At 46.8% G+C, this 139,455-nt stretch overlaps 2 protein-coding genes across 2 annotated transcripts in view; both read left to right on the top strand.

Annotated features, from left to right (window-relative positions):
* Positions 1–41,477: 41,477 nt before the first annotated feature.
* Positions 41,478–118,512, top strand: ALDH1L1 (aldehyde dehydrogenase 1 family member L1). The gene is made up of 23 exons (XM_029918537.1): positions 41,478–41,602; positions 59,563–59,714; positions 61,685–61,919; positions 62,741–62,906; positions 64,678–64,779; positions 65,618–65,707; positions 66,625–66,762; positions 69,055–69,180; positions 72,485–72,576; positions 83,573–83,720; positions 85,292–85,411; positions 86,664–86,791; positions 90,479–90,629; positions 91,770–91,840; positions 94,825–94,930; positions 96,397–96,484; positions 104,676–104,769; positions 107,424–107,523; positions 108,734–108,832; positions 112,090–112,255; positions 115,045–115,150; positions 116,315–116,514; positions 118,172–118,512. Exons 2-23 carry the CDS (start codon positions 59,588–59,590, stop codon positions 118,225–118,227), a joined length of 2,709 nt encoding a protein of 902 aa, XP_029774397.1. The 5' UTR covers positions 41,478–41,602; positions 59,563–59,587; the 3' UTR covers positions 118,228–118,512.
* A 10,834-nt stretch (positions 118,513–129,346) lies between these two features.
* Positions 129,347–139,455, top strand: part of SLC41A3 (solute carrier family 41 member 3) — a 97,657-nt gene continuing 87,548 nt past the window's right edge. Inside the window, exon 1 of the mRNA XM_029918772.1 lies at positions 129,347–129,537. The gene's annotated coding sequence lies outside the window, so the exon portion shown is untranslated. The remainder of the gene's footprint in view (positions 129,538–139,455) is intronic.

Raw genomic sequence — 139,455 nt, 5'->3', positions numbered from 1 at the left:
ATAAACCTCTAGCCAGGCTCCTCAGAAAAAAAAGAGAGATCACCCAGATAGACAAAAGCATGAATGAAGAAGGATCTATTACAACCAATCCCTTAGAAATACAAGCAATCATCAGAGATTACTATGAAAAATTATATGCCAGCAAACTGGACAACACAGAAGAATTTTTATATACTTGTATAATCAGGTCCCAGATCAAGAAATACAGCCCTCACAGCTCCCCAGAAGGTGTCTTGGTGCCTGTTCCCAGGCAATTGGCTCCAATCCCTTGTTCTGACCTCTAACTCTATGTATTGTTTTGGCCTGGTTTTGTATTTTATGTAATAGCATCCATAGTTACTTGCACTTTGGTTTTCTTTAATTCAATATTATGCCCACGAGATTCATCCATGTTATTGCAAGTGTCAGTAATGTGTTACTTGCCGCTGTGTAGTATTCCACTGCGTTCTTAAAATGCCACCATTTAAGAAATCTTTCTGGAGTTTTTTTTAATTTTTAAAAAATTTTAAATTTATATCCAAGTTAGCTAGCAGATAGTGCAATAATACTTTCATAAATAGATTCCAGTGATTCATCCCTGTGTGTAACACCCAGTGCTCCTCACAACAAGTGTCTTCCTTAATGCCCTTTACCCACTTTTCCCACACCCACTACCCCTCCAGCAACCCTCGGTTTGCTCTCTATATTTAAGAACCTCTTATGTTTTGTTCTTCTCCTTGTTTTTATATTATTTTTGATTCCTTTCCCTTATTTTCATCTGTTTTGTATCTTAAATTCCAGATATGAGTGAAGTCATATGATATTTGTTTTTCTCTAATTTTCCTTAGCATAACACCCTCTAGTTCCATCACATTGTTGCAAATGGCAAGATTTCATCTTTTTGATTGTCAGGTAATACGCCATTGTGTGTGTGTGTCTGTATGTGTCTGTGTGCATATACATATATAAAGAAGGTGGGGTATATATACATACACAATATATATGTACACAATATATATACATACACAACATATGTATGTATATATATCCCACCTTCTTTATTCATTCATTTGTCAATGGACATTTGGACTCTTTCCATACTTTGGCTATTGTGGATAACACTACTATAAACATTGGGGTGCATGTGTCCCTTCGAAACAGCACAGCTGTATCCCTTGGATAGATACCTAGTAGTGCAATTGCTGAGTTGTAGGGTAGTTCTATTTTTGGCTTTTTGAGGAACTTCCACACTGTTTTCCAGAGTGGTTGCACTAGTTTGTATTCCCATCAGCTGTGAAAAAGAGATCCTCTTTCTCCACATCCTTGTCAACATCTGCTGTTGCCTAAATTGCTAATTTTAGCCATTTTGACTAGTGTGAGGTGGTATCTCATTGTGGTTTTGATTTGGATTTCCCTGATGATGAGTGATTTGGAGCATTTTTTCATGCTTTGTTTCATGTTTCATGTTTGTTAGCCATCTGGATGTCTTCTTTTGAAAAGTGTCTGTTCATGTATTTTGCCCATTTCTTCACTGGTTAATTTGTCTTTTTGGTGTTTTTGGTGTGGGTCCATTTGATTAAGTTCCTTATAGATTTTGGAAACTAGCCCTTTTGGATACTAGCTCTTTATCTGATATGTTATTTGTAAATACATTCTCCCATTCTCTTTTGCCTTTTAGTTTTGCTGATTGTTTTCTTCACTGTGCAGAAGCTTTTTATCTTGACGAATTCCCAGTAGTTTATTTTTGCTTTTGCTTCCCTTGTCTCTGAAGATATGTTGAGTAAGAAGTTGCTGTGGCCAAGATCAAAGAGGTTTTTGCCTGATTTCTCCTCAAGGATTTTTATGGCTTCATGTCTTACATTTAGGTCTTTCATCCATTTTGAGTTTACTTTTGTGTAGGGTGTACGAAAGTGGTCCAGGTTTATTTTTCTACATGTCGCTGTCCAGTTTTCCCAGCACCATTTACTGAAGAGGCTTTTTTCCATTGGATATTCTTTCCTGCTTTGTCAAAGATTAGTTGGGCATATGTTTGTGGGTCCATTTCTGGGTTCTCAGTTCTGTTCCAGTGATCTGAGTGTCTGTTCTTGTGCCAGCACCATACTCTCTTGATGAATACAGCTTTGTAGTACATCTTGAAATCTGAGATTGTGATGCCTCTAGCTTTGGTTTTCTTTTTCAGGATTGCTTTGGCTATTCAGGGTCTTTTCTGAAGCTATACAAATTTTAGGATTATTCATTCTAGCTTTGAAGAATGCTGGTGTTATTTTGATAGGGATTACACTGAATATGTAAATTGGTTTGAGTAGTATTGACATTTTAACAATATTTGTTCTTCCAATTCAAGAGCATAAAATATTTTTCCTTTTTTTGTGTGTGTCTTTTTCATTTTCTTTCATAGGATTTCTATAGTTTTCAGTGTATGGATTTTTCAGCTCATTGGTTAGGTTTAATCCTAGGCATTTAATGGTTTTTGGTGCAGTTGCAAATGGGATCAAATTTCTTGATTTCTGTTGCTTCATTATTGGTGTATAGGAATGTAAACAATTTCTGTGCATTGATATAATATCTTGCGACTTTGCTGAATTCATGGATCAGTTCTAGCAGTTTTTTTTGGTGAACTCTTTCGGGTTTTCCATGTAAAGTATCATGTCATCTGTGAAGAGTGAAAGTTTGATTTCCTCCTTGCTGGATTTAAATGCCTTTTATTCCTTTGTGTTGTCTGACTGCTGAGGCTAGGATTTCCAGTACTATGTTGACATATGGGAGTGGACATCTCTCATGCTTCTGACCTTACAGGGAAAGCTTTCAGTTTTTCCCCATTGAGGATGATATTGGGTCTTTCATATACAGCTTTTATGATCTTGAGGTATGATCCTTCTATTGCTACTTTTTTAAGGATTTTTTTTAAATCAAGAAATGATGCTGTGTTTTGTCAAATGCTTTCTTTGCATCTATTGAAAGGATCATGTGGTTCTTGTCCTTTCTTTTATTGATATGACATATCACATTGATTGTTTTGCAGATATTGAACCAGCCTTGCATCCCAGGTATAAAAATCCTACTTGGTCATGGTAAATAATTCTTACAATGTATTGTTGGATCCAGTTGGCTAGTACCTTGTTGAAGATTTTTCATTAGGGAAATTGGTCTGTGGTTTTCCTTTTTAGTGGGGTCTTTGGTTTTGGAATCATGGTGTTGCTGGATTCATAGAATGAGTCTGGAACTTTTCCTTCCATTTATATTTTTTGGGACAGCTTCAAAATAGGTGTTAATTCTTCTTTTTTATTTTTTTAATGTTTATTTATTTTCGAGAGAGAGACAGACAGAGACAGAGGATGAGTTGGGGAGGGGCAGAGAAAGATGGGGAGGCACAGAATCCAAAACAGGCTCCAGACTCTGAGCTGTCAGCACAGGGCCTGATGAGGGACTCGAACTTGGGAACAGCAAGATCATCACCTACGCTGAAGTTGGATGCTCAACCAACTGAGCCACCCAGGTGCCCTTGTTAACTCCTCTTTAAATGTTTGGTATAATTCTCCTGGAAAGCCATTTGGTCCTGGATTCTTGTTTTTTGGGAGAATCTGCTCAAATTTTCTTGTTTCAGTTTTGGAAGTTTACATGTTTCTAGGAAATTTGTCCAATTCTTCTAGATTGCCCAATTTATTGGCATATAATTGCTCATGATATTCTCTTATTATTGTTTGTATTTCTGCAGTGTTGGTTATGATCTCTCCTCTTCCATTCTTGATTTTACCTATTTTGGTCCTTTCCATTTTCTTTTTGATCAAACTGGCTAGGGGTTTATCAATTTTATTAATTCTTTCAAAGAATCAGTTTCTGGTTTCATTGATCTGATCTACTATTTTTTTTTAAATTTCAATAGCATTGATTTCTGCTCTAACTTAATTTTTTGAATTTCCTCCTTAACTTCTTGGTTACCTACTCATTCTTTAGTAAGATGTTCTTTAGTCTCCAAGTATTTGTTGTTTTCCAAATTTTTTCTTGTGGTTGATTTTGAGTTTCATAGCATTGTGGTCTGAAAATATGCTTGGTATCATCTTAATCTTTTTGTACTTGGTGATGGCTGATTTGTGTCTATTCTTGAGAATGTTTCCTGTATGTGATCTATTCTTGAGAATGTTTCCTGTGCACTCAAGAAGAATGTGTATTCTGCTGTTTTAGGATGAAGTGTTCTGATATATCTGTTAACTCGATCTGGTCCAGTGTGTCATTCAAAGCCATTGTTTCCTTGTTGATTTTCTGCTTAGATGGTCTGTCCATTGCTGTAAATGGAGTGTTGAAGTTCCCAACTATTGTGGTCTTATTGTCAATGAGTTTTTTATGTTTGTGATTAACTGATTTATATATTTGGGGGCATAAATGTTTACAATTGTTAGATCTTCTTGGTGGATAGATCCCTTAATTATGATATAATGCCCTTCTTCATCTCTTGCTACAGTGTTTATTTTAAAATCTAGATTGTCTGATATAAAAATGGCTGCTCCAGCTTTCTTTTGACAACCATTAGCATGAGAGATTGTTCTCTATCCCCTTACTTTCAGTCTGAAGGTGACTTTAGGTCTAAAACGGCTCTCTTATAAACAGCATTAGATGGATCTAATTTTCTTATCCATTCTGTTATGCTTGATTGGAGGGTTTAGTCCATTGACATTTAGAGTGAGTACTGAAAAATATGAATTTTTTGTCATTGTATTGCCTGTAGAGTTGGAGTTTCTGGTGATGTTGTCTGGTCCACTCTAGTCTTTGTTGCTTTGGGTCTTTTTTGTTTTGTTTTATCTTTTCTCCCCTCAGAGAGTCTCCTTAAAATTTTTTGCAGGGCTGGTTTACTGGTCATGAACTCCTTTAGTTTTTGTTTGTCTGGGAAACTCTTTATCTCTCCTTCTATTTTGAATGACAGCTTGGCTGGAGAAAGAATTCTTGGATGTTTATTTTTCTGATTCAGCACATTGAATATATCCTGCCACTCCCTTCTGGCCTGCCAAGTTTCTGTGCCTAGGTCTGCTGTGAACCTGATCTGTCCTCTCTTGTAGGTTAAGGAGTTTTTTCCCTTGCTGCTTTTATGGTTCTTTCCTTGTCTGTGTGTTTTGTGAATGATTATGATATACCTTGTTGACGGTCAAATTTTGTTGAATCTAATAGGAATTCTCTGTGCTTCCAGGATTTTGATGCCTATTTCTTTCTCCAGGTTTGGAAAGTTTTCTGCTATAATTTGTTCACATAAACCTTCTACCCTTTTTTTTCTCTTTTCATCTTCTGGGACCCCCTATAATTCAAACATTATTCCTTTTTAATGAGTCACAGGTTCTCTAATTCTTATATCATGCTCTTTTGCCTTAGATTCCCTCATTTTTTGGTGTGGTTTTATTTTTGCCTCAGTATCTCCATAAGTTTGTCCTCTATATTGCTGATTCACTGCTCTGCTTCATCCACCCTTGCTGCCCTAGAATCCATTTGAGATTGCACTTCAGCTATAGTATCTTTAATTTCATCCTTACTAGATTTTACTTCTTTTATGTCTGCAGAAAGGGATCCTATGCTTTTTTCAACCCCAGCTAGTAGTCCCATCATCATGATTCTAAATTCTGTTTCAGACATCCTGCTTGTATCTGTGTTGATTAAGTCCCTGGCTCTCATTTCTTCCTGTCCTTTCTTTTGAGATGAATTCCTTCATTTTGTCATTTTGGAGTAAGAAAAAGAACTAATAAAATAAAAAATTAAAATTAAAAACAACACAAAATATCAAATAAAGGATACTAGATCCTAGGTGTGTTTGGTCTGGTTGTTGGAAGAAGCTTGGTAGACTAGAGGGGAAAAAAAGGAAAGAAAAGAAAAAGAAGGGGGAAATTAGGAAAACATTTGAAAATGTAAAAAAGATGAATATGATAAAATAGAATAAAATGAAATGATGAAAGTAAAATAGAATTTAAAAATTTACAAAAACATAAGACAGTGGAATAAAATTAAAGAAAACTTTTTTATAAAAACAGAAAATAAAAATAATTTTTTCTCTTTCTGTATTCAAGTACAAGAAAATAAGAAAAATTGAATAGCTATGTTAAGGAATCTTGTCTAGATCACCAAGCAGCACTCAGAGACCTTGAATGGAGGAGGTTTATTTTACACCGGTGGACTCAGAGGAGATTATTCTCCAGAGGTCTGAGCCCAGAGCATTAGCAGAGGCAACAATCTATAGCCTGTTGCTTCTACACTCCTCGTTAATCAGGGACAGATGTTTCCTATTAGTCCTGTTGGCCACCTGACAACCGATTTTCCTTATCACTGTCAGTCATCTTATGACAGATTTTCCCTATGAGATGGACCAGCAAACATAATGAAGTATGATAGAAATTACATTGGTTTCCCCTAGAAGGCCAACTATGAACCTCTTTAAAGTCCATAACTAAGCAGGTGGAGAGACTTGTGGTGTTCCTCAAGAGCACGGTTGGCCACTTGGACAAGACTTAGTGTAATGGCTCTGTTCTCCACTAGATGGCGCTGCATAGCTTACTGGGGTGGATTGTTGTGGCCTTTATAGGCACCTGTGCACGTGTGCAGGAGAGACGAAAATGGCATCACCCAGCTACCCCAGCTTCTAGTGTCAGAACTCTATGCTATCGGTAACTGGCAATCAAGCACCTCTCCTCTTCTGGCTCCAGCTTCTGTCCACTCCCTGCTTCTACACTGTCTGTGACCAAGCTGTCAGCCTTCCAGGCAACACTTCCCTCCTGAGTTTTATCTCAGATGTGGCTGTGTTTCCAAACCCCTCACGTCTTGAGGGCCTATGGCCTTGACCCGCTCAGATCCTCTGGGGGAGAGTCTCATGGAGCAATGGTCTGTGCCGGCCCACCCCTAGGAATGTTTGGGGGACCGTGCTGTTGCAGATGCCCAGAGGCTGTGGCTGGGCACCAGCCCCTCCAGAAAAGGTTCACACTATCATGTAGCAGCAGCATTTCAGGGATTATGATAAATCACAACACACATCTGGTGCCAGGCCTCCTCCCCTCTGACGTCCTTGTTCCAGCACCAGGAAACATGGCTGTACTCCAGGGTCTGCTGGGACCTTTGTCTGTGAGGAGGCTGCACAGCCTCTACCAAATGTCCTTTCATAGGGGAACTGACGCGGTGACCTGAGGACCCCTCAACCTTGCTGTCTGCTCCTGGGGATTTGCCCTTCCCACCAGAGCTCTTCCAGGTATCAAGCTGCGGAGTTTCAGACTCTGTGCTCCCCCTGTTTATAGAGTCTTAATGGCATTTAAGCCTTCTCCTTTCTCCTTTATCTCTTTCTTGTTCAGTATCTTATGGGTGATTCCACCCTTTCTTTTTCTCTTTACCTGCTTCCGGGAAGTGTGCTTTTCCTGTACTCTTCCCACCACCACCCCATCTCTGTCTTCTCTCCATAAGCGAAAACAGCTTCCAACATTCCGTGGCTTCTCTCTCCCCCAGTTCACCTCTCTGCACAGAATTCTGTGGCTCAACTTCTGCAGATTATTGTGTTAATCCTCAGATCAATGTTCTAGGTATGCAAGATGGATTGGCATTGATTTGCTGCATTTCAGGGACGAGAGACACAGAAATCTTCCATGCTGCTCTGCCATCTTGGCCCCTAATAAGAAATCCTTCTAGAGTTTAAAGACATGTATGTGATCTTATGTTTGGGACTAAAAAAACAGATTAAATTGCTGTGGATATTCTTGAATGTAACTTTTGGAGGAACATGAACACTCATTTTTGTTGGGTGTATACTAGGAACGGAATTGTTGGCTCGGATGGCTGGTATTGGTTTACCTTTATTAGGTGTTTCCACATGACTTACAAAGTAGCTGCTCCAACCGATGCTCCCAGTGGTGGGATATGAGAGCCCCAGTTGTTCTACGCTCTTGGCAACACTTAATACTATTTTGGCCATGCTGGTAGGGGTGATACAGTACCTCACTGGGGCATTAACTTGTATTTCCTTGATGGGTAACAATATTGAGTAACTGTTCATATGTATCTTCTTTTGTCAAATATCTAGTTCATGTGTATCCTCTTTGGTGAAATATCTATTCAAGTCTCTTGCTAGTTTTTAATTGAGTTGTCTGTCTTTTTCTTATTTTTATAGGGATTCTTTATATTTTCTGGTCATGAGCACTTTTTGGATAAAAGGCAGCTTTTTGAAGTTGGTGGGTTTTTTTACTCTTAATGGTGGCTTTTGATGTATAGAAGTTCATTTGAATGAAGTTCAGTTTTTTGATATTTTCTTTAATGTTTAGTGTTTGAGGTATTTTGATAATATTATAACCCAGCAACCATACTTAACCAAGGCCTCCTTGTCCATTATCCTCATTCCTTGAGGACACCCAAAACGACTAGCAGCCAATGGACTTTTGTTTCCTTTATTTATAGCTGAGCCTGTGTCAAAGTGTCACCACAGCAGGGCTCTCTGTCTCCTTTGGTGGAGAGGAAATGAAAGTGGAAATGTGAGAGACTGAGACCACCTCTCCTAGAGGAGCCAAGTTCTGCTGTGCCTGCTGATTTCTGCAAAGCAGGAGGCAAAAATCAATGCAGAGGTAGCAGATTGTACTTCCTAAAGCCCATGGGTCTTGCCTGCAATAACTAAGGGCTAATCAATGGCTCATGCTTAAATCCATCAAACTAGTAACTCTTTCTCCCACAGAGAGGAGTCGGGTAGCTCCATGTAGACCTTGGAAGTAAGGGGCTGAAAACTCTTTGTTGCCTTCCCTCCTAACACACTGGTTTTGTGGCCATACCTGTGGTTGACAAGGGGATGCTACCCTTTTGGGCAGAAGACAGTAACACGTCACAGCGTCTGGCCTCCATCTCTGTGCAGCTGCTCTCCTGTGTCTTTTCCCATCTGTACCTGCCTGGAACCATGAATGTGGATAGTCCATCTGCTTCCTCCAGCCTCAAAGTCACAACAAGACTTTTCCCCTAAGTTCTGGAAAACAGCAATTCTGCTTCTAGAAATATACACAAGAGAAGCGTGGGAATATGCTCACTGAAAAGCAGACACTGGAATGCTCATACCAGTGCTGTCCCTAATAGCCCCAGACAGATGCCTCTCAATGGTATAAGTGGGTAAGTAAACTATGGCTTATTCATTCAGTGGAATATTACACAGCCGTGAGAATGGACTGCATTGATGGCCCACCTGGTGTTGCATGGGAGAAGCCAGACACACAGGATTATCTACCATGTGACTCCATATGGGACATAAAGTCCCAAGGCAGGCAAAATGGACCTGTCACACCAGAAATCAGGAAAGGGTTTTTCCTTGGTGGTGGATGGGAGACCAGGAGGGCTCTGTGGGCTTATGTTTGATTTGTTGCTCTGAGTGATGGTTAAGGGATATCCGTTTTCTGTGTGCATATTGCATGTCAAAAAGTGAGAAGAAGAAAAAGATCTGGGTCTGGGAGGGGGGCTCAGGGTGGGACACAGTACCTCACAAAGATAAGCCTGCTGGCTTCCTTCATGTCCTCTAATTATGCGAGTACTGGTGGGGGGCCCAGAGCAGTGGAATCTTTCCAAGACCCACAAAGGCATTTCTCCCCCGCAATTGTCTTTAGACCCTGGAGTTCTTGGGCAGGAAGGACCACATCCTGGGAGACAGCCCTTTTGAGTTCTTGACAAAATGCTTTTGGCTGGAGTTCTGGAGGCCTCTCTGGGACCATGGGCTGTATTGTCTACAGGCAGACAGGAAAGAGAGGAGAGAGCGAAGCTCCGAGTGAGGACAATGTGGGTGAAGAAGTATGGCCAGCACAAGAAAGACAAGCCCGGGGGAGGACTGGGCTGCAGTCAGAAGGAGGGGGCAATGCTCTGGTTCTTTGGGCCACCCTTGAGTGATGGGGGAATGGAGGCCTCCCCTGGCTATCTGTAATAATCTGGGCTCTGGCAGGCAGGCAGGAGCAGCAGCTGGGGGCACTGGCTGAGCCGCTCCCTGGCCAACCCCAGGTTTCCGGTTTTCTGTGTCCCCATTTGCAGCAGGACAAAGCTTGCTGTCCTTTCTTTTGTGGGAGGGTGGCCATAGGCAGGGCTTTTGCCAAGACAGCCGGGTGCTCTTACCATGCAAATTAGACAAGGCAGCACAGCCCAGTCCTGCTCAGAGGCTTCAGGACCTCACACTCAAGTGTGACTCCAGCCTGGAAAGCTGGGGGGTTTGTGAGGCCCCAGAGGTGTGGGAGGAAGGCTAGGGTCAGGGTAATGGCAGGTGCCTGGGCATTCAAAGGTTCCTGGTCTGTGCTGGGGATGGCTCTGTGCATGCTCAGTCTCTCTGGTTAACACATTTGGATCAGAAAACATGTTTACATGGTTCAAAAATCTAAATGATAAAAAAAAAGTTTACTTCTAAAAATTTGCTCTTCCACCTGGGTCTTTTCCCACTCCGCTCCTCTGTGCCCGCCGTGGGCATTTGATGAGCTCTCTGTATATCTAGTGCATGTTTATGCCTATGTGAAATGCAAACAAATAGAATGTATAGTTTATTCCACACTGTTCTCATTGTCCTTTGCCTCACTTAAAAAAAAATGCAGTAGAGGGGCGCCTGGGTGGCTCAGTTGGTTGAGCGTCTGGCTTCAGCTCAGGTCATGATCTCACAGTTCATAGGTTTGAGCCCCACGTCGGACTCTGTGCTGATAGCTAGCTCAGAGCCTGGAGTCTGCTTCAGATTCTGTATCTCTCTCTCTCTCTCTCTCTCTCTCTCTCTCTCTCTCTGACCCTCCCTTGCTTGCACTGTCTCTGTCTCTCAAAAATAAAAAAATTTTTACAAATGCAGTAGCATTTTCTAGAAGTCTTTCCTTATGCATGCATGGAGAACTTCTTTTTTTCTTTCTGAGAGCTTTGCTGTGCTCTAGCAACTTTTTAACAGGAACCCAGTTGACAGGAGGTGGGTGTGCATGTGTGCCATTTTGTACCAATGCAGACATGTCTATAGGAGTTTTTCCAGTTTTTGTCCTCCAGACCTAACTCCTCACTGACTCCCAAGGCCCATGTGCTTATGTACCAGCCCCAGCTATCTGGAATGTTGCCAGGACTGTAAGCTATGTGATCCTGATTTCCAAGTTTCCTATTCTGTCTCCACCTGCAAAACACTCTAGTTTAGGGAAGATTTGACATGGCCTGACCCACTTCCATGGGTAGCCTCTTTGACAGGACCCAGTGAGCCTCTGGTTCCCAAGGACCAAGCCATAGAAGGCTCAGAGTGATTCCTCCAGTCCTGTTGGCCCCAGGAGCTGTGAGGATTTTCTGAAAGTCTTAGGCAGTGAGACCAAGGATGTGCTGGCCCCTTGGCCTGGTGTGTTGTCTCCAAGGCTTCATGGACTGGGGTCTAGTGTGGGAGCTGGGCTGTGAACCAGGCCACTGTTGAGAGAGGTAAGCCAAAGGAGTTAAGGAGGTGGCCCTGCCCACAGCACTACAGGCCTGGGCCTCTCTGGACATGAAGGAGGGGTACCAGTGAGCCTGAGCAAGGACATGGAAGGGAGAGAAAGTGACTTCTGGCTTCCAGGTTCCATCTGAGAATGGAGCCAGAGAAAGGCTCCCAGGGTCAGTCAGGATGGGGGCTTGGCCTTTCCCAATGGCTTCTGGGAGGTTCATGGCTTGAGGCAGAGTATCAGAGAAACCCAGAGCTCACTCAGGGCTTTTTCCCATGGGACAAATGATGACATTAGAGGGACAGACAGACCGTGCCAACAAAAAGGGGGTAATGGACATCAGGAAGATGCATGCCCTCAGGTTAGTGAGGATCATGGAAAGGAGATGGATCACTTCTTACACTGTGCCTTGCCTTAAAGCTGAGACTGAGAATTTTGTCCCAGGCTTGTGTTGAAGCCAGAGCTCCAGGCCCATATGAGAGGCTAATACCTTAAGCTTGTAGGCAAGCTCTATGTCCCAAATAGGTAACTGCAACCTGAGTGTGAAGCCCATTTTCTAGTTGCATGTGAAATCCACGTCCTAGACCCATGGTTAAAGCTATTCATTATGTCCATATTCAACAAATATTGATCAAGGCCTGTGGTAGACTGTACTATTTTCCCAAGCAGTCCATGAGAGGGCTATGCTTCCCAGCCCTGTTGACTAGTCTTAATCAGTGAAATGCAAGGAATAGCAGAAGCTTTAATGCCATCATGTAATTTCATTATGGCTTTCTTCTCTGCATCAAACTAGCATGGCCTGGTAGGGGCTGCTGCTTTAGCCTTGATGCTGGAGTCAAGGTGACCCAGCTAAACTGAGAGAGACATAAATAAAATGAGAAACAAACCTTTGTTGTCCTAAGTTAGGATTTGGAGTCATTTGTTATGCAGCATAATAGCGTCAGCTGACCAATACAAATGCCTACTCTGTGCCAGGCCATGCACTGTTCATGGGGATACAGCCATGAACAGAGCTGTGGGAATATGAGGGTCTGAGGAATAACTGCCCTGACAGGAAAGACTGGGGAAACACAGGTTTATGGAAGAAATCAAGACTTCTGTTTTCAGTCTGAAGTGTCTATAAGATATCCAAGAGGAATTCCCAAGTATGTGGTTGGATGTAGGAATGTGCAGCTCAGAAGAGAGCTTTGGGATATAAATTTGGGTTTTGTTGGAACCCAGACTGTCAGTTAGGCAGCCAGGCACTGTCCAGAAAACAGATAGCTCACACAGTCTTGGGAAAACAGAAGTGTTTTGGAGAGCCACAAAAGTTTTGGTATGGGTAAGGCAGAAAGTGTAGGAAGAGTCTTGACCTATGCATGGACTGGGGATTCAGGTTGAGTGATTTTTAAATTAATGAAAGAGAGGTCTTTGATAATTAGAAGGCTTGGGGCATCCAGGGTGGAGGCATTTAAGGTTATATCCCACACCTTAGAGCAGGATTTCCAAAACCAGGTCTGCATATCACTGGTGCCACCCAAGCTGGTGTTAGGGAGGATTACATTACATATTATGTTACATTTGTTATTTCACAGCTGTGCTATTATTTTCGGGTAGCTTCAATTTATGGTATTTGATGGTGGTTTTATATTTTCAGTGATGACATACACATATTTTGTGAAAATATATTTAAACAAAGATATAATTTGACTTAAATAACATTTTTAAGGGGTGGCTGGGTGGCTTAGTTAGTCTAGTGTCCAACTTCAGCTCAGGTCATGATCTCATATTTGTGGGACAGCTGTTCTGACAATTTGTTCTGACCGCTCAGAGCCTGGAGCCTGCTTCGGATTCTGTGTCTCCCTCTCTCTGCTTTTCCCCCACTCATGCTCTGTCTCTCTCTCTGTCTCTCTCTCTCTCTCAAAAATAAAATAAAAAATTAAATTTAAAAAATAAGGAACATTTTAAGTTACTGTATATATAGTACACCGATATGCCACAGAAACCAGCGAGTTGGGTTAGAGAAATGCTGCCATAAAGGTAAATCATGTGATGGATGAGATAGGGAGCTCAGCTAAGTGAGATAACTGGAAAAACAGACCTTCCCACTAGGCAGTGGTGCTGCTGGGGCTCAGGCCAAGTCTGGCATGATGGGCCGCCCCTCTGGGGCCAGGAGGGTAGGGACTGGGCCCAGATCCCGGGGCTCCCTCCAGTGGCTGGTACCGTTCATCCCTTTGATCTCTGTTGACCCGCACCTGCTGAGGGGGACATCCTCCTGGCCTGTGCTCTTCTCCTGCACAGGATGGCCCTCAGAATTCCTCAGCAGCTCATTTTCCAATGTGACCAACAAGCACTTTGGCCTCTCTTGGAAATTTCTCTGGCCTCACTCTAATCATCAGCAAAGAGCCAAATTGTGTGCTTGCGTCCTCTAGTTGGGAGGGGAGACAGGGTGGTGGCTTAAAAGTCTGACTTCCAAGTAGGAAGCCATGCCTTGGGAATCTTGACAGTTTAGGAAAGATTATAATCACAATAGAGAGCTGTGTGAAAATGGGACCACAGCCAAATTGGTTTTTTGTCAAAATGCCGAATGATAAAATTATTTCAAAAATAAGACATGGCCAAGGTTTTATGAAAGCCAGATGCCTGGGGACCTTCCAGGCCTCTCTGCAGCTCAGACCCTGCACCAGGGTGGGGTACAGGGGCTCCACACAGGATGGGGAAGGCCTGAACCAGCAGAGAAAATCTAGTTAGTGCACAAACACTTGCTTCTCTTGGTGGCCTGGAGACCTGGTGAGCTGGTGGCTCTTGAGACTGTGAGGCAAGACCTACAGAACCCCGACTCTGACTTATATTATAGTTTCCTATCTGTCATTCACTCACTGTGACATTGATTAATCAATTTCTTCCCTGAACCTCATTTTTCTCACCTGCAAAATAGGGACAGCAATCCCTGCTTCATTGGGTTTGTTGAGTGAAGACAGTGGGATATTCTCAAGTCTCTGGGCCACAAGGCCTGGCATGTGTCACTCCCAACTTTCCAGGAGTTTACCTCTCTGTTTCCATTAACAGTTTCTTTGCAAGCTCCTGAGACAGTGTTTGGCTACTTGGAGAAAGAGTCAGATAGGGATTTGAGTAGCTCACAGCATCAAAAAGTGAAAAATCAATTCCTCAGGACACGAGCAAGGGCAGTTCCCACAAAAAAACTTGACCGTACTTTTCTCAGGAAGCAGAAATAGTGACACTGTGGGTCAGCTGTCTTCCATCTTTGCACTACTCTGCTCAGGATTCAGATTCCTGGGTGAGTCTAAGTCTTGTTGACTTGTGCCGTGGGGCTCTGGCCAAGAAATGTTTCGACTGATTTCTCACCACAGTGGCATGCAATATGCACCTGTGTTTTCTCAAAACAAAATCCCTGTTGTTGGAAGTGAGACTGGATATGGGTAATTCAGGAGGAAAAGGGTGGGGTGGAGAGGGAGTGCAACCACAAGCTCCTTCCCCTGAATGTCAGACCTCTCAGCCCATCTTCTCTTCTGACTGAGCCACTTCCTCCATCCTGTGTCCTCTATTCCCAGGAACCGTCTAAGGAGTTAAGATTAATGCAACTACTTGATAATGTTCAGTGTCAAACACACATTAACTTCCTACATTTACATTCTCCAAATCCACTCTCTCCCTGGCTTCTTCACAGCACACGTTTGAGCTAACAAGGCAGGGAATCCTCCATTTTCAGAAGCCTCTGCAGGGAATCAGAAGGGAGAGAGGGAGTGGCTGATCCCAGGTCATTAACCTGTATCACTTAATAGTAATAGTTTTCCTGTTCATTCTCTTAGGTGTTCTGTGGATCAAAATCACTATATCTGAAAATAGTAACAGTTCATTTCTCCTAATCAATATATATTTTATTTTGTTCTTATTTCTTTATACTATGCCAAAATTTACAATAAAAATGACCACTGAAACTCCTATTTCCTAAATTTAATGAGCATGCTCATCATCTCCATTAAGCATGATGTTGGTTGATGTGAAAAGTACTTAAAATAGTATTTGGCATACAGTAAGTGCTACATAAGTGTTATAGAGTGATTATCATCATTCTTTAATATGATCACTACAAGTTCCGTGCCCATCTGCCTCACATGCATAGGCAAAATCTCCCTTACTTTTCCTTACCTTGGACTTGGATGTAGCTAGAGAGTGCCTTGGGTTATAAGGCCAGAGACTCACATATATAGTATGGACTCATGCATGCCTGAGTGAATCGGTTGAAAGAGTTCCAGTGACTTTATCTGGAACATGCTGGGCACAAGCACAGTGAGACAACATGGTGGTCCTTAAAGTGTGAGGTACAGATGACCATTATCAATTCCTTCCTCCCTGCAGTATCCAATGCACCTTGCACCAAACGGTGGACTCTTACCTTATCCCTGGAATCTGGCCTGGCCTTAATGACTGGCTTGACCGATAAGACTGTGGTAGGAGTAACTTTCTGGACCTTCTGAGGCTAGGCCAATGATAGGCCTTGCAGCTTCCACTAGGATCTCTTAATTCACTGACTGTGGGAATTCTCATTCTTGGAATGTTCCATCATGAAATTGAACTGTTATTCTGTGAGAAGCCCAAGTCACATGGAGATGCCACATGTGAGTGCTCCAGCCAAGAGGTTCCAGGTGACAGTTAGCGTTCACTTCCAGCTATGTGAGAGAGCCATCTTAGGTGTTCTGCCCAGCTGAACTTTCAGATGACTTGTAGTCTGAGCCAACAGCTGACTATGATCACATAAGAAACCCCAAGAAAGAACTACTGAACCTAGACCATCACCAGGGCACACACTGCTTCCCCTCTCGGGATCCAGCAGCAAACCCCTAATTCATTGACCAAAACCTGATGTCCACAGGGTGGAGAAGTATAGTCCTCTATCAAAAAGGATAGCAAGTGCTCACAATAGTAACAAAATAAAAGAAAGTGGCTGGATACAAGATAAACACAATTATAAGTTGCATTTATACATATTAGCAAATAACCCCTTATAAAGTGAGTAAGGAACCCATTCACAGCCATGGTAACAGAAACAAAATATCTAGACATAACAGTAATGCCTTGGATACATCTGGTTTTTGGTACAATTCCCCAAGGATACTGCAAGAGGTTTTGTAATGAGCTCATTAGCAGAGATTGCATATTGGAAATTTTCCAGTGAATTTGCAAATAGGCATACTGCTTCTGCCAAATGACTAAAGTGTTCTTCTGAACTGTTACAATTCTATGTGTATGTGCTGAGGTTGGGATAAAATGGTAAAGGAGGATAGCTGGTCCTTTTGGGATATAATTGAGAAATTCTTTCAAGTATGTGCCAACCATAGGAAAACATGAAGCCAGCTGCAAGTGTGGCACTCATTAGGCCTGCATATCAGCTCCCCTGAGCCCAGCTGACCTCGCTGAGCCCTCTCCCTCCCTGGGTCCCCAGCCCAGATCTGGGTGAATTACACCTCAGGAACAGGTAGGCGGCCTTCAGGGCAGAATTCCTGACATAGGGCTTGGCAAGTGTCTATGACCACCCCTTCCTCCAGAAAGGGATGTTCTTTAATAAACCATTAGATATTCTTAGATATTCTTTGAGAAACCATTACGTTCATAAGTAACGTGGAGTAAACACCCCAAGGTTCTTAACCTTTGGGGGTGAGATTGTAACTAAAGCTGCAAATCTCTCTGGAAGATCCCGCTGTGCATAATACACACAAAACCCTGCATAGTACTCTAGTGGTTGCTGACTCTATGAATCTTGTCCCACCCCCATGATGAGAAGAGCCTGTAAATTCTCATAGTTCATATGACAAGGGAAAAGAAATGATAGTAGTGAGACAAAGGTGAAAGAGGAGTTTTTGGCATGGAAGAAGCCTAAACATGCCTTCATGGGGTTGGACAATAATCAATGGAGGGTGGTGAAGTGGGAACAAAAGTCAACTATGAAGGAAGGAGACCTCTGAGGCTTGTGAGAGGATGGATCCAGAGCCCTGGGAGCTGGGAAGCCCCTGGGAGATGAGGGACATCTCTCCTGTGGAACAAAAGGGAAGGAGAGCAGGAGGGAGTGGTGGGGTCTCCTTGGTCTAGCCATAGCTAACCTCGTGTATACACCGGCTCACAGGCACAGGTTCTTAGGGATGAGTGTCAGAGTTTAGCTTCTTCACGTGCCATTTACTGAGCATTTACTACATGGCCCCTGCTCTCAAGGAGTTTGAATGGGACAGATAAATGAGTAAAATTACGCTAACAAACAAGATCATTTCAGGCACTGCTCAGTGCTGGAAGGAACTGTTTCGGGAATTGGAACAAAAGAGGATGGGGAAAGCACTTTAAAGTCAGTGCCTAGGGGTGCCTGGATGGCTCAGTCAGTTAAGCGTCTGGCTTCCAGCTTCGGCTCAGGTCATGATCTCAGCTCAGGTCATGATGTCACAGTTCGTGAGTTCGAGTCCCATGTCGGGCTCTGTGCTGACAGGCAGCTCAGAGCCTGGAGCTTGCTTCAGATTCTGTGTTTCCCTCTCTCTTTGACCCTCCCCTGCTCGTGCTGTCTTTCTCTGTCTCTCAAAAATAAATTAAAAACATGAAAAAAAATTTTTAAGTCAGTGCCTAGATGAAGCCAGGAGCTTGAGAAGAGCACCACGTGGGGGAGACAGCGAGCACAGAGGCCCTGAAAGGGGTTGGGCTCTAGGTCTCAGTCCAGAGACTGAGTTCTCCCTACTGGGTAACTCCTCCCTGCCTACCATGGGCCTCATACCGAGTGGTTGCTAACAGCCATTAATGACTAGATGAATGCGGAAAGGACGATGTGTGCTCCATGGCCCTCTGTGATCTGGGCTCTGGGTGCACTGTGATTCTCATTTACCCCATGTGCACCCTTGTCCACTCAGAAGCTAGCGAGACACACTCTTCCCCAGAGCCTGTGTTCAGTGGGCCTCCCCCAGATGTGCACTTCTCCCAGGTGCCTGCTTCCCCGGGCCGGGCCCTGTTCCAGAAGCACGTGGCTCCCTCATCGTAGGCTCCTTGCCTTAGGTCTCTGTTCCGTCAGTCATCACTCTATCATGAAGCTTCCCTTCACCCCCACCCCGTTTAAAAGGCAGCCTCTCCTACTCTCCTCTTCCTCCACATAATTTCCCCCCTTCTCATACACCCCATAATCCCCATGCATTTTTCTTTTTGTTTGTTTGTGTGTTTGTATATTGTCCATTCCCAATCGTCGGTGTAAGCACCATGAAAGTGTGGTATATTAAGAACTGTTCTTTGCTGGGTGCCTTGGTGGCTCAGTTGGTTAAGCTTCTGACTTCAGCTCAGGTCATGATCTTGTGGTTCGTGGGTTCGAGCCCCACATCAACTTCTGTGCTGACAGCTCAGATTCTTCAGATTCTGTGTCTCCCTCTCTCTCTGCCCCTCCCCCACTTGTGCTGGGTCTTTCTCTGTCTCAAAAATAAATAAACTATATAAAAAAAATTTTTAAGCTTTAAAAAAAAAGAACTGTTCTTTGCTGTATCCCCAGTAACTGACTGACACATAGCAGGTACTCAGTGCATACTTATTGAGAGAAAGAACGGATTTTGTCACATCTATCTCCCTTCCCTGACTTTGAACTTCAGGAATGAAGGAAACGTGCCTTTTTACCAGGGCCAACACCCAAGTGGGTACTTGTTTAAATATTGGTTGAAGTCAGTGGCCCATCTGCTGCCATGTGGAGACACCAAAAATTTCAAGAAGCTTCAGAAAAACCTTTACAGAAAACTCCCTACCCCAATTGCAAAGCCTCATGCCCCGTGAGTAAACCTTTCATCAGAAGATGACCTTACTGGGGCTTACTCACCTGATCAATGAAAACATTTCACAAGCACACAGTGTCACTGCCATGGGGAACTTTAGAATGCAGCCCTTCCTTGTCCAAATCCCCAGCAACAGGGAACCAAATGCTTTAATCCAACTCATGAGTAACCCTACAAGTGGAGAGATGGCTGTCTGTGATCTTAACCAGAACTGGCCTGACAAGGAAGCTTGCAAGAGGACTTGGGAGACCAGGAACATGGTGCCCATGTGCCTGTTTACTGTGGAGCTTTGTATGTGCAATACTAGTTGCTCCAACAAAGGCCATTGGGACTCCATCTGGAACTGACCAGAGCCTGCAATCTCTGGTCTTCTTCCTTCCCTTCCTGACCCATGTTCCTGTTTCCTGAGTCAGCAGGGCCAGCCATGGGTGGTTCTCCTGGTCCTGCTTGGGTTGGCCCTTCTGTGGCCTATGAATGCCCCTTTCACCTTCAGTGTGTGGCAGCTTTCAGGGCCTGGATAGGTGGGCCCATCCAGGGGGTAAGCTCTGAGGGCACAGACTACTGTGTCCTAGGACCCCAGGATGATACCCAAGGGTCTATTAAATAGCTTGTTCTAGAACTTATTGAGTACTTCCTACTGCAGGCTCTGTGTTGGGTGCTGGAGATACAACAGTGAGCTGGTGAAAATCCATTTCTGGACATAACAGTGGGGAAGGAGACTCTTTAACCAGTCTGCCCACAAGTGTATGCTCTTGGACAACTGAACACTCGCTGTTGCCTGCATCTCTCCTCAATCTACTGCCAAGCCTCTCCAGGGTATCTCTCTTGGAAGCAATGGATCAGGGACCTTACCGCTATGTTCTCTGACTCTAGCACTCCTCTCCTGGGGGACAGGGAGCTAGAGAGTTGTGTGTACTCTCACATTCTTCAGTCTCCAAGTGATCTTTTTGTTCCCAGCCATTGGCCAAAAGACTGGGGCTGGCATGGGGAGGTGGGAGTTGCAAATGGGGATGTGGGGGGGCGCATGGATATTTGGAGAGTAGCAAATGTCTCAGGCACCACCTCCTCCTATGGAATAAATATTCCACAGCATGGGGGTTGTGAAGAAGAAGGGTGGAATTATACTCACCAGCGACATTCTCAAAGGTGATGATGGGCTGCTCCCAAACAGTGCCTGAGTCACCATGCCTGGGGTGTCCTGAGGAAGAGCCCAAGCAGATAGACTGTTGTTAGCCTCTGAGCCATCCACTGGGATGGCCAGTATGTTGTCCACAGACCTTCTAGCCAAGTAACCCCTACCTGACCCCATACAATGGGTTGATTCCTTTCAGCATCCCAAGACCCTGTAAATAAAGGTATGTGTGGTGGTGCTGGGGAGCCCTCAGTACCCAAGGAAGGTGTGCCTATGCTAAACCAACCTGAGGGGAATTACTCTGTCCAGCACAAACTGTGGTGGCGATCAGCTGCTGAGCGAGAATTGGGTGCACTGAGACCAGCACTGGGAAAGGAGGGGACATGGTGCCGTGAGGGGGAGAGGTCAGAGAGCCACTGTGACCTGATGGATGAGTAAGGGCGTCAGAGAAAATGAGAACAGGGATGGTGGGAGAGGACACTTGAGGGACTGAAAGGAACATAAATTGAGGTTGTCCAGGCAACCAGAGCAAGTGGGCTGTTGTCATGTCCTGGACACAGGCTCATGCATGAGTCCTTGAATTGGGAATGTGGCATCAGACAGGGACTGAGAGACAAGCAGGTGACAGAAAGGAGAGACCCTGCTGGCTTCTGGTTGCTTGATACCATGGAACGTTCAGCAGTGCATCTAAGATTCATCTATCAGAGGAGGGGAGATCAAGGGCTGCTTCATGGAACATGGAGAGCCCTCACTTCTGGATTGCCCACCAACCCTCAGCCAACTGTCTGGGAGCCCCCAGGCAGGAGGCGGGAGGTGCTGACAGCTCCCCAGCTCAATGCTGCCAGCATTCACCAGGAAACAAGTGGAGGCCACTTCCAAATGAGCAAACGTTGTGATGCTTGCTTAACAAAGCACCTTCTGTTTCCTACCCTGACAAATATGTTTCCAAAATGACCTGGAAGGCCAGGTTTGAGTGCAAGCTGTTAGGCACTCCCAGCACCCCATGCCTTCAGGAGCCCTTGGGAGAAACCTGGAGTTGATCTGCATGGAGCTGGGCCAGTTCTGTGTGGACCTTTATTTTAAGTTTTAAAAGAAGTTACAGAGGGGCACCGGGTGGCTGAGTTCATCAAGTGTCCAATTCTTGATTTCAGCTCAGGTCATGATCTCACAGTTTGTGAGATGGAGTCTGGCCTTGGGCTTTGTGCTGACTGCGGAGGGCGGTGCCTGCTTCAGATTTCCTCTCTCTCCTCTGTCCCTCCCCCACTCATGTGTGCGTGCATGTGCCCGTGTTCTCTCTCTCTCAAAATAAATGAATCAATATAAATAAATAAATAGATAGATAGATAAAAGAAGTTACAGAAAACTTTGGTTGAAAGACATCCTTCAAATCCTCTGTCTAATTGGACCCTTTGTCACTGTTCTGGGCACAGAGCTGCCAGGCACCACCTGGTTAAAGCATTCTCTGTTACTGTTATTGCTTGAACAGGGATGCCTGGGTGGCTCAGTCGGTTAAGCGTCCAGCTTCAGCTCAGGTCATGATCTCACAGTTCGTGGGTTCGAGCCCTGCATCAGGCTCTGTGCTGACAGCTAGCTCAGAGCCTGGAGCCTGCTTCCGGTTCTGTGTCTCCCTCTCTCTCTGACCCTCCCCTGCTCGCGGTGTCTCTCTCTGTCTCTCAAAAATAAATAAAAAACATAAAAAACAGAACATAACTTGACTGCTTCTTTTTGACAATTATGCAAGTTTATTTCGATGCAATAATTATTTTTAACTGCTCTCTCTTTACCCCAGCTTTAATTAATGAACAACATCTTAATTCTCCAATATTTTTAGAATCCTCCTTGATTACGCATTGAAGTGGGTGTTCTCACCATCTCGTCGCACCCCCACTGTTCTGTGTGGGGTTGAACAAACCCACCAGGACGCTAGCCCACCCTCACGGGGCCTCCAGCGCTCCAGTGGGCAGCGTGGGGCTCACAGGGCCGGACAGGGGCACACCTCCGCTAGGCCAGATGGGGCTGCTGCGGCCCAGGCCCGGTGGGACTGGGAGAGGCAAGAGCCCCTCAGAACTTTCACAGGGTGAGGGGAACGTCTCCCGTGACTGGAGAAACACCATCTTTTCATCATATGTGTCCTCTTTGTTCTGCAAAAGCAAAAGCTCATCTCCATGGGTATGTTTTACCACAAAGGAAATTTAGTGTAGGGGCCCATGCACCCCATATCTTGTGCTGGCCTGGGGCAAAACTGGGAACTACATTGGACTCGAGGAAAGGGGCAAAAGAGAGTCTTGAGGACACCTTCTGCTTAAACGGGCTACCTCTAGGAGGGTCTCCATTCCTGTGGGGTGAAGGTTAAGGAAGCACCAAAGTGAGCCTGAATCTGCCTTTGGAGATCTCCCAGTTCCTGGGTAAGGAACAGATTCAGAGCTCCCGCCCACCTCCCTCAGCATTCCTGCTGAGGAACTGGCAACCAGCAAGGCTCTGAATAATGCCCTTGGTTGCTGTAGCAACAGATTTCCCAGAAGCATAATCTGCGAGAGTGGTTAAGTTTGCTTTGTTGTCCAAAGCAGGTGGCAGAACCATCCTCGGCTGCACCCAGGTCGCATCCAGCTGGTGGGCTCACCTCAGCTCCTGCCTGGACCCTGTCCTAGCCTTCCCTGCATTTTCACTTGTATGTGGCCGTAGATAATCTGAAAACACTGCAACTGGGGCTTTTAAACCAAGGGGTTTCTCTAGTCCAGTCAGGAAAAGGCTGGGCGGATAGCCTGAGCTCAACACCGTGGCCAGGCGTTCTGCTCTAGCAGCCCAGGCAGGTGCCCTGTCCCCCGAGGTGGACAGAGAACAATGGCATCTGCAGGTGCAACCTGGGATCAGGGGCAGGATGCAGGCAGTCCTCTCCAAAGACAGTTGTCACATCCCACTTGACCGTGTCCCATGGGCACCTGCAAGGCACGGGTGGAGGGAAATCCTGTATTTTACTTTTCTTGTCCCTGTAGAAGAGAAAAGTAAGGAAGAAAGTAAGTAAGAATGAATGTTAAGTGAGTCAGCCTAGAGTTTCTGATACAATTACTGATTTTTTTTATAGAAACGCTATATGGACAGAATTAAACATTCAAATTGCACTACAAGCGTACGACTGACAGAAATGACCAGCCCACCACACTGCTGGCTCTGCTTTATGTCGGTGATCACGTCCCCTTCTTCAGGTGCGGGCTTTGCTCACCCTCATGGCCCCAGTGCCCAGGACGGTGTCCGCCACATGGTAGACATTTCACAAACTACGAGTTGAATGCTGAGTTGATCAAGATTTCTAAATAAGAGACTTACACTATTATTGCTCCATGAGACATTTTTGACATGAGCTAATGAGAGTCTGTTATGACAGGTAAGGATTTAGGGTTTATCAGTGACCCCCCTTTCTCTTTCTATATTTTTCCTCTATCTCAACCTCCCCCCATCTCTCCACATGGGTATAGAAAAACTTTGATAAAACTAATAGTGTGTTATAAATGTAATAATTTGTGATGGCTATGTAATGTGATGTACCACAGAGCCAACAGCAGTATACTGTGGGGGTTTTTTCTGGTCCAACTTTTGTTATTCTTAGAGTTGGCTTTAAAAATTTCCCTTACTGTCAATGTACAGTAGTCCCCAATTATCCGTGGTGTCACTTTCCATTGGTTTCAGTCACTTCCTGCCCCATCAATCGTGTTTCAGGAAGGTCGGTGGTGATCTAATGCTACATCATGATGCCTATGTCATTCCCCTCTGTGCGTCTCACCACCTGGGTGTTTTCACTTCATCACCAGAATAAGAAGAGGGAGTACGTATAGTAAGGTATTTGAGAGGGAGAACATATTCACATGACTTTTATATACTACATTGTTATAATTCTTTTATTTTATTATTTATTATTGTCAGTCTCTTGCTGTGCCTAATTTATGAATTAAAGTTGGTCATAGGTTTATATGTTTAGGAAAAACAAAGTATAAAGAGAGTTCGGTAATATCTGTGGTTTCAGGCATCCACTGGGGGCTTGGAGCACGTCTCCCCCTAAGACAGTAGTACTCTTCCGATCCCTATTTTTGTTTTTAAAAAAATTCCCCATTAGACCTGTCAAATGCATTCAGACCTTCTTTCTAGGGTGCTTCATCCTAGCGGAGAACCTGGTAGTTTCTATCCTGGCAGCTCTGGCTCCCACTCTAGGTGGACTCCTTGTTGTCCAGACTGAGACCATCTTTAACCTATTTCTTGTACTGGCCCCCCTGTTTCCTTGATGCAAATCTTGCTGTTTCTTGGTTTATTCTGTTCTTTTCTTGCCTATGTACGTGAATGGCTTCTAAGAAAGAATGTGAAAAAAAAAAAAAGAATGTGGAGTGTGAGTGTGTATGTGTGTGTGTGCGCATGTGCAAATTCAGTACTTGTCTTCAAAAGTGCTTCTTCCATTCTCCATGTATTTCACTTTGGGGGGACATAAAACATGTGATTGAAAGAAATTTCCCCTCCTAGTTTTGAGCTCAATCTTGCTAATCTTGTGTCAGGAAGATTACTGTGTTTGCTCCCCCTTTCTTTGTGTCTGACCTGTTTGGGGCTGGTTTTCAATATGTCCTCTTTTTCCTGGGTTCTGAGGTGTACAGACATGTGCTTCTGGATATCCTGGTCCTTCCGTTCCTACACGAGAGCCGCTGACCTTACCTTCTGAGGGTGAAAGGAGGCACCATGATCTGAGACTTTCTCACATGACTTTTTCTTCATGAGATTCTTGGTTCAGAACATAAGAGTCTTTCTTATTTCTTGACTGATATTCATTATTTGGAGGGTTTTTTTGTTCCTCTACAATGTCTCTAACTTCCTCAAGGTGTGTGTGTGTGTGTGTGTGCATGTGTGCTCACCTATCTACAAGTAAAAGACACAAAGCACACAAAAGTTTAGCTTTTATATACAAAGAGCTTCTATAAATTGACAGAAAGAAGACAAAGAAAAAAAAGTAAAAAGCAGGCAAATTACAGAAGAGACATTCAGATCACCAATAAACTGTAAAAGATGATCATTTCCTGTAGTGGCCAGAGAGCTGTGATCTTAAAACCACAGCAAGATTCCAGTTTCACAAGTCTGAGCAGCAAAAAAATGAAAAAAAATCAGATAACATCCAGTTGGCAAGTCACTGCTTTCTTACACTGGGCTGTGAGGGTGGATAAAATACTATGTTTGCAAAAGGAAATTTGGTAATATCTATGACGAGGAGCCTGGGTGGCTCAGTTAGGCAATTTGACATTTGGAAAACTAGCCTGCAGAAGAAGTTCCAGCACAGAAGGGCATTGACCACAATGCTGTGGCTGTTGTGAGTTCGGATGCTGAGCCGGGGTGACATGCATCAGAATGACTGAACCCCGCAGGGCACGCCTATGTGCATTCCTTAGCAAAGGAGCCCATGTCTCTCAGCTGTGAGCTTGTGTGTAAGGGATGGTGCACAAACCCAGTGAAGTCATATGCAGATACACAACAGAACACTGAAAGAAAATATTAAAAATATTTTCGGTCATCAAATCATCAGAGGCAGAGCAGTTATTCCTTCCATTGTTGTGTGGGACTGTGGGATAAAGAAAGTGGTCGTGACAACAGGTGTCCTTGGGACGGGATCTTCAGCATAGGAGGAAAGTGATAGTGTTGCAAACCTAAACTTGAATGGAAAGGTTCAGTATGAGCTTTTGACAAATTCTGACAATTTCTTGTGAAAGTATTTCCCAAGACTGAGTGTACTAAGCACATATTAATTTTGTAATTTGGGGGGAATGCAGATCTTTTGACCTGGTCTTGGGGAGGGGACATACAAAATGAACCTGCCACATCCTCTCATATCAGAAAGTAACGAACTTTCACACACTCTGGGAGGGTTTCCATGGGCTGAGCTAGGACATTTGAACAATAGGAAATAATGAAAAATAGCCAACTGCAAGAATAAGAGTACAGAAAATACTCCAATCCCACGAGGTCATAACAGTGCTTAAGAAAAATTATTGGTCACCATTAGAGATGCTTGTGTACTTCATATAGTGTAATAATGGGTCATGTCTATCAACATTGATGACAACTAACATAAAAAGAGACACAACAGATATCACATGTCTCTTGATGAAAGTAGCAGTACTACTTAAGAGGTGTTCTCACCAACAAACACATGAACAAATCAAACCTGAGTCTGATAGGGACTGAGCCTGGGTGGCTTAGTCGGGTAAGTGACCGACTTTGGCTCAGGTCACGATCTCATGGTTCATGAGTTCAAGCCCCGCATTGGGCTCTGTGCTGACAGCTCAGAGCCTGGAACCTGCTTCAGATTCTGTCTTCCTCTCTCTCTGTCCCTCTCTGCCCTCACTCTCTTTCTCTCTCAAAAATAAATAAATATTAAAAATTTTAAAAACACAACACAACAAAAACCTGAGTCTGATAATGTAGCTCCAGCTACAGATTTATAGTAAAGGGATGCAACTCCCAAGTCCGGCAGAAAAGTCTGCAGGACAATCCACTCAGTTTCTTCAACAAGCAAATTACAAAGAACTGACAGAACAGGGTTGGAAGGAGACAGGGAGAGAAAGGGAGGAGGAAGGGGGAAGAGGGAGGGAGAGACTGAAAGGAAGAAGGGAGAAGGGAAGAGGGAAGAAGAGGTTAAAAGGGACTTAAGAGACATATCAGCAAACTGAAGCATGTGGACCTGACTCAGACCTACTAAATGTACTACATGTGACAACTGGGCGAACTGACACACTACTGGATGTTTGATCACATCCAACAATTATTAAATTTTAGGAGTGAAATGATGTGGCTATTTCTTAAAAAGAAGTTTATCTTTCAGAGACACATACCGAAATATTATAAATGGCATGATGTGATAACTGGGTTTTGCTTCAAAATAAGCTAATATCAGAGAAAAGAAAATGGGCACAATGCACAATATTGGCCATGAACTAATAATTTTGAAGTGGGATGATGGGAACATGAGATTTTATTACACTCTTTTCTCTATGTATATGTTTAAAATGTTTCATAATAAAAATTCAACCAAAAGGAGGCAAAACATGTAACATACATTTAATAAACATTTCTAAAGCCAATACTTTACTATTGAATCTCTTCAAAACTAAGCCTTTTAAAGGGTACTTGAAAAAAGCAATACAGTAAGTAGTAGCAATTCTACAGTATTTTTCTACAAATTATGAATATACGCATGCCGAAGGGTTTTTAAAAACCCACCAATGTGATGCAATGTGTTGTTGTAGCTTAAGATAAATTTTCTAGTGACATCACAGATTTTAAAGCTGCTCTATTTCACTCTGATTTGAGGATAATGAGCTCTGGAAGAGCATGTTAAAGACTAGACGATGGCCCTCTGATAATAATAATAAAGACACTCACTCACCCAGTATCCATAAAACTGTTTTATGGGGCAAAATTCAGTTAGATTCCTTACCTCCTGACTTCTAAGGATATCCGTAATCTATATTTTAAATGAGAAGAAGCATTGCAGGAGGAAGGAGAGCCCTCTTAGGCTGTTGGTAGGAATGCAAACTGGTGTAGCCGTCTGGAAAACAGTATGGAGGTCCCTCCAAAAGTTAAAAATAGAAAACTATGCTATGATCCAGCAATTGCCCTACTAGGTATTTGCCCAAAGGATATAAAAATACAAATTTGAAGGGGTACATGCCCCTCGATGTTCAAAGCAGCATTATCAACAATAACCCAGCTATGGAAAGAGCCTAAGTCTCCACCAACTGATGAACGGAGAAAGAAGCTGTGGTGTACACACACACACACACACATACACACACACATGCACGCACACGGTGCACGTGTGACGGAATATTACTCAGTCATAAAAAGGATGAAATTTTGCCATTTGCAATGACATGGAGGAAGTTAGAGCATATTATGTCAAGTGAAATAAGTCAGTAAGAGAAAGAAAAATACTATATGATTTAACTCATATGTGGCATTTAAGATACAAAACAGATGAACATAGCAGGAGGGAAGAAAAAAATAAAGATAAAAACAGAGAGGGAGGCACACCATAAGGGTCTCTTACATACAGAGAACAAACTAGAGGGTCGATGGAGGGAGGTAAGTGGGGGATGGGCTAAATAAGTGATGGGCATTGAGGAGAGCACTTATTGGGATGAGCACTAGGTGTTATATGTAAGTGATGAATCACCAAATTCTGTTCTTGAAACCAATACGACATTACATGTTAACTAACTGGAATTTAAATAAATATTTGGAGGAAAAAAAAACAAAGGAAGAGGCATTGCAGAGTGACATAGTCACATGACATCAATGTTGTTAAATAAAAGATAGTAACATTAGGTATATCAGGGAAGTCCAAAGGGGTGGCTGTGTGCATAGGAGGAGAGGGGAATTATTCTTTAACCACCTTTTTTTTTCCTTTTTGAAAAATTTATTTATTTTTGAGAGAGAGAGAGACAGAGCATGAGTGGGGAAGGGCTAGAGAGAGGGGGAGACACAGAATCCAGAGTAGGTTCCAGGCTCTGAGCTGTCAGCACAGAGCCCGATGTGGGCTTGACCTCACAAACCATGAGATCATGACCTGAGCCAAAATCAGATGCTTAAACAACTGAGCCACCCAGGAGCCCCCCACCCCTTTATTTCTTTAACCATCTTTGAATTGCTTTGCATTTTATACCGAGCATATATTAATTTTGTACTGGTTTTTTAGCCTTTTAATATTTTCTGTGCACAGAGCTATGTGTTCATTTTAATGAGTTTTGGTAACTGCATGGCTTGTGCAGCCACCATTTTCATTATCCTGGGGAGTTTTCTGGTGTCCCTTTTCAGTCAAGCCCTCCACTCCCACTCAGTCAGCCTCTGTCTTTTTCCACCAGAGACTGGTTTTGTCCACCACAAGCATCCTATGGAATCATACAGCATGTTCTCCTTTGAGTCCAGCTCCTTCTGCTTAACAAAATGTTGCTTCATGTATTCCTTCCCTTTAAAAAATGTTTTTAAGGGGCAAAGAGACAGAATCCCAAGCAGCTCTGTGCTGACAGTGCTGATGTTATGCCCAAGATTTCAATATTGTGCCTAAAAACCAGAGACCGCCAGGGAGACCGAGTCACGCATGCAAAAGCAAAGGGCTTTATTACGGGCTTAGGCTCGCCGGGGCCTAAACTCGGGCTCACAGACTTTACCAGCGTGGTGGATCCATGCTGAGAGCCCCGAACAAAGGATGGGTAGGGCCTTTATGGGGTTAGGGAAGGGGGAGTTGCAGGAAATCATGACACAGGTACAGGGGTCTAATCACAACATTAGAGTGTTAACCAATCAGAGAGTAGACCCAGGACCCAGGACCCTCATGTAGGGTGTAACTAGCCTTAAGCAATAAGTGATTATCTATAGCTTCTATCTCTAGGCCTGTCCTTAGAAATGTTAAGGGTGTTACAAGGATGGTCCCTCCTGCCTTGGGCAATGTGTGCCCTTTTATTGTCTAATGATTCTGAGAAACCAACACTTAGGCCTCCAAGGTCAGAGGGAAACTTGAAGCCTGTCATGGAGTCAGTTTGATTCAGACCTGTGTCCTTACACTGATGCGGGACTTGAACTCACAAAATGCAAGACCATGACCTGAGCCAAAACCAAGAGCCAGGCGCCCCTCCTTCCTGTTCACCGACAAGGCGCACACTACTGTATAACCATTTTGTAAGTTGCTTAGTCTTTCTCCTGTTGAGGGGCATTTGGGTTGTGTCTTTTTCTAGGCTATCATGAATAAGACTGCTGTGAACACTGTACAAGTCTTTGCGTGGATGTATGTTTTTCTTCTCTTTGGTAAAATATCTAGGAGTGAAATGGCTGGGTGACAGAGAGTGTGATTCATTTTTAATAAAATAATTTAAGTAATAAAGTTGAAAAGCAATAGCAATTAAAGAGTTTGGCTGCTGGCCCAGGAATAGGCAAACATCAATTACAGGGAATACAAAAATGGGGCTCTTTCAATTGCCAACCTCAAACGGGCCCTCACTGCCATAACCTAATCATGACTTGTCCTTAGAACTATGGTTTCTGGGACCCCCTACACGTCCAGAACTACTGAGTCAGGCATTCCTCTTCTCCCCTTCTCTGTCCACATGTTCTCTGACTCAGTCTTTGGCTCCAGAATGACCATTCACTGACATTATTGAGAACTCTAGTTCACTGATCTCTTTAATGTCCCTCACCCACCAACATTTTCCTTGTTCAGCTTGGATTTTGAAGTTCATTACTGCCCTTTGCTTTTCACTGAAACCATCTGGGCAAATCTCCAGCCTCGGATGAACCCAAAGACCTGTTTCCTTCTCCTTAGTGCCTGCTTTTTGAGTAGCCTGGTGCTGCTGGCTGAGTGTCTCAAAACAATGCAATTGGTCCTACTTATGACCGCTAATATCAGATAGGCTTTCAGTATTCCCTGAGGCACTCACCATTGCCTGAACCAACCCACTTTCCTTTATCCCATGTCAGCAGATAGTTTCCCCTTGTTCTTTAGAGAGAGAAGGAAAGCTGTGAGGTGAGATCTACCATCTTAGATACAGTCAATTCCACCATCCACCCATCCATTCATCTATATCCACCATCCATCCTTTACATTTCCCTCCTGCTGTCTCCTTCCCTCCATTCATCTACCATCCATCCATCCATCCATCCATCCTGCCTGCCTGCCTGCCTGCCTTGTTTCCTCTGGTGATAGTGTCATAGAAGGCCACTACATGAATAGGTTTTCGAGTGCCTTCTCTTCCGACCTTTTCAGAAAATTCAGACACTGCAAATTGTATCCCCTTTGTTTCGTTCTGTTTCTTTCTTTGTTCCTCCCTTCCTTCTTTTTTTTCTTTCTTTCTCTCTTTCTAAAATGTTTATTTATTTATTTTATTAAAAATTTTTAAATATTTATTTATTATTGAGAAACAGAGAGACAGAGCATGAGCAGGACAGGGGCAGAGAGAAGGGGAGATACAGAATCCAAAGCAGGCTCCACGCTCTGAGCTGTCAGCACAGAGCCCGATGTGGGACTTGAACCCACAAACTGCGAGATCATTACCTGAGCCTAAGTTGGATGCTTAGCCCAGATGCCCCTAAAATGTTTATTTATTTTGAAAGAGAGAGAATGAGAGAGACAAAGAAAATGCTAGCAGGGCAGGGGCAGAGAGAGGGAGAGAAAGAATCCAAAGCAGGATCAACACTCAGTGTGGAGACCAATGTAGGGCTGGATCCCAGGACCTGGAGATCATGACCTGAGCCAAAGCCTATCCAACTGAACTACCTAGCCACCCCACTCCTTTCTTTCTTTTTATTCAGCATTTCCTTCTTAGCTGAATCCTTCCCCCTGGACTTTTACACTGTTAAGTCCATCTCATGAAAAACCTTTCCCTTGACTCTAGGTCTTTGTCAATCAGGCCCTGTCTCATTATCTTTCCTTTCACAGCCAAACACTTAACAAGTGCTTGTCTCCATGTCTTCACTGTACTTTCACTTCTCCTTCCCTCCATGCTGGCTCTGTTCCTGTCACTCCACACAGTCCTCACTGAGGTCACCAATGACTTTCATGTTGCTAACCTCATGCATATGCTTTCTTCCCCATCCTGACCTCTCCATAGCAGTCAATACCCTTGGCCTCCTGTGTCTGTCACATGCCTGGTTGCTCTCAGGTCTGCTCCTTGTCTCTCCCCCTTCTGCTCCACATTACAGGTGCCCAGACCCAACAACCACCTTTCTCAGGCCCTCTTGCCAAGTGAATGGCTTCCAGTTCATTTACGCACTGAGAAGCCCTTGGTGGGAGGTGGGAAGAGAGTAAGCCAAAGCCAGGATATTCCCTTTTCTCTGCTTCAGGCAACATTTCCAGGAGTAGCTGTGTCTCCTCCTTGATCCAAATCTCCTTGGGCAGCCCTGCCAGTCCCAGTTTCTGAGTGGTCCTCTTTTGTTTTTTTCTTCTGCTGAGAGACTCCAACTTCAGAGATCTGTTATATAGAGCAGAACAGGACAAGGATTTTGAGCAACAAGCCCGTGGTCTGACATGAGGCTAGCAGCGTTGACTATAATGGAGAGGTCAAATGGGGAGAAAGAGTATATGTTAAGTTTGGCACCATGAAAGGCATTGGTGACCTCATCTTTCCCTTGTCCATCCATCTGGTATTAGAGTGGAGTCAGCTTCCTGTCTGCTGCTTATCTCTGAATTGTTTCATAATTTCTTGTTTGCACGCTTAGCACTTTTAACACTTTTGTGCATATATTAACTTCCTTCTGTTGAACTCAAATGAGCTGTCTCCTAACTGGGTGGTACCGAGGAGGTTCTGGGGTGATGGAGGAAGATCCAGAGCCTATGGCCAAGAAAGAATTTTTGAAGATGTGTTTGGTACAGAGGGGTGCCTTTATTGAAGCACGGGGAGAGGAACTGTGGGCAGGAAGACCTGCACTGGTTGCCTTGGCTGCCCAAAGACAAAGGAAAAGACAGAAAACAAATGGTTAACTGATAGAGATCACAGTCATACAGGACATGGGTCTCCATCAGTTTACAAATGTCTGGTTTCCTGGAGCTCCAACATCACCCTCTCCTCCATAGTGATGTGGGGAACAAAGGCAGAAGGAAATGGCAGATAGAATTAAATTTCCTTATAACATCCAGCCCATTGACAAGCACTTGAGGCTGACAGAGTAGTTTCTCCAAGAACTCTTTACTGTCTTAATGCTAATGCTTTGAAAAGGGAAAAACAGCCTTAACTTGACAATACCTAGGTGTCCAGTATCCTGGGAGTCTTCTTTAGCAAATGAAAATCCCATTGGAAACTTCCCTTGGACTTTATCTCCCCCAACTCTGAAGCATATAACCAGTCTCTCCTCTGGAACCCAGGGCAGCTCTTTTTCCCATGGGTCCTGTCTTTCTGCTTTAATAAAATTATTTTTTGCACCAAAGTTGTCTGCAAGAATTCTTTCTTGGTCTTCAGCTCCAGACCCCACAAACAGTACCATCATCCCAATTCCTTATCACCATGGATTTGGGGGAGGTGGAGTCAAAAAGGAAGTGTCCAAAGAGACTTCCATATGCTAAAGACTCACAGATTATTGGAGGCCTAGCTATTATCAAGCCCAGGTTGTTTTCCCTCTAGCAAAACATTAACATTAAGACTGTAGGGAGTTTCTGGCAAAATGTTTTTACTCTGCCTGCCTCAAGTATTTGTCAATGGGCTGAAGGTTATGAGGAAATTTAATTTTACCTCCCATTTCCTCCTTGTCTTTGTCTTCCACATTACTATGGAGAGGAGCGTGAGGTTGGGGCTCCAGGAAACTGAGTCTACAAGTTTCTGGAGATTAAGCTATTGATAAGATTGCTTTTTTCTTGTAATTTACCAAGACATTTGTAAACTGATGGAGACCCATGTCCTGTATGACTGTGATCTCTACCAGTTAACCATTTGTTTTCTGTCCTTTCCTCTGTCCTTGGACAGCCAGGAGTACCTGAGGAGTGTCACACATATCCCATGGGGGGGGGGGGGACTGTTAGCCTGTGCCCTGCCCTTAGCCTGCCCCATCCTCCCTCATCAGTCCCAGCTCATGCATTGGTCTCCTAGGTCCACTCTCCACCCTTTTCTTGCTGCTTCCTGCCCAGGGGTCTGACCTTGATGAAATGCATCCACTGGCTTCTTTGTCTCTGACTAAAATGGATTTAGCCATTAGTGAGTCCTGAAAGAAGATGGAAGATAAAGGGAGGAGATTGAGAAGAGTGTTAATTGAGAAGAGGGCTCTGTTGGTGGCTGGCTATGTCCTTGTCCAAGGTCACTGCTCTCAAACAGTCCTCTCTCCACGGCACCCTCCTCTGAGTGCAGTAAATGTTCCCTGGCCCTCTCTCTCAACTCCTTAGAGCCTAAAGGTGGTAATGATGAGGGAGCATGAGGCAGGCTGAGGGGCAAAGCACAAATTAGCACACACACACACACACACACACACACACACACACACACACACTCCAGGTGGGATACGTGTGACACTCCTCAGTCCTAAGTTGGGACATGTAGGATATTCCTTGGACACTCCTGGTTACCCCAAAATGGGAAAAGACAAAAAACATTGGGTCAAACTGATGAGCCTCTACCAGTTTACCAGAAAAAGAGCACCCCCATCATAGCCTATAAAGTCCAGGAACTCCCTACTCCCTAGTATTAATGCTTTACAAAAGAGGAAACAACCTTAGCTTGACAATAACTAGGCCTCCAGTAAGTCTTCTCGAATGTGAAAGCCTCTATGGAACCTCCCTAGTGACTTGATGTCTCCTGACTCCATAAAATGGTCACCTCCACACTAACAGTGCAGCTCTTCCTACCCATGGGTCCTGACCTCGTGCATCAATAATACCTTTTTGCACCAAACACATCTTCAAGAATTCTTTCTCGGCCATTGGCTCCAGGCCCCATGAACCCCCATCACCCCAAAACTTCACCAGGAGTTCCTCCGCTGTCACTGGAGCTCCCTGGGACCAGAGCCATCTTCTTGTCACTGGCCTACCTTCTAGTCTCTCCACCTCCTTCTTGCACATGGACACTGCTGCCTTCAGAGGCTGCTTCCCAAATGCCAGGCCTGGAACCAGCATAAAGCTGAGCAGTTTCCAACAAGGCCCATTGTTCCAAGGCTTTTTGATGCTGAATGGCCTTTTTTTTCCCTCTGAAATTAAGATGAAGGTCAATGGAAACTGACTTAAAAAAATTAATTGTGGTAAGATAACATAACAGTTATCATGTTAAGCATTTTTAAGTGCCCCCTTCAGTGGCGTTAAGTGCATTGCTGTTGTTGTGCAGTCCCCACCATCTGTCTCCAGAACTCTTTACCTTCCCAAACTGAAACTCCAGCTCCATTAACCTTGACTCCCTGACCCCTCCCCCAGCCCCTGCAACCACTGCCCTGCTTGCTGTCTCTAGGAATCTGTTGACTCTGGGGACTTCAGATAAGTGGAATCACACAGCGCTGTCCGCATGTGTCTGGCTAAACTGGCTGCATGGTGAGTCCTCTTTCTCATTGTTCCTTAGAAACTACTCACCCTCACACTCCCACGTCCATGACCCCTGCATTCACTCGTACTTTTCTCTCCAGCTGGAATCGTTCTCATCTTTTCCTTTAATAATTCCTCCCAGTCTGCTGGGTGTACTGTCACATCATTTCCCCCCTTTCCTTTCTGCTGGGTCTGCACATTCACGTCCCATACTAGGCTACAAGCACCTGAAGGAGACCACACCTGCCTCTCCCTTGTTCTCATTCTTTCTTGTGCCATGTGCTCCTGGGGCTATCTACAGGCTAGAGGCTGTCCTGGACGCTGGGAAACAACCGCAAAACAACCCCAAGGTTTGATTCAACACAGGAGTCAACAAGCTCTGCTGGAGGCTGGCAAGGTCCTCATAGGAGCTGGCTGTGAACCTCATGACTGTTGGCTTAGCTCTTCAAAAACATTTTTGTTTGTAATTCTGGGTCCTCAGATGGGCCCTGGTTCAAGCCCTGGAGTGGCACTAAGGCTAACTCATAATTTTGCCTCTATATGTGCTATGGTGTGAATGCTTGTGTCCTCCCTGTAAATTGATATGTTGAAATACTAACCCCCAAAGGTGATAGGATTGGAAGGTGGGGCTTTGGAGATGATGAGGTACGAAGGTGATGCCCTCAAGAAGGGGATTAGTGCCTTTAGGAAAGAGACTCCACAGAGCTCTCTGGCCTTTCCACCATGTGAGGACACAGCAAGAAGTCCCCCAAAAGAGGGTTTTCACCTCTCATGTTGGCATGATCTCAGACTTCCAACCTCCAAAACTGTGAGAAATAAATGTCTGTTGTTTATAAGCCATCTGGTCTGTGGTATTGTGTTATAGCAGCTGGACCAGACCAAGACAATATGTAAAGTCACAGCCTGCCCATTTTAAGAGGGAATATTGAGGCAAACCCTTCTGAGTTCTCAGCTCCCACGGGGAAGAGGTTCTAAGGGATCAGACATCAAGTGATACCAGGTGCAATTCACAAGTTCTAAGAGAAGTGTGGAGTGGTCTTACTTTGCCTCTGAATGGGAGACCTCAGTAGTTCAGCAAAGGGGAGAATGGGCCCAGATTTGAAAAGAAAATTTCAATTGAAATTGAAATTTGAAAATTCAGGCCATAAACCCTGCCTGCTTTGAGTTCCAAAAGGCCACAGACCTTGGCAAGTTAATGTTTCCTTTGTAACATACACACAACACTCAGTTACTGAGTTCCCAGAAGATAAGCTGAATCATCGTTACACAACAGAAAGAGAATCCATCTCTTTATCTCTTGAGTCATTTATGTATGTGGCCCTGAGCCCAACTCATCTTCTAAACTGGCCCTGGATTGGAGGAGCAGTAGCTCCATCTCCTTACCCACAGCATAGGACTTGCAAGCACCCGGTATCTTCCGAGACACCGAAGGACCTGCAGAAATCTCAGGCAGAGGATCTCTCTGTGGGGACCCACTCATTCCCTGGTGCCTTTTTTGAGTGAGGTCCTGTGGAAGGCTTTGGGGTACACAGATGAAGTAGACCCTGTTCCTGCCCTCAGGAGTCTTACAACTGAAAAACAGAGAGAAAGAGACAAAGAGATAAACATAAGGGAAATTATATTAGAGTATGATCTGGGCTATAGGAATTCCCAAGGGAGGAGGGCTTGGGAGGGCTTCACAAAGGAGATAATAAACAGACCAATCCCCAAAGCATAAGTGGGGGCTCAGAGATGAAGTGAAAGGGCATTCTTGGTACAGTGAACAGAACTGGCAGAGGTAGGCTCAGAAGGACTCATTCAGAGAGTATCAACCATCAAGGGTACAGTGTTGTACCCAGATTTTAATATCGCCCCCTAAAACCAGAGATTACCTGGGAGACCGAATCACACAGGCAAAAGCAAAGGGCTTTATTATGAATTTAGGCCCAGCCAGCCTAAACTCAGGCTCACAGACTTACTGGATCCACGTGGAGTGAGCCCTGAACATGGTGGGGCAGGGCCTTTTATGAGTTTGGGAAGGGGAGTTACAGGAAATTGTGACACAGGTACAGGGGTCCAATCATTATAGCATCACATCATTGACAGTAACTTTAACCAATTACAGAGTGGACCCAGAACCCTCAGGTAGGGGCGTGACTAGGACCCTCAGGTAGGGGCGTGACTAGTCTTAACCTCCATCATTAGGCCCGCCCTCAGAAATGTTAATGGTGTTAGCTAGCCTTCAAGGTCAGAGGGGAAACCTGAATCAGACCTGCATCCTTACACAGAAGAGCTGGCTTTGCCACTCAGAACTCAGACTCCGCTTCTCTCTCTAGTCTATGAAGGGATAGATTTAGAAGTTACATGTTGTCACTTCCATAACCCCCGCCCCCAGGTATTTCATTTGTTAGAAGCAAATCATTGAGTCCAGCCCATAGTCTGCGGCTCAAGGAATGGCACTCCTCCTTTTGAATGCTAGGAGCGTCAAAGAGGTTTTAAACCATCACAGTGCACCCAGTGGCCAAGGATTATTTACAGACCTCTCATATGCAAAACATTCACCCTTCCAAACATCCCCTATCCAAAGTCCTATCCTACAACGGAATCAGTTCAGAGCCCAGACTCCGTGTCTAAACCAGGTCCTGATGTGGAAGAGGTTCCTTGGGCATATTTCCGTTTACAGAGCTCCTTGAGTACAGTCACTCTCTATCTGAAGAACTGTAGATTCAAGGGATAAACCGTCTGTGCCCCTCCCCTCTACCCACCCAATGTATAATGGCGGGACAGGCACAGCATGACCACCATAGACATCCTGGTTCAAAGAGGGTGGGGATGGGAGACACACAGGCATCTCCAGGCCATACATTCTGAACCCCCGCTGGGCAAATGTTGGAAGTTCCTTGATTAGCACTCAAGCCGACTTTAGTCTGAACGTGAATCTCTGTGCACTTGGTTCCACACTTTGGACTCTTCAGTCTGATCTCCAAGTTGTCCTTTTTCTGTTGTTTTTTTTAATGTTTATTAATTTTTGAGAGAGAGGGCTAGAGCATGAGTGGGGGAGGGGCAGTGGGAGGGGGACAGAAAATCCAAGCAGACTCTGTGCTGACTGCAGTGAGCCCAATGCTCAGACTCAAGAACTGTGAGATCACGACCTGAGCCGAAGTAGGATGCTCAACCAAGTGAGCCACCCAGGCACCTCTCTGTAAGATTTAATAGATGGAGGCAGAGATGAGAGGAAAGAAAGAGACCAAGTTATGGAGCCAAGAAAGCCTTTATTGGGATCTGCGATTCCCGGGCGACGTTCCGTGACTCCAGGAGTGGGGAGTCAGGGAAGTTGTGCCTGGTAGGGAGGGGCGAGGTAATTTATGGGCGAAAGACTTCCAGTCTGGTCCTGGGAGGGCAGACCACCAAATAAGGGCGCTTTAGGGACCTGGTGGGGTGGGATAGGTTACCTCCTCTGTCAGGGTGATGGGAAGCTGGGGCTTCATGATTGGCTGTTTTCAAACTGGTGAGGGACATTCCAGATCTGCAGGTGAGGGGTAGGGGTCATTGGTGCACGGTGCTTTTCTCCAACCCACAGCAAAATGGCCGCTCGGTCACCATCTTAAGGTAACTCTTACACCCTCCAAGTTGTCCTCTTGTTTCCACGAGATATAGGCCATGTTTGCATCTTTGTGCTTTCTCTAGCTGCTTCTCGCCAGTAGAATTTGAGAGGAGGGGCTTCCGGAAGTCTCTTTTTATGTAATACTGATCATTTTAGTCAATGTAATTCTTTTGAAAACTTTGTGTGTCCTCTGTGAATCTTCTTGAGCTTTATTCCTTTAGCCAACTGGCAGACCCATGGGCTTGTCTTCGAGATAAGCCCTTCTCTACCTTCTCTACCTTCGAGATAAGCCCTTCTCTATCCCATTAAACAATAGGACTTCCAAGAAACTTGACATTGCCATTCAGCAGAAGCTGAATGTTTCTTGGAAGTCCTATTGTTTAATGGGATACTCTATAGCACCGCATTTGATCTTTCTGGAGATTTAACAAAGAATTTTATAGCCACCTCCGTGGCTTTGAGTCCATCTTTTCCTAGCATGGCCTTGCATTACATCTTTACCTGGAAATTATTAGTTAATATTAACATCATTTGACATCTGTAGAAGCTGGGAATTTTCAAAATCAGCAAGCTCTGGTTACTTTTTCTTTAACAGTACTTCTTTTGGCCTATTTCTCTTCTGTCACAGTTTAGTATGAGCAGCAAGAAGAAACCAGGAGGCACCTTCAACATTTCGCCTGGAAATCTTCGTCAGACCATCCAGTTCATCCGGCACATTTTCCATTTCCCATGTTACTGCAGGTGGCAGTGCTAGAAACTTTCTGCATAAACCTCCCTTCTCTCCAGCTCCATACACCCCTAAAGCTATGGGCTCTTCTCTGATTTCCTGATACTTTTTAGGGTGTCCAATCTCCAAGCCATTTATTTAGGAGTTCTTGTCACCTATCATTCTGTCTTCTCTATTCTAGCCTCAAAGTTCTGCTCATGCTACTTTCCCATTCCAGGCCCCTGACATTCAGTTGTTCATTCTACAAATTTTATTAAGCATCTTCTACACAAGGCCCTAGGTGGTGGGGAATTCCTGGGCACTAAGATAGTCTTTACCCTGGTGTTGTACTGGGGAGACATGTCACTCAAATAATCCCAGAAGTCATGATAAAACTGCAAATGAGTGGGGTGCATGAAGGAGAATCAGTAGTCACACAATGAGGGCATCTGTCCCAGTGAGTGTGTGGCTAGAGAAAGCTTCCCTGGAGATGTGACATGTAAATAGGAAGTATGAGTGGGATTCCCCTGAGAAAAAAGATGGCAAGCTCATCTTGGTCAAGATGGTCTGTGTGTGAGGGACAAGAAGGAGAACTGGAGGCTGGAGAGGCAAGAAAAGGGGACAGTTCCCGAGAATGGCCTAAAGGGCTCAGTAGGGACAGGTCACCTCAGTCCTGGGTGTTCATCCAGGCAGGTGGGCATTAAGCCATTTGACAAACATTTAACATCTACTATGTGCTAACATTGTGCACTGGGGATACAACAGTGATTATATCATACAGGGTCCCTGTCCTCAAAGAGTTGTAGCAGGAGAGACAGATTAGTAACCAAATAATGAACTAGAAAATGCCACATGTGCAGTAAGGACAGTGCAGGAAATAAAACAGGGTGAAGTGACTGGGACTGGCTGAGAGACCTCTAGGTTGTGTGACTTGGAAAGGCTTCTCTACGGCTCCGCATCAGATACTGGACATATCAGGTACAATGTGAAGACAAGGGGAGGCGTGCTTCTGCAGTGTTTGAGAGAGGAATATTCTGGTAGCGACTGCAATGAAGGCCCTGAGACTGGGGCACGCTTGAGGTGTTCAGGTGCTGAGCAGAGGTCCGGGTAGCGGGAGCTCGGGTAGAGGGAGCCTCAGAAGTGAGGCTAGGACAGAGTCCGGCGGCAGATGTGGCGGGAAGGGCGGCTTGTACAGGAGGCTCTGGACAGAGGCCCACAGTCCAGAAACAATATGCAGATTTATCTTCCTCTGTATTCATTTGCCTGGACTCACCTTGGCCCTGAGTGGGACAGATAACCCTGCCGGAGACACCCTTGGTCAGGTGAGGCACTAGGGGAGGGGTCAGCAGCACCCAGGCTGGGTGGAAAGGAGCAAGGAGAAGAGGCGCTGCCTAGAGGGAAGCTTGGGGAAGGCAGTAAGGGCAGTAAGATTACGGGAACCCCTGTAATCACCTGGACACATTGTCACTGTCACTGTCTCTTGCAGGTGACTGCAATTTCACAGAAGCAAGAATCTTGTTTGGCTCTGCCCAGTCAGTCGATGGCACACGGTAGGAACTTGGCGTACTATTCTTGGATGAGTGAGTGAGTGCGTGAGTGAGTGAAATGGTTTGGTGGCGAGTTTCCTCCAACCAACTCAGTCCTGCAGCCATTCCCATCCAGGGGGACCCTGCGCCTTTTCAAAGCCCTGTGAATTCTGAAGGGTCCCTAGCAAGTCTTCTCGCCTATAAATGCAAGCAAGCCCAGAGAGGGGGAGTGACACACCATGGCCACTGTCCCACAGCCAGTGAAAGTCCTCCCCACCCATTGCCAGGGTGACTTTACTCCCGCCCCGCGCCCCCGCCCCTCTCGCCTTCGCTGGCGCCCCTCCCTTCCCTGGCTCTGGCCTTGGGGAGGCTCCGGGACTGGCAGGGGCGGGTCCCACCTCTCTGCAGCCCTGGGCTGGCCTGGGCCAGCCCCTTATCCCCCGACCGAGGCTTTCAGAGGTCCCTTCTGGCCCGCGACTCCTACGCCTCCTCCCGAGTTTGGTGAGTGCCCCTGAGCCCCAATGCTCCGAAGGAGGGAGGCTGTCCCAATTCGTGACTCCAGGGACTCTGGGCTCAGGTCCCTTAACGGTGGTTCCTGGTGGACGCGCGAGTCTAGCCGCAGGGTCCTGGTCCGCGATTTCCCCCCGGGGCAGCAGAGCCTCCAGCATAGCTAGGGGGCCTCAGGCTAAAGGACCACGGGGCGGGGGCTGGGCTCGCCGAGGAGGATCGGGCAGGACCGGGCCGGCCGGGTGCCTCACTGAGCCAGCACAGCCAAGTGGGGTGGACGTTATCTGCCCCGCTCACGGAAGAGAAAACTGAGGCTCCGAGAGAGAAAGGTGCAAACCTAAGGTGACAGGGCTAGTACTTGGCGGGGGAGCAGTCAGCCTCCTGGGCTGTCCCTCACCCTATTGTCGGGTATGAAAAAGACCCCCCCTGATTGGCTAAATCTGGGGGCCGGGCACAAGGACCTCGTGTGATTGGAGAGCTCCCCTGGTGCACTTGAGCATTGATCCCTGGCTTGAGCCCAAGAGGGGTCCCACTACTTGGAGCCCAGCCCCCTCTTCCCGCCCCCGCCCCCACCCCTGCGCCTGTGCAGGCCCCTGGTTTGTCACCTCCCTCAGAAAGGCAAGACTCTCCCTTAGATGCTGTTGGAGATAGAACTTAACAAGTATTCTCAGACACTGGGTTCAGAGGAGTGGGCTTGTTGGCATCAGGTGACTGTTTTCTCCCCACTCCCTCACTTCTCAGTGACTTTGGGCAAGTTTCTCGATCTGTGACTCAGTTTCTTTGGCTAAAATTGGGGTGGGGGGATAAATACTAATAGTAGCTTACCTGCTAAGGTTGTTTCAGAATGACCTGAGTTTACTCACTTGGGCCCCAGGAGGCCCTCGGTAATGTTGCTGGCTACCCCTCCTGAGAGGATCAACATTCACAACAATGTTGGGAGACAATCTTGTGACATCTCTCTTGGAGACAAGAAATAAGGTCTTAGAGATGCAAGGTGGACTACAGGTCTGCAGGCGCAGAAGGTCTGAGGAGAGGAGGAAACATGACCCCCCCCCCCAGCCCACCCTGACCCTGGCTGTGGGACGGACAGAGCGTCTGCCTTGCCAGAGGCTGAATGGAACACACTGGATGCAAGAGGAATCAGCTCCCCTGCCCTCACCCCAAAGGGCAGCTGGTGGAATGGGATGCCTTGTGGCTGGCTGTGCCCTGCAACTTGGCTGAGGCTGTCCCCTCCTAGAGCTACATTCTTTCGTGGGTCCCAAGACCACAGCACAGAACAGATGGCCTGAGCTGCTCTTCCTGCTCCGGGCTGCCCCTCTCCAGCAGGGTCTCATAGCTGAGACCTTGGGGTGGGAGGCCTGGGAGGCCCACAGTGTACCCACGCACTGCCGGGAACAAGGGCACTTGGTGGTGCCAACCCAGGAAGGAGGTAGAGGCTTGCAGGCTGCCCCCGCAGCCAGCCCAGCCGCAGCCCACTTGGCGCTCCCTTCCCCGGCTCCGCCTCCCTGCGCTTCCTGATCTTTCTGCTGGCCAAAGGTCGAAACTGGCTGAGGCCCCTCCTGGCACACCTGTCCCTGCCACTCTCAGCTTCCCTGGACTGTGCACAACAGCCTTCCTGGCGGCTACCGTGACTCTGCCTCCCTGCTTCCAAAGGGATCTTTTTTGTGCTGCTTTTTTTCCCCACATCTAATACAAGCTCAGTATTAAAAAAAGCCAGAACATTCTGGTAAGAAAGAGATAATTACAGTTCCTGAAAATACCCCAAATCCAAAAAACTTTTCTCAGTGGCTTTTTAACACTTCTGTGTAAATCCTCCCAGGTTTCTACACGGCAGGTACACAGACATGCACACGCGCACAGCACTTTGGTAGTGGATGGTCGGTCACCTGCCGGGTGTTCTGACCTACATAGTCCGGGTAGCGAAAACAGTGTGTTGTCATTTCTAACTGGCTGCACGGCTTACACTGCGTGAATGTATCATAATTTTACAACACTCACGCCTCTGTTTTCCTCCAAACAGAATTTAGAAGTGAAAATACTGAGTCAGAAGAAAAGAACCATTTCTAGGATTTTGGTGTTTATTGCCAAATTTTTCTCCAGTGAATTGGCACCAATTTGTTGTCCCGTTTGTGCTCCAGGAGCACGCCCGTTTTCCCGTAACCTAGACAACAGCATATTTATATTGCTTAAGCCCCTTCCAATTTTATAGGAAAAAAATAGTCCCTTGTTTAATTATGCATGAATTATTCAACTAATTGCAGTTTGAACATTTTTATTCATCTATTGGCTGTAAGTTTTTTTCTTTTGGCAAATTGCTTCAGACACATGTAAAATCTTCCTTATGAAAATTCATCACATGCTTTCTTTTGTATTTCTTCTTTAGTGTCAAGTTTATTTTTTTAATCCTTTTTTTAATGTTTTTTATTTATTTTTGAGAGACAGAGACAGTGCAAGCAGGGGAGGATCAGAGAGAGAGGGAGATACAGAATCTGAAGACAGGCTCCTGGCTCCGAGCTAGCTGTCAGCACAGAGCCCGACGTGGGATTCAAACCCACTAACTGTGAAATCATGAACTGAGCCAGTCAGACGCTTAACCCTCTGAGCCACCCAGGCACCCTCTTTTCGGTATTTTCTTATACTTTAATGTCTTCTTCTTATATTTGATTTTTAAAATATTGATTTTAATCCAACTGACCTGAATTTGAAGATGTGAACCGTAGACCAAGATTAATTTGTTTGTCCAAATTAGTTTTTAGAATAATTTTAAGCTTACAGAAAAATTGAGCAGAGTACAGAGTTCCCAACAGTCCCTCAGCCCCCACCACCTCCACTGTCACTTTTTAGTAATTCCTTGCATTATTCGCATTAGCCTGGTACCTTTGTTACTCTTGATGAGTGGATGCTGATACAATATTCTTTTCATTATTTTTATTATTTTTTTATCTTTATTTTTGAGAGAGAGAGAGAGAGAGAGAGAGAGAGGTGAGCTGGAGAGGGGTAGAAAGAGAAGGAGACAGAATCTGAAGCAGGCTTTGAGCTGTCAGCACACAGCCTGACTCGGCGCTCAAACCCACAGACTGTGGTGAGATCATGACCTGAACTGAAGTTGCACACTTAACCTACTGAGCCACCCAGGCGCCCCCTGATACAATATTCCTAATTAAAACCCATAGTTTACATCACTCTTTGTGTTGTATATTCAGTGGGTTTTGACATATGTATAAGAACCTGCATGTGACATTACAGTATATAATTGTAAAAAAAAAAATCCTCTGTGTTCCTCTTGTCCATCACTCCCTCCCCTCCCCCAAACCCTTGTCAAACAGATATTTTCCCCATCTCCTTAGTTTTGAGACTCTCATTATACTTAGAATAATACAGTATGTTGCCTTTTAAGATTGGCTTCTTTCACTAAGCAATATACATTTAAATTTCCACTGTATCTGTTCATGGTTTAATGGCTCATTTCTTCTTAGTGTGGAATAAAATCCCATTGTCTAGATGTACCACAGTTTACCCATCCACCTACCAAAGAACATCTTGGTTGTTTCCAAGTTTAGGTAATTATGAATAAAGCTGCTATAAACATCTGTCCAGGTTTTTGTGTGGACCTAAGTTGCCAACTAATTTAGGTAAATATCGTGGAGTATGATTGCTGAATTGTGTGGAAAGAATGTTTAGTTTTGTAAGGAACTGTGAAACTATTTTCCAAAGAGACTACCATTTTGCATTCCCACCAGCAATGAATGAGCGTTCCTATTGCTCCACATCTTCACCAGAATTTTGCGTCAGTGTTTTGGATTTTAGTCATTCTAATAGATTTGCAACGGTATCTCGTTGCTGTTTTAATTTGCAGTCCTTGATGATATATGACGTTGAGCATTTTTTCATATACTCATTTCCCATCAGTATATCTTTGTTGAGGTGCCTTCTTAGGTCTTTCCCCCATTTTTTGCTTGAGTTGCTTTCTTATTGTTGACTTTTAAGAATTCTTTGTATATTTTGGATACTAGTCCTTTATCAGATGTGTGTTTTGCAGATTTTTCTCCCTGTCTGTGGCTTGTCTTTTGCAGAGCAGAAGTTTTCCATTCTAATAAAGTTCAGTTTATCACCTTTTACCTTCCATGGATTCATTGTATCTAAAACGTCAGACCCAAAGCCATGTGGACTTTCTTCTGTGTTATTTTCTAGGAGTTTCATAGTTTTATCTAAAGGTAAATTTTACATTGGGGCACCTCGGTGGCTTAGTAGGTTGAGTGTCCCACTTTGGCTGAAGTCATGATCTCACAGCTGGTGAGTTTGAGCCTTGCATGAACTCACTGCTGTCAGCGCAGAGCCTGCTTCAGATCTGTCCCTTTCTCTGACCCTTCCCCCTTGTGTGCTCTCTCTCAAAAATAAGTAAATGTTTTTTTAAAATGTGAATTTTACCTTTAGGTCTGTGATTGATTTTTGAGGGTTTTTTTTTTCCCCTTTTTGTTTTTACATATAAAAAGAGTTCAAGAATAATGTGTTCAAAAGTCTATCATTTCTCTGCTGAACTGCCCTTACTGCTTTGTCAAAGATCAGTTGACTGTTTCTGTGTGAGTCTGTTTCCGGTTCTTTATTCTGCATGTTGATCTATTTGCCTACTCTTTGCCAGTATCATCCTGTTTTGATTACTGTAGCTGCACAGTAAGTCTTGAAGTCAGGTAGTGTCAGTATCTTGACTTTGCTCCTCTCCTTCCATATTGTGTTGGGTAAGTCAGGTCTTTGGCCTTTAGTATAAATTTTAGAATCAGTTTGTTGATATCTGCAAAATGACTTGCTGGGATTTTCATTGAGATTGTGTTGATTCCAAAGATCAAATTGGAAAGAACTGATATCTTGACAATATTGAGTTTCCTATCCATGTATATGCAATATTTCCCTTTATGTAGATTTTATTGGATTTCCTTCATTAGTCTTGTGGTTTTCCTTACATTGCTCTTTTACATATTTTGTTATATTTGCACATAAATAATTTCATTTTTGGGTAATAATATATATGGTATTGTGTGGTTTTTAAATTTTTTAAAATATTTATTTTTGAGAGAGAGAGAGAGAGAGAGAGTGCAAGCCAGGGAGGGGCAGAGAGAGAGGGAGACACAGAATCTGAAGCAGGCTCCAGGCTCTGAGCCATCAGCACAGAGCCCAACATGGGGCTTGAACTCAAGAACCATGAGATCAGGATCCGAGCCAAAGTCAGATGGTTAACTGACTAAGCCACCCAGGCACCCCTGGTATTGCATTTTTATTTTCAAATAATCCCAATTGTTTATTGCTGGCATATAAGAAGCAACTGACTTTTGCATATTAACCTTCTTTCCTGTAATCTTCTGATGATCACTAATTGGTTCCAGGAGTTTTTTGTTGATTTTTGGAGATTTTCTACTTGGATGATAATGTCATCTTTGAACAGTTTATCTACCCCTTTCCAATCTGTATACCTTTTATCTCCTTTTCTTGTCTTACTGCCTTGCTAGAATTTCCAGTAGGGTGTTGAATAGAAGTAATGAAAGGAAACACCCTTGACTTGTTCCTGATCTTAGTGGGAAAGTTTCTAGTTTCTCACCATTATGTGTGATGTTAGAGGGGCACTTGAGTGGTTTAGATGGTTAAGCATCTGACTCTTGATCTTAGCTTCCAGGGTGGTAAGTTCAAGCCTCACACTGGGCTCCATGCTGGGTGTGGAGACTACTTAAAAAAAAGTGATGTTATAGTTTTTTGGGGTTTTTTTTTTTCCTTTGTAGATGTTCTTTATCAAGTTGACTTCCTCCTTATACCTAGTTTGCTGAAATTTTTTATCATGAATGGTTGTTGAATTTTGTCAAATTGGGTTTTTTAATTTTTAAAATTTATTTATTGTTTAATGTATATCCAAGTTAGTTAGCATATGGTGCAACAATGATTTCAGGAGTAGATTCCCTAATGCTCCTCACCCATTTAGATGATCCCCCCTCCGACAACCCCTCCAGCAACCCTCTGTTTGTTCTCTATATTTAAGAGTCCTTTATATTTTGTCTCCTTCCTGATTTTATATTATTTTTGCTTTTTTTTTTTGCTTATGTTCATCTGTTTGTATCTTAAAATCCTCGTATGAGTGAAGTCATATGATACTTGTCTTTCTCTAATTTTGCTTAGCATAATAACCTCTAGTTCCATCCACATAGTTGCAAATGGCAAGATTCTATTCTTTTTGATTGCCTAGTAATACTCCATTGTATCTATGTGCCACATCTTCTTTATCCATTTATCCATCAATGGACATTTGGGCTCTTTCCATACTTTGGCTATTGTGGATAACACTACTATAAACTTTGGGGTGCATGTGCCCCTTAGAAACAGCACATCTGTATCCCTTGGATAGATACCTAGTAGCACAATTGCTGGATTGTAGGGTAGTTCTATTTTTAATTTTTTTGAGGAAAAAAATTAAATGCACCACTTTGCATTCCCACCAGCAGTGCATAAGACATACTCTTTCTCTGCATTCTCACCAACATCTGTTGTTGCCTGAGTTGTTAATATTACCCATTCTGACGGGTGTGAGGTGGTATATCATTACAGTTTTGATTTGTATTTTCCTGATGATGAGTGATGTGGAGCATTTTTTGATGTATCTGTTAGCCATCTGGATGCCTTTTTTGGAGAAGTGTCTATTTATGTGTTTTGCCCATTTCTTCACTGGATTATTTGTTGTGTGTGTGTGTGTGTGTGTGTGTGTGTGTGTGTGTGTGTTGAGTTTGATAAGTTCTTTATAGATTTTTGATACTAAGCCTTTATCTGAGCTGTCATTTGTGAATATCTTCTTCCATTCCATTGGTTGCCTTTTAGTTTTTCTGATTGTTTCCTTCACCGTGCAGAGACTTTTTATTTTGATGAGGTTCCAATAGTTCATTGTTGCTTTTGTTTCCCTTGTATCAGGAGACATGTTGAGTAAGAAGTTGCTGTGGCTGAGGTCAAAGAGATTTTTACCTGCTTTCTCCTCTAGGATTTTGATGGCTTCCTGTCTACATTTAAGTCTTTCATCCATTTTGAGTTTATTTTTGTGTATGGTGTAAGAAAGTGGTCCAGGTTTATTTTTCTGCATGTTGCTGTCCAGTGTTTCCAGCACCATTTGCTGAAGATACTGTCTGTATTCCATTGGATATTCTTTCCTGCTTTGTCAAAGATTAGTTGGCCATATGTTTGTGGGTCCATTTCTGGGTTCTCTGTTCTGTTCTATTAATCTGAGCATCTGTTCTTGTGCCAGGACCATACTGTCTTGATGGTTACAGCTTTGTAATACCCTTGAAGTCCGGGACTGTGATACTGCCAGCTTTGGTTTTCTTTTTCAAGATTGCTTTGGCTATTCAGGGTCTTTTCTGGTTCCATACAAATTTTAAAATTGTTTGTTCTAGGTTTGTGAAGAATGCTGGTGTTATTTGGATATTGGATTGTGATTTTTTAAATTAAAATTTTAAATTAATGTTAACTTTTTAAGTTAAGTTTACTGAGTTTGTTTATTAGTTGTAATGTGTGTGTGTGTGTGTGTGTGTGTGTGTGTGTGTAGTCTTTACGATTTTCTATGTATAATATTGTGGCAGCTATAGATAGTAACAGTTTTACTTCTTTCTTTCCAATATAGATGATCTTTATTTAATTTTCTTTCTTAACCACTGCAGCTAGGACTTCCAATACTATGATGAATAAAAGTCATAAGAATGGGCATCCTATCTTGTTTCTGATATTAGAGGAAAACTTTTCAGCTTTTCATTAATGAGTATGATGTTAGCTTGGGATTGTAATATGTGACCTTTACTATGTTGAGGTATGTTCCCTCTATCCCCATTTTATTGAGAGTTTTTATCATAAGTGGATATTGAATTTTGTCAAAATTTTCTGCCTCTGTTAATGATCATATAGTTTTTATCCTTTATTTTGTTAATGTACTGTATCATGTTGATTGACTTGCAGATTTTGAACCATTTTTGCATCTCTGGAATAAATTCCAGTAGATAATGGTGTGTGACCCTTATAATATATTGTTGAATTCAGTTTGCTAATTTTTTTTTGAGGATTTCTGTATCTAGGTTCATCAAAGTTATTTGCCTGTAGTGTTATTTTCTTGTGTTGTTCTTGTCTGGTTTTGGTACCAGGGTAATGCTAGCCTTGTAAAATGAGTTTGGAACTATTCTCCGCCCTTCTATTTCTGGAAGAATTTGAGAAGGATTGGTCTTAATTCTTCTTTGAATGTTGGGTGGAAGGCAGCAGTGAAGCCATCTGGTTCTGCAGTTTGGTTGTTGGGAGGCTTTTAATTACTGATTTGCTCATCTTACTGGTAATTGGTCTGTTCAGATATTTTATTTCTTCATCATCCAGAATTGTAGGTTGTATGTTTCTAGGAATTTACCATTTATTCTAGGTTGCTAAATTTATTGGTGTATAATTGTTCCTAAAAACCTTTTATGATCTGTTGGAATTCTGTGGTACCAGCTGTAATCTTTTCTTTGACTTCTGATTCTGTTTCTTTGAGCCTTCTTTCCTGTTTCTTGGTGAGTCTAGTGAATGGTTTGTCAATTTTGTTCATCTTTTCAAAGAACCAATTTTTAGTTTCATTGATCTTTCCATTGTCTTTTAAAATTCTATTTAATTTACTTCTGCTTTGATTTGTTATTTCTTTTCTTTTTTTTTTCTTTCCACATTTCCTTTCCTTCCCTCTACTAACTTCAGGCTTTGTTTGTTCTTTTTCCAGTCCCTTAAGGTGTAATGTTACATTGTTTATTTGAGGTTTATTTTCATGTAGGGTTTTATTACTATGAATTTCTTTCTTAGAATTGCTTTTGCTCTATTCCACATATTCATTGTGTGTCATATATCCATTTTCATTTATCTCAAGGTATTTTTTTTATGTTTTGATTTCTTCTTTGAGTCATTGGTAAGTCAGTAGTATGTGGTTTAATTTCTACATATTTGTTAATTTTCCAGTTTTCTTTTTGTGATATAGGCTAAAGAAAAAAATTTTAAAGCAACAAAACAAAAGAAGTTCTTAACTTACAAGGGAAGACCCATAGGGCTAGCTGGAGATTTTTCAACAAAAACTTGGGGGGCACCTGGGTAGCTCAGTTGGTTAAGCATCCAACTTTGGTTCAGGTCATGATTTCACAGTTCATGAATTCGAGCCTCACATCAGGCTCTGTGCTGACAAATTGGAGCATGGAACTGGCTTCTGATTCTGCGTCTCCTTTCCTCTCTGCTTTTTCCCTGCTCGCTCGCTCTCTCTCTCTCTCTCTCTCTCTTTCTCAAAAATAAACAGAAACTTAGCAGGCCAGAAAGAGTGGCATGATATATTCAACATGCCGAATGGCATAAATCTTCAGCCAAGAATACTCTATCCAACAAGGTTATCATTCAGAATAAAAAGAGGTAAAGAGTTTTGAAGACAAACAAAAACTAAAAAAGTTCATGTCCACTATACCAATCCTACAAGAAATATTAAAGGGGAGTCTTTGGAAAGGAGAGGCCAAAAGTGACAAAGACAAGAAAGAATAAGAGAATCTCCAGAAACCATGAAAAAACAGGTAATAAAATGTCGGTAAATTCATACCTATCAATAGTAACATTGAATGTAAATGGGCTAAACACTCCAATAAAAAGACATAGGATGTCAGAATGGATTTTTAAAAAAGCAATACTCATCTAAATGCTGCCTGTAAGAAACTCATTTTAGATGTAAAGACACCTGCAGATTGAAAGCTTGAAAGTGAGGGGATGGAGGAACATTTACCAGGCAAATGGATGTCAAAAGAAAGCCAGAGTAGTCATACTTAGACAAACTAGATTTTATTTTATTTTTTCTGAAATGTTTGACAGCTTTTATGAAAAATGTCTTCATTGTAAATCTGACAAATTAGATTTTAAACCAAAGACTGTAACAAGATATGGAGAAGAGCACTATGTCGTAATAGAGGACAATCCAACAAGAAGACCTAACAATTGTAAATATTTATACATGCAACATAAGAACACTCAAATATATAAGATAATTAAGGTAATTAATAGCAAACATAAAGGAACTAAGTATAATAGTATGGAACATTAACACCCTACTTATATCAATAGACAGATCATCTAAATAGAAAGTCAACAGAGAAACACTGGCTTTGAATAAGATACTAGATCAGATGGATTTAACAGATATATTCAAACATTCATCCTAAAAGAGCAAAATACACATTTGTTTCAAGAGCACATGGGACATTCTTCAGAATAGATCACATGCTGAGTCACAAATAAGTCCTCAACAAATACAAAAAGACAAATCATACCATGCATTCTTTTTGACCAAATGCTATAAAACTGGAAGTCAACCACAATAAAAAATTTGGAAAGACCATGAATACATGGATGCTAAAGAATATTCTACTAAAGAATGAATGGGTTAACCAGAAATTCAAAGAAGAAATTAAAAAATACATAAGAGAGGAGAAGTAACAATCAATACCACAGAAATAGAAACAATTATAAGAGAATATTATAAAAAACTATATGCCAACAAATTGGACAACCTAGAAAAAATGGCTAAGTTCCTAGTAACATAAACTACCAAAATTGAAACATGAAGAAATAGAAAACTTGAACAGCAATGAAATTAAATCAGTAAAAAAACAAAACAAAACAAAACAAAACAAAAAACCTCCCACCAAACTAATTTCCAGGGCCAAATGGCTTCACAGGTGAACTACGTTAAGAATACTAACTACTATAAGAATTCTAACAAACGTTCTTCTCAAACTATTCCAAAAAATAGCAAAGAAGGAAAACTTCCAAACTCCTTCTCTGAGACCAGCATTACCCAGATACCAAAACTAGATAAAGATTCCACTTAAAAAAAGAATGCAAAACTTCTCAACAAAATACTAGCAAATTGAATCCACAGATACATTAAAATCACTCACCACAATCAAATGGGATTTATTCTTGGGTTGCCAGGGTGGTTCAATATTTGTAAATCAATGAATACAATACATAATAGTAATAAAAGAAAATATAAAAACCATACGATCATTTCAATATAGGCAGAAAAAACATTTGACAAAGTACAACATCCATTCTTGATAAAAAACCACCAACAAAGTAGGGATAGAAGCAGTGTATCTCAGCATCATAAAAGTCATATACAAAAAGCCCACAACTAATATCAGCTTTTCCTTTAAGAAGAAAGTGATGTCTGCTCTCACCATTATTACTGAACATAGTACTAGAAGTCCTAGCCACAGCAATAAGTCATCAAAAAGAGATAAAAGGCATCCAAATTAGCAAAGAAGAGGTCAAACTTTCACTATTTGCATAAAACATGATACTCCACACAGAAAACCTGAAACGTTTCACCAAAAAGTTGCAAGAACTAATTCACAAATTCAGTAAAGTGGCAGGAGAGAAAATCAACATACAGAAATATGTTGCATTTCTTATATCAATTCAGGAATCCCCATTTACAATTGTACCAAAAACAGTAAGATATTTAGGAATAAATCTAACCAAAGAAGTAAAAGATCTGTGTTCTGAAAGCTATAAAACATTGACAGAAGAAATTGAAGATGACATGAAGAAATGGAAAGATATTGGGACACCTGGGTGGCTCAGTCAGCTAAACGTCTGACTTCGGCTCAGGTCATGATCTCACAGTTAGTGGGTTCAAGCCCTACATCAGGCTCTGTGCTGACAGCTCGGTCCTGGAGCCTGCTTCAAATTCTGTGTCTCCCTCTCTCTCTGTCTCTCCCTCACTTGCATTCTGTCTCTCTTTCAAAAATAAATAAACATTAAAAAAATTTGAAATGGAAAGACAGTCCACGCTCATGGATTGGAAGAAAGAATATTGTTAAAATATCTGTACTACCCAAAGCAATCTACACATTTAATGCAACCTTTATCAAAATACCAACAGTATTTTTCATGGAGGTAGAACAAACAATCCAAAAATTTGTATAGAACAACAAAAGACCCCAAACAGCTAAAGCAGCCTTGAAGATGAGGGGGAAAGCTGGAGGCATTATAATTCCAGGCTTCAACCTATATTACAAAGGTGTAGTGATCAAGACAGTATGGTACTGGCACAAAAAATAGACACATAGATCCATGAAATAGAATAGAAAACTCAAAGGGACATGGTGTCATGATATTTATAGCAGCATTATCAACAATAGACAAATTATGGAAGCAGCCCAAATGTCCACTGACTGATGAATGGATAAAGAAGATGTGGTATATATCTCTGCATGCACACACACACACACACACAGACACACACACAGACACTGGAATATTACTCACCCATAAAAGAATGAAATCTTGCCATGTGCAATAACCTGGTTAGATTTAGAGAGTATTATGCTAAGTGAAATAAGTATCATTTGATTTCACTCATATGTGAAATTTAAGAAACAAACCAAATGAACATAAGAGAAGAAAAAAGAGAGGCAAACCAAGAAACAGACTCTTAACTATGTAGAACAAACTGATGGTTACCAGAAGGACTGTGGGTGGTGAGATGTGTGAAATAGGTGATGGGGATTAGAGGGCACACTTATGGTGATGACACTGGGTGTTGTAGGGAAGTGTTGAATCACTCTGTTGTACACCCAAAACTAATATTATGTTGTATGTTAATGAACTGGAACTTATTTATTTACTTATTTATTTATTTATTGGGAGAGTGAGAGAGAGGGTGCAAGTGAGGAGGGTCAGAGAGAGAGAGGGAGAAAGAGAGAGGGAGGGTGAGAGAGAGAGAGAGAGAGAGAGAGAGAGAGAGAGAGAGAGAGGGAGAGAAGCGGGGCTCACTAACATGGGGATCATGTTTTACCCAAAGTGGAGCTTGTGTTCACCCAAAGCAGGACTCGTGCTCACCCAAAGTGGGGCTTGAGCTTATTTTAAGTGGGACTTGGACTTATGAACTGTGTGATCATGACCTGAACCAAAGTCAGATGCTTAATGACTGAGCTTCCCTGGTACCTATGAACTGGAACTTTTTTAATAGTTTATTTTCAAATTGAATTCCATATAACACCCAGTGCTTCTCCCCACAAGTGCCCCCAACCATGACCATCACCCCCTTACCTGCCTCCCCCTCCCCAATCAGTCCATGGTTCGTTTTCAGTATTCAATAGTCTCTCATGATTTGTGTCCCTCTCTCTCCCCAGCTCTCTTTCCCGCTTCCTCTCCCTATGGTCCTCTGTTAGGTTTCTCCTGTCAGGCCTATGAATGCAAACATATGGTATCTGTCTTTCTCTGCCTGACTTATTTCACTTAGCATGACACCCTCGAGGTCCATCCACTTTGCTACAAATGGCCATATTTCATGCTTCCTCATTGCCATATAGTACTCCATTGCATATATATATATACAACATCTTCTTGATCCATTCATCAGGTGATGGACATTTAGGCTCTTTCCATGATTTGGCTATTGTAGAAAATGCTGCTATGAACATTGGGGTACATGTGCTCCTATGTATCAGCACTTCCGTATCCTTTGGGTAAATCCCTAGCAGTGCTATTGCTGGGTCATAGGGGAGTTTTTTGAGGAGCCTCCACACTGTTTTCCAGAGCAGCTGCACCAGTTTACATTCCCACCAAAGGTGTAGGAGGGTGCCTGTCTCCCCACACCCTCGCCAGCATCTATAGTCTTTTGATTTAGAACCGGAATTTAAATAAAAACTTTTTAAAATGTAGGAAATATCTAGAAATCAGCTTAACCAAAAGAGCGAAAGTCTTGTACAATGAAAATTATAAAAACATTACTGAAGGGAACTAGACAAGACATAAGCACATGAAAGGTATACTGTGTTCATGGATGGGGGTTTTAATGTGTGAGAGTACTACCCGAAGTAATCTACATATTTAAGATAACCTGAATCAAAATTTCAAGAGCCTTTTATGCAGAAATAGAAAAGCCAATCCTAAAACTATGTAATTGCAAGAGGCCCTAAAGAGTCAAAACAATCTTAAAACAGAATACTTTTGAAGAACTCATTTTCTGATTTCAAAATTTACTACAAAACTATAGTGACCCAAAGAGTGTGATGCTGGCAATAAAGATAGAAATGTAGGTCAAGGGGTATTGAGAGTCCGGAAATGTCTGGCCCATTGATTTTTAACATGTCCACTAAATGGGGTAAGATTGGTGTCTTCAGTCAACACTGGGACAACTGAACTTCCACATGCAAAGGAATGAAGGGGACCCCACCACAGAGCACAAACAACAAGTGGCTTAAAATTGGTTACCTAAAGGTAACAGCTCAAACCATAGATCTCTTACAAGAAAAGACAGGTGTAAATCTTCATGATGCTGTATTTGGCTTTGGAATTTTGGATCACATCAAAAACAACAAAAGAGAAATAGATAGAATGGATTTCATCAAAACTAAAACCTATGCAGCAAAGGACACTAAAAAGTGTAAAAGTGTAAAGGCTACTTTCAGAATGGGGGAGAATACTTGCAAATTATGTATGCAATACAGCATTAATTTTTAAAATGTATAAAGAATTCCTACAACCCAACAACAAAAAGACAACCCATTTCTATAATGCACCTAGTAGTGGAATTGCTGAGGAAGATAATTTTATGTTTAGGTTTTTGAGGACCTCCAAACTTTGCCCCAATGATGGCACTATTCTTACCAGCAATGCATAATAGGACTAATTTTCCAGATCTCTGTCAACATTTATTTTCCTTTATTAAAAAATTATAGATGACCCAATAGTAGATGTGAAGTGGTATTTCATTGTAGTATTGATTGGCATTTCTTATTGACTTATATGGTTGAATATCTTTTTATGTATTTATTGACCATTTGTATATCTTCATTGAAGAAATGTCCATTCAAGACTTTTCTCCATTTTATTTATTTATTTTAAAAAATTTTAGGGGTGCCTGAGTGGCTCAGTCGGTTAAGCATCTGACTTCGGCTCAGGTCATGATCTCACTGTTGGTGGGTCTGAGTTCCGCGTCGGGCTCTGTGCTGACAGCTCAGAGCCTGGAGCTGCTTCAGATTCTGTGTCTCCCTCTCTCTCTGACCCTCCCCTGTTTGCACTGTCTCTCTCTGTCTCTCAAAAAAAAAAAAAAAACCACTCTGAGAGAGAGAGTGGCTTGAACTCAATGACCAGGAGACGATGACCTGAGCTGCAGTCGGACGCTTAACTGACTGAGCCACCCAGGCGCCCCGCTCCGTTTTTAATTGTTTCATGAAACAGGGTTTCAAACAGATGTTTGTATTCCAATGTTCACTGGAGAAGTATTCACTGTAGCCAAAAGGTAGAAACAGCCCAGTGTGCATCAGCAGATGACTGGATGTATACAGACATACACGCATTCACATGTGTGTATGCACACGCGCGCGCGCACACACACACACACACACACACACACACACACACAGATATAAAATTCCTTCAAAGAAAGAAATGCAATTCAGATCCATGCTACAACATGCTTAAACCTTGAAGACATTATGCTAAGTGGAATAAGCCAGATGCAAAAGGACAAATATTGTATGATTTCACTTATATGTGATGCCACGTATAGACAAATTTATAGAGACAGAAAGTAGATTAGAGGCTAACAGGGGCTCCTGGTGGGGGGGGATGGAAAGTTACTACTTAATAAACATAGAGTTTCTGTTTGGGGTGATGAAATAGTTGTGATACTTACACAATACTGTGTTTTGTAAAAAAATTTCTGAACTTCACATTTAGAAATTATTAAAATTGCAAATTCTGTATTACACATTTTTTACCATTATTACAAAACTTTTAAACCTACAATAAACACAAAAATAGACGAACAGAAAACAGGCCCAGAGACAGATTTATTCATAAATGGTACTGGAAAAATATCCCTGGACTTTCACTTCATGCTATACACAAAAGTCAGTTCTAGAAGGATTGCAGGCAATGAAATATAAAACGTAAAACAATGAAGTTTTTTCTAAAACCTCTCTTTTAAAATTAAGACTTTATTTTTTAGAGCAGTTTTAAGTTCACAGCCAAACTAAAAGGAAGGTACGGAGTTTTCTTACATCTCTACTGCCTCCTGCCACACACAGCGCCCCCATTATCAACATTCCTCAGCAGAGCGATACATTGTTACACTTGATGAACCTACACAAACTGTCACCCAGAGTCCAGAGTGTACACTAGGGCTTACTCCTGGAGTTGAACCTCACAGGCGTGTGGACGAAAGCACAGTAGACGTACCCGTCATTATGGGATCACGTGGTGTTTCCACTACCCTAAAAATCCTGTGCTCCACCAGTTCATTCCTTCTCTTCTTCAAATCCTGGTAGCCACTGATTTTTGTTGTCTCCAATAGAAATTGGCGTTTTGCTTTTTCCAGAATATCATGAAGTTAGAATCCTACATGATGTGGCCTTTTAAGAGTGGCTTTTTTTCATTCCATAATGTGCATTTAAGATTCCTCCATGTCTTTTCATGGCTTGATAGCACATTTTTTTCAGTCCTATTGTCTGAATGTCCCACAGTTTATCAGTCCATTCACCTACTGGAAGATACCTTGTTGCTTCCAAGTTTTGGTCATCATGAATAAAGTTGCTATACACATCCATGTGCAGGTTTTTGTGTGTATATAAGTTTACACCTCCTTTTATAAAGACTAGAGAGTGTGGTTGTTAGATCCTATGGTAACAGTATGTTTAGTTTGGTGAGAAACTGCCAAAATGTCTTCCAAAGTGACCGTGTCATTTTGCATTCCATCAGCGATGTGTGAGAGTTCATCCTTTTTTGTTCTTCACAAATCGTGCCTTTGATGTTGTATCTAAAGCTCACTGCATACCCAAAGTCTTGAAATTTTCTCCCATGTTGCCATCTAGGAGTCATAATTTTGCATTCACATTCAGGTCTGTGATGTATTTTGAGTTAATATATGAAAAGGGTGTAAGGTCTGTGCCCAAAATGACACTTTTGCTTGTGGATGTCCAGTTGTGCCAGCAACATTTGTGGAAAAGCTGTCTTTCCTCCACTGAACAGACTTTTCTCTTTCGTCAAACAATATTTTATTTTATTTAAAAATGTTAACGTTTTTATTATTGAGAGACAGAGACAGAGCATGAGCATGGGAGGAGCAGAGAGAGGGGGAGACACAGAATCCAAAGCAGGCTCCAGGCTCTGAGCTGTCAGCACAAAACCCAGTACGGGGCTCAGACTCACAAACCATGAGATCATGACCAGAGCCAAAGTTGGACACTCAACCAACTGAGCCACCCAGGTGCCCCAATAAAGATTTTAGAAGATGGAGAGAACTTCTTCATGAACTGGCAGTAGGAAGCAATTTATTAAATAGGATACAAATCCCACTAACTCTAAAGGGAAATTTTGTTAAAGTGCACTATGTGAAGTTTAAGAACATTTGTTTAGGGGCATCTGGGAGGCTCAGTTGGTTAAGCGTCTGACTTTGGCTCAGGTCATGATCTTACAGTTTGTGAGTTTGAGCCCCATATCTGGCTCTGTGCTGACAGCTCAGAGCCTGGAGCCTATGTCAGATTCTGTGTCTCCCTCTCTCTTTGTCCATTCTCTGCTCGCTCTCTCTCTCTCTCTCTCTCTCTCTCTCTCAAAAGATGAATAAGCATTTAAACTATTTAAAAAATATATCTCAGAGGACTCAACTCTCAGTGTTCCATGCCAACTTGGGAAGTTTCAAAGAGGAATCTCTAATTCTCCAACCTCCATGCAACTCACCCATTGTGTTATCTAAAATCCCTCCCTTTGCACAACTTTCTCCTCTGGTCCCTTTACAGTAGATACTCAGGAAGCCCCAGAGGTAACCCCAAATGGTTGAGGAGGGCAGGATGGCCAAGGTGCTGTGCAGCTGCCCACTTGGACTAGCGTTGGCTCTCCCAGGCCAGTGAACACTGTCTAATGCTGCAGTCTCATTCCATCCCCAGATCCTTCTGACCCATCCCTGCTGCCATGAAGATCGCAGTGATTGGGCAGAGCCTGTTCGGCCAGGAAGTTTACCGTCACCTGAGGAAGGAGGGCCATGAGGTCGTGGGCGTGTTCACTGTCCCAGACAAGGATGGGAAGGCGGATCCCCTGGGTGAGTGGGAGGTCCAGGAGCAGGGAAAAGGGGTGCCCAGGCATGCAGGTAGCAGTGGGTGGTGGGTGGGAGCAGAAGACTGCAGGGTCTTGTGTCATTCGTGGGCATCCCTGGCTGTAGGCAGCTGTACATGGTCCACCTTGAATCCTGCTCAAGCACCAACTGGCTGCTGGGATTTTCTGGAACAAAGTAGAGACCCCTTCCCTCCCTGACCCCAGCACCAGGCTCTGAAAGGGCTGCCAGGTGTGAGACACAGCAGGTCAGTGTTCTCAAACATGAATGTGCACTGTATCCCCATCACTGGGAGTGCCCGTTATGCCCAGTGCTAAGACCTCCCCTGGGAGTTTCTATTTACAGAGATGGGTAGAGTCTGAGAATTTGCATTTTTGACAAGTTCCCAGGTGACACTGAGCTTCTGGCTCTTGGAGAAGTCCAGTTTGAGAATCACTAGCTTCTGGGCTGGGAAGAGCAGCAGCACAGCAGAATGTAAGGGGCCCTTGGCTCAAATGAAAATACCCTCCAGGGACATTCATAAGTCCTTCTCAGGCCAGATGGATGCAGAATATAAAGTGTGGCTTAAAAAATGGAAGGCCAGATTGGGAAAGGAGCATTGTGGAGCTGGCCAGGCACAGGGACATGGTTCATAGGAATAATCTCTAGACTGAACAGCACAGGCTGACCCCTGGACCCAACTCCAGCATCATCCTGATGCTAGCCAGCACTCAGTCTTAGACTTGAACCCAGTGTGACCTGTGACACAGCCTCAACTCACCACCAGCGGAGCCCTGACACCAGCCACTAAGTGACCACTGATATCAGTCTCAGAGCCTGGACCCAGATGGAGCCTGGGTGGGGCTGCTACTTGACCCTGACCTTGGATGTCTTGCAGAAGTATTCCTTTGATCATAGTGTGGACAGCTTTTGCAAGCACAGTCCAGCCGGCTCACTTTGATCCCACCTTCCCTCAACATCCCCAAACACAGGGCAGAGGCAGAGGGGCCAGAGAGTGGGTCAGGCCCAGTTGGGGACCAGTTATCATGCTGGGTGTTCTCACAGAGAACTCAGGATGGGGATGTGTTCATTATGTGCTGAAGAGGGGCAGGCAAAAGAGAACTCCAAGCTATCGGGGTAGTGAGTGCAGGTGGCAGCCGCCGGCTCTCAGGCCAGGGAAATAGAAGGAAGCTTTCGCTCCTAAGTCTCAAAAGCTTGGGGCTGGAATTCAGACCCATAAAGACTGTGCATGGTGCTTCTAGGTGCTCATGGGAGTGGGGGTGCTTGCAAGCTGAGACCTGGACCTCGTAGGGCAGACATGGTGGGAGGAAGGTATACACTGAGGGTAACTCTGCAGATGTTGGGAAAACAGCAAAGTAATCCAGCTGCTCCTCTGGGAAAGCACTGCTGCAGCTGAGGTGAAGAAGTGAGGTGGCAGGGTTGGGTGGGGCTCTCAGGACAGGAACCCGAGAGAAAGGAGCGAACCCTCCCTCCCTCTCTTTCCCCTTCTCCTCAGCTTTGTAGTGTCCCTCCATCATCCCTTATTGGCAGTGCTTGACAGGGAGCAGCTGACGAAGCAGAAGCGCAATTGGTAGGGTCCCAGCTGCCATCCCAGAAAGTGGTAGAAGGGTAGAGGACAGTAGCTTGGGGACAGCATGGCGAGGTTTTGGGAGGGGTGAGGGGAAGAGCTCAGGCTTCAGGGGTCAGACAGGAGTCTGGGAGAGCGAGGAGCTTAGACGCCTTGGTGGTTGGCAGAAGTCAGTCCAGGCAGAGCAGCTACTGCTGCCTTGCCCTTGGCCAGTGCTGTCCCCTTGGCTCTGTTCCCTCTGTCTGGCCAGCGGAGCCCCACTGGGAAGTGGAGCAGACTGGGAGGGACAGGCTGGGAAAGAAGGTGTAGGAGTCCCTTTGCTGGGAAGGCAATGGTGGCTGTGGGTGGATGGGTGCAGGGAGGGGCCGGTTTCTCACCTGCTGTCCCACAGGCCTGGAGGCCGAGAAGGATGGAGTGCCAGTTTTCAAGTTCCCCCGCTGGCGGGTGAAAGGACAGGCTCTGCCCGATGTGGTGGCGAAATACCAGGCTTTGGGTGCCGAGCTCAACGTCCTGCCCTTCTGCAGCCAGTTCATCCCCATGGAGGTCATCAATGCCCCCTGCCACGGCTCCATCATCTACCACCCAAGTCTGCTCCCCCGGCATCGCGGGGCCTCGGCCATCAACTGGTGAGACAGGGCAAAAACACCCCCGTCTGCCAGGAAGTTATCCTCCTCTAGCCCACAGTTTGCTCTGGCATCATGCAGGGGCCCCTCCTGCGCTGCCGGATGGCATCCACATGGCTGACTGGTGAGGTGTTCTCAGCGGCACCAAGAGTGCCAGAGAGAATCGGGGAGAGACCTTGCTAAGTGCTCTGGGTTCCCACAGTAAACTGTGAAGCATGCACATCAGGGGGCCCATCCTGCAGGCAGGGTCACCGGGACAGATGGGGTTGAGGGACTCACCCAGGGGTACCAACCTGGAAAGTGTGGCCAGAGGCCTGCATGAACCCACACCCACAGCCAGCATCCTACTTGGAAAGGGATAGAGATGAAGTAAAGTGTCGCCTGAGCAACATAGTTTGACATGGTAAGTGCTAAGGAGGCAAACGGAGCGATGTGACTAATGCTGCAGTTTAGCTGGGCGACCAGCAAGGGGAGGCATCTGAGCTGGGAAGACGGTGGGTTCGTAGCCAGACTGAGATTCAGGCTCCCTGAGCTCGGGTTGTATCCCTTCACTTCTTAGGCCTCAGTTTCCTTATCTGTAAAAGGGGCATACAATGCCTGTGGCACCTGTTGGGGTGTTATGTCATATCAAGCATATAGTGCTTTTACCACAACACCTAGCACAGGGTTGGTGTCAGTAAACACCTTCTCCTTCCGGCTCTTGCCGGAGCAACTATCAATATTCCCAGGCCCAAGGCCCAAAGGGTTGTTGGAGGATGACAGGGGCCACAGGGGCTGCCCCCTGCTTCCTCCTGGACTCAGGCTTTCACCCTTGTGCTCCCCAGGACCCTCATTCATGGAGACAAGAAAGGGGGTTTTACCATCTTCTGGGCAGATGATGGCCTGGACACTGGGGACCTTCTTCTCCAGAAGGAGTGTGAGATCCTCCCTGATGACACCGTGAGCACCCTGTACAACCGCTTCCTCTTCCCTGAAGGCATCAAAGGGATGGTAAGAGCTGGGAGGTGGCCATGCCACACGTGGACCTCCCCATCCTGCTATCCTTTCTAGGCTCAGCCTGTCCCCCCACCCCAGGCTCTTCCCCCAGTTCCAGGATTCTGGAAGGAGAGAGCTCTCAAAGAGGCAGGATTAAGACATACGATGTATTGTTAGGCAAAACTCTTGCCTACAACTGACAGAACCCAATTCAGAAAGCTGTATCCACAGAAGGAACATTTTTGGCCCATTTAATATAGAAGATAAAAGACAGGGATGATGTCAAACATGACTGAGTCCAGAGGTAGAAACCATGTCTTAGGATTTGGTGTCTCTGTCTTCCTACTGATTCTACTTTTCTTTCTTTGGTGAGCTTCATCTTCAGATGGGCTGCCCTCAAATGAGAGGAAAGGTAGTCACTGGTGGCTCCAGGCTTTTACCTCTGGATTCCAAAGGGAGGAAAACTCTTTTTCTCATATAATTCATGAATGAAAAATCAGAGAAACCCAACTGTAGTCATACAGGCTAAGCTGTCTGCAGGAGAGAGGGTTCTGTTATCAGAGCAAGACAGACAAGAATGACTGATGTCAGACACAATTGTGGTGGGCACAGCAGGCAGGCCCCATGGGACCTGACCCCTTAGGGACTGGTGTGTCTGTAGGGCTGCTGGCCATGGAGCCAGAGGAGGCCAGCCAGGGTTGGCCAGGAGGCAGACACACAAACTTCTCGTTGGTTCCAGCAGCAGGCAGGAGTCTGAGAGGAGGCCAGCTCCAAGAGAAGCACATTCCCTGTTTGAAAGCAGCGATAAACAGAGAAATGGCGTGAGAGTGCTCGCTGCTGCCCAGATGTCAGCCATCTTTTATTTTTCATGTATGTCAAACAAGATGTCTCTTGTATTCTCTCCCATGGGCTCCTCTGCTTACAAAGACAGTGAACAAAGGAGACTTGCTGGAGATTTGGTATGAGAGACAGAGAAGGGGCTTATCTGGCACATCACAGGAGACAACTTTCTTTGTTTAGAGCTCCATTCTTTAGAACTGTGCCGTCCAAAATGACAGCTGCTAGTCACATGTGGCTATTGAGTTATAATTAAAAATTGGTGTCCTCGGTCCCAATAGCTACCTTTTAATCCCCAGTACAGGCGCTACACTGGCTGATGGCCACCGTATTGGACAGTTCTGACACAGAACATGTCCCTCATCCAGAGCATTCTGCTGGGTAGTCCTGCTTTAGATGTTTCTGACATTCTCATCGCTTCTTGGTTTGGGTATCTCACGGGGTCCCCCCAGGACCTCCTCAGGACAGGCCCAGTCTCCTTGTCTCTCCTGCCCACTTCCACGATTCCTTCTTCTACATCTTCCCTTTTCCTTAACAGAAAAACTGCTTCCTGCTTCATCTCAGACCTCCAAACACATCATGGGGCTCAGGGTCCATTCCCCTTAAAAGACAGGGAAGGTTTTAGATGAAAACACGGGAATTTGTGTTTGTTACACCTGTATAGGGCTTTGTAGTTTCTATAATCTAAGTTCTCAGCAGGTATAAGATCTTCTATGGAGTCTTCTAAAACCCTGTTTTGTAGAGATGGCAGGGTTTTGTACTCATCCTTCAGATTGGAATTAGATTCAGACCCTTTCCACTGATATCCTTGGGTGTCCATTGTGTGCCTGGCATGGGGCCGGACAAGTCTGGTCAATGTAGGGCTGAGTCCAGGCTTACAGTTAACCCAGGGCCTGAGAGTGAGGGGGGCATGTAATGCTGGAGATGCCAGCTGACCTGGTCTCCCCAGGTGCAGGCTGTGAGGCTGATCGCCAGAGGCAATGCACCCAGGCTCCCCCAGCCTGAGGAAGGAGCCACCTACGAGGGCATTCAGAAGAAGGAAACAGCCAAGGTGAGTGCAGAGCCATGTACACCCCGAACCCTGCCCATGGGCTGGGGTGCAGAGCGTGTCCCAGGGAAGCTGGGATTTAGGCTGACTGGCCAAGCTATAACTGTTTAAGGCCTGAAGAGAGAGCAGCCCATGTAGGAGAAGCATGAGCAAAGCTCATGTGGCATCTGGACAGGCAGGCGACGGGGACTGTTCTGGGTTCTTCTCTGTTCCCCTTTAGGAAGAATGGACAGGCAGGGTCTCCACGGAGAAGAACTGAGGTGGGGCAGTGTGTAAAACATCAGCCATAGTGCTGGAAGTCTCTAAGATGAGGTCTGAGAAGTAATTCAGTTTCTCAGAGCTATTGCAGCTTTGGGCATGGGGCAACCTATGGGCTGTACCTTTGCTCAGGGCTTATGGGGTACATAGGGGTCTATGTGGGCCCTGCAAGTGAGGAAAAGCAGTTGGGAGGGTCTGTGGGATGGGTCTACACTCTGCAGAGGGGGGTCTGTGTCAGGCCTTGGCCACTTTCACAGAGTGTTATCTTCCCCAATCATCCTCCTAAAGTTGATACAACCAGTGAAAGACTGGGATCAGAGAGCACCCAGAGCTGGGGTGCCAGGGAGAGGCCCTTCCAAGCTCAGGGACTCAGGCCAGTGCCCAGCAGGAAGCCAGATGTCCCAGCTCGTTCCCCAGGGCTCCACTCAGTCAGGGTTCATCAGGGAACAGGAGTGGTGGGGGAGGGTTGTAGAGGGCTGGGGGGACGGGGGTGTTGGGGAAGGGAAGGAGAGAACAGACATGTTGTCTGGATGGCCAAGGAGTGGGGAAGAGACCGGCTGAGCACGCATGTCCTGCCCAACAGATCAACTGGGAGCAGTCAGCAGAGGCGATTCATAACTGGATCCGAGGGAACGACAAGGTGCCAGGCGCCTGGACAGAGGCCTGTGGACAGGTGTGTTTGCACTGGGCTGGGATTGGGCTGGATGCACTCGTGTGCCCTGCTGGCTGTGAAGCTATCAAAATATGTCTGAACTGGCGGGCAAATAGCCACTTCCCTGAACCCCGAACCCCACCCAAGTGCCCCCAGTCACCTCGGCCCCTCTCCTAGGACCACGAGATCTGTCCACATCTGGTGGTTGAAGGAGAAAGTTCCTCAAGGCCTCTGGACCCCTGCAACAGCTCTGGGTTCAAGCTGTGTTCATTGTAAAATACTCTGACTCCCACCCATGGGCTTGCAGAGATCCCAGGCCCAGCTCTGACTTTGACTTGGTCCCAGGGGGGGCAGGTCAGCATGCTCAGGCCAGGGCCTGGACAGTGGGCAGTCTGGATGCTGCAGATGGTGAGCCCTGGGGCTCACAGGCTCTCAAAGGTATTTGGGTTTGGCAGGATTGTCAGTGAGAACCTCAATCAGCTCCCACAGAGGGCAGTCCTGTCCAAACCCCTGACTGCTGACCACCTCCCCAGACTCTACCCATGAGTCTCTCTGCTGCCCCCATCACCACAAGATTCTTTGCAAAGTGACTGGTGTTTGGTGGCATCCCCAGGGCACTGTGATGCCTTGAACAGATTTTCTCCTAGTGTCTGTCCACCTGAGGTCTGAGGCCAGGGGCTTCATAGGGCCTTAGGGGCACACAGAGTTTGAGGGCTCCCTGAGGACTCTGAGACTCTTCCAGGTCTTGTTTGTGCCATCGGAGGCAGAGTCCTAGGGGCAGTTCTTGTGTTGTGGCTGCCCTAGGCCCTCTTCTCTCCTCCTTCTAGCCCTGCCCAGCCCCGTCTTATCCCTTTAGTGCCCTGTTCAACCTTGCCTGGGCTGCCAGCGGTGGAGGCCTCTTTCCGTCTACCATCTTCTGGTTTTCTTGTCCTCAACAGAAGCTGACATTCTTCAACTCAACGCTAAACACTGTGGGCCTGGTGCCCGAGGGAGAAGCTTTGCCCATCCCAGGAGCCCACCGGCCTGGGATCGTCACCAAAGCGGGACTCATCCTTTTCGGGAATGATGACAGAATGGTAATGGTGGTGCTGTGGGTCACAGGTCTGTGCCGTAGGCTCCAGGCTACACACACACAGGTCCGGGGACTCAGCACTGGCATTTGGACCAGGCTACTCTGGAGAAAACAAGAAAAAGTGAGAGCGCTCCAGGAGTCTGGAAAACCCCAGGCTTGTGCCCAACCCCTGGGGTGACCCACTTCCCATTCAGCCAGAGCTGGGTGCCCCAGGAGGGTATCAGAATCAGGGAAAGGCTCTGTCCTGGGAGCCCTGAACTCGCAGCCTCAATTCAGTTCAGCAGAGTGTCCAGGTGCCACTGGGTGTGGTCATTGAATCTCTGTGCCTCAGTTTCCTTCTTTCTGAACAGGGACATCATCATGAGAACCCCTGGGGCCATGCCAGGCACACGATATGCCCCAACTTAGGTTCACAGAGTCCGCAACTCTGAGTAACAGCTACTATTTATGCAGTGCCTTCTGTGCGCCTAGGCACTATTTTAAAACAATTTATGTTTATTGAATTTGATTTTCCCAACAACTGCATGAGATATATTAATAGTATACCCATCCTACAACAGAGAAAACTGAAGCAAAGGGGTTTAAATAACCCTCGCAACATCACCCAGTTAATTGGTGGCAGAGCTGGGATCAAGCCCTAAAATTCCAGCTTTGAAGCCCGCCTCTTGCCTGTTAATACTCCCTTTGTACAGCGGTTGGGCAGTTCTGGACTTTAAGATACTGGGGGCAGGAAAGAAGTACAGGCAGGGGTCTCCAAGCACTTTGGAGGTTTCAACAAACCCCATGGATATGGAATCATTGGCTCCATTGGTGCTGCATCCGTGTGTATAGGCCAGATAGAATGTGGGCAGTTTTGCTGGGGACTGGTGTGAGCTCACTCTGGGTACCTACCTTGCTGTGCTCGCCATTGGATGGCCTGAGGACACCATTAATGTCTCCAATTTATAGTGATTGGGTGTTTTAGGTATTCATGTTTGATGCATGCAGTTGAAAGATGCTATCTGTCTTGGGTCAACTTTCTTTGAAGCAGTGTCTGAGACAGTTCTTGTGCATGTGATTTATCGAGGAAGTGCTCTTGGAAAATCCCATACAATGTAGGGCTAGGCTGGGGCAGAGGACAATGCCAAGGGAAGATACAAGGGTTCTGGAGTCTGCCATCCCAGGCTTTGAGGAGTGAATTGCATCTGCTCCTTATGACTGGCAACCTCACATCATTAAGTCCTTGGTTTCTGCTGCCCCTGGGGAAGGAGGTTGGCAATGAAGCATCGCCCCTGGGCCTCTCTATGCATGGCTGTGCTTACCCACCAGAAGCCATGGAAAAGGAAGGTGCAGATGCAGACTGCTGACAGCCTAACCCCCTGCAGCAGCTGGAGGATGGGGACACTGGTCGGGAGGAGCTCTAGGGAGGGGGCAGCAACTGCCCCCTCTGTGATGTCCACAGGGACACCAAAGCAAAGGAAGTAGCCTTGGCAGGAACCCTTGGTTGAAGTATCTTTCGGGATCTTCTAGCTGGGTCAGCTACAGAAAGCTCCAGAATATCTTCATGAGGCAAGAGGGTAGAGGCCAGGCAGGGAATCTGGCTTCGGTTATGTCAGGGCATTTATTGAGTGTACCGTTCTTATAAGCCACTCTGGTCAAACACAGACATCCTTGTCTGCTCCTTTTCCCATCTCTGCCCCACAAGGGGTCATCTGATGATCTTACCAGAACTTTCCACGGGGTTTCTAAGAGCTGGGGTATTGGATGATTAGTTGTTTTCTTTCTTTTCTTTTTTTTTTTTTTAATGTTTATTTACTTTTGAGAGAGAGACAGAGCACAAGCAAGGGAGGGGCAGAGAGAGAGAATCTGAAGCAGGGTCCAGGCTCTGAGCTGTCAGCACAGTGCCCAATGTGGGGCTCAAATTCACAATCCCTGAGATCATGACCTGAGCTGGAGTTGGATGTGTAATGGACTTAAGCCACCTAGGTGTTTCCTTGATTCACTTTCAGAGTAGTGCTTGAATTACTTTTGTCTCACGAGGAGGGATTTTTTTATAGAAATAATAAAACCATTACTTAAAAAGAAAGAACAGCTTGGAAGTGGGTGGATGACAGGGAAATATGAGCTCTATAGTTTTCTCTGTGTTCCTAGAAGAGCAGCACCTCCACTGAACATCCCTCCTCATTAATCTTGTGACTTTCTTGTGGTAAGGGTTGGAGCAAAGCGTGCGGGGAGCCCAGCACAGTGGTCTGTGCGGAATGGCCCTCTTCCCCGCCATGCAAGCAACCACAGGTACTGTGAAACCTTCTTTTTGCAGCTGCTGGTGAAGAACATCCAGCTGGAGGATGGCAGGATGATCCCGGCCTCATGCTTCTTCAAGGGAGCAGACAGCAGTGTCCTTGAGCTGACAGAGACAGAACTGATCATGGCAGAGACTGTGAGGGTGAGAGTCCCCCCCCCTTCAGGGATTCTGCCTGGTTGTGCAGGTCCTGAACTGCATCTGGGTGTTTTGACTCACACTCCCTGGAGTTGGGTGTGTACACCCTCTATGGATGTATGTGTTGACTCCGGGCACAGTTTAGTTCTATCCTGTCTTGGGACTTTCTGATACCCCTTTGGCTCTTTTACTCTGTCACTGGGGCACTGGGATTTGGCCAGATGGGTCTGACTCTTCTAAGGACTCATTGTCTACAATGGACAAATGAAGCAGAAGCCCCTGGAATAGGTGGAAAAGGTGGTGCCAAGTCCATGGCCCTTTGATGAGAATGTGTAGAGTGGAACCTTCCAGAAAAGCTCCCTGAGAGGGAGGCTCATGCACTGTGACCAGCAAGGGTGTTGTAGTCAGACAGATGGGACTCCAGTCCAGCCACTGTGCACGATGCAGGAGAGTACTTCACTCTCTGAGAGACTCAGTCCCTTCCACTGCAAGCCTAGTCAGTCGTCAACTCCCAGACGTGTGCCTGGTCCTTCCTGCTTTCTCTGCCCATCTCCCTCTCCCTGGAAGGCATAGTATTGATGGTATTTAGCTTTAATAAAGGAAGGCTTTGGTTAAATTTTCAGCTATCACTCATTCAATCATGTAATCAATGACTTATCTAAGAAATACATATGAGCTCCTATCAAATGCGGAGTGCTAAGCTAGACACTTCTCATGACCTCTCTGTTTCCATGAGGAAAACAGCCAATGAACAGCCAAACAAATGAACAAATAATTTCAGGCCAAGAGTGAAATAACAGGGTGATGGGAACAAAGTCCTTGGAGGCTGGGGGACAACTTTGGAAAGAATAATCAGGGCAGGCTTCCCTGGGCAGGAGAAGTGGAGGGTTTGACCTGAGACCTGAATGGAGTGAGTTCTGGGGACGGAGGGGTGGATGAGAGGATGTGGGCCAGTCGGCAGCCACAGAGGTGACCGTGGGTGTTGGTGACAAGGGCTAAGGACAGGACTCAGCAAGGAAAGGACACGAGGAGCTTGCTGTGCTCCAGAGGGCACTGAGCACTTCCTTAGTGGAAAGCTGAACTTTCTGAATGTCTGTAAAGAGAGAGAGGAAAAAAGAAAAGCCTATTCATTCAAAAATATTCTTGGAGCAACTTCTCCGGCCCCAGCCCTGTGCTTGCCCTGGGGTTACAGGGCCAGCTGGACAACTGGCCTTCTGGGGCTTACAGCTGAGCAGCCCTTGGGGTGGGGTGAGGTTGTGTGTGTATAGAGCGAGGCCTGAGTCAAAAGCTGCTGTGACGGCGTCCTTCACCCATGCACTGGAAGAATAAACCGCACATCCGTGGGTGTTGTGAGTCGTAGAGGAGAGGACACACATGGCGAGGGTCAGTTTAGCAGCACCTATGAAGACCTCAGTAAACAATGGGCAGGAGCCTAAGGGTCATCAAAAGAAGCACATGTTTGCAGAGTGTGTACATTGTGCTGTGGTGTTCCAGACACTTCAGGAACAATAGTTTCATTACTGTAACAACTCTATGAAGTAGGTGCTTTTATTACCTTTATTTCCCACCCAAGGAGCCCCTGGCCCAAGATGGGGTCACAACAGATGAGCTCCGGCCTAGGCTTGGAGCCCAGCTGGGGGAGCTGCAGCCCTGGCCTCCACCACTGTGCTGCTACGCCACATGGCCTCTTGGTCATTCTTGGCATCGTTATTATTACACCTGTTGATCCTAGCTGGGCTGGCCATTTCAGAATGCATGGTCTAGCGGAAGGGAGATGGCCGGAGAAAGCAGGGTGGGCCCCTGGTGTTGGTGGAGAGTGCCTAGCCTGGTGGCCACAGTGGTGGTCAGCCATGTTCTCCATTCAGCAGAACTCACCAAGAGCACCATGGGCGGGGGCAGGCCATGGGCAATGAGCCCAGCCTCACATCCTGCTGAGCTGAGGGCCACGCAGGGCACTGAAGGTGGCACAAATGTTGCATTGATGTGCTCCTTCTGTACATCAGGTGCTCTGCCTGCCTCACATGAAGAATCCCACACAGCCATTAGCCCCTTTCACAGACGAGGAAACAAAGGCGCTGAGAGGCTCTCTGCATCTCCATGGCCTGTTAGGAGCCAAGCTAGGATCTGAAGAGGCCAAGTGGCTTTCAGGTGCACTGCCTTTTTGAGGCTCCACACGCATCTGATAAGGACCAGTGCATCTCATAGGTGCCATGTGGTGATATGTGCACATACCAGCAGGTGACCTGTGGCCACAGGCCCCTTGAGTCTGAAGAGCAGGCAGAGCAGTCAGTGAAGGGTTCAGGGAAGAGGAGACATGGCTGTTGGTCCTGGAAAATGCTCAGGATTTAAACATGAGCTGGAGGTCCAGAGAAGGACATTACTGGTAGGCAAAAGCCCAGGCAGAGGCATGGAGGACAGGCAGTGGTCAAGTGGGGGCAGGTAACAGCTTAGCATGACTGCTGATGGTCACAATGAGGATGGGGAGAGCAAACCCATGACACCTTTTGAAGAACAAAAGAAGGAGTCAGGGAGAGAGGTTGGGACATGTGCTAATTGGGCCTGACCACTGGCCCAGTGACCAGCCAAACATTGTCTGAAGTTCAGAGTGGGAGGCATCTTGGGGCTCCTGTCCTCACAGCCTGACTGGGAGCCCACCCAGAGAACAACTGTCCCATCCTGACCCACCGGAGGGCTTTCTTAGAATTCTGGACAGTGCTGCCCACTCACACTGGCCTTTCCACACTCATCCACGAGACTGGCTGGTGGGCACCACTGCCCTTTGCAGGCCCTGGGACAGATGGGCACAGAAGCCGCTGGCCTGTCAGTGAGGAAAAGACCCAGGCCTCCTGAGCCCCATCAACGTGCCTTGTTTTCACCCCCAGAACTCCCACCCTTTTTGCTTTCCTTTCCACACTGCAACACACCCAAATACCAGTGTCACTTTGGGAACCTCACCCGGATGACAGCACTAAGGCGAGGCTGGGTGTCAAGGGGACTTGGGAGTGGCTGGTGCACAGCCATGCCCTGAGCTCTGCATGTCCAGCCTTCCTGCTGCCCTGAGATGGCGTGGGGATCCCAAAGGAGCTGGGGTCAAAGTGAGGTGGGCATGAGGACAGCTGAGCTCCCTGGGCTCCTACTCCCCCAAAGACACAGTTCCTCCAGGACTGCTGGGAGCAGCAGCACTGTGGAGTGGACAGAGAGCCCAGCCTGGCAGCGGTGGTGCAAGCCTGCAACAGGGGCTGCTGTCGCCCAGACAGCACCTGCTCCCAGCTCCCCAGGGATCCCTGTTCTCACCATGCCTGTTTTTCAGAGTGCTTGGAAACGGATCCTCCCCAGTATCCTAGAAGTGGAAGACTCCACCGATTTCTTCAAGTCAGGAGCTGCATCGGTGGATGTTGTGAGGTAAGGCTGGGATTGGAGATGTCTGGTCCCAGGGGTCAATGGCCATGTCACAAGCAACACCAACATTGAGTAACAGGAAACAACCATCATTTGTTATGATTTGGATCATTCAGTCAGGGATTCAGAGAAGACCTGTGTGTGCAGGCCTCGGGGAATCACCTTGAGTGGCAGTGGGTCTGTGGGCTGTGGGAGCTGGAAAAGCCAGGCTGGGATGTCTTCCTCCAAGCTAGTCTCTCTCCGCTGTGCCTGGTGCCTGGGCCTGGAGGACTGGCAGCCGCTGAGGTGGTACTGCCAACCAAGTACCTGGGTGTTGAGGTCCCAGAGTGGCTGCTTTGGGATTTGGACTTGTAGGTGTTGGCATGTGATTCTAAGAGCACTGGTGCCAGCAAACAAGGTAGATGTGGGCCCAGCCTGGAAGGACACAGGATCACTGCCAGTGACCTGATTGTTTTCGGTGGTCACATGCCTGACCAGATTTGAGGGCAAGAGCTGGGCATTGAGACTCAGGCCTCAGTGGGAGGAGGATCAAAGACTGTGTGGTTCTGTTTTAAAACTGCTACAAGCCTGAACCCCCTCCAGGGAAAGCCAAGGTGTGTGGGGAAAGGGAATGGCAGCTAGAGACCACCATAGAGTAGGATACCTTTCTCCAACCTCCTATGTATGTCCTGCTTTCCACTTAACAGCAGTAAGTATGTGGGACATGGTAGAATATTTTTGTTTGCAAGCAACAATAACTTAGTTCAGTCTGGTTTAAACAAAAAAGAACAAACAAGTCAAAAGTTCCATGGTAGCTGTCTTTAGGCAGGGCTGATTACTCCAAAGACTCAAATTACTGTCATTAGCATTGTCGCTGTCTGTGGCTTCATTTGGGGGCAGGATTTCTCATAGCGACACGATGGCTGCACAGTAGCTCTGTTCTAATTTCTTGTGTTATCAGCATTCCCAGGGAAAAGGTGGTTGGTCTCTTGGCAATCTCCACATAAGTCCTCGACTTGAATTTGATTGGTGCTGATAGAGTCATGTGCCCCAATAAGAACCAATTGCTGGTCAAGGGGAGGCATGCTCTGATTGGCCAAATCTGGCCATGTGCCTACCTCTGGCCTTAAGGGTTGAAAAGATTACATTTAACCCACATCTCTGGAAAGGGAGGAGAAAGTTGTTTCCTTAGAGAGTGTCAATGCTGTTCCCAGAGGCAGGGGACATGGGTGTTGTGAAGACAGAAGCAGAGATGTGTACAGCATGTGGGGAGAGGACTCTTGTACTTGAAGAAGGTGCAAAGGAAACTCTGTGGAGCTCACTGAAGCAGAGAAAAATCCACATGTGAAATTAAGGAAAGCTGTGTTATTGATAAGGTGAGCAGGAGAACGTCAGAGAAGCACTCAACTGCCCTCTGCATTTTGCTTCCTTCACTAGGGCTGTAGAGCGAGCAGTGCCAAACAGAGGAGGGCACTGATGAGGGAAAGGGACCCAGGGTGAAAAGGGATGTGTGAGCTCTGGTCCCTCTGAACACAAAGGAAGACTTCCTTCCATGTTTCCAAGATCTTTGGGGAAAAAACAGGGACAAGGCCAACACCGGCTCTCTGGGGTGGGCCAAGAATGCAGCTGCTGTCTATCCCATTTACAAAGTCCACCCAAGGCTGAATTGCATAATGCCAAGTCATCCTGATGCCAGGCCTCTCCTTTATTTTAATGATATTATTTTTAAAAAGTTTCATGTAAATAGTAGTTGTCTCCAAGACAAAGCAAGTAATGTCAACAAATTCCCTCAGTTTTGGTTTTCTGAAAGTCTTTTTCTTTCACTTAAAAGGGTTTTTTAAAGTTTATTTATTTTGACAGAGAAAGTGTGCAAGAGTGGATGAGGGGCAGAGAGAGAATCCCAAAGCAGGCTCCACACTGACAGCAGCGAGCCCATTGTGGGGCTCAGTCTTACCAAGCATGGATCATGAACTGAGCCAAAACCAAGAGTCAGACACTTAACTGACTGAGCCACCCAGGTGCCTCTTCTTTCACTTTTTAAGAATAATTTTGCTGCCAGAGTGCCTGGTGACTCAGTTGGTTAAGTGTCTGACTCTTGATTTCGGTTCAGATCATGATCTCATGGTTTCATGAGACTGAGCCCCATGTCTGGCTTTCCACTGATAGTGCAGAGCCTGTTTGGGGTTCTCTCTCTCTCTCTCTCTCTCTCTCTCTCTCCCTCTCCCCTGCTCATGCATGTGCACTCTTTCACTCAAAATAAATAAATAAATATTTAAAAAAATAAAAGGATAATTTTGCTGGATACAGAATTCTATGTTGACTTCTTTAAATACTCTGGATAGTTCCCTCCATTCTCTTGTTACTGGCCTGGTTTCTGAAGAGAAGTTCAATGTAAATATCATCCTGTTCTTCTATAAGTAAGACACTTATTCCTCTCATTTCTTACAAGATTTTCTCCTTATCTTTGATTGTGTACAGTTGGAACATGATGTGCTTATGTAGATATGTAGTTTAAAAAAAATACTACTTGGTGTTCTTTGAGCTTCCTGTATCTGTGATGTAGTGTCTCTCTTTAGTTTTGGAAAATTATCAGCAATTATTACTTCAAATATTTCTTTGATCCCTTTCTCGCTTTTCCTTCCAATATTCCAATTAAGTTTATGTTACTCTTTTAGTAATTGTATCACAGTTTGGGACATTCTGCTCTTCATTCATTCTTCTTTTTGCATTTTGGCTTTAGAAGTTCCTATTGACTTGTCTTCCCACCTATCGGGTGTGAAGTGTGTCCTGTGTCCAATCTTCTGTGAACTCCTTAAAGGCATTCCTCATTTGTTACTGTGCTTTTTATTTCTAGTATTTCCTTTTAATTCTTTCTTAAAGTTTCCATCTGTCTGCTTACATTAGTACTCCTTTCTTGCATGTTGTCCATTTTCCCCATTAAAGCCCTTATCATATTGCATCTATTTATCTTTAACTCCCCAGTATAATAAATCCCAAATCTCTGCCATATCTGAGTCTGGGTCTTATCCTTCCTTGGTCCCTTCTGACTGCTTGTTTTTACTTTTAGTATGCCTTGTAATTTTCTGTTGAAAGATGGACATACTATATTGAATAATGGAAACCAGAGTAGATAGGCCTTTAGTGTGAGGTTTATGTTTTTCTGGTTAGGGGATAGGCTGTATTATAGCATAGGTGTCAAAAATAAAACTTGTAGCATCTTTGTTTTTGTGTTCTCTGTTGTCTTTGGGTCCTCCTAGAGACTAATTAAAGAGAATCTGCCTTCTTTTAATAATAACAACCTATGATTTTGCAGGCGCGCTTTTGATATACTGTTAAGATGTGGGGGGAAAGGAAGCCTTAGCTAGTTGTATGATTACGTCTGAGTCTCTTAGTGAGCCTGTACCCCTGGGAAATGACCTTCACAAGAATCTCTCAGTCCTTCTCTACTCTGGTGTTGCCGGAAAGGTAGAGAGGGCCAGACGCGGGTATTACCCTTCCCTCAGGTTGGTCAACCTCTAATAAAATAGTTTCTCTTGAGAGAAGAATGCTGTTGGAGGTATTTCAAAATGGCCACTTTCCCTCCTCCTGCCAGAAGCACTAAGGGATTTTCCTCTGATCTTTCCCCTGAGAATCCGATGTGGGACTCCTGGAGGTAAAACTCACAAAAGCATGGGGTTCTCCATCAGGCCAGACAACCAGGAGTTTTCAATTCTCAACCAGTTCTCAATTTAGTTTTATTTAGTTCTCAACAATTTTCATTCTCAATTAGTTCACATGGTGCTTCCAGCAATTCTTCAATTACAGTTTCAATTACAGTTTAAAGTGTTCCTGTCAGCAACTTCTACTTGTGCGTTTCTGCTCATGTAAGCTGTGTTTGTCTCGGTCTGCCTCTCCAGTTTTGGGGGCAGCGCTCTGGCCTGTGACCTCAATTCTCTCGTGATTTAAGAAGACTTTAGATTTACAGTTTTCAATCCATGCTGGACCGAAATCTGGATGGCTAAAAATCAGTCACCTCTAGATCATGCAAACAACATGGCTTATGCCAAGTACTTGCCTTGCTTTGGGGAGTCCTTTTGGTAAGTGCAAGGCAGAGGGTGTCTGGATGGCTCGTCTTAAGGAAGCCCCTTAGGTGCTGAGTCTCTGGGGACACGGTGTAAAGACTTGTGTTGTCACAATTCATTGTTGGAAGAAATAAGCATGTCCTTTGTGACTCCATTGGGAGACAATCCTTGGCAGCTTGCACTCGGCTTCTTCCCAGCTCTGATCATATGCCTACTTCTTTTGCTAGTTTTCCCTTATTTCCTTTCCTTGTAATACATCTTAGCAAGAAGTATGACTGCATGATGAGTTCTGTGAGCTGTCTTGGTGGCTCAGTGGGCCTGGGTATGTCAAAACAAAACAAAGGAAAACAAACACGTTGGGATTTTAACAGAGGTGTCGTTGAAACTGAAAATCACTTTGGATAGTGGTTCATCTGAACAATATTAAATCTTCTAATTCATGAAAATGGAGATATTTTTCATTTTATTCAGGCTTTTAAAATTTCTTTCAGCAATACATTATAGTTCTCAGTGCACAACTCTGCTGTATCCTTGGTTACTTTATTGCTATTTTATTCCTTTGATGCTATTATAAATGAAATTTTTTCCTTAATTTCTTTTTTGTAGTATTCATTGCTAGTGTATAGAAATGCAACTAATTTTCATGTATTGCTTTTATATCCTGCAGCACTGCTGAATTTGCTTATTAGCTCCAATAATATGTCAAGTTTTTTAAAAAAATAAAATATGTCAGGGGTTTTTTTTTGATGAGAAATCTTTGCGTGGGTATGTCCTAATAAAACTTTATTTATAAAAATAGGCTGGGGCTAGCTGATTTCTACTTAAACCAAACACCTGGGGATAATTTGCTGTAACCATGCCCAGAGGCACTGAGGACACAATCCGGTTGTGCTTCTTATGTGAGCAAATAAGTCCTTTCTTCCTCCTTCACTCTCTTCTTGCTTCATAGCTTAAAAGCTGTTTTATTACTTTTTCCTTATTTAATAAAAATGTAAATATTTAAGGTATGCAATAGTATCCTATGACATATATAATGAAATGATTATTACAATCACATAGTTACTTTTATTTTCTGGCAGTGAGAGCATCTGACAACTACCCTTTTTATTTAATAAATAAATGCTAAATTTATTTATTTTTAAGAGACAGAGCAGGAAAGGGGTAGGGAGAGAGGGAGATGACTCTGAAGCAGGCTCCAAGCCCTGACCTGTCAGCACAGAGCCCAATGTGGGGCTCGAACCCATGAACCATGAATGAGATCATGACCCGAGCTGAAGTTGGACACTTAACTGACTGAGCCACCCAGGAGCCCCTGAGAGTTACTCTTTTGGCACATTTACAACCCAATATTATTAACTATAGTCAGCTTGATGTACATTAGATCTCTAGAACTTGTTCATCCTGCATAACTGAAACCTTGCCCCCTTGACAAGATGGTAAACCATCCTTGCAGCTGAGAATTCCACTTGTTCACAGTGAATTCAGATTATTTGTATTTTGTTGGGGATTTTTTGCATTTTTATTCATCAGGAATATTGACCTGAAGTTTTCTTTTCGTGTAGTGTCTTTTTCTGGCTTTGGTATCAGGGTATTTTTGCCCTCATTAAATTAATTTGGAAGTGTTTTTCCTTTAATTTTTGTGGGGAAGGGATGATTCTGAGAAGGATTGGTGAAGCCATTCAGCACTGGGCTTTTCTTTGTTGGGTGGTTTTGTAATTATTGGTTTAATCTCTTTACTAGTTATGGGTCTATTCAGATTTTCTACTTCTTCATGAGTTAGTTTATGTAGACTGCATGTTTCTAGCACTTTTTCTATTTTATCTAGGTATTCAAATTTTGGGGTATATAATTTATCACAGTATTCTCTTATCCTTTTTCTTTCTATAAAATTGATATAATCACTTTCATTTCTGATTCTAGTAATTTAAGTCTTTTTCTATTTTTCTTTGTGTTGGTCAGTCAGGTTTGTCAATTTTATTGATTTTTTTCTCCAAGGAACCAGCTATGGTTTTATTGATTTTCTGTATTGTTCTTTTATTCTCTATTTTATGTATATCTGCTCCAATATTTATTATTTCCTTCCTTCTGCCAGCTTTGAGTTTAGTTTGCTCTTTTTAAAAATTCCCAGGGGTGCCTGGGTGACTCAGTTGGCTCAGGTCATGATCTCACGGTTCGTGGGTTCGAGACCCACGTCAGGCTCTGTGTTGACTGCTCAATGCCTGGAGCCTGCTTTGGATTCTGTGTCTTCCTCTCTCTCTCTGCCTCTCGCCTGCTCACACTCTGTCTCTCTCTCTCTGTTAAAAATAAATTTAAAAACATTTAAAAATGTTTTAAAATTCTTAAGATGTACAATTAGGGTATTGACTTGAGATCTTTTTCAATGTATGCATTAAAGATACAGCTTTCCCTCTCTGCACTACCTTTGTAGCAGTCCATAAAGTTTGTATATTTGGTATGTGTTTTTGTTTTTCTTTGAATAAAGGTATTTTCATTTTCCTTGTGATTTCTTCTTCCACCTATGGGTTGTTTAAGAGTGTGCCATTCACTTACCACGTATTTGTGAATTTTACAATTTTTCTTCTGCTACTCATTTCTAGTTGCATTCCACTGTAATCAGAAAAGATGTTTCATGATATTTCAATCTTTTAAAATTTATTAAGACTGATTGTGTAGCCTGAGGAACCTGGGCGGTTCAATTGTTAGGTGTCCCACTCGGCTCAGGTCATGATCTCTTGGTTGGTGGGGTTGAGAACCATGTTGGGCTCTGTGCTGACAGCTTGGAGCCTGGAGCCTGCTTCAGATTCTGTGTCTCCCTCCTTCTGTGCCCCTCCCTTCCTTGCACTCTCTCTCTCTCTCTCTCTCTCTCTCTCTCTCACACACACACACACACACACACACACACACACACATAAACATTAAAAAAAAAATAAACCCAAAAAGGCTTATGGTACAGCATAACAAACAGTCTATCCTGGAGAATATTCCATGGGCACTTGAGAAGAATGTGAGTTCTGCTCTTCTTGGGTAGTGTGTTCTGTATATGTCTACTCTGTATACAGTATACAATTGGTTTATAGTGTTGTTTAATTCTTCTGTTTATTTATTTATCATCTCTCTGGTTTTTGCATCCATTATTGGAAGTTGGTCATTTTAGTCTCCAGCTACTATTGTAAAAAAGTCTATTTCTCCCTTCGGTTTTTGCTGTATATATTTTGGGGACTGTGTTTTGGGTGCCTGTATGTTTATTATTGTTATATCCTCTTGCTGTGTTGAACATTTTAATAGTCTCTGTTTCTCATAACCCATTTTGATTTAAAGTCATTTTTTCCGACAGTAATAAAGCAACCCAGCTGTCTTTTGGTTACTTTTTGCATGAGATACCTTTTCATCTTTTTACTTTCAATTTTTTGTGTGTACTTACATCTAAAGTGAATATCTAGCAGCATCTAGAGGTATACATCTAGATGATGTATTTTATCCAACCATTCAATTTATGTTTTTAATAGGAGAGTTATTTTCATTTACTGATATAGAAGGATTACTGACATAGAAGGATTCACTTCTTCTCTTTACCTATTTGTTTTTGATATGTCTTTTATGCTTTTTGTTCCTCAGTTTCTTTTTCACTGCCCTCCCTTTTCTAGGTAGTGTACCACTTTGATGCCCTTTTTAAAAGTCATTTCTTAATTACCTTAGGGATTACAATTAACATATAGCAATGTAATTTAAATAATACCAACTTAATTTCAAGAGTACATACTCTAACCCTATACTTTTCTGTTCCTACCCCAACTATTATTGTCACAGATTACATCTCTGTGCACTGCATAGCCATTAATACTAGCTTAAAATGATCATGTTCTGCATTTGGCTATTATACAGGCAAAAGAGAGAAGTTGTAAACTATACCAAAAGTACAATAATACTGGCTTTCATATTGACATGTGGTTATTACCTTTTCCAATGTTACTTACTTTTTTCTTATGACTTTGGGTTACTCTTTAGTGTCCTTTCATTTCAGCCTGAGTGTCTTTAGTGTTTTTTTTTATTAATAACTTTTAAAAAGTTTTTAACAATTATTTTTGAGAGAAAGTGAGAGTGGGGGAGGGGCAGAGAGAGAGGGAAAGAGAGAATCCGAAGCAGGCTCCACAATGTCAGCACAGAACTTGATGCAGAGCTCAAATCCACAAGCCATGAGATTCTGACTTGAGCCAAAGTCAGCACTTAACCAACTGAGCCACCCAGGAGCCCCAAGGAAAATCAGCTTTTTTTTTTAATTTTATTTTTAATGTTTTTATTTATTTTTGAGAGAGAGAGAGAGAGAGAGAGCGTGAGCAGGGGAGGGTCAGAGAATCTGAAGACAGGCTCCAGGTTCTGAGCTAGCAGTCAGCACAGAGCCTGATGCAGGGCTCAAACCCATGAACCGTGAGATCATGACCTGAGCCAAAGTCTGACGCTTAACCGACTGAGCCACCCAGGCACCCCGGGAAATTAGCTCTTACTTTTAAAGAGGATCCTTTGCAGGTGATGAGTTCATTTTCTCTTACTGCTTTCCAAATTTCCTTCTTTGTCTTTGGGTTTCAACAAGTTGACTGTAATATGTTGGTGGTATAAATCCCTTTGAGTTTATCCTCCTTGGAATTGATTGATCTTCTTGGATGTATATATTTGTGTGTTTCCTCAGGCTTGAGAACTTTTGGAAGATTATTTCTTCAAATATTTTTTTGTGCTCTTTCTCTCTCTTCTTTGGAACTCCTAAAATGAGAATGTTGATGAGTTTGATGATGTCCCACAGACTCTATTCATTTTTATTCATTCTTTTTTCCTTCTTTTCTTCATACTGGATAATTTCAACTTCACCAAACCTTTTAATATGGTGATGAACCTCTCTAGTGAGTTTTTTATTTTATTGAGATTTGTTTGGTTTATTATTAAAATTTCTATGTCTTTATTAATATTCTCTTTTTTTCTTACATCATTTTCCTTATTCCTTTAGCTCTTTGTCCAGCGTTTCCTTTAAATCATTGTACATCTTTAAGACAATTGATTTAACATCTTTGACTAATAATTCTAATATCTGGTCTTCCTAGAGGATGATAGCTTCCAAATTCTTTTATTTTTCCTGAAAGTCAGCTACATTTGCCTGTTTCTTGGTAGGTTTTACTATCTTTTGTTCAAAACTGGACATTTTGAGTGCTATCTTGTGTAATTCTGAAAATGCAATCCTCTCAGTCCTCAGTGATTGCTAAGTCTTACTTGTGGAGGATTGGATTTATCTATTTGTGACTTTTTCAAACTTTTTTCTTTTCTTTTCTTTTTTGTAAAGTGTGTATTCCTTGTTGTATGTAGTAATTGAAGTTTCTGTTCCGTTATTTCTGTGATCAGCCAGTGGCCTAACAAGGATTTTCTTAAATGTCTGACTCCCAAAAGAGGGGGAAAAGTACTGCCTGTTTAAATCTCCTGGAAGCTGCTTCAGCCTTTGGGAGTTAAAACTGCAGCTGCCAGCCTTTGTGCCGGCCCCTCAGTGATCAAAAGGAGCATCAGCACTCAGAACACAAATCTAGATGTAGGAAAACAAACAAACCAACCAACCAACCAACAAACAAAAACCAATCTAGATGTAGGGAAGAGAAGGTCCTTACTGCTCACCCTGGCTCCAGAAAGCTGCACCAGGAATGAGTTCAGCTTCCCTCCACTGCCTCCTACCAGAGGGATGGGAGTAACACCTCACAAAATGCTGAAATTTGCTGACATTTATCAGCCTCTTCATCATCTTCTTCCCTGGGTGTTGCAAATGCAAACGTTTTACTGACTTTAGAGTTCCACAACATTCGACTCAGACAATTCTACCAGTCCAATAGCTGTGCAGGTGGAGGAGTGGATCTTTGGAGCTTCCCACTCTACTGTTTTCTGTCTATAGGTAGGTTTTTATTTCTCTTGAGTAAATATCTGAGAGTGAAATGGGAAGGATATGTTTAATTTTTAAGAAACTGCCAAACTGCTCTCCAGCATGGTATCCAAAGTACCACTTTAAACAAATCCCACCAGCAGCGTATGAGAGCTCAGTTCTCTGAATCTTCACCAGCGATACCTATGGTCAGACTTTAATTTTAGATATTCTGGTAAGTGTGTAGACATATTCCAATGTCATGTTAGTTTACATTTCCCTAATGACTTGTGATGTTGAACATATTTTCATATGCTTTTTTCATGCTCCTTTGGTGAAGCATCTGTTCAATCTTTCGCCCATTTTTACTTGGATTGTTTCTTTTTTTTCTTAGTATTGAAATGTGAGAGTTCTTTATACATTCTCAATAAAAGTCCCTTATCAGATATTTTATTTGGAAATATTTTCCCCCAATCTGTGGTTTGCCTTTTCATTCTTTTTATTATTGTTTTTTAGAGAGTGAAAGGGTGGGGGAGGAAGTGAGAGGGGAAGAAAGAGAGACAGAGAATCTTAAGCAGGCTCCAAGCTCAGTGCAGACCTCGATGTGGGGCTCTTTGCCACAACCCTGGGATCGTGACTTGAACCGAAATCAAGAGTTGGACGCTTAACCCCCTGAGCTACCCAATTGCCCCAAACTTTTCATTCTTTTAACATATCTTTCACTGACTATTATTAATCTCCTATTGATTATTTTCAACATGTCTCCTTTACTTATTAGAAAATAGTACAAGAGCTATTTTTCCAGTTTTGCACATGAAGAAACTAAGGCTCATGACCTTCCACTGTGCAAGGTCATGTATTTGTAACTAATGGCGCCACAACCTGAAACTAGGGTCTTCGGAATCCATGGACTGGGCTCTTAACCCCAGTTCTAGATTAACACCCACATTGGGTTGTTGAGATGAAGTTCCCATCTGGATAAATGTTTGGCACCGTGACCTCTGCCACTAGAATGATGCCGGTCTGCCAAGCCTCTTCTCATGCTGCCACTTTTCCATCTTCTTTTCTCCAGACTGGTTGAGGAAGTGAAGGAGCTGTGTGATGGATTGGAATTAGAAAATGAAGACGTTTACATGGCAACCACCTTTGGGGACTTCATCCAACTCTTAGTGCGGAAGCTACGAGGGGACGACAAGGAGAGCGAGTGCATCATTGACTATGTGAGTCCTGGGCCCGCCGCGTAGGCTTGGCCTTGCAGACCTCTCCCACACTCACATCTGTGGACCCACAATGACACATGGGGAAAACCTGGATATTCCAGAAGCCAGGGCACTCAAGAGCCCACCTTCAGTGTCCCAAACTCTCTCTGGTAGCCCTGATAGCCTGAGGCTGCCAGTGCAGGTAGGCAATGCGACAGAGGAAATTGTCTATGGGACAAATTCCAACCCCTAGAGGGATGAGAGATGAGAGGAGGAAGTGGCTTCTACAGAGTACTTCTCACCCTCTGACTCCTTTGGTGGTTTTTCCCACCAGTTGCCTCCTCGCTGCTACGGCTCTGGCCCCTGCCAGATCACCCTTCTGGGACTCTAGTTCTTCTGGGGGACCCTTGACCCTAGTTTTGGTACCACCACTTCCTCCATTTGTCCTTCTAGTCTAGTAATGGCAGGAGCTTCCTGCTGTTACCAATCTCTGGGCTGACTCAAGGCCGCTCAGCTCTTTCATCACCTGTGCAACCAACTGTATGCATTAAATTCCTTTCGTTGAAATCCCAAGAGAGAAAGAAAGGGAGGCAGGGAGGAAGCTAGACAGGAAGAGGGAAGAGAAAGAGAGAGAGAATGAGGAATTGAGAACACTTTCCCAATAAGTGAAACAAGTAATCCTTTACATTCAGCTTATATATATATGGAAGTGTGATGATGTGATTGCAAATTTATTTTTAATTTTTTAAGTGTCTTGTTCATTTTTGAGAGAGCGAGAGAAAGTGGGGAAGGACAGAGAAGCAGGAGGCAGAGTATCTGAAGTGGGCTCTGTGTTGACCATAGAGAGCCAAATGCAGAGCTCAAACTCATAAATTGAGATCACCCAAGCATCCCAGCAAGCTTATTTTTAAAAGAAACTCTTGAAAAATCATCCTGAGGTGTCTTGGTAGGCTATGAGCTCCCATAGGAATGAGCATTGGGATAGTTTGTGTGGAACAAAAGCTGATGAAGAACGTACAGGTGGCCAAGACGGATACCAGGTGGCTTTAGGATTGTGGACAGACGACGGATGAACAGATTTCAGGAAAAGAATTGCATCCCAGAGGATGCCGTTCAGTATGGAATTTCAGGTCTATAGGGAAGTGAGCGATGGGGTTGGTGTCATGTCTAGTGACTCACAAGTGTCTGTCTGCCAACTGGCACTTCCTCCTTGCGGAGGCCTAGCAACCAGCCCAAGATCACATGAGGGTAAATGGAAGGACTGGGGTTGCAGCCCAAGCAGCCTGACCTCAGATTCTGTGCTCTTCATCTCTTCTTATTGCTCAGCTGCCACCACTGCCTACATAATAGCTCCCTGGGCCAAGGAGAGCAGCAGGACTGGATTTGGCAAAAGAGACGTGAGAAGGCCAAGGGGACTTGAGCCCTGGCCCCTTGGCTATCTGTGTGTGTGCGTGCGTGCATGAGTGTGTGCATGAGTGGTTATCTATCCATCTGTGAATGTTTCCTGTGTCTCTGTGGGTTTGTATCTGTCACACATGTACCTTGTGAAGAATCCACACTGCAGCGAATCCCTGCAAATATTCCCTTCCCAGGTGGAAAAGGAGGCGAACAAGCTGACCCTCCGAATGCCCCACCAGCTCTTCATTGGGGGCGTGTTTGTGGACGCTGAGGGCGCCAAGACCTATGAGACCATCAACCCGACAGACGGAAGTGTGAGTGCAAGCCTAGCGCCCCGTCCTGCTCTCCCTCCACCTGCTCCCTCCATGGCCTCCTCTCTCATCTGCTCCCCCACCTGGTGTCTGGGGATCCTCTACTTGCATGCAAAATGGTTGGAGTCAGTTTCCAGTCCTCTCTACAGGAATGGCCCACGGAGAGCTAGAGTAGGGAAGCGGGAGGGCTCCAAAAGTCTGAGGCCTGCTTCGGAGACTGGGACCAGAGCTAAAATCCCCTGTGGGAGAAATGAATCCATTCCCTCGGCCTCCATGGGTCAACAGTAACCTCAGCGTGGGCCTTACCTTCTTGAATATGTGTTCACCCCTGTTGGGAATTCTTCCTTGAATCCCATGTTTGTCAGACTTTCTTGACTGTGACCCTTTTATGTCATGACCCAGTATGGGCATATTCATTCTCACACGCACACCTGCCTGAAACCACACTTATTCTTACGGGTGCATACTCAGTTTTCCATTCTGCCCTACCTATAGCATCCTTTAGGCCTGCAGAAAACAGCACACTCAAATGGGTCACTTGAAGGGAGTTTCAAGAAAATAATTGACAAAGTGGGAGACAGGGCATGGGAACACAAAGTGGGTGCAGTGCCCTCAGGCAGAGACATCAGGAGCTGTTACCACCATGAGGTCTATTTTGGGAGTCCCAGATGGGATGCTGTGTGGACAGGGCTGCCTGGGTGCTGGGCCCTTGGGCAAGGAGGGTGCACCCTGCCTATGGGGACCAGGAGGGTGCTGGTCTTGCCCCTCCCACTTCTCTTTCCTCCTGGCTTTCCTTTGGCCAAGCCCAGGTGTCAGGAGGTGTGGGAGCCTGCACTGTAGCACACATGGGCACCGTCAGGACACAGAGCAAGGATGGGGGACAGGAATGGTCCTGTCACCTTCAACCTCTAGACTATTTCACTTAAGAAATAAACTTTCTGCCTAGGACTTACCAAGTTAATGGGCTCCTGCTCTTGGTTTGACAATGCAAAGCTGATCCTCAGCCTGATAGCTGCATTCTGAGTCTGTTGCTCTGTTTGGGCTCAGTGGGCAAGGGAAGAGAAGGGTCCTGGTATGCAGAAACTCGAACAAGCCTCTTTGAAGGTCCCTGCCTTTCCTCATTGTGCACACCCTTTCAGGGCCCTCCTGTCCGCCTACTGTCCCCTCTGAGCCCTCCCAGGTGGCCAGGGGAGTGGTGGCTGGGGCGTCTGAGTATGCGAAGTCCAGGAGGGCGTCATGGCTGTCTCCACCACAGGTCATCTGCCAGGTGTCCCTGGCCCAGGTCAGCGATGTTGACAAGGCAGTGGCTGCCGCTAAGGACGCCTTTGAGAACGGACTGTGGGGGAAGATCAGTGCACGGGATCGGGGCCGGCTCCTGTACAGGTGAGAGCCCCACACCCACCCGTCAGCCACCCCACCTTCAGTTTGGGTGGGAACTGCATGCTCGGGTCTTGCCAGGAGGAAGCTGGGGTCCCAGTCCGGTAGTGTGACCAAAGCCTGAGGCTCAGAAAAGGCTTTTCAGAGGAAGTGACTTGAGAGGCAGGAGGGATTTCACCAGACACAAGTGGCCTTACAGGAAAGATGTCCTCAGTGGAGGGAACAGTGTGGTTGAAGATGAAGAGGCACAAGAGTAAAGGTGCCAGTCAGATGGGAGCGGCAAACTGGCAGAGCTAACAGATGGTCCTGGGCAGTCTCAGACAGACACTCCACTTACCTGGAATGGACTGGGCCAGAGGAGGGACCAGGATGTAGAGGCTGACGAGGGAAGTATGGGGGTCTGTCCTTCCTGCTGGTTCTTGCTCAGATTGCCCTGACTGCCGAAATCTCACGTTTTCCCTTCTTCCTAAAACCAGGGCGGAAGGGGCTCTCTCCCCTTAATGTCATCAGAAGTGCTGGGGAAGGACTTAAGGTTGCTCCAGCTTATGATCATGGGGTGGGAGTGAGGCCTGGAAGAGAGATAGTCCCCCTAGAACCAGGCTGTCCTAATGGGGGAGGAGCAGTTGCCCCCCAAGGAAGTGGGATGATTGTTTCAGAAGGGAGGGTTCTGGGCAGATGAACTAAGCAATGTCGAAAACCTAGTGAGCAAGCCAGCTTCAGGAACCTGACTTTTATGCTCTGGGTCCTGGTGAAGCTGTCAGGCATAGAGGCTGGTCATGATGTGGTCCAAATGTACCTGTTGTCTGGTGGGAGAGAGGTCCCATCTTGGCCTTGAAGTCAGAATGTCATTTTCTTTTTCTATTTAGAGGCCAGAAACCCAGGACAGCCTCCAGCACAGAAGACCAGAGAGAGGGGCCTGCACAGATGCAAAATGCAATAGAGATGTAGGGTTTGCGGCAGGCCAGGGTGCACTGGCCTGTTCTCACTCAAGTTAGTTTCAAGACCCTCTGAAGAGCCTATCAATTTTAGGAAGCCATTGCCCAGTGACCTCGAGCCCCCAGATCAGGCAAAACTGAAACATGCAAGCCCCTGGGCTCAGGATGCTGAGAGCCTCTGGCCCAGAAGAGGTTTACCCTGGAGGTGCTCTGCTGCCATCTAGAGGCTTCTGTCATAATAACACCACTAGTGGCATGACAGTGCAGGGTCGGGGCCCTGCAGAGCTGAGTAGAGACCCTGACTGCCTGGACAGACATCTCAAGGCCAGGTCTGAGAGCTCCTAGTAACCCAGTCCTGCCTTATTCAACCTCCAAGTCCCCGTGGTGGAGGTTTGCCTACTGCTGGCGCAGGAGGGGGCAGCCCCTGGTTCAATGAGGAAAATAGGACCACCATGGACAGATATTAGGGAACACAGAATACGTTCTAGGGTTGAGACATTATGCAATTGTGGGAGAAGCTGGGAAGAAAGATCTAGAAAGGACCATTCGAGAAAGTCACTAGACAATCTCCAAGAACCACTGAGAGACAAGATAGAGCCTCTCAGGAACCTAGAAAGCCAGTGTCCCCAGGTGCCAGAGTGGGACCACCAAGAGCTGGTGATGGAGTCTGTAGGAGGCTGTCCCCTTTTGTCCAGACACTTCCGTAGGTCTACAGACAAGAATGTGGTGGTGGCCCCGGCTTCTGGGAGTCAGGCAGAGCCTGCGTGGGGCCCTACACTTGCCCTTCCTCATGGCCATCCTGAGGACCTCTGGGGCAATGGTGGTGTCTTCACTGTTTTCCCCACTGGTGCTTTCTGGGGACAGGATGCTGGGAGGCAGAGATGCCGCTTAACAAGGTTGACAGTGAACAATCCCACTCCGCTCTCCTCGCCGAGCCTCCCAGTGGCATGCTCAGGTGCTACTTACTTTAGGGATTTATGACATGGCCACATCACATGCAGGTGACATTGTCTGGCAGAATCAGAGGGACTTGGGGCTGATAGAGGAAAAAGATAGGATTATGAGAAGTAGAAACACACAACAAGCCGCAGGGGGCGACACCCCCATAGCGGGAGACCCTCCAGAGACTGTAATGATAGGTCTCTACTCAGAGTGGGAGGCATGCAAAGGAGCTCATGGAGGTTGGGGGATCAGAGAGGGAGCTCCCATGTCCTGGCAATGTTGCTCAGCAGCTGGGTAGGGATCTCTGGCTCAGAGGGCTGGGAAGGCAGCAGCTATAATGGCAGAGTCCATCTCCCCAGTGATAATAGCTGTCAAGTGATGTCCCTGGGGGGTGCAAAGCAAGAAGACTCTGAATAGCCAAAAGTCTGCCTTTTGGGGCTATTTTTAAAATAATTGTATGCATAAATGTGTATCCAGCAAGGTTTTAGGCTGACAGGTCTCACCCTGCAGTGAAGGATGAACAATCTAGGGGCCAATACACAGAGGCCATCTTTGGCTTATTTATAATATAGATTTATACTGTGACACATCTGTGTTTCTAGTTGATAGAACCCCAGTCTCTGAAATGCCACAACATGGTGTTTTCATTATTTGGTCTATAATGCTTCTCAAAAAGTGATTTGCACCTTTGCTATTCTTAACTAGAGAATTACCTGGGTGTGTCCCTGTCTCTGAGGTAACAGTGTGGCTCTGCCACTAAATTGCTTGTTTGGCCCACAGTGTCCCTCGCCAGCCTTACACTACATGCTGACTGTGTGCCCAGTGGGTGTAGGAGGTGCGGTAGGGAGCAGGAGACCAAGTGCTCTCCTGGCCATCAGGGAGAGGCAAATCAGCCTGGAATACTCAACTAAGTGAATCTCCATACAGTCAGGCAAGGGTTGAAGAAAGGTGGAGGGTGCTCTCAGGGCACTGCAGGGACATGTGACTGGCGTAGAGTGGGCAGGAATTAGGGTTGGCTTCCCAGAGAGTGTGAGTGTGTGCCTGGGGTGTGCGGGCCATGCCCTGGCTGTGTGCAGAGAGGAGCAGGTCAGCGGTCGTTCGTCCCAGACTTCTCTCTGGGCCAGAGCTCCCCCATGTACAAGCGGGAGAGCTGCTCTGCATCTGTGGCCTCCACCTTCCTCTGGGCATCCTGTCCCCCGGGCACTTTGGGCTCCTTTATATCAGAGAAGGGGGCATAATCCTAATTCCCAGGCTGCCCACAGCAGCACACTCACCAGAATCACGGGAGGGCAACTGGATGTCGGAGTGCTCACACTTAAGGAGGTCCGTGTAGACGAACCTTCCCTTGAATCTCTCCCATCATTCCCCTCTGTCTCCCCACTGATGCTGTCCTCGGGGGCACAGCCCACTGGGTCAGCTGGTGCTTGAAGCTGGACATGCTTTCCCCTGATCAAGGCTGTCATGAGACACAGAGGGTGGCCTTTTTGGATGGTGACCTAATCACAGAGGCAGAGGGACTGCTCTGCAGAACCATGTGGGTCATCATAAAGTAGTTAATCCATTCATAGTTTAGGAAGGAAGAAAGGAAAAGACAGAGGAGAGAGGGACAGAAGGGAGTCATCCTCATAGCCACCCAGCAAAGTAAACCTTACTGTCCCATATCTCAGATCAGGAAACTGAGGGCAGCACATCTGAGAGTGGCAGGGCTGGGAGCTCAGGGCAGAGCCCCTCATTCATGGACGAGGGGTCTTGAAAGCACAGGTGAGGCTATTCCTGGTTTGAGCCCATCTCTCTCCCCTCCCCTACCTCTTGACAGGTTGGCGGACCTCATGGAACAGCATCAGGAAGAGCTGGCCACCATCGAAGCGCTGGACGCAGGTGCTGTCTACACACTGGCCCTGAAGACCCACGTGGGCATGTCCATCCAGACCTTCCGCTACTTTGCTGGCTGGTGTGACAAAATTCAGGTGGGGCTGAGGCTCTTGGCCACCAAGTGAAAAGCTCACATGGGCAGGCCGGGCTCAGCAGGAGACTCTAAGGCAGCGTGTTAGCCTACATGCTGCATAACTGATGACCACAGTTTAGGGGCTTAAAACAACCAAGCAGCTCACATTTCAGGAGATGGGACATTCCGGCAGTCTCGGCTGGGTGCCATGCCAGGATTTCACAAGGTCAGTGTCAATGTGCAGCCAGGCTGGCCTTTATCTGGAGCTCTGGGGAGACCCTGCCTGCAGGCCTGTTCAAGTGTTGGCAGATCTCAGCTCCTGTTGCTGCAGGACTGAAGGTCTAGGTCCTTGCTGGCTGCTGGCTAAAGCTACGGCAGGCCTCACTATGGCTTCGCTCTGAGCACCCCCCATCTCCTTGTCTTTCTCAGGCTTGACATCCTCTGATTCTCTTAAACTAGAGAAAACTCTGCCTTTGTGGAGGCTCCCAAGGTCATGCTGGGGCCATCCACATCATCTCCTTATCCTATGGTCAACTGTGTCATTCTGCATCTTTGCAGGAGAGGTAGTTCACCATCTCCCAGATCCCAGGGATCAGGACATGACCCTGGGAGCCATTTTCAGAGGTTTGCGTCAACCTTTCTCCAGAGACACCCATCACCAACAGGTTCATGGGATCTCTGGCAGAAATGGGCTCCACGCCTCCTACCCTCTCCAGGCGGCTGACAGGTGCAGGTGTGATGGCAGGCCTCCTTCTGCTGTCGCCTCACTGTTGGCTGGAGCTGGCCCCACTGGCGCCTCCTGGGCTGGCACAGCCTCCAGAGGCAAGTTGGCTCCCACGTCCTTCCTTCTCTGCCCCAGTGTCAAAGCCAGAGGCCTTACCTGTACCAGAACCAGCTTCTTGCCTGAGGATTCTGCCAGGCTCAGTGCAGGAGGCACCTTGCCCCTGCTGGCTACCTGCACTGCCTGTATCTGGAGTCCTCAGATGCCCCTTTTGTACATGATCTGGAAGGTTTGGGCCTCCTACCTGTCTCGGTTGTGGGGTTTCAGGATGCAGACAAGACCCTGTTCCTTTCTGAGCCCTAAGCACAGTCCAGGTGCTTAGGGGGAAGGGGTAAAGAAACAATGGAGCCCCCTACCAGTGACTTCCCATGCTTCTTCCAGGGCTCCACCATCCCCATCAACCAGGCCAGACCAAACCGCAACCTGACCCTGACCAGGAAGGAGCCTATTGGGTGAGTCACAGTGCCGGGTGAAGACTTGCCACACACTGAGCACTTGTTGTGGAACACATAGTGTGAGCGCGCATCCCCTTTCCACACAGCTGTTGAACACTATTTACTCACCAATTACTGCACGCGTACATTTCAGGTGCTGGGTATACACCAATGATCAAGGCTGATGAGAGTGCCTGTCCTTGGGGGACTTCTTTTCTAGCAAATCAAACAGCTTTCGCTTCTAAAGTATCTGCTCTGTGCCAAGCACTGTTTCAATGACCTTATGAGTATAATTTTACTTAATCCCCACAAAAGCCCAGTATCAGTCAGGGTTATAGTGGGAAACAGAGGGTACATCTGAATATCTTTATCTGAAAAAGACTATAATAATGAAGATGCATAACAATTAAGAACTACACAGCACCAAGGAACAGGGTAAAAATAATAGAGACATACACAAAGCATAGGAAATGGTGCTCAACAGGAGACAGACACCTGTCCAGTCAACATAGGAAAGACCAGGAATTGGGGAAACGATGTTAAGCCCAGAAGTGAGCGGCCTTGCCTCACCATCACATGGTCCGAAGGCTGAGGGAAAGAGAGGCCCCCTCACACTGCCTGTGAGGGGGGAGGGTCCACCTTTGTGAAAGGCAACTTGGCAGGGACTGTTCAGTCGTCAGGTGTACCCCGCACAGGCACAACTGTGGTGGCTCACTGACACAGGTGCACAGGGAGACAAGCCCAAGAGCGCTCACAGCAGCTATGCTGGGACCCGTGCTTAGCTCTGCAGCCTCCTAACCAGGGCATGGTGTGTGTCTGTGCCAAGGTGTAGGGCAGGGCTACGGGGCCCCCATGGAACAGTGCAGGAGAAACGCGTGTGAGGGAAGCACACGGAGGAATGCCCGCTAAAATCATCAAATGTGCATCCGAGGCCCGGTGCGGTCAGCACCCAGCAGGCACTCCCACATGCCCTGTGCCCCTTACACTGCGGGGCCTCCGGGACCCGCCAGCAGGGCCCTCACACCCCTGTGGATGGTGGTCAAGGGCACGCAGAGGGGGTGTGTCAGAAGGAGAGTGTTCAGAAGGCATCCGCATCAACGGAAATGAGTACAGATGAACACACCAGGTCCTGAAGGACAGGCCTGCTGGGGAGGGCGGCCCCTGTCAGGAGGGTGGGCAGTGGACGCAGGAAAAATCTGTCCAGTAGCCCCAGGAGTGGGGGCCTGGGGGAAGGTGATACGGACTCCAGGGCAGGGGTTGCCACCCAGCTTTTCCCCCAGAGGACACAATATGGAGGCAGTGCCCCAGGACAGGCCCCCACCACAAAGAACTACCCGGCCGAGGAGTCAGAGCGTGGAGCAAGGGCCCTGCATAGCCCGCGTGCTTGGAGCCCCTTCCTTGGGCGCAGGCCTTGAGAGGTGCCGGCCCACCTGGCTGCCAGTCACAGGAATCTGTACAGCCTCTGATCTTCCAGATGCCTCCCGGGAGTCTGTCCCCATCAGACTGAAGAGGACACTGACGCGGAGGCTCCCAGGGCATTGGGGGACTGGGGAAGCTGTCTTATATGGGCGGGTTTATGTGCTGCTAGTGCTGCCATAACAAAGTACTGAAACGAGGAGACTCAAAGAGCACACAGCTGTTGTCTCAGCTTTCAGGGGCCGGAAGCTCCAGGTTCAGGTGTCAGAGCACTGGTTCTTCTGAGGGTATGAGGGAGAATCTGCTCCAGGCATCTCCCCGAGCTTCTGGTAGTTTCCCGGGAATCTTGGGTGTCCCCCAATCTCACCCTCATGTTCACACGGTGTCCTCCTTCTGCATGTCTGTCTTTTCACATGGCTCTGTTTTTCTAAGGACATCAGTCATTAGGTTAGGCACCCACCCTATCCCAGTATGACCTCATCTTAACTAATTACATCTGGGATGGCCCAATCTCCAAATAAGGATGTTCTGGAGGTAGGAATTCAACTGTGAACTTCAGGGAGTACAATTCAGTCGTGACATGGGACTTCCTGAAGTCTTTTCTCCTTTGGAGCCCCCACACCCTGATGACCTCACCCACTTCCCTGGGGACACTCACTGTGCTCCCCCCGCATTCTTGTCCTGCTGGGTCAGCTGGGTGTACAAGGGGATTGGCTCTTCTAACCCCTGAGTGCTCCCTATTGTCCTGCCTTCAGTCTTTACACACGCCCTGCCCCCTCCCCACCGGCTGGGTTCAGCTTCGAAGTCCTCTTTCTGTGGTGATGATGATCGTTAATATGATGAAGAAAACAAGTCAGGTAGCCTGTGTGGCGCTGTGTGGACCGGCTCCTTAATTGTCCAACACTGACGAAGACAGTGCCCTGTATTTTACAGGAGTCAGGGCAAAGCAGAGCCCCATGCCTGCTGGGACCACACGTGTCATCATCAGTCCCCCCAGGACCATGGGGGGGCCTCCCTTTGATGGCAACACTGCTCAGAGGCTTTCTCTAGGACCAAGGGGCACACTGACGCTGAGTACCATCTCTTAATGCAAAGCAGACAAGCCTTATTAGGCCTCCCCAGCCAACTGCTTCCTTCTCTCCATGGGACTACCCCTGGGCCTCACACCCAAGAGAACCCTCACCGACTTCCTCCTGGCCCATCCGTGTGATCCCAACCCTCTCCCATACTCTCTCAGCCCACCTGGGTGATCCCTGACCTGCGCCCAGGCCATGCCTACTGACAACTTCCGCACTGCCTGATGTCATGCCCTCTTGGACTGTCCTTAGACAAGTCTCAGAGCTCCGATGAGAAACTGTGTTCCCTGCCATGTGCCCTGCCAGGAAGAGGGGCTCCCACCACACCAGACATACTGCCCCATCAGGGACCAGAAGGGCAGGGGTGACCTTATTCAGGGGTACCTTGGGCACCATATCATGACACCTGGAGTGGAACAGGGGTCAGGCCTGGCAGAGAGGAAGAAGTTCGCAGGTGCAATCTGGCACCCAGGCTGAGTGGAGAGACGAAGACCCACTTTTGTACGATAGGGTCTGTGGCATCGTCATCCCCTGGAACTACCCCCTGATGATGCTCTCCTGGAAGACAGCTGCCTGCCTGGCTGCTGGCAACACAGTGGTGATCAAGCCTGCCCAGGTGGGTCTGGGTTTGTTCCTGGGTGTCGGCGGGGCCTATGGGCTGTAGAGGAGACAGGTGGCCCGTTGGCCCCTGTGCCCACCTGGGACTGGCTCCTCCTCAAAGGAGGAAGGGTACTGCTGATGATGGCTGGCCTTCTGTGGGCCCCACTCAGAGTGGCAGAGGCAGCGCGCAGAGGGGTCAATGTGGGCTGTAGGCAGAGTCTGTTCTTTCAGCCCTGGGATGGTTGAGTCGGGTTAGCCATGTATGTACCTGCAGTTGCTTGGTGAGCCGAGTTAGGGATTTTCCCCCAGACACCAGCCCTCTGGATGTGGGGTAGCAGAAACCCTTTTTGGTGTCCCTTGCCCAGGCCCTGTGCTCTGAGACAGCTTTAGTCATTTATTTGGCTACAGAGACTGAAAGTCCCAGAAAGAGCAAGGGAGTGGTGGGATTTGTGCATCTGCACCCCCAGCCCCTCACACAGAAGCTGCCCAGGTAGATGTCGGGGTCACTCAGGCTGGCAGAACAGCCTGAGCAGGGTCCCCCAGAGGATGAGGACACCCCCTGCATGAGCCTCAGCTTCTTCACCTGTACGCTGGAAGTAACAGCCTGTCCCCTGCCTGCCCCCAGGGGTGTTAGGACCCGAAGGCAGGATGCTCTGGACAGTGTGCCCAGGAGGTCTCTTGCTCTCCCCACTGCTTTGGCGCAACTGGACTCCAAGAAAGTTATAATTTAAAACCCAACAATAGCTGCAGTTAGCATTTACAGTATTCACCCCAAGGCAGCATTTTGGTATATAACAAATTACATTAACACTAAAATTTTGCATTCCTTTGCTCATTGGAGCATCGCAACAACTCTCTGAGATGGCCCATAACCTCCCGCATAATTGGGGGGTTGCTGTGCACAGATCCAGGCAATTGTCCCTGGAAGACCCACTAGCAGGCCTGTGCCCTCCCAGGGCCAGCATCCCACAGATGTGGTGGCTCAGCCTAAGGCCAGGTGGTGGGCAGGGCACAACCCAACCTTTACGAGGAAAATTACCTGGGCCCCAAGAGGAACCACTGCTAGCAGGCCAGGGGAGGGGAATGGCCTCCAGCCACAAAGCAGTGATTAGAATCTCGCACACACCGTGGAGCTCTGGGCACTGCCCGGCACTGAGGTGCTGCCTTGCAGTCCTGGGACTCTGCACTCCCTGAGTGGAGAAGGTGTGAACATTCAGGAGGGGGCCAGGCCTGACCACAAGGCTGGAGCCTGCCCGAGAAGGCACTAGAAGACACAGGAGGCAGCAGGCCTCACTCCCCGCTTTCACCTGGGGCTGTGGGGGAAGCTGGCTGGTTGGCAGTGCCCACTATGATGGGGCTTACCCTGGAGGGGCCTCCTGCCGTGACTGCTTCTCCCTGCTTGCTACCTCGGCTGCTGGGAGAGGAAGGCTGAGTCCTGATTCCCAATCCTTCCTGACCCAGTCTTCTTCCCCGCCTCCCCAGGTGACTCCACTCACAGCCTTGAAGTTTGCAGAGTTGACCTTGAAGGCTGGCATTCCCAAGGGTGTGGTCAACATCCTCCCTGGATCTGGTAAGAGATGTAGACAGGAGGATCTGGGGGTGCCAGGGCTCCAGGAAGTCAGAGCTGCGCTTGGTCAGAACAGGGCTTGCAGCATGATGTGCTCTAGCGGGGCAGAGGGATCGGGGGTCCAGCGGCCCAGTGGGGGTGGCCAGCCTGGTGGGGAGATGGGGGAGACCCCGACCTGGAAGGGTTCTAGCTTTCAACTGTTTCCCCAAATGTTTTCCATTTTGTGTTTGTGTATATACACGCTCTGGAATAAATTACATAACTTGGGAATTATTATATTCAAGAGACCTTATCTGTAGAACATTCTAGGCTTAGAGCATGTAGGGGTGGTATTACATGACTTGCTTGTTTAGTTTCCTCTGTGGTTAGTGGTCTAGTTTATTGGAAATGTCATCCCTTCTTACACACATTTAAAATATATAGGCATAGAGTTGTATTAATAATTTCTTAGAATGAATTGCTTTTTTGATTCTCCCTTTGTTATAATATCCCCTTATACTTTTCACTTTTTCTTTCTCTTTTAAAATTTGTGAAAAGTTGTTTGTCTATGTACTCACCTCAAAAAAAGCAAAACAAAACAAAATAGCTCTTGAATTTCTTTACCCATTCCATTGCTATTCTGTCTTATATTTTTTTCTGCTTTTATCGTTTTTACTTCCTTCTGTCTCCTCCTGTGTGCTTTTTTGGTTGGAGTTGAAAGTTTAATTCATTTATATTTTTTGTTATTTAAAGGAAAGCATTTAAAGAGAACTTTGCCAGCACCTCATACTTTTTTACTAATATTTTCATTATTATATATGCCCCTCTTTTATTCCATAATCATTTTTGTCTTAAAGTTTGCTTCATCTGATATTAGCATAACTACTTAGTTTTCATACGGTTTTTGTGTGCATGATGTAGTTTTTTCATCCCTATAATTGCAACATATTTCTATCTGATGTCTCCTTGGACAGCACGTACGTGGCTCTTGTTTTGATGCAGTGTGAAAGTCTCTGCCTTTCTGACTGGACTGTTTAATCCATTCACATGTACTGTGATTATTGATATAGTGGTTTTATGTCTGCCATTTTACTTTTTGCTTTCTGTGTCTCCTGTCTTTTTATTTTATTTTATTTTATTTTATTTTATTTTATGTTTTTTATTTATTTTTGAGAGACACAGAGAGACAGCGTGAGCAGGGGAGGGTCAGAGAGAGAGGGATACAGGCTCCAGGCTCTGAGCTAGTTGTCAGCACAGAGCCCGACGTGGGACTCGAACCCACAAACCGTGAGATCATGACCTGAGCTGAAGCAGGACACTTAACTGACTGAGCCATCCAGGCGCCCCTCTGTGTCTCCTGTCTTTTGTTTTATGTCTCTTTTATGACTTTTTTACATTAGTGAATATGTTCTAGCGTAACATTTTAATTCTTTTAATGATTTTTTTCACAATAGAATTTTTCATTATTTTCTTAGTGGTTTCTCTAGGATTGACCATTATTTCCTAATTTATCAGAAAATATTTCAGATTTATGCTAATTTAATTCCTTGGAAATATACAAAGACTATTCTTACATAGCTCTACAACCTCTGTGCTGTTATATCACATATTTTTGTGTACACATCTCATTAATACATGTTATAAACCCAATAGTACACTGCTATAATTTTATATAATTTTATGTCTCTGAGAGAAGTTAAAGAGAAAGGGGAGCAACTATATAATTACATAGTTTGCTATATTAACCTTACTTACATTTCTGGTTCTTTTCATTTGTCCTAATGTTGAGTTTTTCTGGTATCACTTTCTTATTCCATTTCAGTTTTGTTCCCACTTACCTCTTCTCTGTTATTATTGTCAAGTATCTTTCATTTATATCTGATGTAAATCCAACAATACAATGATATACACATTGTTTTTATACAGTTGCTTTTTAAATCAATAAAGAAAAGAAAGAAAATATGCATGTAAGCTGTCTTTTATAATTATGTAATTACCTTTCCTGGTGCTCTCTGATGGATTCATGTTACTGTCTGAGTCACTTGCTTTCATCTTGAAGAGCTTCCTTCAGTCTTGCTCCTAAGGTGGGTCTGCTAGCCACAAATCATCTAAGTTTTTGTTTATCTGGAAATGTAATTTTTTGCAAGATAACTTTGCTAGTTTTGTTCTTTCGGTGTTTGGAATGTATCATCCCACTACTTTCTGGCTTCTATTGTTTCTGATCTTCCAAAATTTTCTTTTGTATTTGTTTTTCACCATTTTTACTAAGATGTGTTTGAGAGTGGATCTCTTTATGGTTATTTTACATGGAATCCATTGAGCTTCATGGTTTTTGGACGAATGTTTTTCATAAAATTTGGGAAGTTTTTAGACATTATTCTAACATTTTTCTCTGCACCCTTCTTTTTTCTTCTCTTTCTGGAACTCCCATTATGCATATATTGGTGTGTTTGGTGGTAACCCACTCCTTTCTGAGGCTCTTGTCATTTAAAGAAATTATTTTTCTGTTTTTTCTTATTCCATCATGTCTAACTATCTTAAAGGTCACTGATTCTTTCTTCTGTCAGTTCAAACCTACTGTTAAGCCACTCTACTGATTATTTTTTTTTAATTTCAGTTACTGTACTTTTTAGTTCCAGAATTTCTACCTGGCTCTTAAAAAGGCTTTTTTCCTTGATATTGTCTACGTGGTGAGACAAGTATGGTCTTTATGCGTGGTTTCCTTTAGTTCTTTGAACATATATATATAATGGCTGCCTTGACATCTTTGTTTGCTGACGTGACATCTGGGTCCTCTCAGCTTATGTTGCCTGCTTATGTTTTTCTTTCCTGTGATGCTTTCTACTTTCCTATTTCTTTGCATGCATCATAGCTGTGTTAAAAGCTGGACAATTTAGGTAATATGTTGTACCAATGCTGGGTACTGATCCTCTTCTTCCCTTTCCAAAGTTAGTTTTTGTTATATGCTTATTTATGCCTTTAGTGACTTGGCCAGGCTATTTGAGCGAAGTGTATTTTCCCTGTGGTGTGCAGCCAGTGATGTCGCTTGGCAGGGAGCACAGCTTTGAGCATAGGATGATAGCAGTTTTAGCAGGCTCTCTATGACTCTCTTTTCCCTGGTCGCTCTGTGGCTATCTGCCCTTTTGGTGTCATACTCAGCAGTTCAACTCCACTAAGTTGCTCTATTGCTCCCAACAATGCGCTGGGGCATCAATTGCTCTACAATATGATCCAATGAAATTTGGGCCCCTTGCAGGGGTAGTTTTTGAGGCCAGACTTTGAAGCTTGTTTCTACCCAGAGTGCTCTTCCCTGGTTCTCTCCGGTAAACTAACTGACCTGTGGTTTACCTTAATGCTATTATAGAGCTATCAGCCTTCTCTTAATGCTCATCCCCCAGATCTCCATTGTTTTTGAGAATGCCCTTCACACTGAACTTCACCACATGGTTTCAAATAAAGTCAGTGCCTTTTAGGAGCTCTCTGTTCTTACAGAAATCTTCTCCCCCTGCCCCAAATGTCTGAACTTCTGGCGTGGGTGATGGGAGCTGGGGCTAAACGGATGAGGTCCTAGTAGTCTCAGCCTGCCACACGTGGGCCAGAGCCTTCTCTTTGTGAGCAGGGATTGGGTGGAAGCCATAGTCAGCAGGAACTTAGCCTCTAAAATCCAGAGTTGAGGCACATGGATGGCTCAGTCAGTTAAGCATCCGACTTTGACTCAGGTCATGATCTTGCCGTCTGTGTGTTCGAGCCCCGCGTCAGACTCTGCGCTGATATCTCTGAGCTTGGAGCCTGGAGCCTGCTTCATGTTCTGTGTCTCCCTCTCTCGCTGCCCCTCCCTTGCTCATGCTTTGTCTCCCTCTCTGTCTCCCAAAAATAAATGTTTAAAAAACTAAAGCACAGAGTTGGAAGAGATGATAAATGCTAATGGCCTGCCCCTCCTGGTGAGATGTCATATCCCTGGACTGGGAGCTGGAGGAGAGGAACCCTGCTTCCTGACCACACCTGCCTGGGGTGGAAACTCCATCCGTCATCTGGAGGGAGAGAATGGTTCATGGCTCAAGTACCACAGACTCTCACTGTTCTTACTGAGATTTAGGGGATTTACTTGAGTAAATCTTTCTTCATTTGCTTAAATAGGACATTGGGAAAATTTTTGGAGATTGTATATATGGGTTTTTTTAAATAAATAATTATCACCAGTTATGGTTATTTCCCTGGGAACTGTCAGCAGGGCTCCTCATACTAGTCTTCAGTGCTGACTCCAACCTCATGCCTTTTGAATTGATTGTGTTTCATATTTTTATTATTCTTAAATAACATACAATTGTAGCTTTGATATCTTCTCTGGCCCAGTAAGTCTTAAAATTTTTTCAATTGTTTTTTTCCCTACAATTCTGTTCCTATGTTTCTAGTTTTATTACATCATGATCAGAGAATGTGGCCTTTGCATTTGTTTGCTAGTGCTGCCATAACAAAGGCCCACAAACTCGATAGCTTAAGCAACAGAATCTTACTGATTTAAGGAGGCCAGAAATCAGAGATGAAGGTGTCACTAAGGCTATGTTTCCTCTAATGGCTCTAGGGATGACCCTTCCTTGTCTTTTCCTGGCTTTAGAAGCATCACTGATTGCCACCTTGACCTTGATATGATGCTTTGTCTCTATGTGTGTCTGTATTCATGTCCTCCTCCCACTTCTTTTAAGGTTTGTTTATTCACGTGGAGAGAAGGAGAGAGAGAGAGAGAGAGAGAGAGAGAGAGAGAGAGAGAGAGAGAAAGCCAGCAGAGGAGGGGCAGAGAGAGAGGGAGAGAGAGAACCTCAAGCAGGCTCCACACTGTCAGCACAGAGACCAATGTGGGACTCAGATCCACAAACCATGAGATCATGATTTGCGTGGTAACCAAGAGTCAGATGCCCAACTGACTGAGCCATCCAGTCACCTCTCAGATTGTGTCCTCTACCTAATAAATCCATTACTGGGTTAAGGCCAACCCTAATGATGTCATTTTAACTAATTACATCTGCAACAACCTTATTCCCAAAGAAAGTCACATTCTGAGGATATCAGACACAATGCAACCCATAATACCTTGTAAACATTCTGCTTTCTAAAATGGAGAATTTCTGGGGCACCTGGCTGGCTCAGTCAGTGGAATGTGCGGCTCTTGACCTCAGGGTTGTGAGTTCAAGCCTCACATTGGGTGTAGATATTACTTAGAAACAAAATCTTTGGGGTGCCTGGGTAACTCAGTCAGTTAAGCGGCTGACTTTGACTCTGGTCATGATCTTGCAGTTCATGGGTTTGAGCCCCGTGTCGGGCTCTGTGCTGACAGCTCAGAGCCTGGAGCCTGCTTCAGAGTCTGGGTCTCCTTCTCTCTCGGTCCTTCCCCTGCTCATGCTCTGTCTCTCTGTCTCTCAAAAATAAGCATTAAAAAATTTAGAACCAAACAAAATCCTTAAGACAGAAAAACATTTTTTGAAGTCCTTTTTTAAAAATATTTATTTTTGAGAGAAAGAGCTCAAGCAGGGGAGGGGTAGAGGGAGAGACAAAGATACAGAATCCAAAGCAGCTCTCCAGGCTCTGAGCTGTCAGCACAGAGCCCAACTCAGGCTCGAACCAACAAGTTGTGAGATCATGCCCTAGGCCAGTCAGACGCTTAATCAACTGAGCCACCCAGGTACCCCTAAAATGGAGAATTTCTTTGTAATGATCTTATATATGATACCTTCTTGTAAATATTTCTTGAACAGCCTAAAACAGTGGTTTTATTATTATTATTATTATTATTATTTACACTTTATTTTTCAGAGTAGTTTAAGGTTTACAGAAGAATTGAGTGGAAAGTATCAAGAGTTCCCATATGCCTTATATCCCCACTTGTAGACCGTCTCCCTCACTATTGACATCGCACCCCAGACTGGTACATTTGTTACAATTGACAAACTGACACTGACACATCATTAACACCCAAAGTCCTTAGCTTTCATTAGGAGTCACTCTTGGTGCTGTACACTCTATGACTAGTGTGTCCTGATGTGCCTCCACCATTGTGGTACCGTGTGGAAGAATGTCACTGCCCTATGACTTCCCTTTGCTTCCCCCACTTTGCCTCCCTCCCTCCAACCCCTGGCAGCCTCCAGTCTTTTACTGTCTCCACAGCTTTGCCTTTTCCAGAACGTCATATAGTTGGACTCATATAGTATATAGCCTTTTCAGATTGGCTTCTTCCACTTAGTAATAAGCATTTAAGTTTCTTCCACATCTTCTCATGGCTTCACAGGTCATTTCTTCTTAGTGCTGAATAATATTCCATCGTCTGCCATGTGCCACAGATTATTTATCTACTCACTTACTGAAGGACATCTCAGTTTCTTCCATGTTTTGGCAACTATGAATAAAGCTGCTATAAACAGCGATGTGGAGTGTTTTCAGTAGACATAAGTCTTTGACTCATTTGGTAAATACCGAGGAGTGTGACTGGTGGATCTTACGCTAAGGTTAGGTTTACTTTTGTAAAAAATGACCAAACTGTCTTCCAAAGCAGTTGACCCACTTTGCATTCCTACCATCGATGAATGAGAGCTCCTCCTGCTCCACATCCTCTCCAGCATTCGGTGCCATCAGCGTATTGGATTTGGGCCATTGTAATAACTGTGTAGAGGGGTCTTATTGCTGTTTTAATTTGCAATCCCTAATGACATATGGTGCGCATCTTACATGCCCTTTTCTGCCGTATGCATGTCTTCTTGATGAAGGGTGTGTACAGACACTGCCTGTACCGTTTTTTAATTGGTTTGTTTATTTTCATAGTGTTGCTTCTTTTTTTGTATATATACTTTTCTTTGTATATATATTTTTTTATTTTATTTATATGATTTATATATCATTTATTTTATTTTACTTCTTTCTTTGTATATATATATTTTTTTGATGTTTATTTTTCAGAGAGAGAGAGAGAGGGAGAGGGAGGGAGGCAGGAAGGGAGACACAGAATCTGAAGCAGGCTCCAGTCTCTGAGCTGTCAGCCCAGAGCCTGAGGCGGGACTTAAAACTCACAACCTTGAGATCATGACCTGAGCCAAAGTCGGACACCAACTGAGCCACGCAGGTGCCCCGAGATCTTTGTATGTTTTGGATAGCTGTCCTTTATCAGATGTGTCTTTTGCAAATACTTTCTTCCCCAAACAGTTATATTCTTTTTAACAAGAATGGTGAAATGGAATTAGTATCTCAACTCTATATAGAGGATGAAAGTGTCCCGCTTCAAACCCACTAAACCAGAATCTTCACAGGTGCACCTGGGCACATGCAGTTTTACAAGCTCAGAAGCAGGGGAGCCATGGAAATGGAGGGGCCGAGTGGGTGGAGGAGCCCAGGATTTGGCAATTGATAAGGTGGGGAAGGAAAGTGTGAAGACTGAGCCCCAGTTCTTGGCTTGAACAACTGGTTGCAAGGAGAACCTGGAGAAAAAAATGTCTGGGGAAAGAGTAAGAGTTCAGTTTCAAATAGGTTGTATTCGAGAGGCTGCAAGGCATCAAAGTGGAGGTGCCGAGTAGTCAGAGGAATCATAAATGGGTCCAAATCACAGACAGATTTAGAGGATGCTGTGTCTGAAGATGGCATTTGAGGAGGTGAGTCAGGGTGCAGTCAAGCTGAGGAGACAGTGTGCATTGAAGAAAGGAGTAGATGGCCTTATTTTAACTTACTCACCTCTTTATTTACTTTTTTATTTTTTTAATGTTTTATTTATTTTTGGAACAGAGAGAGACAGAGCATGAGAGGGGGAGGGGCAGAGAGAGAAGGAGACACAGAACCAGAAGCAGGCTCCAGGCTCTGAGCTAGCTGTCAGCACAGAGCCTGACACGGGGCTTGAACCCACGACTGTGAGATCTGACCTGAGCCGAAGTCAGAGGCTTAACCGACTGAGCCACCCAGGCGCCCCTTTACTCACCTCTTTAAAGACCCTGTCTCCAAACACAGTGAACTCTGAGCTACTAGGGGTTAAGATGACAACATAATGAATTTTGAGGGCATACGATTCTGCCATAACAGGGAGCAAGGCCCAGTAAGCCCTGGGCACCGAGGACACTAAGTGCTTGGGGCACACAGCCCAGAGGTCTGGCCTAAAGAGGCCCGTGTCAGGGGTGGTAGAATTTGTGCCTCCACCTTAGCACCTGCTGGCTGCCCTGACTCCCTGGCTCATTCCAACCCGCAGGCTCGCTGGTTGGCCAGAGGCTCTCAGACCATCCAGATGTGCGGAAAATTGGGTTCACAGGTTCCACGGAGGTGGGAAAACACATCATGAAGAGGTAGGTGGTTGGGGGTGTGGGCTCTGGTCACAGTGTGGGGATGGTCAGTGCTGTGTGTGAGCTTGAGACAAGTCTGGGCCCAGTGTCTGAGTTTCTGACCAGCCCCTGGTGAGGCCAGCGCAGCTGCTCTGTGGAACCACACAGACCCAGGGCTGCTGGAGCCTCCATGCAGTTTGGGGCCCGGATGCATGGATGGCCGCTTGGAACAGAGCTGCTCTGAATTGAGATGGGTTTCAAGTGTAGAAGGCCCACTGGATTTTGAAAACTCAGTGCACAAAGCAGCTCATTAATAATTTTATATTGATGTCAGGTTGAAAAAATTTATTTTTATGAATTGGGTTCAATAAACTGGATTAGGATTAATTTCATTGGTTCTTTTCTTAGTTTTTCTTTTACAAAAAAAAATTTTTTTTACACTTATTTATTATTGAGAGACAGAGAGAGAGAGAGCATGAATGGGGAGGAGCAGAGAGAGAAGGAGACACAGAATCCGAAGCAGGCTCCAGGCTCTGAGCAGGCTGTCAGCACAGAGCCTGATGCGGGGCCCAAAGCCACAAACTGTGAGATCTGACCTGAGCTGAAGTGGGTCACTGAACCGACTGAGCCACCCAGGCGCCCCTTAGTTTTTCTTTTAAAACTAAAAGGACTTTACTTTAGTTTTTCAGTGGTTAGTAAAAAAAATTGCTCTTATGTTTGTGGCTGGTGTTGGATGCTTTTGTTCTATTCTATTGGACAACCCTGTTCTAGAACATCCTTTATCTCTTATACCTTGGATTTGCCTCAAACCAGCTGGGATTCTATTCCTTGCTCTGTTACTAATTCATAATACAACCAGGGCAGAGTCCAGACCCTTTTGGACCTCAGTTTCCCCACCAGTTCAGTGAAGGTGGTTTGCATGCTCCGTGGTGCCGGTTTGCGCAGCCAGCAAGCTTGGGGATATAGACAGGGATGGACCGCAGCACAGTCCCTCACAGCCTGGCTGTCCCAAGACAGTCACTGGGTGCCTGAGCACCGCCCCACTGAAGCTGAGTTCTGGGGTGGGTCAGGCATCTGTACTTGAGTGACAGGTACAAGTAGAGAGGAGCTGGGGCTTCTGTTGGGCATAGAGATGCCTTCCCCTCGGGTCATGGGACCACCCACCTCTGTCTGTGCCTTAAGACCTGTGGGTGAGGCCTCCCAGAGCAGTCCAGCGATGACATGACAATTCCACAGGGAGGAAAGCTTCTCTGGGTTAAAACATGGCCTTATTGTAGTCCCCAGTGCAGAGCAGTGTTCTTTTCCCTTGGGCACTTCTACAGCCCTGACCGTGCTCTCCAGGGGCCTCTCTGTGCCCCACAAGATGGGGTTCTCACCCCTCGGTCCCACTCACGCCTTCTGGGGGCCAGGGTGTATCTTGGGCCCTGGCGCCTTTCTTGAGTGGGCACCATGTTTATGCGGATCACAGCAGTTTTACATGCCATCCTTTTCTGGGCCAGGAGCCACAGCCAGTGTGGCTGGTGGAGTGTATCTTTAGGGTCAGAGGAGGCTGACATCACAGCATGTGAGCGGGCTGGGCAGAACGACTCTGATGCATCTTGAGTGCAGCAGAGTAATCCTCAGCACTGAAGAGAGGGAGGCTGGGGGTGGTATAGGATTGACGGATGGGGTGCCTATGGACGGATGAGGGAGCGGCGGGGGGCTAACTGCAAGTAAGCACAGCAGCTTATTTACCTGTCCTTCTGCAAAAGCTAGCTGGTCTCCCCAGTGCTGTGTAGGCAACAGTCCCATGTGGGCACCTGTGTGCTAGGGTGAGGGAGGAATCAGTAAACGTCAGCTCTGAGGACTCCAGGGGAGGAGTGCTTAGGTGGGTGTCCTGTTGCTTTGGGGCTGCCATCTTCTGTGGACTTTCCAAGACCCCTGAGGCTGGCGCTTGAGATGGGCACCTTCTTCCCAGGTACATCCTGGGCGAGGAGACCCCCTACTCCTACCCCATGCCATGTCTGTGTTTCATGGACCCATTCCTTTGAGTGTCCCTTTGAGGACAGTATTAGCCAGTCCACTTTGTGCCCACTGATGCAGCATGCACAGGACCCCCAACTTCTCTCACTAAAACGCCAAGGGGCCACAGGTCCTGTGGCACTGCCACCACCCCAACAGGGGCTGGCTCTGTGTTTGGTTTATTCATTGGATAAACACAGCTGCATGACCAGACAAACACCTGTCCACCCCGGTGGGGCTTCTGCTTTGATGGGCAGAGTCAGTCACAAATCCACTGTGTGGCAAAGCACATCACGCATGGAGCTCAGGAGCATGCAGTTAATAGGGAGCAGCTGGGGGCAGGCACCCCAGCAAGGGGACACTGGAGCAGAGGCCAGAAGGAAGTGAAGAACGAGCTTCAAGGAAATCTGAAGCAAGAAGGATCTCGAGGGGGTAATGAGAGCAAAGGCCCTGTGGTGGGCATGGGCTCGGGTGTGGAGGAGGAGGAAGGCAGCGGTGTGGAGAGGGGAGGGAGGAGGGGTGAGCAGATGAGCGTGGGGGTGGGGAGAAATCCCCTCTGATCCTCCGATTGCTCTTTGAGTACAGCATGCTTTGGAGCTTCCCTTGCCCCCTCCATCTGGAGCTCCTATGTCCCCATCTCCCAGAGACCCAGCCCTAACAACTTCTGTCCCTTTCAGCTGTGCCCTGAGTAACGTGAAGAAAGTCTCCCTGGAGCTGGGCGGGAAGTCACCCCTCATCATCTTTGCTGACTGTGACCTCAGCAAGGCTGTGCAGATGGTGAGGGCCTGCCGAGCGGTGGGGGGTACACACGGGGCCCCAATCTCTGATTCCACAGTCAAACTCACACATTTGCCCTAGACTGGCAGGAAGGGGCCTAGGGGACAAAGAACAGCATATGCCTTCCAGAAAAACAAACTTCCTGAGAAGTTTCCTAACTGTCAGGATTACTGAGATCAGCTTCACAGGATGGGAAATGATATCCTTTCTGCTGTGTCTGCTTGCCCAGCTCCACCACTGACTACTGAGCAGCCTCAGGCAAGTTGCTTAAGCTTGCTGGGCCTCGCGTTCCCACCTGAATAAGGGACTACACCTCTGGTTGTCACAGGGATTCAACAAGCTATTAAGTCTGAAGGGCTCAGAAGATGTGGCCGGTGCTCTGTGGCCGTTGTCCTTATGTTTGTATTGTCACTATCATTGTTATGCCTCAGTGCCCCTCTCCACACATTTGAGAGCAAGCCAGTAAAGCCATGTTCCACCAGGTGCCCAAATATGCCCCATTCCATCTAGGTCTCACTGAGCCTTGGAACACAATGGGACACAGCATGGACATGAAAGGGAGTGTAGTCTCAGATAGGGACACTGGAGGGAGGCAAGTCCATTGACCCAATGGCCTTGGCCCTGGTGTGAAGGCCAGTGCTGCAGGGCCAGCAGCTCAGGCCATGTCATTGGGCAGTGTAGTCCTAGCTGCCATGAGTGCCAAGCTTGACCAGAGCAGTCAGGCTCACCTTCCTCCCCTGGCCTCCCCAGGTCTAAAATACAGGCTCCCTTGAGCCTGAGGACACTTATTCTGGACCCCTGCCAGGAATTCTCTCAGCCCTGAGCTGGTGCCCCGTCCCTCCCAAGATATGGGGCTGCTGCCTGCTCTAAACTACCAGACCCTCCAGGCTCAGCCCCAAGAGTGTGAGCTCTGACCCCCTCCTGTATCACCCCAGGGAGCGCACCTGCATACAGGGCCCCCAGGCTCACTCCCCGACTCCCTCTTCCCTTCCACTCTGCAATGGGACTCCTCTCCTCTCGAGGTGACTGAGGGATGAGTGGAGCCTGTATGCCCAGTGCTGGCTGGGCCTGACCCACCATCCCGTCAAAGGTCAGGACATACACATTCCTCCCCTTCCCTATAAGAAGGGGGTACCTGGGGCCAATGGGATATGGGGGGCTGGTGCCTTGGGAGAGGTTGTAAACCAGCATCCTTGTCCATTCTCTGAAGGGGATGAGCTCCGTCTTCTTCAACAAAGGCGAGAATTGCATTGCCGCGGGCCGGCTTTTCGTAGAGGACTCGATCCACGACCACTTTGTGCAGAAGGTGGTAAGTTCTGCTGCAGAGTAGAACTTTGGAAGACTTAGGCTGCAGGGGGTTGGGGGCAGGAAGGCAGTTGGAGTCGGGCACCGTTTATCTGAGCGAGGAAACCCTCAGGGAAAGCCGTATCATGTTTACTGGTTTTTATTATTTCAGCAAGAGATAGCAACCCTGCAGCTCACAGGGACATAACCAAAAAGGGCCTGTGCTAGGTCAAGTCCCCAGCAATGAAGCCTGAACCAGGAATTCAGGTGCATGTGGCTCATGAGGGGCAAGCTCTCAGGTGAAGCCTGGGAGGTAGGAGGGACCAAGAGAGGACAGAGACAGGACATGGCATCAAGTGACATCTAGTCCTAGCCTGACCCACACATAGAAGCTCTGGAGCAAGAAGGACAACTTGTAGGTATATTCCTGGGGTCAAGGGGCCAGGCTTTTGTCCCCTGTCAACAGCTGGTGGCTGGGAATGTCCATGGACTAGAAGAGTTCTCCCTGGGACCTGGGACCATCAGCAGCCACTTCTCCCGGCTGCTGTGGGATGGGTGCTCACAGGTAAAGAGGAATGGGCATGGCGCTGACAACATAGATCCAGAGGGTAAGTCATCCTGTCCCCACTGATTCTGTTAGAAATCAGTGTTGGTGTGACTGAGTCCCAGGTCCATCCCTGGTCCATTCAGTGATTGTAGGACCCAGAGGGCCCTGGTTGACTCAGGTTCAGCCAAGAGCTCTTCCCCACATCCTGGAAAGGAGAGTCTGATCACATGGGTAAGAGAGGGGATGGTGGAACGCAACCTTTGCATGCAGATTTAAACAAACTGTATTTACAAAACCAGGGGGGAAAAAGAGAGTGCAGGACTGAGACAAGGCAGCACAGGTGTTAGGAATGAGTTCTAGAGAGAATCTTTTTTTTGAGAGAGAGAGAGTGAGAGAGCATGTGCACTTGAGTCGGGGAGGTGCAGACAGAAAGGGAAAGAGAGAATCTCAAGCAGGCTCCATGCTGTCAGCACAGAGCCCAACATGTGGCTCAATCCCACAAACAGCAAGATCACTACCTGGTTCGAAATGGAAAGTCGGACGTTTAACCAACTGAGCCACCCAGGTGCCCCTGGATAGGGTCTTGCATAATGGGTAAAAATATGAAAGGCAAGGAGGAAAGGAACGGACCTTCTACAAAGGAGTGTAATGGCTTTTTCCATGTCACAAGCTACTCCCAAACTTACGGTTGGTGGTAACAGCCGTTCGTGCAGTCACAGTCATGCAGGTTGGCACCATGGGCACCAGCCCAGGCTCACCTGAGGCTGGCTCGTGCATCTGCAGTTGGCAGGGGCACTGACGGCTGCATTGGGAAGGCTCATCTTTGTCCTTGTGTTGCTTCATCCCACAGTGTGTGCTTGGGCACATGCAGGGCCAGCGGCAGGACTCACAAGAGTGAGAGCAGGAGTTTCGAGCCCTCTTGGGTCTCCCAAAGGTTGCTTGTGTGCCACATTATTCCTGCCAAAGCAAATCACAGGCCAGCCCAGATTGACGGCATGGGAAACCAGCTCCACACCGATGGGAAGTGTGTACAATGGTGTCCACCTGCTGTCGTTTGGGAGCTGAGCAGCCTAGCTGACCAAGTCCTTCACTGGGACAGGCCTAGCACAGGAATAGCTGAGCCTGGGGCACAGATGGAGAGTCATGATGGAGAGGGTGGCTCACTGAGCGGGTGCGGTTATGGGGAGCACAACCCATCTGGAGTCTGCAAGGGAGCTGTGAAACCCCCACAGGGTGAGGGCAGGGGTCAGAATCCCAGGATATCTGTCAGGATTGTCTCAGTTCCCAAATACAGCAAGGGACAAGTGCACCCAGGACACTCAGCACTGTTGCTCTTGGTGTCCTAGGGAGATAGGGTGAAGGGTAGCCAGGTAGGAGCAGAGAAGGGGACCCCTCATCACCACAGAAGAGAGAAGGGGCTCTTGGTGAAAGGGCAGAGGATGGTCCTCGGGGGCTTGAGTGTCTGCTGCGTCTGATTAGGCCTGGCTGGGAAGCGTGTGCAGAGTCTGAATGGAGAGACGAGGTAGCCCTCGCCTCTGAGGAAGAGGAAATGGCCAGTCAGGCCTGACCTTGATGCTGCCACAGTGAAAGTGTAGATGACCTTGTCTGGTTTTAGGAAACAAGGAAGGAGCCTGGAGAGAGAGAAGTGGAAGGGGTGGATCCTAGCCTGGAGCTCAAAAGTTTTGATGTCTACATCCCACTGATTATGCCACCTGAGTTCTTGTCCATAGCACAGCCTCCCATACTCAGGAGCTTTTCTGACCCTCTGCACTCAGCCACAGAACCCAGAAGACACCATCTGGCACATCTTTTGAGGAGACCTGGACCCACGTCTCCATGCCTGGGCTGTCGCAAAGCCTCGACCTACTTTTGGGTTGGCTGAGGCAACAGGAAAGGCTTCCTGGAAGGAGGAGGCCTTGAAGCCGGGCCCTGAAGCAAGCAGAAGTGGGAGCAGCAGTGGGTGGACTCAAGGCCCAGGCCCCTCTGCTGCACTCTTTTTTTTTTTTTTTTTTTTGAGCCCAGAAAGCCTTTATTGGGATCTGTGATTCCCGGGCAAGGTTCCGTGACTCCGGGAGTCGGGAGTCAGAGAAATCACTCTGCTGCACTCTTACCACAGGGGCATTGCAGCTGGACTGGTGTTTCCTGGCCATATCCCCACCCCATGTTCTGGAGTCCCCACACAAAGGTTCTTCCAGCTTCTCAGCCTGTGAAGCTGGGTGCAGGACCGGTGTAGAGACACATTCTGCTGGCACCACCCCCCAGCCCCATGTCCGGCCCTCACCCATGCCCCTGGACACCTCTGCTTTCCCAGCTTTTCTCTCCTCTGTGGTGATGAGGGGTCCCCTTCTCTGCTCCTACCTGGCCACCCTTCACCCTATCTCCCTAGGACACCAAGAGCAACAGTGCTGAGTGTCCTGGGTGCACTTGTCCCTTGCTGTATTTGGGAACTGAGACAATCCTGACAGTTATCCTGGGATTCTGACCCCTGCCCTCACCCTGTGGGGGTTTCACAGCTCCCTTGCAGACTCAGGTCTCCTTGCGCATAGGATACGTCTTGGGTTTCAGCCTGGACGGCAGGTTTGGAACCAGAATATGGAACATCCTGAGGGTGTGTGGAATTTCTTCGGGGGCCATTGGCTGGTGGCCAAATGCAAACATGTCAGTGGGTCAGGTTTGGAGCCTTGTTGGGAACTGTGGCACCTGAGCAGGACCTGACTGGGGGAACCTTTCCGCAGGTAGAAGAGGTGAAGAAGATGAAGATCGGTAACCCTCTAGACCGGGACACCAACCATGGGCCACAGAACCACCAAGCCCACCTACGGAAGCTGATAGAGTACTGCCAGCGTGGCGTGGAGGAAGGGGCCACGTTGGTCTGTGGTGGGAGTCAAGTCCCTCGGCCAGGTCAGTTGGAGCACTCCACTTGGGTGAACCGAAAGGCTGGTAGTGCGGCCTCTGGTTTCCTGCCTATTTCTAATTGGTGGTATGTGAAGGCCACAGTTAGGCTCCCAGGACTCAGGGCTCATCTGGGACAACGGATGCCGTGGTCTCGGCTATGTGACCGGTCATGGTACTGGCTAGGTGAAGACACCAAAGCCGAAATGCAGTCAGTGCTAGTTTAATGTGTATCATAGTGGACTTCGATTTGCCATAAACCTCTCCACATCCTCTTGTGGGGTCCATGGCACTGGCTTTCATGGCTTTGTATCTTTGGCATCACTTCTCAGTAGCCACTGCTCACTGAACCTCCCTCACCACCTGTCCCTTAAATGGAGGTGTGCTCCAAGTTTCTTCTGAGCTTGGAGTACTTCTTACGGCAGACACTTTCCCTACGGTGGCTCTCACTCTCCCAAATATCGATCTCCAGGCTCCTCCTCATCCAGAAATCCTGCCCACCTGGACACCTGGACACCTCTGCCTGAATGTCCACGGCCCCTTCAAACTGAATGGGGACCAAATCTGTCACATCATCTGAGTGTCCCCAACCCAAACCTGTCCCAGGCATACACCTACCTCTCTAGAATCTTCCATCTGATCAAGTCACTGGAGCCAAAGGAGCAGGAGCTGCGGCATGGACTATTTGAACTGCTTCCTTATTAGACTGCCCACTACACGAGGGAAGGCACTGTGTCTGCCTCTGTCTACACCATTAGGTCCTTCATGCCAGCACTGAGACTCTTATCAAACCTGAGTTAATTTGATGGAATAAAAGAGAGAAGGAAACAATGAACTTTAGACTCCTCTCTTTTCTTGACCCTCCACTCTAAATAAATTGCCTGATTCTCTTAAATAAAAAATATTTCTTGCCTGCCCTGCATCCCTGCTACCTTCCTGCCGACTCTTCCCAGCTTGTCTTGCCTGGACCCTCACGTCTGCCTCCTGAGGGAGCTCTGGTACCATGCTAACCCTTTACTCACGTAGCTGCAGGAGTCTGCTTACACCTGCCCCAGCACTGAAGCGAGTTCTACAGTGACCCACCCCCTTGCAGTGACACGCACCAACTCCTCACTTCACACCCAGGGTCTTCCATGATCTGTTTCTAACTTGCTTGCTGATGACACATGCTCCAGCCATTTTTTACTCTCTCTGAACACATCTCGCCTTCCCTTGCTCCCTGTGCATTTGCTGCTCCTCTGATGAGCAACCAGCTCCCGTTTCCTCACCTGGTGAATTCATCAGCCGGCTCCAGGAACATCTAGACCCAGACCATATATGTCCCTGTGACACAGCTGCTCTCTGCCATCTCATACAGTGACATTTTTATAGCCACTGACTGCCGCTTTCTGCTTACTCCCTTCCCTGCCCCCAGTGGACTAGGCTCCACGACGCCAGAGTCTGGGGGCTGATGGGAGAGAGTGCACTGAAGCCATGGTTTGCAGAACAGTTGGGGTGGGCGCATTACCCAGAAGCCAGGAACAGTGGGGAGCCACCATCACCACCCCCTGGCCTGAAGGCCAAGAGGAGGGAGCAGAATTCATAGAATCTGGTGAGGGGCAGAGCTATGAGAAACAAACTCTACTGGAAGCCAGAAGAGGAGGGAGCATGGGCCTACAGTCCCCCTGGTGGGACCCAGAAGGCCAGAGAAGAGTACAGAAGGGGCAGGAAAGGGACAGAGCCTGGCCAGCCCAGAGCCTCCAGCGCTGCGTGGGCTACAGTTCATTTGCCGATTGAGTGAATACAGGCCCACCACGTGAGGGAAAGTGTATTCATACCTAACTTTTTTTTGAGGTTTATTTAATTTTGAGAGAGAGAGAGGAAGAGAGATAGTGCAAGTGGGGAAGGGTCAGAGAGAGAGGGAGACACAGAATCCGAAGCAGGCTCCAAGCTATCAGCACAGAGCCTGATTCAGGGCTCGAACTCATGAACCGTGAGATCATGACCTGAGCTGAAGTCAGACGCTTAACCGACTGAGCCACCCAGGCGCCCCTCATACCTAACACTGGTTTTAAACATTGTAATTAATATTAAGATATAATTTACAAATGTGTGAAAAATATGGAATATTTTGTTTATATTGCTTTAAAAGTTAATTTCTTTTTCTTCTAATAACCAGAAAGAGAAAATTTCACATCTCCCAGTTTTCCCTTAGTCACGCTAAATGAAATTTCAGTCCAGTAGGGTCTTGGGCCCCTGGGCTCTGTGTCTAGAGGAGAAATCGCAGAGGCATTTCTACCATCACAGGTGGTTCCGTCTAGAACCAGCACCTGTTGGAGCGGCAGTCTGAGTGGCAGTAGGTGGTGGGTGTGTGTTGACAGGAGAGCGGGGGGCACTCGCCCCTGTGCCTGGAGCATCAGCACCCACACTGAGGTGCCTGGAAAGAGATGGGACACAGTCCTGGGAGATCCTATCCATCAGAACTCGTGTCCAATCTCCTCCTCAACCTACTCCACCAGGGACAGGGACTGATGGACTGCACAAGGTAAAGAATCGCTGCACCATCACAAACCAATGCTGAGCATTATTAGCCTCATTTCCCTCAGCAGCATTTCGTTGAAAGGATTGTGAGGATCCTGTGGGTTCATATGCCTGGGGCAGGAAAGGCACCCACAGAATGTGGCCTCTGCCACACAAGTGTCACAAATTACAGTGCCAGAGTGGGAATGTGTGTATGGTGGCTGGCAGGACCCAGGCCTGGCCTGGGAGAGGACTACCCACCTACACACCATGGCCACGGATCTCTGTCTCCCCCTTAGGTTTCTTCTTTGAGCCGACTGTTTTTACGGACGTGGAGGACCACATGTTCATAGCCAAGGAGGAGTCCTTTGGGCCCATCATGATCATCTCTCGGTTTGCTGATGGGTAAGGAGTCCTGCTCATGTCTCTTGAAAACTTGATTCTTTTCCATGCCTTACTGGGCTCTTCCCTTGAACTTTGTGGGGGCTAGGGGTGGCTGGAAGGAGAATTCAGGTGAGGTAGGGACTATGGACGCAGCCTAGCCTAGCCTGCCCAGTCCTTGTCAACCACTGAAGTTAGGAGAGCCCCAGGAGGTCCAGGAGGTCCAGGAGGGCTGCGTCCAACTGAGAGCATCCCCTTTGTCTCTCTGATGCATCTCACAGCATGCTGGGTCCTGTTCTCATTATCCACTGCCATGTAATAAAGCATCCCATCCCCCAGTGACTTGGATTAACAAGTTACTTAATTCACTTGAGAATCTTCAATTTGGTCAGCATTCGATGGGGCTGGCCACCTCTGCCTCCATGTCAGGGCCTCCCCCTGGGCTTTCCGTGGCACGGCAGCTGTGGCCTGGCACCTAGCTCACCCCGAGAAGCCCGGTGAAAGATGCAAGCCTCTTCAAGAACTGTCAGCCAGCCTCAGAAACCCCAGAACCTCCCTTTTTCCTCTCCTATGGGCCCAGAAAGTCACCAAGGCCAGAAGAGGAGTAGAGACTGGCCATGGCTGCTCTACCACAGAATCTTTTCCTGTCTATTATTTTTAAGAGTAGCACCCCTGAGCAGATTCTAGAATGGCGCCTCCTCCTCGATACACCATACTCCCAACTGTCAAACAATTATCAAAATGACCTTCACATGCTGTGTTAGAAGGAGATGCTTTTCTGCAGTCTACCAAGCACATATTGTGCTGAGTCTTCAAGCCTATAATAATGCCTCTGGTGGGGACGCCCCCGGGGTAGTTCCTTGAGGAATGCCTGACAGGCGTGCCTTTCCATGTGTGGTGTACTCCAGTCTGCCCCCATCTCTGGGCTTCCATCCCCCGTCTATATAGCGAGGGGCTCACCCATGATGACCAGAATGGTCTGCTCTGCGCTGCCTCCTCCCTGTCATCCTTTCCTCTTCTCTCGCTGCCCTATCTCCTCCATGCTTGCTGCAGGTCCAGCACATTTCCTCAGAGGGTCGTGCACAGTGGGAAGCTTGGAGTGGGCCGGGCCTCCCCTCGGAGGAGGGGGCAGGTCTCCCTGCATCTCATGACCCTCCTCACAGAGTTCCTCCTGGGTTTTCCCTGCAGTGATGTGGACACTGTGCTTTCTCGGGCCAATGCGACAGAATTTGGCCTGGCCTCTGGCATCTTCACCAGGGACATCAACAAGGCCTTGTATGTTAGCGACAAGCTGGAGGCAGGCACCGTGTTCGTCAACACATACAACAAGACTGATGTGGCCGCTCCCTTCGGAGGGTTCAAACAGTCCGGCTTCGGCAAAGACCTCGGTAACCTAATCCTGACACCTGTAAGGCCCCTGGGGGCTGGGGCGGTCCTGGGGGCCAAGGGTGCAGTGTGGACAAGATGGCTGCTGGTGCTCTCTTCTTCTCGGGAGGGGACAGGCAAGAATTCAGGCCCTAAGCAAGATCTTGCTAGAAAGTGAGGAGTGCAGGAAGCAGACAAGACAGAGTGATCTGGCCAGGGAGACTGGGAAGGTGACTTTAGCAGGGACCAGTGTGGGTCTCTACCAGCAGGTGGCACCTGCGCTGGGACACCAGTGTCTGGAGGGTGCTTGCTCCTGGCAGAGGGGGCGGAGGGGACACCAGGTCCAGAGAGACCAGCTTTGGTCTTGGAGCTGCAGAGAAGCACTGAGTGCAGGGACAGGGAGGACCAGAGGAGAGGAGGCTAGGGAGGCTGGCAGGGGGCCAGAGAGAGGGTCCTGGTGGCCATGGTCAGGACTTCATTCACAGAAACAGGGGCAGCCATGGAGGCAGAGTGTGGAGGCTGATGGGGCAGTGTGAGTCCCCGGTGTAGAGACAATGTCACTCAGGCGGGTAGCCATGTACAACCCACTTGGCCTGCCTGGGGAAGTGGAGATCTGGTCAGGCACTCCTCCTTCCCTGGGCTGTTGCATGATTTAGGATGAGTGCCACTCTCCCTGTCCTACCACTATGGAGTCCAGCAGTTGAGGACTGGCCCCAGTTGGGGATCCTACGTCTGAGGCCCCGCAGTGGTGAGGGGGACAAGGTGTGGGAGAGCAGCTGCCTCCCGGTGCCTCCATCCCTAAACCCAGCTCAGGATCACTGGGGAGGTGGTTGCTATTTCATTATCTCTGCCCCCTGCACCCTTCACACCCTGTGGGAACCCCAAAAGATGCTCATCAAAGGAGCCTCAACAATACTCCCCAAAGCCTGCTACCACACCATGCACACAGAGGGTGAGGCTCGCCCACATGCACCTGCACAAGTGCGATGTTGAACAATCCTGCTCCTTTTGTCCTTGTCTGCCACCTCTTCCTGCCTCCTCTTCTTGGTGTGCTCCATCGAAATCTGCAAGCTGCCATCCAGGAGGCTGTGGGTACAGGGCTGGGCCCGGAGACCTCAGCAGGCCCTGGCTGGTGGAGTGTGGCTCCCAGAGCTAACTTAGTGGGTGGGGGAGACATCAGGCAGCCACAGGCCTGACATGCTGCTTGGGGGGCTGAACATACCAGCTGCAGAACACAGGCAGTTTCTGGGTGCCTGTGAGTTCCCTTTCCTAGCAGTGGCATGACCTGCTGGAATTAGCTGTGAGGGACAGCATTGGGGACAGGCAATAGGCTGGCATCTCTGGTTAGTAAGGGCCCCAAAGGAACCTCTTGGTGGTCCTCAGGCTGATGGAGCTGCCATCCCACAAAAGGAGGTAGTGTAGTCAGAGCATGGAAGTTTCTGGAACATTTGCCCCAGATTGGTCTGTATTCTGATGCCTGTGGTGGAATCCTCCCTACCCCCTGCCCCCCTCCTGGGCCTCAGCTTCTCACCTGTAACTGGGGCTGAGCCTAAGCTAACGCTAGTCGGTTGCTGCAGGATTCTGTGTGACAACAGGGGTGCAACGCTCCGAACAGTGTGGGGCCCGCTGTAGGCGCTGCTGTGAGGATGATGTTTCCCAGTGGCCCCTGGTGTCTTGTAGGGGAGGCGGCCCTGAACGAGTACCTGAGGATGAAGACAGTTACTTTTGAATACTGAAGAAAGGTCTCCTGGGAGAACCCCCCCACGACGCACCCTCGCCCTCCACAATAGGACCTGCATTCTCACGGCGTGGGGCGGAGGGGGCCTTGGCTGCTCCCCCAGAGGTCTCGGCCTCTCACCCCCTGCCGAGTGCACAGCACCCCATGTGAGGCACTGGTGGAAACCCTCCAGTCCACACCCGCTGTCCCTGCTGGGACAGCCCCACCCCTGCCCAATCACAGTGGCCTTTGGGTGAGAAAGTGGCCCCAAGGCGAATAAAGGTTCTGACCAGTGGCAGCAGAACTCCTGTGTCTTTCCACGTTCTTTGTGGGCACCCCTGATGGCTCTGCAAGTCCTGGCACATGAGTGGCATTGCCCAAGGAAGGTGTCCTGGGGAGAGGTGCTGGAGTAAAAAATGCTGTGCATCAGCTCCCGCCTGTGCAGACGGGTGCTGAGCTGAAGCCGGGTGTGTGAGATATCTGTGGGACCGTTCCTGGGAAGCGCAGAGCAGAGGAAGCCTTGCGCTGTGACACAGCTCTGGCTCCCTGTGTCGAAGCAGCCTCTCTGGATGGGACAGGCCCTGCCTCGCCTGCTCAGCCTTCCACTTGGTTCACTCTTTCTCCTCTCACCCCACAGGACTCTGGGGCCCTTCTTTCTGCACCTTCATGCCTGAGGTCACAAACATTAAACCTCCACTTACCTGCTGTGGCCCCAGTTTACCCCACCTGGCACTCTTCTTGGCATTCCACCCCTCCACCCCTACCCCGCTCTGGCCCTCTGAAGTTACCCTCCTCCCCATGCAGGTCCCTGGTCATGCTGGCAGTGTCCTGGCCCAGCCTCTGCTCATCTGGGAGCATCTCCAATCCTCCCCTCTTTAGCCAAGTCTGTCACCCAGGGCCTATGAGATCTATCTCCCTCCCTCAAAGGACGGTCCCCATGCCCAGCTTCCTTCCAGTAAGGCTTCTCTTCCATTCGGGATACACTTTTGCAGAAGGCCCGTCCAGACTACCCTAGTGAACGGGAATAGTTGTGAGAAGCAGTCGTTCGCTGAGTACTAAGTGGACGGCATGGAGGTTCCAGGCTGTTGCTATGTGTTTATCCCATTTAATCCTTTCATTAGCCCAACAAGTTTTGTCCGTTTATAAATAAGGAAATTGAGGCAGAGACATTTACCGGCCCAAGGTTACAAAGGGTACTTGAAATTGCATTCCCCCTAGTTTCTGAGTGAGGAGGACCCTGAAGGCCCCTGTGCCTACAGAGCAGTTCACCCTCCTGAGAGCCCCTCAGTACCTCTGAAAGCCCCTCCATATTGAGTTCCTGACTCCCTCCATTGCTGGGGGCCGGGCCCACATGGGTTTGCTCTTTGTCAAGCCTCACATGCTGTGGTCTGGGGGAGCAAGCTACTTCACTGGGTACTGCTCCCATCTTCGGAGTGGGGTCCTCTACCTTGCCATGTCCCCTCTACCCCGAGTAGGCAGTGGGCCCTTCTCTCGACCCACATGTACCACTGCCATGAGGCTGTAATTGCTCATGAGGGCCTCTTAGACAGTCGGGAAAGACTGACAACTCTTACTCCATGAGCCGACTCAGAACCCTGAGGCCAGACCCAGAGCTCTGCAGCGTAGGCCCCTTGGGAGGCATGCGTGCCCATTTCCCACGTGCATGCAAGCCAGCTCACCCCACCCCTGGAACTGTGATCTCAATTCTCGTGCCCACAGAAGGGAAGAAATGTGCTGTTCACCTCAGCCTAAGCCTCTTTGACTCTGTTCCCTACCTGGGAATTGATGGCAGAGAACCACTTCCCTGAGAGACCTTCTCCCCTGCCCCTTACCTCCTTATTTTAAGTTCATTTATTTATATTGAGAGACAGAGAGGGTTTGAGTGGGAGAGTGGGGGAGGGGCAGAAAGAGAAGGGATCTTAAGCAGAGCGAGAGAACCCTAAGCAGGCTCCACGCTGTCAGTGCAGAGCCCAATGTAGGTTTCCATCCCACAAACTGTGAGATCATGAGCTAAAATCAAGAGTCAAATGCTTAACTGACCTAGCCGCTTAGGCACCCAGAGACTTTTCCTTTCTTGAAAAGGATGCAGACCTGCCTTAGCACACATCTGACAAGATGAGTCCCACATCTGCCCCTTTCCCATCTGGCCCTTTGTTTCACCTCCAACAGCCCCGGGGCCAGTGGGGTCTGACTAATGCAGCCGGAAGCCTGCCCAGCGTCCAGAGGGGTCAGCCCTGGCTTCCCTGCAAACAGCTCTTCACAGTGGAAGAGCAGGCAGCATGTGGAGCGCAGGCCCCTGCAAACCCAAATCAAGCCCAGAAACCCTCTCCTCCCCTCTTTAGACACACACACAGAGCTTGGTTCAGCCAGGTCGCGCCACTACAATTCCAACTTCCAAACTTCTGGTTTGGATGTGCACAGCTGGGCTCCTACCTTTCTACCTTCTCTTGAAAGGCCTGGCCGATGCCATGACAGGCTTTAGATTTCCCCAGAAACAGCAGGCTGGAGTCTTGTTTTCTCCAAGAAAGATCAGACTTTTACCTAAAAAGGAAACTACCTCCACTACACCCAACCAGGGAAAACTAAAAGAGATGTATGACATTCCTGAGGTTGGGAGGCTTAGGGGTGGAATCTTAGATAGTGGCTCAGTGTTAACTAGCCAATGGCTCGCCCCTCACCTAAACCCCACATGGGGGCCCTCAACTCACCCCACAATTGGATATTTCAAAGGTATTCCAGGTGTTATGATTGGGTCCCGCCATTTGTAATGAATACCTTAAAGATTCTATATGGTTGAGACTGTTGCTGGGGCTAATGTATAGCCATGATTGGATTGCTGTGTCTATGTCACCAACCCTTGTACCTTCCCCTCTCCAAAACCCATAGAAACTCTACCCCACTACTGTTCGGGGCTCTCTGCACGGATCCACTGTATTGGTGACATCTGAGGGTCCAAGCTTAAGCCCGAATAATGCCCTTTGCCTTTGCATATGTGTCTTTGGTTCCCCAGTGGTCTCGGGATTTTGGGATTCTGTAATCTGGACTCAACACTCTCTTCAAGAATTCTTCTGAAACTATAAGGTGAGTGCCTGGGTGGCTTAGTCAGTTAAGCGTCTGACTTTGGCTAAGGTCATGATCTCACAGGTTCATGGGTTCAAGCCCTACGTTGGGCTCTGTGCTGACAGCTAGCTCAGAGCCTGGAGCCTGTCTTCAGATTCTCTCTGACCCTCCCGTGCTCACTCTCTCACTCTTTCTCAAAAATAAATAAAACATTAAAAAATTTTTTGAAAAGAATTCTTCTGAAACTACAAGGTAAGTGGAAGAAAAACCACCCTGCTTTCCCTTCATATGTACTTCTTTCCTATTGTGTCCCTATTACATTTACATAGAACCCTTTACTTCTGACACTTCTGGTCACCAAACGTGGGGGGTATTTCCCACATGAACCAATTCTCTGTGACACCAGCTTGGTGTCCTACAATTTAACTCCTCCCTCGACACTATCCACACAGAGATAGTGTCAGATCCCACAGTTTCTTAAATTCAACCCAACAATACTGTTCCCATGTACTTTAGATGCCAGTCACAAGCAGTAGGTCCCGGGTCACCCACAACTTATATCTGATTTGGCTGTAAATCAGAGGTTCCCATGAGTCCCAACTTGAGTTACATTAACTTTGTAAAGCAGGTCACAGAACTCAGGGAAACACATTTGCCACTTTAATAAGGATATGATAAAGGACACAGATGAATAGCCAGATGAATAAATGCATAGGATGAGGTCTGGGAGGGTCCTCAGCGTGGGAGTTTTTGCACCTGTGAAGTTGGGGCGGGCCACTGTCCCCTCTGAGTCACAGCGTGTATGTCTTTACCAGGACTGGAAGCTCTCCAAAACCCATTCTACTGGGATTTTTATGGACACTTCCTCACATAGTCATGACTCATCATTAACTCTGTTTCTAGCCACTCTCCCCTCTTCAGAGATTGGTTTGGTGGGGGAGGAGACATTGACAATGCCAACCTTCTAATCATGGCTTGATCTTTCTGGTGATCAGCTATCATCTGGGAGCCCACCCAGAGTCACCTCCAGAGAATAAAAGATGCTCCTAGTGCCTTTCTCACTTAGGCATTTACAAGGGTTTGGGGAGTGCTGTGTCAGGGATGGGGTCAGAGACAAATATTAGCATTCTTATCACTTAAGAAATTACAAGGGTATCAGGAGCTCAGTGCCAGGAACCAGGGCAGAGACTAGCACACATTTGCTAGTATCTCACAGTAAGAAGGGTATTCGTTCACACATTTCCTTTCCTTTATCCCCTTCTTTCTTGAGTTATAGAACCCCAAAGTTTACATGGGTCCTTGTCTGGCCTGAAAAAAAACAGAATGCCCAACCTCCAATGCAGTTAGGTCTTGGTCATGGAACCAAGCCTAGTGGACAGAATGTGAGCACCAGTGCCCCTTCCAGAGACGTGCCCCTTAAAGGAGGGGGTCGTGCTGTCACTCTCCCTCTTTTCCTTCCCCTAGGCTGGCTGGAAGAAGCCCCAGGAGGGAGGGTGGTGGGCATTTTCAGACAACACAGATATGGCAATACCTGTGGAGGGGGATGGAGCAGCACACAATGGCAGACATCTAAATCCCCAACATCATGGAGGTGCATATGAACCAAGGTGACTTGCCAGCAGTCATTGGTACATGGGAGAAATAAACTTGTCTTTTTGTAATTTTAAATGCATTTATCTCTCCATGTTAAAGGCATTTGAGAAATATAATAAAATTAAAATATGCATGAGTGAATAGGGCCAAGGAGGAACACAGCAGAAAGATAAAATCAGAGGAGTGTGGTTGGTATCAGAACTGTGTTCTGTGAAATTTTATACCATTCTAAAGTTGGACCACAATTTGGCTCAGAGCTTTCTAGCTGGCAAGAGTGTGAGGGAACATAATCGGTGACCTAATTCACAGTGTCCATATGACAGAAGCAACAAACTAGTTTTTCTGGAGTATGGAAAGAAATCCATCCTCCTAAAAAAGATGTTTTCTCATGTGGGGACCACTGCCTTATACTCTTTTAAAGAAGGGTGTTAAGCTGCAGACAGCTGTTTCTTATGACCTTCCCCAAGGTCACTGAGCTGACTCACCTGGTGGCATAAGCTCACTGAGTTGACTCACTGGTGGCATAAGCGACCCTTCCTGGTAGTGTGAAGCACTACATATTTGTTCAACTACAATGGCGTGGGGTGGGGAGGAGGACAGACCTTGGGGCCCATCGTAGTGTTCTGTTGATCTGACTTGATCCAAACATGATGAGCAAGAGGAAATGGAATTCACTAGAAGCCATTTCAGGCCGTGCCTTGTGCCATGCATGCAGAAGAAATGTTCTGATGAGGTAAAAAGGGGCTGGTGGGGATGTTCAGGCTCAGAAAACGGCCGCAGGCTTGCTCTATGTAGTACAGGGAAGAGATTTTTGAGGTGTGTGTAGGAATGAGGTGGAGAAGGGAGGAGGGGCACCTGGCAAGTGCTGTGGTGGGGGAGGGGGGAAGGTGGGGAAGGTGATCCCTTGGTGGCCAAGGCAAAATGTCTTTGAGATATATGGGGGAATGGTGATGAAAACTCCATTCCTTCTTCCTCCAAGGTCAACAATTCCTCATTGTTCCCTGTGCAGAGCAGAGTGTGAGAGCAAAGAACGTTCCAGAGAGCATCTGATTATGTGAGTGCAAACTTAGGCTCATGATTAGGTTGCACATCCATCAGTAATTTTCCAAAAGTGCCACATCTCCCAAGGGAATATGTAAGGTGCACTGGGTGGTGAATCCCTGACGGGCACGATAACCACAAACCTAGTGTTATGGGGTCCACCGAACTGGGCCAAGGAGTGAAGTGTCCTTATAAACTGCATTTCAAATGGATAAAGGAGTTTAACAAATATATTAAGGACCTGAGGACACGTATCTCTCTACAAAGAGTATCAAATTTAAATCTTTCCTTCCATCTAGTAAGCAGTATTGCCCAGAATACCTGCATGAGACCATTTCACGTAGAAACACAGTCTTGGTACATAATAAATATTTGATAAGTACCTAGGAATGAATAACTTGATAAACGTGTCTCGTCCTGGCCTTACATGAGTTTCTGAACTTCCTCTGTGCTTCATCCAATACCCTCGACTGTAAAACATCACAATGGTTTGAAAATTGCCTAACACTCAACAAGAACAAAATAGATGTTCACTACCATATGATTCATGGAGTGGATTAAATCAATTGCAAGATCTAGGTTATATTAAACTTGAATTTGTTCATTGAACAAATGTTGAGTGGCAACTGAAAAAAATGAGGGCAGAATGCACAGCTTGTTTACTTCACTATTCCCAGTGCTTAGGACAGGCTTCATGTATAATAGGAGCTCAATAAATATTGATTGACCAAATGAACAAATCTGCATGCTGAGCATTCTACATTCTCACTGCAATGGATTATCTTGTAGAAAAAATGAAACATTATTACAGTTCTTTCAAGAAGTAGTAAAGGACCTGACCAGAGTTGTTCACTTTTGGAAAAACTTGGAAGAGCCAACAAAGAGTTACCTCTGTATCGTTGAGGATTGGCTCACTTAACAACCCGATGAGTTCGTTTCTTACTTATGCTCCATGTCCATCATGCGTGGTCAGGGGCCCTGCTCCGGGGCTCCTTATTTCAAGACATTGACATCTGCCATGGAGAGTCTGGGTCAGCACTTAGATGCTCTCTACTGGAAATGACATGTCACTCCTATCCAACTGGCTCAGACTTAGCCACAGAGATCCATCCAGCCCAGGGAGCAGAGAGTTCAGTCTCCAAGTGCCCAGAAGTGGGGGAACTGAGGACCAGTGGGCAGCATTCATCACTACCCCCAACAAAGGCCTGTTTTGACATTCCTTCATCTTTTTCATATACTGCTAGCCTCCAGGCATGGAAGGGGCCCAGGCCTCTTGGGCCTTTGGGAGGCAGTGGTCTGCATCCTATAGGCGAGGGGGCAGGCTTGCCTTAAGCTCTTGTGTCTGCTGAGTGGCTGACTCCTAGTCTTTTCCCCTTTGCCAGCTGCTCTTCGAAGTGAAGTCAGCGAAACTTGTGGGACTATTTTTAGTGGCAGGCTCAGTGACCTTAGTCCCTCCTTCTGGGGCCCTGAGGCTTCTTACCAGCCCAGGGGGTTGTTTTTGAGGCTCCTGTAAGCCTTGAGGTGGCCAAAGCTGAGTGCACTATCCTCCTTTGTGGGGCTGCTCCCTCCTGCGTCCCCAGGCAGGCAGAGGCCTGGATGTGAGCCCGTTGCTGCGACATTCCTACCTGGAAGGAGAACCAGCAGCTTCGCCGAGGCCACCCCCTGAGTCCATGCCCCTCCCAGGCGCAGTAAGTCAGCTTGCATGAATCTTAACAAAGACAAGTCAGTCCCTGGCTGTTAAGCAATTTGGGGAGTGGAGAAGACTTCTAGGGTCTGCTGTAGAAAGGTTTTCTGACAGAGGCAAGATCATCCCTCATATTGTAAGTCCAGCACTGTCAGACACTTCCTGGTGGGCAAGCCCAATTTCCTCGTTGGAAAATGGAAATGGTAATGTCTGTTCTGCCTGTCCGCAGGTCTGTCACAATGGTTCTATGATATCATGGATGGAAGCGTGTGTTGGAAAGTCCTAGGAACATCCAAAGTACTATTCCCAACTACAGCGTGAACAGTGTTTTAAGTTTTCTGATTTACTTTGACACAGAGAGAGAGACAGAGAGAGAGAGCGAGCGAGTGAGCATGGACAGCGGAGGGGCAGAGAGAGAGAGGGAGAGAGACAGAATCCCAGGCAGGTTCTGCACTGTCAGCACAGAGCCAGATGTGGGACTTGAACTCATGAACCATGAAATGATGACCTGAGCCAAAATCAAAAGTTGAACAATTATCTGACTGAGCATGAATATTTTTGTTCACGTTTATGCTTTTGCAAATTGCAAGAGGGTGCTGAGCAGTGGTGCGGCCTTCCTTCCTGGCAGCTCTCAGCATAAGGGTGGTGGTCTGGGCCTAGGGCAGAGCGAACTGCTGCAGTCCTGTCCCACCTCAAGGCCCATGTGCTTCTTCCTGCTCTCACTGAGTCATGGGGTCATGGATTGGACAGGACAAACAATAACAACAATTCACTTCTCCACGTGTGCGTGAAGCCCAGGAATGGTCTTTGGGTAGGGGTGGGCAGGCTGGGGTGGCGGGCACTAAACCCACCCTGGATTATTCAGCATGCCACATGGGGGGGGCAGGCCCTGATCTTAATGTATCTTCATCATCAGACACCAAATATCTTCCTTAGAATGTTATAGTTTCCTGTGTCAATTTGATTACAAATTTAATACCAAAGAGCAGCTAATTCAATGAGCAATCATCTTTGAGCCAGAACGCTGGATGAATCAGGGCCTCCCTTATTTGTAAAGCACTCACCCATTCATGCCTTCATTCTCTTGTTCCCTTGTCTGAGAGTGGCAGCTTGGTTGACAGAACAGAAAGGGTCATCTTCAGATTTCATTGGAATGGAGTTTGAATTCCAGCTATGCCTCTCAAGGCTGTGACCTTGAGCAAGTGTAGTAATGCTGTGGGACCTCAGTTTCCTCATCCATGAAAAAGACAGGTGATATTCCCCTCACAGGCTTGATCTGAGGGTCAGCACTGATGTGCAGACAGCACTCTGCACCCGGAGTAAGTGGCGGGCAGGCACCCTTTGCTCTCCTCTCCATCATTGCATTCTTTTATTTATTCTGCAATCAGCAAATGTCTTTCCAGTGCTGCCGATGTCCTCACTGCTGCCCCTCTCAGGTTCCCCCTCCAGCCCCGGGCACACCTGCCTGACTTCTTAATGGGGGCCAGCAGCGATTCCCACGTGGGCCTTCTTAGCCTGTGGGAGCCACTTGGCCCACCTTGCCTGACAGTCCATCAGGCCTGAAGGACCAGGGCACTATTGTCCCCTGAAGGAGCCTTCATATATAGATGGGTGGAGTTAGGATTTGCACACCCTTCAAAGGGACAATGTCTCTGAGGCTCCCAAAGTTCCAGGCAGGACTGAGCTCCAGATGCCCATGGTGGTAACTGGCTTGGTAAGGAAACTTTACTGGCTGCCCTCCTTTCCCTGGTTCACCTCCTCCCTCTCCCACCAATGTTTTTTGGGATCATCTCCCAGGTAAACTCCTTGCACTTAAATCCTCATGTCAAGGTCTTCGGAGGGCTGGGAGTGGGGGCAACTAAAAGCAAGTGTGTACTATGGACTAGTGGACATGCTCAGAGATGAACAGAGTCTCTTCCCTTGGGGAATTCACAGTCTGAGAGGCAAACACATCCAACCTAATATAGCACTAGGACATAGTTAAGAGGTGTTGGGGGATTCCAGGGAAGGGCCAGAGAGGCGTGCGTTTGACACTCCGCAGAGGAGGACAAGCCTGCACAGAGGCTAAGGGAGTCATTGCAGAGGGCAACCACTGCAGGGACAGGACTGGGCAGGAGGCTGATCCTGCTGCAAGGTGTGGTTTCTGAAGGGATGGCTGAGTGGCAGCACAGGCATAGGTGGGTTTGTGGGAGAGGGTGAGGGCCCTAAACTCCAAAGTCATTTTGTGGGGTCAGTCTGTGAGGCCGGGTGACACCCCTCCACTCTGGGCAGAAGAGCAGTCAGATCTTGGCCAGGCCATCTACGGGCCTCTGAGACTGTGGGGGACACTGCAGGGGTGGAACAGGGGGCTGGGGAGGCCTTGAGCCAGCGCTGCTGCCACCAGGCTGAAGGCCATTTGGGGAAGAAAAGGACTGGTTGGGAACGAAGGATGGGCATGCCCCCCCCCCCTCAACAGGTTCATTCTCTGGCGCACTGATCTGAGCAGAAAGCCTAGAAGTGGGCTTAGACTTTCAGAATTCCCAGGTCCCGGGGAGCTGGAGCAGTGTCTGGAACGTTCAGGGCAGGATTACTGGCTACCATTAGACATGAGCACTCTTTCCTTGGGGAGGGCAGGAGGTGCCAGAGGATAGCTGGCCCCCTGAAGCCTAGGTGGGTGAGGAGGTGTGCAGCCAGTACCCAAGCCAGATACAGGGCAGAGCACCTGCTGAAAATCAGGGTGTCTGGAAACCCGAAGAATAGATATATCTTTGTGTTTAACACGCAGAGTTGTCTTTTGCTGTAATAATACAGTGTAGGACTAAATCTTGTTAAATATCTAGCATCCACTTGTCCTTGTGTTTCCCTTCATTTTGGACTTTGGTCTGGTCCCACTCATGTTCTGGGTCTGTGAGTAGGAGAAGGTTTCTGGCAAACCATGAGGGTGAACTTTGCCCGAGGCTCTGTCCCTCCAAACCTCTCATCCTTCTTTAGATGTTGGCTAGAAGAGGCCAAAAGAGGCCAACCATTAAGACTGTTTTGAGTCAATTAGGGAAAATAGAACCGGACTGGGTATCGTTAACTTTGTTGTGTGTGGTTTGAAAACAAATTTTACTGATTAGAGAAAAATACTCAAGAATTTGACAGTGACATAGATCTGCCGGAATGCTTTAAAAGTGCTCTAGGAATAAAAAAAAAAAAGTGTGTGTAAGGGGAGGGAAATAGTTGATGGGGGAAAAAAGGGCAAGATGTAGACGGTGATGGAAGCCGGCCTATCAGTGTGTGCGACCATTTTATTGTTCTACTTTTGCACGAGTGAACACTTCTAATAATAAAGAAGTCAAACACAAAAACAAAACGCTATCCTGGAGAGCTGATAGAGCCCTGGCTGCAGGCGAAGCAACTGTTCCTTAAGAATGGCCGGTGTTCACACACCCTTTACAGAAGGGCCCCTCAAGCCCCCTTTCATCCCGGGTGGTTTTAGAGCAGGCGGCTCGGTTCCCTTCTTTGGAAACCAGGCCTCAGCACAAGACCTCCCTCCAAGGGCTGTTGCGAGCACTGATTGCCACAGAGGAGGCACGCTTGACACGCTCAGAAATCGCTCGGTGTCACTCAGCCCGGAAATGACTCCTGGCTCCACGTGTCCCCACAAACTCCAAGCTCCAGGGCCTGGGGGCGGAGTCGGCGCGGCCCTGCCTTCCGGAGCGCTCGGGGAGGGGGGGATTGGGCGGCGGGACTTCGCCGCTGGGGCCGCCCCCTCCCCACCTCCCTCGGGGCCCTGGGCGTCAGGGCCCCGCCCCTAGGACCGGCCCCGCCCAGGCCCCGCCCCCGGCGCGGTTTCGCAGAGTCCTGCTGCGGCGGCGCCTGGTGGCCAGAAGACTTGCAGTTCCACGTTTCCTCCTTGAGTTCTCTGAGCCCCGTGGCCCGCTCGCCTTCCGCTCGCCCCCGGAGCGCTGCTCCGCACGAGGGGATCCGGTAAGCGTGGCTCTGCGCCCCAAGCGCCCTGGGCAGGGGTGCGCGAAGTGTGGTGTAAAGCAGGGGTGGGGTCCAAAGGGGGGTCTGGGGGGTGTCACACTGAGGAAGCCCAGCCCTGGGAAAGCTCTGAGGTTGGAGCCCGGGGTGTGGGGTGCACAGGAGAGGGAGTAAACCCAGGGCTGGTGGAGGGGGACCTCGGGGCTGGGTGGGGCACAGCTGAAAAGTCCGGGGCCTGGGCAACGCAGAGGATGACGTGAACCCAGAGCCTGGGAATGGGGTGGGAGGCTGGGAGGGCCGCCTGGAAGTACGCGAAAGTAAGGTGAAACAGAGAAGGGGAAAGAAAGTGGTCCCAGAGGGCCTAGGGCAGAGGGGGTGTGCCTGGGAAGGTAGCCAGGGAAGGGCTCAGGGCAGGGTCCTGGATGATGGACCTAGGATGGAGAGACACAAACCCAGGGCCCAAGGCGGGTATGGTGCCCTCGGGGGTGGAAGACTGTGAAGGTTGGTCAAGTCTTCAGGTATTTCTGAGGCTCTCTTTCCCACTTATCCAGTGGCCTGCTGTCCCCCACCTACTTACCAGAAACTACCCAGGTGGGTACTCCAGGTGATTCTGATGCAGCTGTAGTTTGAGAGGCACTGGTCTGAAACATTAGAGCTTTGAGGGGTTTGAAGTGGGGGTGGGGACCAGCCTGGTAGCCTGTGAGTTGAGTGCAGTATTATGTTGAATCTTCACACCCCTGCAAAGTTGGTGCTCTTGTCTGCATTTAACAGGTGAGGCACAGAAGTTTCACTTCTCCGAGGACCTGCATCTAGGAAGGGGAAGAGCTGGGATTCAGACCCTCCCGGCAGGCTCCAGGGTGCTCTCACTGAGCCAGGTCTTTTTAAAGTCCAGAGGCACTTGGGCCTCACAGCCGGGTAGTGGGGCAGCTGAGTGGAGCCGATTGGTCCCAGCATTTTGGCTGTCCAGTGACTAGTTAGGACTGGCCCTGTCTCTTGCCTTGGGGTGAGCACTAGTTTGTATAAGGTGCTTGTGACTAGGTCTCAGACTGACATGTTGGCCCTGGGGTGCCCAAAGGCCCTAGGTTCAAGGCCAGCTTCTCCGTGACTCACTGGGAGGCTCCGCATCAGTGTCCTCTTCAGTCTGATGGGGACAGACTCCCGGGAGGCATCTGGAAGATCAGAGGCTGTACAGATTCCTGTGACTGGCAGCCAGGTGGGCCGGCACCTCTCAAGGCCTGCGCCCAAGGAAGGGGCTCCAAGCACGCGGGCTATGCAGGGCCCTTGCTCCACGCTCTGACTCCTCGGCCGGGTAGTTCTTTGTGGTGGGGGCCTGTCCTGGGGCACTGCCTCCATATTGTGTCCTCTGGGGGAAAAGCTGGGTGGCAACCCCTGCCCTGGAGTCCGTATCACCTCCCCCCAGGCCCCCACTCCTGGGGCTACTGGACAGATTTTTCCTGTGTCCACTGCCCACCCTCCTGACAGGGGCCGCCCTCCCAAGCAGGCCTGTCCTTCAGGACCTGGTGTGTTCATCTGTACTCATTTCCGTTGATGCGGATGCCTTCTGAACACTCTCCTTCTGACACACCCCCTCTGCGTGCCCTTGACCACCATCCACAGGGGTGTGAGGGCCCTGCTGGCGGGTCCCGGAGGCCCCGCAGTGTAAGGGGCACAGGGCATGTGGGAGTGCCTGCTGGGTGCTGACCACACCGGGCCTCGGATGCACATTTGATGATTTGAGCGGGCATTCCTCCGTGTGCTTCCCTCACACGCGTTTCTCCTGCACTGTTCCATGGGGGCCCCGTAGCCCTGCCCTACACCTTGTGACGAGGCCTGTTTCTCAGCATTCAGGGAACCCTTCAGTTTAGCTCAACTGCTGGTGCTTGCCCCCTAGTGCCAACCTGGTTTCTAGGCATGTTTGGAAACTCATTTGTATTCTATCTGAATCCCACCTCAATGAGTGTGTCATATAGTGTTTTACTCATTTTAGGAGGAGAGAAGCAAACTTTGAGATTCATGTTTCTCTAATTGTCTAGTTTTTGTAAACATTTTTGGGCCTCTTTTTTTTTATATTTTTTAATGTTTATTTATTTTTGAGAGAGAGAGAGAGACAGAGTACGAGCAGGGGAGTGGCAGAGAGAGAGGGAGACACAGAATCTGAAGGAGCCTCCAGGCTCCCAGCCACCAGCACGGAACCCGACACGGGGCTGGAACTCAGAACTGTGAGATGATGACTTGAGCCAAAGTTGGACGCTTAATCGACAGAGCCTCCCAGGTGCCCCTTTGGGCCACTTTTTAATTGTTCATCTTGTCTGGTCTGTGTCTCCCACTCCCCGATTATCCTGTCACTGTGGTGATGGGTGATTTCTCCTGCCCTTCCTCTGGTTCCTGCTTTTCCCAGCGCTGTCTGACTTTTCCATTCCTTCCTGCCCACATGCATGGGTCTCCATGAAGCGGTGCAATGGTGATCAAGTCGACAAAGGGCCCTGCTGACCACAGTCAACAAAGGAGGGTTCTCTAGCAGGCTGTGTCTCATCCTTTGTCGAGTTCATTCATGGCTGATTTTGTCTGCTGTTTTATCTTATTCAGTGGAGGTTTGTTCAGTTTTGTTCCTTTGTCATTTTAGTCCCTCCTCTGACACCTTTGGAAGCATTTTATTTTCTAGCAACAACAGAACGTTCCGGAGCCATCTCGATTTTTCTCCTGCCCCAAGTTAAGGGATTCATTGTCCTCCACGAGTCCTGTTCTGAGTATTAGAGATGAAACTCTGAGTGCCAGAGATACCTGGGGGCACCTCCAGGCTAGGGGGAAGCCTTGTTGCTTTGGACTGCTTTTAGAAGTGTCAGAGCCAGAAAATACAACTTGGTTTCAGGCTAGAGTTCATGTGGACTTCCAGTGTTTGGATGCTATGGACCCAACTATCCTTGAAGTACATAGAGTCACGGGCAGCTAAGATATCTCTCTAGCATCGCCTCGGCAGTCCTCAGCTCAGCACCCGCTCTCACCCCAGAGGAGAGCAGCTGACCTGTCATTGAAATCGCAGAGGTGGAACATTGTCAGGTACCTGTGCTGCATAACAAAGCACGACAAAACCTAGGGACTTAAAAAGATAGTCATTTATCAGTTCTCCATGTTCTGTGGATTGCTGGGGTGTAAATTTGGCTTCACAGCAGTCATCTGGGGTCACTCAGGGGCCCTGATTCCTTTTAGTGGGGGACACAACAGAGTTGTCTTTTGAAAATGTAAACAGTCCCTCTGAGGAAGAAGCATGTACTCCTTGCTCTGCCTGTAAGACCTTACATGGCCGCCCGCCGTGCCCTCTCTTCCTGCCATCCTCCTTTATCTACGCATTCCAGACTTGTTGGCCTCTTTGCCTTTCCTTCCTTGGAAGCCCCCAGTTTGTCCCACCTCAGTGTCTCTGTGCTTGCTCCTGTCTCTGCTTGCAGGGCTCCTCCCTAGATCTTTGCACAGTGGCTTTTTTTTTTAAGTTTATTTATTTTTTGGTAATCACTGCACCCAGTGTGGGGCTCAAACTTGCAACCCCAAGATCAAGAGCTGGATCGTTTTATGACTGAGCCAGCGAGGTGCCTCTGCAGAGTTGGCATTTTTTTTGTCACTTAGTGTTCATTAAAATGTCACCCTCTCTTCTAGGGTCTTCTTTGATCCTCCATCCACACCCAACCCTACACTTTCCCAGGATAGTCCCTCTCAATTCACTGTATTTCATTATTTTGTTCACTTCTTGGTTCTCTTGTTTATTTCTGTCTCTGTCTCTAGAATCCAGATTTCCTGAGAGTAGGACCTTTATCTATCTTCTTTCCACTGTATTCTTGGTGCCTAGAAGACGCCTCGCATGAAAGGAAGGAACAAAACATTATTTGTTGAGTGCGTGAGGACTCATGCATGCTCCAAAGGAGGAGAGGGATGAAGAGGCGGAGCACAGAGGATGGTTAGGGCGTGAAACTGCTCTGTGTGACATAATGAAGGGTACACGTCATATTCCATTTGTCCCAGCCCATCGCCTGGACAACACAGGCATGACCCCTACTGTAAACTGGACTTGGGGTGATTAGGATGTGCCAGTGTGGGTTCATCCGTTGTAGCGTGCTCTTGTCTCGTGGGGATGTTGGGGGCGAGGTATATGGGAACTCTCTTACATTCCTTTCAATTTCTCTCTGAATCTAAGACTACTCTAAAAATAAAAGCGTTTTTTTCTTTCTTTCTTTTTTTTTAATAGTGCACATCCATCAGGAAGCAGTCAGAGAACAGTACAGATGTATCTGTAAAATCCAGAGGATTATATCCACTCCTCCTGCACCCCGAGCCCTTTCTGTTCATATCTGCACCTCCTGTGCTGACTGGCTGCATAGCTGTGGTGCCTTTCATGGGAAAAGTGAGATTGAGAGGCGCAATGGGGAGGGAATGGGGAAGCCGGGAGCTCTGCGTTAGCCCTGGGGAGCCCAAGACGCCTCTCTGACCGCTGAGTGGGAAGTTGGCTCTTCATGTCTGGATCGCGGGGTGAGGGCTGAGCTGGGAGATGTGATTGGGAGGCTACAGCAGCACATGGTTGTCACTTCAGGCTATGGGAGTGGCAGAGGTCCACACACAGGCTGCAGACAGAAGAGAGGCGAGGCGAGGAGAGACTGGAGTGTGTCAGCTTTCGAGATCAGCTGGAGAAGCCATACCAGGAAAAGAGATAGGACACCTGCGGAGTAGGAAAGTGAGGCGTGCATGGAAACCAGAGAAGGGCTGCCGGATAAAACACAGAATTTGAGATAAACAGTGACTTGCTTTTCAGCATAAGTATGTCCTGTTTTATCTGGCAACCCAAAGCTGGAAGAAGAAGGGTGTGGGGTGAGCTCAGGCTTTCCACAGTGATCCTATAGGCCAGAACTACCTCCTGGGCCTATGCTACTTATGATGAGCTCCCAGCCAGTTCCCCACCAGGATCAGCCCTTGTGGTTCTTGTTATATTGCAGGAAGCGTGTCAGCAAAATCATTAGGGAACTTGGGAGCATAACATTGATCAGTCACAGGTCCTGGAGGGTCCATGGCATGCGCAAGGGCCACACAGCCACACAATGCAGGGAGGGAGGGAAGGTGTATGGGGCCTGGGGCTCTGCGTTTCCTGGGATGGATAACCAGGGTTTCATGTGGTCACTGTTTATCAGATGGTGTAAAACAGGAGAGCAGGAAGTAGGACAAGGGAAGGGAGAAGCAGTCACTCAGGCAGGCAGGTTACCCAGGACTTGCTAAAAGGGCGGCTTTCTGGGTGGACGGGGCCTGGCTCTTGGGCTGTCTTTGATATGGATACTTCACATATGGACGCCTTAGCCATCAAACAGCTTCTTGTCATGCACCCACTAGGAGCTCCAGGAGAAACAAAATCAGTGCCAGCACCTTTAACTGTCACCTTTATTCCAAGAGTGCTGAACCCTGGAAAGCTCTGAAAGAGAGTCTAATGTGGAGGAGGTGGGCGGGATGCTTTAAAGGGCTTTAGCAAGAAGGTATTTGTCAGAGTCCTGGTAGATGTAGCAGGAAGGGGCCAGCACCAGTGCAGCCAGTTTCTGGAATGAGAACAGGGCGTTGTTCTTGATGGTCAGTGGCCGGACTTCGGTGCGAGCTGGACTGAACTTTATCAGGAGGGAGGAGAAGGGATGAAAAGGAGCAGGGGCTAGTGTCACATGCGGGAGGGGTGGGGGGGCACATCGTGGGGGCAGGGATGTGGGGAGGCCCTGGTGGGCAAGTCTCAAGTTCTTGATTCTCTTATGTCATAGGGAATCTGGCAGAGACGCTGGGCACACTGAGGTCTATGGGGATCATTTGGCATTGTGCAGGTGACACCGGTGTGCAAGGGCCACATGTGCAGCCAGATGGGTGTTGAGCACAGAGGCCAGGACATAGAGACAGTGGGGATGTGTCTCTTTTGTTGTGTCCTGAAGCGGGGAGAAAAATGGGTTACAAGCTAGAGGATGGCTTGGGCTCAAGGGAGCTTGTTGAGGGACAGATTCTAGAGCAAGGTCCTGTTTGTCAGAGGATCCTGCAGAGGGAGCGAGGAGAAACTGAAAAGGTGTAATGCCCAAAACGCAGTATCCTCAATGGCCAGAGACCACCAGGGAGACTGAGGCACGCATGCAAAGGCAAAGGGCTTTATTGTGGGCTTATAAGCTCGGGCTCACAGCCTTCACCAGCGCAGTGGATCCGTGCTGAGAGCCCCGAGCAAGGGCTGAGTAGGGTTTATATGGGGTTTGGGAAGGGGGAGTTACAAGAAATTGTAACATAGGTACAGTGATCCAGTCATAATGGTACAACAGTATTGGCAGCAACTTTAACTATATACATTGTTCAGAGCGTTCGTTACTTTTGGCGGGACCCAATCACAATATTTAGAGTAGTTTTGATATTAACCAATTACAGAGCGAGCCCAGGGTCTTGTTCGGCGACTAATGGGTTAACGTTAACATTAGGTAACAGAGTCCTATCTAAAGTTCCTATCTGCAGGCCTCACCTTAAGGAATGTGGGGAGAGGTACCTGGCCTTTCCTAATTGGATACCGCAAGGTGGTCTATCCTGCTCTAGGCAATGTGTAACTGGCTGATAGTTTTGGGGAAACTGAAACTTAGGCCTTCTAGTTCAGAGGGGAAACTTAAAGCCTGTCATGGCGTCTGTTTGGTTCAGACTCGTGTTCTTACAAAGGCAGGAGAGGAGACCTTGCCAGTGCTAGTTCTTGAGAAGGCCAAGGTGGGCTCCGGGGCCCAGAGGTGAGGCTGGCTGTCTCCATCCCCTTTGACCTGTGTTTCCTCCGCTGTGGAATGAGGGCAGTGATAGACCTTCCTGGAATTTGTGAGGATAAAGGATTTGAAGGACTGCTGCCTGGGTCCTGGGTAGCTGTGTCTATTGTTTTTTGTTTTGTTTTGTTGTTGTTGTTTTTTGCAGAAAGTAAGGATCTGGCACTTCAGGGACCCAGAGATTGCCCCCAACCCCCAACCCTGTTCTCCTGAGCATCTTTTCCCCCTTGGGTTCCAAGGGAGCCACATAGAATAGCAGAATGGGGACATGAGACCCTATTGACATTCTGTATGTGGCTCCTGATGAGGTTTTTGGGGTGATAGTTGGGTTTGTGGGGTCTGGAACCAACAGCCAAGAAAGAGTTCTTGAAGACATCTTGGTGCACAAAGGTGATTTTATTGAAGGGGTGGGACAGGACCCGTGGGCTGGAAGAGCTGCCCAGGGGCCAGGAGGAGAGCCTGGGGGAGGTAAAGCCCAGGGGAATTGTCAGTGAGATTTTCATATGCTAAGGAAGACTCACAGGGTACTTGAAGCCTGGACATTGTCAAGCTAAGGTTATTTTTCCCTGTAGCAAAGCATAAACATTAAGACAGTAAAGAGTTCCTGGAGAAACATTTTATTCTGCCAGCCTCAAGTAATTGTCAACGGGCTGCAGGGTATAAAGAAATTTTGTGCTGCCTTTGCTTTTCGCATCAGCTCCTGGTGGTGGTAGGACTGGGACTCTTCCCCTCCCCCCAGCCCCATTACCTGCCTCCCCACTGTGGCCAGGCCTCCCATGTAGGTCTGACTTGGGTTACCAGTGTGGATGCCCAGGATGTGGCGAATCTAAGAAGAGTTGGTTGGTTTGCCTCAAGGCTTCAGGCTTGGAGGGTCTGGGGCAAGAAAGCCACTGGGAAGTGGAGTGTGGGTCTCAGTTCTAGTGAATGACCTGGGCCTGGACCAACCAGGTAAGGGTCACCTCTGTAGGGGCAGGACCAGGGCAGGAGCCAGGGGAGCCAGAGGAGCAGACACTTCCTGTTCTTCGGCTGGGCTGCTGCAAAGCCTGTAGGAGGGCGGAGTCATGTTGGAATATGTAATTTCCATCGTTTCTTTGGTAGTTTATGGCCTTTTTGAGCTGCGTGAAGCCTGAGTTTGCGCAGGTTCTGTAGCCTTGTGTGTGTGGACTGTTCCTGCCTTCAGGGTGTTCCCAAAGAAGTGAGGCTTCACACCTGTGTCCTGCTGACTCCTTGCTCACAGCTCTGGCTGTCCTCACAGGCCCGGCATCTCTGCTGCCTTAATAAAACTGCACACAGTGCAGGGCCCCTGGCCCCCTGCCAGCAGGGAGGGGGCGCTGCTGGCCTTGGGCTGGGTAGGAGTTCAACCATGTAGCGACTTCTCCATGCTGTGTTCTTTCCTCTGCTCTTCCTCAGTGTATAAATCCTCTGGAAAGAAAGGTTTTACCAACAACTGGGTGAATTATCAAGGATGACATTGAAATTATGTAAAAATTATATCTGTGCTAAAAATAGAGGTGGACAAATGTAAACGTTTTATTAAATAAAATTACCCAGAATCTAGGACATAAGTTAAAAAAAAATAGCGTGTGTGTGTGTGTGTGTGTGTGTGTGTGTGTGTGTGTAAGGATATACACTAGAAATAGCATTAGTTATTTGGGGGCAGTAACGTTGTCCGTGATTTAAACTTCCTTATTTATATCTTTTTGTGCTAAATTATATTTCTTATGAACACATTACTATTGTGTTAAAAAGCAACCGGCTTATTTTTATATTGGAAAGGAGAGTACTTTGGGATGGTCCTTCAGGATTAGAATGTTGGATTGTGGTTCCTCAGCATGGCTGAATGCAAGAATCTTAATGTCGGGAAAAACACCAGACCTGAGACAAAGAAGTGGAATGTGATTTTATTGATATAAACTGAGAAGTAAGCAAAACACTGTTGTTTAGGGCTGAACGCTTAGTTGGTAACACCAAATAAGGATGAAATAGAAACTGAGGAGTGGTTCTCTCCAGAGTTTGGACAGTCATCCCCTATGATGGGGAGTAAGGGTTATTGTTAGGGGCTCAGAGAGTTTGGGAAGCCACTAGTATTCTGCTTCCTGACCTTATTGCATAAATAATTCATGAGATTTTTTATTGAGAAACAAATCATGACCATAAAATTTGCCCCTTCAAAGTGTATAATTCAGGAGAACAGAAGATACATGTTCACACAAAGACCTGCATATATATGTTCATGTAATAGCCAAAAAAGTAAAAAAAAGTCCAAGTGTCCATCACCTGATGAATGGATAAACCAAATGTGTTCTATCCATGCAGTGGGATATTTGGACCTAAAAAGGAATGAAGTACTCATTCATATAACAACATTGATGAACCTTGGAAACATTATGCTAAATGGTGTCTTATGTGTTTTTGACTTGCATTTTCCTAACAACAGATGTTGAGCATCTTTTAATGTGCTTTATTGGCCATTCCACTCCTTTGCCAGTGTTTAATTTGGATATATTTTTGAGTTATAAGTGTTCTTTGTATATTCGGGATTCTATTCCCTTATCAGACTGCATGGCATATATTCTCTCCCATTTTGTGGGTTGTCTTTTCACTTTATTGATAATGTCCCACAAAACTTAAATTTTGATAAAGTCCAATTTATTTAATTTTTCTTTGGTTGTTTTTACTTTAGATGTTGTGTCTAAGAAACTATTAGCTAATCCAAAGTCACCAAAATTTATACCTATATTTTCTTCTAAATGTTTGATACTTTAAGCTGTTAGGTTTAGGGCTTTGGATCGTTTTGTGTTTGTTTTTGTATATGGTTTGAGGTAAGAGTCTAAACACATGATTTTGCATGTGGATATCCAGTTGTTTTGGCACCATTTTTTGAAGAGACTATTCTCTTCCCAGTAAATAGCCTTGGCATCCTGCCTGAAAATCACTTGGACATAGGTGCAGGGGTTTGTTTATGGACTCTCCACTCTATTTCATTGACCTGTGTTTTAATTCTTATACCAGTACACTGCCTACACTGTCTTGATTATTGTAGCTTTATAGTAAGTTTTGAAATTCTTTTTTCAAGATTGTTTAAAATTCTGGTTCTCATGTATTTCCACACAGATTTTCGGATTAGCTTGTCATT

The sequence above is a fragment of the Suricata suricatta genome, chromosome 12 (assembly GCF_006229205.1).
Source record: "Suricata suricatta isolate VVHF042 chromosome 12, meerkat_22Aug2017_6uvM2_HiC, whole genome shotgun sequence".
In the NCBI taxonomy this organism is placed as follows: domain Eukaryota; kingdom Metazoa; phylum Chordata; class Mammalia; order Carnivora; family Herpestidae; genus Suricata; species Suricata suricatta.
Note: the sequence above shows the minus strand (reverse complement) of the source record. Positions and strands in the feature narration are given on the sequence as shown.

Excerpts from the sequence above, each read along its gene's own strand:
- ALDH1L1 (XM_029918537.1), top strand. The coding sequence starts at position 59,588 with ATGAAGATCGCAGTGATTGGGCAGAGCCTGTTCGGCCAGGAAGTTTAC. Across the intron at positions 69,181-72,484 it reads TCATGGCAGAGACTGTGAGG|AGTGCTTGGAAACGGATCCT; the intron begins GTGAGAGTCCCC and ends CCTGTTTTTCAG. Across the intron at positions 112,256-115,044 it reads GAGTCAAGTCCCTCGGCCAG|GTTTCTTCTTTGAGCCGACT; the intron begins GTCAGTTGGAGC and ends TCTCCCCCTTAG.